Here is a 127,759-nt window from a genome sequence, read left to right as displayed (position 1 = left end):
AGCGATCTCCCTAAAGCAAAGATCTGATCATGCCACCTCTTACTCAATAAACTCCAGTGGCTCCCTATGGCCTCCAGGAGCAAATACAAAATGCTCTACCTAGTCCTTTCCTACCTTTCTAGTCTTTTCACATCTGACTTTGCAATCTGGTGATGCTGGCTTCCTTGCTATCCCCTCCACCCACAACACTCCATCTCCAGACACTGTATTTTCTCTGGCTGTCCCCCAGGCCTGGAACACTTTCTCTCCTCATTTCTGAGTCTTGGCTTCTCTGACCTCCTCCTACAGGAAGCCTTTGCTGATTCCTCTGAATGCCAGCATCTGCCTCTTCACTATCTCCAACTGGCACTGTCTAGAGCTTGTGTGTACAGAGCTGTTTGCATGTTGTCTCCCCCATTTGACTGTGAGCTTCTTGAGGGCAGGGACTGTCTTTTGGCCTCTCTTTGTATCCCCAGTGAGTGGGCAGCTAGGTGGCGTAGTGAATAGATCACAGGCCCTGGAGTCAGGAAGACCTGAGCTCAAATCCAGCCTCACACACTTGACACACTTATTAGCTATGTGACCTTGCAATAGTCACTGTGAGTGCCTGGCACATAACAGGTGCTTAATAAATGCTAATTGACTGGCCTACTCTGTACTACACCATGCCAGAAAAGTTCCAGATAGTAGGTGGATATCTAGCGGAGAACTAATGGGGAATCAGAGACAACAGCTTCAAGGAAGGAGAGGGCATGGCTGGGTTCCAGTCTGCTCTGGGGGAGAGGGTCCCCACACTGAAGAGATCTCAGGACTAGCCAAGCATCAAAGCACCCAGAGGGCCTTTTAGGCTGCCAAGACCTCTGGATTCACTCCCGCACAGATCATGTTTTATCCCATGCAGTCTCAGGTCAGAAGATCCAATTATGTTACTTATGATTACAGAAAAAAAAATTGTAATTGAATTTTCCCATAGACAGGACAGTGATACATGGGGTTTGGCACAATGCCTCTGGAAACAAACCCCTGCCAGGCTGAGAACTTGCCTAATGAAAATAAGTTTTTGAAAGAGCACAGAAAGGAATTTACGAGCACGATGCTAAGAACAAACTGGAATTTCTTGGACGTTGGCCATAGCTCGTTCCTGTCTTGCCATTAAGGGTATGGCTTGTTGAGAGGGTAAAAAAGGAGGATCCAGCCTGAAGAGGGGCAGAGAGATAACTTGGACCTTATAAAAAGAAGCTCCCTAGGCCTTTCCTTCCAAAGAAAAGGATGCCTCTTCACAGTTTCGGTCTTTTCTACTGCTGGGAGTTCAAGTCGCTCAGTATTTCTTTGGATACAGTTTCCATTTTGGGAGTCTTTCAATGTATTGGGATCACAGTCTAAACCAAAAAAGACATGAATACCAGACGCAGTGTGATACAATGGATGGAGCTCAGGGCATGGAGCCAGGAGAAATATGGCCTCAAATCCTGCCTCTGACACTTGCTGCCTTAGTGATTTGGGGTAAGTATAATTATTATTGGTAATTGTGTGGTTGGGTAGCTTGTTGGTTCTTTGCAAATTGGATATTTCAAATAAAACCAATTCTCCATAAAACCAAAGCCATAAAAAATGCTGTCAGAAAAGCTCCTTCTTTGTAGAAAGAGAAAAGGTTAAATAAACAAAAAAATTAAAAAGTTAAATAAAATTAAAAATTTTTAAAGTTAAATAAAAAAATAGAGGGTCTAGGCCACATATAAACATGTAAAACTTAAGAAATGAATTTCGATCAGTGAAAAACTTCAGGCTTTCAAGAACCAACCATTCAAATAGATTTCTCCCACCATTCAATCTGCAGTACAGTAAGTGTCTGCATTTAGGCTGAGTTAATATCTACTCATAGAGGGCTATAGGTTTCTGGGGAACCAGTGCTTCCAGTCTAAGAGGCAGCAACCACCCTGCCTTCTTTCTAAGAAGTTCCCTTCTTGCCACAATGAGCTAATCTTGAAATGGACCTCCTCTTCCTCTGGGATTGTAGAGACCCCAGCAGGTGCGGAAGTGTTCATCTCTAGCAGCACACTTTCAATCTGCTGGGCTAAGCTAGATCTCACAGCTTGGATCAGTGGGAACAAATGGCCTCCCAGAGGCTCCTGGTCTTGCCCATGAACTTCAGGTTGAGGCATCTATAAAGGTGTTACTGGTAGATAAGGGCTTCAGACATTTCCTCCATATTTCTTCAGAGGACAGCTCAGGGGATAGAAGTAGCTGCAGGAAGAACTAAAGTTTGCACAGCAGTGGGGACTCCCGCAAGCTGAGCTATAGTAGATGGGACCACAAAAGGCCAGAATATTACCCACTGCAGCCTGGGTGTGGCCCAGTTTGGTGAATAGAGTTCTTTGGAAGCATTGGAAGAAACATACTGATGGTGGCTCATGAACTATGGCTTTGAATGGCTTTTTTTTGTGTGTGCGCTTTAAATAGTATTGTATTTTTTCCCAAATTACAAAAAAAGAACATTTTTTAACATTCATTTTTTACAGGATTTTGAATTCTAAATTTTTCTCTCTTTCTCCCTCCCATCTTCTGGGTTTTTTTTGTTTGTTTGTTTTTTGCAGAGGGGAAGGCAGGGCAATTGGGGTTAAGTGACTTGCCCAAGGTCACACAGCTAGTAAGTGTATCAAGTGTCTGAGGCCAGATTTGAATTCAGGTCCTCCTGACTCCAGGGCTGGTGCTCTACTCACTGCACCACCTAGCTGCCCCATCCCTCCCGTCTTCTGAAAATGGTAGGCAGTTTGATATAATTTATATAAAATATATCTTCATATTCATCATGGTTGTGGAAGAAGAAACAGATTAAAAAAAGAGAAAGAATAAAGTGAGAAAAATATTGAATGGCTTCTGACCCACACGCACAATTTGTCTTGAAGCTGGAGTCACATAAGAGGAGTGTGCTAGTCTATACAGATGCCTGGGACAGACAACGAGCTAAACCCAGGGTAGAGTCCAAGGAAAATAGAAGGCTGGATTGCTTTTGAGAAATTGCATGTGGCTGTTAATGACCTCAGGCTTCTTTAGGAAATAAAGGACCATCTTTTGAATACAGATATTTTTCCAGGATGAGGCTGTAAGGTCTCAGTTGGATTATTTGTTTGGGTGAATAAGAAGGAGGTCTACTCTTTGGCAGCTGGCGCATAAGACAAACTCTTGGAATCAGGAAGACCTGAGTTTGAATCCTGTCTCAGATACTGCCTAGCTGTGTGACCCTGGGCAAGTCAGTTAAGCTCTGTTCGCTTCAGTTTCCTCGACTGGAATACGGGGATGACAAGAGCGCCTGCCTTGTAGGACAGTTGTAAGGATCAAACGAGATAACAGTGGTAAAAATGCTCAGCACGGTGCCTGGCACAGAGTAGACACCATACAAATGCTTAGTCCTTCCCTTTCCCCCTTTCCTCACCTGTAAAATGGGGTTAGTAACAGCACCTGGGTAGTGGGGACCAAACGAGATAATAATTGTAAAATACTTTGCAAACTTGAAAGTTGTATAGGATAGCTATTATTACTCTGTAAGTGCTAGCTTGGGCAGCTAGGCGGCGTTGCAGGGGAGAGAGCACCAGGCCTGGAGCCAGGAAGACCTGAATTCAAATCCAGCCTCAGACACTTCCTAGATGTGTGACCCTGGGTAAGTCACTTCACCCTGTCTGCCTCAGTTTCCTCAACTGTAAAATGAACTGGGTAAGAGAATGGCAAACGCTCCAGTATCTTTACCAAGAAAACCCCAAATGGGGTCATGACTGAAACAACTGAACACCAAACAAAAAGTGCTGCTATGACTCTGAACCTGTCACATTGCTGGTAGGAAGTACCTCCCTCCCTCCCTCCCCACACCATGGGCTCATTCACTTCTTTTACTGCTTTGGAAGCCTCCTCTAGAGGGGAAAGGCAGATAAGTTTAAACCCATGGCTTTGCCCATCCTCTCGAATCCCCAGTGTGCACAGTGCCTGGTACACAGTAGGTGCTTAATAAATACTAGTTAATGGTGACTAGCAGGGAAATAAACCTGAGTACAGGAGGTGAGAAATCTACCACTGAATCACCAAATGCTTCCCTCTTTTGGACCTCCAAAGAAAGGCGTCACTTCTCTGCTCTTCCATGATCTTTGGTAGACGGCTGGCATCAGCTCAGCACCCGAAGGTTACTTCTTCGGGTCTCCTGACTTAAACTGATCAATGACAGCCAAGCAGCCTCTTACTTGGGGATCCCTGCCTGCCATTTTGTTCTGCTGTTTTCAGTGCAAAAGCCATTCTCCTTGGCAGAGTAAACAAGCAAGGCATGAATTGAGATCTTTGCCTTCTCTGACAGTTAACATTGTCTCATCCACCCCAAGCAAAGGTCTGTCCTTTCCTTGATCTTCCTCTTTCCTCCAATATAGCTACAAATAACCTTTTTGTGGGGTTACTTGCACTTCTTCACTCACAGTTGTTGTATGGAAAATGCTGAAGAAACAGGAATTATTTTTTGTTATTTTCCCCAAAAAACTAATTTGATGGAGCTAAGTAGCCCAGTGGATTGAATGCTGAGCTTGGAGTCAGGAAGGCCAGCTCCTGCCCCAGACAATTACTAGTTGTGTGATCTTGGGCAAGTCACATAAACTCTGAACCCCAGTTTCCTACCTCCTACGGTGGTTGTAAGGATCCAGTGATTTGCAAACCCTAAGGCACTAACATCATTATTACCTTTGAACACTTTGGAGCTGGAAGCCCGCTGGTCATCCTTGATACTAGCCTAGGGATAGGGACAACTCTGGGGATGAGGGATGAGGGGAAGTTTGGGAGTGCAGTAAGCAAAATTAAGTTTATTTTCATGCCAAAAGATTACTGTACACAAATAAAGCTTTTTATGATTTTGTGTTTAGTTCTGGTTTGCTCATTTCGTATTTACTCTTTCTAGGAGCACCAAATCTCCAGCATTTCTGTTTTTGCACAGACCAGACCCGCCCCCCCCCCCCCCCCCCCCCGCCCATCCCTCCTCCATTTGCTGAATGTGGAGCACCAGAGATCCCTCTCCAGGAGTATGTTTTGGAAATTCTTGTGCAATAGGATCACAGACGTACAGCTGGGAGAAGATTTCATTTTCCACGAGAGGAAACTGAGTCTGGGAGAGGGGAGATGCTTACAACTGTGTGAGAGAATATTTGTAAGACACTTAGCATAGTGCCTGGTATGTAATTGGTGCTTAATAAACATTTCCTTTCTTCCTGAACTAGGCTGGCAGCTGTGTGAAAGGGATGGATGCCAAAGATGTCATGGAGGTAGAATTGACCAGATTTGACCATTGGTTTGGTGGGGGGGGGGGGGGCGTGGGTTTGAGGGAGGAATCGAGGATGACACCAAAGTTTCAAACCTGGGGGGGTGGGTAGGATGGTGGTGTCCATAACAGAACAGAATAGGGTCGTCTGGAAAAAAGGTGGATTTGGGGGGAAAGATGAGTTCAGTTTTGGATGCCTTGAATAAGAGATGTCTATGAGGCATCCAGTTCAAAATGCCCAGTAGTAGTGGGTGACAGGGGTCTACAGCTGGATATGTGGATTTAGGAATCATCTATATAGGAATGGTCATGAAGCCCAGAAGAGCTGAGGAGGTCAGTAATGAGAGAAAAGAGCGCCCAGGACAGAGCCTCAGAGAATCCCCCCAGTTCCCCAGTTTATCATCCTGTAAGGAATGGTGTGATCTGAAATCATGGTTTACAAAACCCAAGGAGTCATACATGTCAGAAAGTCTCTCACTTATTGGTTACTTACAGCTAACACAGGAAATAAACTGGTTGTAGAGAATGTAGTTGGGGATGTGGCTCACTTAGCAGCACACCTGAGAGCAGACATGCCCTTCTTTGTTCTCTGAGTAAGCCCAGAGAAAGTCTCTTCCTGTGTCAACAATTCTCCATTAAGGATGAGGCACCTCAACCCAGGATACTATCTTGAATAATGGGACTTTTCTTATCCATGTTAGGTTGAGTTAATGGTAAAGGAAGCACAGATATCCTGGGTTGCATTTTCAATTCTCTCTTATAAGTTGAGAAAATTCCTTTCTCATGCTATGGTTAAACACATATGGAGATTATAAATGTGAGTGATGCAGACATCCTGAGTTGAGATTGTTCTAAAAGTATTTAAGGCTTACTAAATAAAGTATAAAAAAACAAGGATGAAGGAGCACTGAAATGTGGGGGATGAGATGTGTAAACAGGGGCAGAGACTCACATGGGGGGGGGCAGGGTTAGGCGTTTTAGATAGGCTGTAAACTCTGCAGTACCCAAGCCATGGGGAACCAGGGGAGGGATGTGAGTTCAGGACAGGAAAATAAAAGATTGTGTTTTTGCACTACGAGGGTGTGCCTACTTGTGGGTAACCGGTTCTAAGAATACTAAATAAAAGCTCTTTCTGAATTCACTAATGGCCACGTGGAGTTCTTGGTAAGGCACTTGTTTCTTACAGCCTCAAGGTCCAGGTCTCATAGCTAGTGGCCTTCACATGAAGGATGCAGCAAAGTAGTGAGGGGAGGGGTCAGAAGAGAGCAGTCAGAGTGAGGAGAGAGCGTTGGGGAGAAGGGAGCGGTCATGAGTGTCAAAGGTGGCAGGGAAGTCAAGTGGAGAACTGAGAAAAGGCCATTGGATGGGGGAGTTAGGAAATCATTGGCCAGTTCAGAGAGAGGAGCAAGAGGATTTGGGTGGGAAGGAGCCAAGGGGAGTGGAAACCACACTTAGTGATGAGTTTTTCTAGGAGTCTGAGAAGGTCAGTAGAGACACAGGACAGGAGCTAGAGGGATGGAGCATCTCGGGAGAGCTTTTCAAGGAGGAGGGAGATGGCCTGGGTGTGTCTGAAGGCAGCAGGAAAAGAACTAGGGAAAGGGAGAGTTTGAAGACTTGCCAGTGGGAGCACCATGCTGGGGGTGGGAGGAAGGCGATCAAAGACACTGCAGAGGACTTTGCCTTGGGGAGAAAGGCCACTGGTACTTCCTCAGAAACTGCAGTCAAGGAAGGGGGAGTTGGAGGCCACCTCAAGGGGCAGTGGGATGAGGAAAGGGGGAGAAGAGGGAGCCACCCGAGGCAGACGGGGTCGGAGGGCAGTGTGGAAAGAAGACCTGAGTGGGGAGGGGCACCGAGGGTCTGGTGGGGTAGGAATAAGAGCGGTCCCAGCTCCTAAGCAGCAGAGGCAGATGGGCGGAATTCAGATTTGGTGAGGCATGATGGGTGATAAAGGGAGAGAGAGTTAACAAAGAGATGAAGAAGAGAGACTGTAGCCGGTACTGGGGTAACGGCTTGAAGGAAAAACTTAAGGGTAGAGAACAGTTGCAGGGGTTTTTGTTGTTTTTTGGGGGGTGCTGGGGTAAGACAAAGGGAGGGACAGCTAAGGGGTGCCATAGTGCACACAGTCCTGGCCTGGAGTCAGGAAGACTCATCTCCCTGAGTTCAAATCCTGCCTCAGACACTTCCCAGCTCTGACCCTGGGCAAGTTGCTTCACCGTTTGCCTCAGTTTCCTCATCTATAAAATGAGCTGGAGAAGGAAATGGCCAAGAAAGCTCCAAATGGGGTCATAAGAGCTGGAACAAGACTGAACAACAAAGACAAAGGAAGAGATGGAGAAACAGATGAGTTACAGGAATTTCAGGGTCTTTGATGACTTGTGGGTGATGAAAAGCTCCAGGGTGTGACCATCTTTCATCCCTGGGAGTGGGTGAGGTGGAGAGTGGAGGCACAGGTAGATTTAGGAACTGGAAGTTGGGGTGCTTGAGGGGCCATCGATGTGCATTTTGAAGTTACTTAGTTTAAGGGCAAGGGATGGGCATCAGGCACCGAACTGAGAGAAAGCAGGGACAAAGTCCTGGGAGTCAACACAAATGAAGCACTCACCAAGAGTGATCTCATCCTCTCAAATGTCCCTAAAACACCTTGTCTGGACCTCTCCCTTCTTCCCTGTCCCTCCCTCCTTTCTATTACACTTGCCTGGATCCGCGTGGGGACATGTGTAGAAACAGGCCTGGAGGTATATGGACCTTCGAGGAAGGGATGGGATCTGGGTCCGGGGGAATGAATCTGGAGAACAGCCCCAGTTGTGACTGTGAGTTGATAACCTACCAGCCCCCAGGGGCTCCCTCCCCAACTAGGGCTGCCCAAAGACCCACTCAGCTCCAGCTGTTTATCACTGCTCAGGAACCACTGATCTTATTCCTTCTGATCAAACGGGGGCCACTAGACTTTCCCTCTGCCCTACTAACTCCAGACACTGTCAACCGATCTTATTGGCTTTACTGAAGGATGTGGGGGCCTTGCTTGTGTGCTGTCCTCAGTACGAGAGGGCCTTTGCATCCTGCCAATGAGCCTTCTACAGGCTGCCCTCCTTTGGAGGTGAGATCCTCCAGAACTGGGAGTCTTGCCTTTTCTATATGCACCCCGCTCCCCAGTGCTTGGCACACAGCGAGCACCCACCAGCTGCATTTTCATCATTCCTACTCCTGGGACCTTTGTTGGGACCTGTCCTCGCAAAGTCCGGGGGGCTCCTGAAGGGAAGCCCCTTCCCCAAGGTCACACCGTGACCATGACCTTGGAGGGGTCAGGCCTAGAATTCAGGTCTTCTGACTTCCCCTCCAGGAATCTAGCTCCCCAACGAGGCCACCTCTAATTAATGTTTGAAGAAGACAAGGTGCCATCACAATGGTGGAAATGCCCAATTTTCTTTTTAATAGTGAGATCTTTACCTCTCTAGGCCTCAGTCCTTCATGTACAAAACATGGGAACTGGAGCCCAGAATGTTTTTAGTGTCCAAGGGTGCCTGCCTGCTCTAGGTTTGGACCAGGAAGCTGCTGGTGAGCAGCCCCATGGCCAGGCAGGCTAGCTGGGGCTCCTGCAGTCCTAGGGCTGGCCATAGACATTAAAGAAACATTCTTCAGCCAGCCTCACTCCTGAGCGGGCCTGCATCTAGCAATGTGGAGCCCAGCTTTGTAGAGAGCCCAGTAGCTGGTTCTGATGTGAAGCTACAAGGGGGCTGAGAAGATGCCTCCTTTTCTCCCTCCCTCCCCAAAATGAAACCATATCATTCAAAATCTACTTTTTTGAGGTAACTCCCACCTCCATAGCTATCTGTGTTGACATGAAAATCACCCTCAATTCAGGGCAACCAACAACTGACTTCTGTGGCCAGTGACATTGCCCAGAAGGCTTTCCTTCAGAGCAGCCCTCAGAAGCAGCCAGTGGAGGGATCACTTTTATAGACGCTGGGAAGGTCAAAAAACTACTAAGAACCAAGGCAGGGAATCCAACCCAGGCCTCCCCCTTCTGAAGTCCATCCAACAGTGAATGGACTCAAACTGCGTTCAATGCTCTGGGGCCAAATCTCAGAGTGATGGGCGAGGAGGTCCTGAAGACTCTGGGCCTCCAACCCCACCCCATAAGCCCTTGAGTTGGGACCAAGGGAGAAAAAGCCCTGAGGGACTGAGGGATAGTAACTTCTTTGTGCCTGGGAGGGGGATGGATTACCTAGAGAGCAAACTAAACCAGCAGACTCCACTCCCCTCTTGGGGGGGCTAGGCCAGGGGTCTCGCTGACCTCGCTTTGGCTCTTCTCTTTGGAGTCCAGAAGAGGGAGGGGACACATGCACACTCCTTGGGGTGTGGGCCCATCCCTCGGCCAAGGTGGCCAAGGAGCACAGGCTCAGGCTGGGGATGGGCCCCAGCTTCCAACCCTTGTTGGGAAGAGTCTTTTGGATCTCTTACAAACAACAGTTGCGAGACCCTGGACATCTCTGGGGTCTGGAGAAGCTGCTGGGCCAGCTCCCACGAAGGCAGCCCTTGGGGAGGGAGAGGAGCCCAGATACCACTCTGTAGCCGGAGATCTAACCCGCAGCCTAAATCCCCTTGACTCGAGATTTCAGAAGCCTGAGGCATCTGGCTGGCACCAATCTGCTGGGGGACCCTGAACAAATCCCCTCATTTCTCTGGTCTTCTCAGCTTTCTTCCAGGAAAAATGAAGGTGTCAGATTAACACTCACTTAGGTCTGTCTGGCTCCGACATTCTGTGCTCCCATCCCAACATTCAAATTCTCTTTTAAGGCATTGCTCCCCCCACCCCAACCCCTCAGTGACATCCCATGCCATCGGTGAGTGTGTGTGTGCACGTGTGCATGTGCATGACAAGACCCCCAGTGAGATGGAGTGAAGACAAGAGCCCAGCCGACTCCAAGCCAGAGAATGACATGGGGCAGGGGCTACATTCACAACCCCCCAGGCCCTGTGTCTGCTGGCAGGAGCTCACCCTTTTGCCCAGTGACTGGAGACAGGCCCTTGGGGGCCAGGAAAAGCCTGGCAGGAGGCCTGGCTGAGTTTTGTATCCAATGCTGTGTTCATTTATTTCATACTTACAAAAAGAATCGCCCGCCCCTTGTCCCTTCCCAGAAAAACGGTCTCTTTTACAAACATTTAAAAATTAAAAACCAAATGAGGACAGGTTAATTTTGGTACAATTACTGAGCAACGTCGCCGTCATAATTAGAGTTGCGATGTCCTATGGGTGACAAGTGTCCACGTGCCCCATAGGGAAATCCTGATTGGTAGCCAAGGGAAGTCCTCTCTCCCAGGTGAGCAGATTCTCGAGGAAAGCCCACTCGTGGGAGAGTACAGCCTTCCTCTGGGCAGGGAGTCTCTGGGCTACTTGTGCCTTCCTGTGGGAGGGCGGGCGGCTTCTGCCTTTTGCATGGCAGGGCTCCAAGCCCACTGAGCCCCTGGGGATGCCTGTGGCTGCCGGCGCTGTGCTTGTCGCCGGGCAGGAGATGGCCGGCTCCCTCTGCCTCCCCGAACCACTCGTGGCAAGTCCCCTGGAGCACATGAGGAAGCCTCCTGCCCCATGGAGCTGCAGCTCCCTGCAGTCTCAGGACCTTGCTCTGGAGAGGGAGGTCCTTTTAGGAAGGAGGGCCAGGCCTGGCCGTGCCTGGATGTTACACACTCTGCGCCGTATTCTCCTTGGACAAAAACAAGCCCCTGGGTGCTGGAGACCCTCCCGTTGGCTCCCTTTGGGAGGGCAGGGCGGCCGTCTGTCCATCAGGCAAGACGTGGCTGTGTCAGTGATCAGCGCCGAGAAGCGGTGTTCCTCCTACAGCAGGCCACCTCCACAAAGCCAGAGGCTGCTATTTGTCCCTCAGGATGTCCAGCTGCTCCTGGTACTCTGTGAACAGTCGCTGGAAGCGCAGGTTCTGCCCGATGACCGGAAGCAGCTCTTTGAGGAGTTCTCGCTTTCGTAAGCCCTGCATGCAGAGATGAGAGGGCAGAGTTGGGGTGAGGGGCAGGCGCTGCGGGCACATGCTTGAGGGGCCCCCTGCCTGCCCATCTGCCCAGGGCCTGGCCACCTATGGGGCTTATGGGGAGGGAAGTGAGAGAAAAAGGAGAAAAGCCAAAAGGTGCTGGTGATAGACACAGAGGGCATGCCACAGGATGATACCCAATGTCACTGCTGTCTGCACCCTGGAGGGGAGGTGCCAGGTCACCAGTGTCGATGAAAAGGGCCTTCGGAGGCTTGTCGAGCCCACTTGTGTGTATCCACCAGCTCCTGACCACAGTCCCCACAAGTGGCCACCCCGCTCAGGCTCTGAGACCCCCAAGGAAGGGGACCTGGTCTCCATCTCCTGAGACAAGGCTGAGTGAGCACTGAGCCCTTCCCCCTCTGCTCTGGGCTCTGCTCTTGGGGACCAGGCAAAACAAGGCCAATCCCTTTTCTAGGTGACATGTCCTCAGATGGCACAATCTGAAGTCCTGGTTGCCCTCCAGTGGCAGCAAGACTGTGAGGTCCTTGAGAGCAGGCCCTTGCCCAGTTTGGCCAGCCACAGTGCCTGGCACACACCGTGTGGTACCTAATCAATGCTGTGGACTGACTGGCAATCTCTAGCTTATTGACACGCTTCCCAAATGTGGCCCCAAGACTGAATGTGACACTCTAAAGATGGTCTGGCCAGGGCAGAAGATGCGCCCCGATGCCTCCCCGTAACTGCACAGTCTACACTGTATTCACTTGTTTTCTTGGCATCTGTACATGCTTGTGCTGATTCATAAGGCTTGTGGTCCACTAGGACTCCCAAATTTTTCCCCTCAGATAAACTTGTCCCAGCATACCTCCCAACTTGTATTTGTGAACCCAAGGAGGAGGGGGGGGGGCGGAAACTGTCACTTACACTTTTTCATTTTCCCCTTGTTAGATTAACCACACTATTCTTGGTTACTGGGATTTTAGAATCCTCACAGCCAGTGTGTGGTAGCCATTGCTCCCAATAGCTGGGGTCTCCTATAATTTAAAGAAGCATGCACGCCATCCACGTGGCCACCCAAATCACTGAGGAAAACGTCACTTCTTAGCCTCCCCTGCCGGGGATTTTCCTGGAGCCTTCCCTATTGGGGTAAAAGGTGCTAGAAAGAAGACATCCAGCTTTCACCTTCTCTGGCTGGGTCTGAGTCTTCTGTGAAATCACTGTCAAGTCCAGAACCCACAATCAAAGGGAGAGCACATGTCAGGGCTGACATTTCAACAGCCCCGAGGGCTTGCAAAGGACTTTTTAGATGGCATCTCCTTCAGACCCCCAGCAGCCCTGGGGTGGGAGCAAGACCTAAGTCCAGGCCTCCTCACGCCACACCCCGATGTAAACCACGAAGCAGACGTCTGGGGTGTCTTTCATATTTGGGCTGAATCTTTCTAGCACTTAGGGTCTGTCTTTCTCCCTCACTACTTAACGCATCTCTGTGTCTGTCCATCTGCCCATCCATATCTGTGTATCTGCCCATCCATCTGTCCATGACTGTGTATCTGCCCATCCATCTGTCTGTCCATGACTGTGTATCTGCCCGTCCATCTGTCCATCCATGTCTGTGTACCTACCCATCCGTCTGTCCATGACTGTGTATCTGCCCAGTCTGTCCATCTATATGTCCATGACTGTGTATCTGCCTGTCAGTCTGTCTGTCCATGACTATGTCCATGCCCATCAGTCTGTCTGTCCATCTGTCTGTCCATGACTGTGTATCTGCCCGTCCATCTGTCTGTCCATGACTGTGTATCTGCCCGTCCATCTGTCTGTCCGTTGATGTCTGGGTATCCGCTCTCTCTCTCCCTCTCTGTTCCTATCCTATCGATCTAGACCATTAGTCACATCTCGGTGGTGCGACAGAACACTAGACTTGGAATCAGTATGCACTGAGTTCCAACCCTGCCTCAGGCACTGACTAGCTGTGTGACCCTGGACCAAATCAGTTCACCTCTCCCAGCCTTAGTTTGCCAAGGGCCAGCCCTCCCCAAGCCCTCAGCAGGGACTCATTCCCACACCTTCCTGGTATTCTACTGCTGAGGGCAGCGCTGGAGGCGGGGAGGGGGGGTCTGCTGGGGACCACAGGCCTGGGGAGCCCCCTCAGGAGGGGTGAGAAGGCCCAAGTCTTCTGCCTGCCATCAGCTGGCATTCTGCCAGGGCTTCTTGCTCTGCATTTTCCCCTTCCTAAATAAATGGTTTTAATAGGATCAGACGGAAGAACTCAGGAGCAAGAGGTGACCCAGCCACCTCTCATTTTACAGATGATGAGACCGAAGCCCAGGGAAGTAACGGGCCTTTTGAACCTAGGGCTTTTTTTTTTGCTGCACCAAGAAAAGCTCTCTTCTCTCCTCCTCACCCCTTCCTTTTGCTCCACAGGCTTCCCCTCCTCCCACTCTGTGACTGAGATGCCCACTGTGCCTGGGAGGAGGGGCCTCTCTGGGGGAGGTCCCCTCGTCTGGCACAAAGGCACGTGAGGTCTTACCACCACCGTCGATTCCCACTGACTCCCAGTAGAGTGATGGACTGGCCCCAGCAAATCCTTGCATAATTCTCGAAGCCGATATTCAAACCCTGGGTGTAAAAGGAGGAGAAGGTGACCATGAAGTGGCCCCTGGATGTGCAAAAGGGGCTTTGGAGCAGCCACACTGTGTCAGCCGACATGTGGCTGAGGCCCAGAAATAACTGGCTCACCCAACCAAAGCTGGGCCTATGAGGCCAGTGGCTCCAGGCCTTAACCCACACACTGTAGGTAGGAAGGAGAAGCTAGAAATAACCCACCCCCATCCCCAGTCAGGGCTGCTGCTCTCTTAGCAAAGCCTCGGGGGATTCTCGGCTCTTCCCCTGCTGCAGGAATGGAGATACATGGGTCCCAAGTGTATCTTTGTCTCTCAGGAGCCCCTTGCTGACCTGTACATGCCCTAGCTATGCCCCGGCCCCAGAGGGTGCTTGGTAAATCCTGGCTGGTGGAGCAGCTCACATCTGGGCAGGGGCGGAGGGGGGGGGGGCACGTGGAGCTGGCTCACCTTCATTAACTAGGTACCGTGCATAGATGAGGAGCCAGTGGCGATATTCATGACTGGACTGTAACGTCAGCGCGGCTGCCATCTGGCTCTCCAGGTAGGCCAAGGTGGTCTCTTGCTGGACCAAATGAGGCACGGAGAACAAGCGAGTAGCTTGTCTTCCTGAACTGCAATGCAAGATGAGGGGGCATGTGATGAGTGGGCCCCTGGGCCCAGGAGGGCCAGCGAGACCCTTCCCCTGGGCTTTCACTCATATTCTACCTAAGAGCACAAGAGAAGGTAAGGGGGGGAGGGGGCACACACATGATGGAAAAGGGAGCTGAGCAGGACACAGGGAATCCAAAGAGGCCCCACCCCTCCCTGACCCCCATCTGGCCAGCTCAGGCCACCCCTCAGGGCCTGCTTCCTTTCAGTCCCATTAACAACTGCGAATATGGGAAGACCAGACCCCTCCTAAGTCTGGGGGGTGTCGTGTCCTGCTCTCCTCCCTTGGTCATGGGCCTCCCTGAGCACCCTCTACCCACTCCCCAACACTACTGGGAAAGTGTGCCCATCCAAATGGCCAGGGCTGGGCAGGCAGCCCTCGTCAGAGATGCCCTGGCAGGCCAGCCTGTACATGGGAGGCCAGGGCAGGCTGACCACGGACAGTTCCGTGTCAGAACCAGATATGGCTCCATAAGATGGAAGACACTCCTAATGAAACAGTCCCTGCCCTGGCCCTACGCAGACTGACTTCTGAGCCTGGTCAGCTGTTGGGTGACCTCAGCATTTAGTAAGCACCTCATGTGTGTGTGCCAGGAACTGTGCTCAGGGTTGGGGATACCAAGAGGCCAAAACAGCTCCTGCCCTCGAGGAGACAACATGCAAACAAATGTACACAAAGTGAGCCTCACACAGGATAAATAGGAAATGAACTGTGGGAAGGGCTGGGGAGGTGAGCAGTGGGAGCTGAGGAGGGAGGCAGAACAACCTAGAGGTGGAAGGGCCAAGGTTAGGAAGGGCTTCGAAGGCAAAACAGCATTTTATATTGGCTCCTGGAGGCCATAGAGAGCCACAAGAGTTTGCTGAGCAGAGGGATGGCATGGTCAGATCTGCGCTTTAGTGGCTGAAAGGAGGATGGACCGGAGTGGGGAGAGACTGAGGCAGCAGCAGGCCCCCCCCAGCCCCCAGCAGCTCTGGCAACGGTCTGGATGTGAGGCGATGAGGGCCTGCACTGGGGTGGGGGGGCACGTGGCGTATCTGTGAGATGCTGCAGTGGGACCCTGCCCTCACATATTCCTGAACGCTGGGCCTTACCGGGTGCCCTCTCCCTCTCAGCCTGAGCTTTAGGCACGTGAGCAGTGCCTGCCACATTCTTTCCTTCCTTCCTGACACAGAGTGCTCTACAAACCTTAAGCTGCCACCTAAATGCTGGCCACTCCCACACTCACCATCCATCCATCCATCTATGCATTCATTCATTCAGAGGGGGAGAGGGCGGGGCGGGGGGGGGGGCGGGACATGCATACTTGGACGTGCGTCCTTGGATGATGGCGAGGGGTCCAGAGCACAGCATGGCCTCCTGGGACGGTAAGCTGCTCCTGTAGTCTGCACACTGGGCCAAGGAATCCTGCTTGTCAGAAACCAGGTTCCTGGAGGGGGAAGAAAATGGCCACGGTCACGAGGGCGCTTCGATGGGATGCGCTGAGGCTCTGACCTTCATTTTATTACTTGTGGATTCATTTGCGTTTGCTCAGTGTCAGGACCTATAAAGTCACAGTGGAGGCAACTGCCCCTGGGCACAGGTCCTCCACCAACGCCGACCGGCATCTCCTCAGCCAGGGGCTCAAAGAACCAGTGTGACTCCAGCCAGGCGGCCTCTCTGGTTCCCTGGGCTCCTGGGACCAAGGACAGGGTGCCGGCCCTGGGGGGAGCCTGTCCCAGAGCTGGGGAGGTGGCCCACACCAGCTTTGTCCAGCTCGTGGGGTCTCTGCTGTCAGGCAGCAGCTCCTCCTCATGAAGGGGAGGGTGCCTAGCACAAGGCCAGGGCCAGGGGTGGGGGACCATCTCTTACAACATCCTTCCTTGCCAGAAAAGCACTGAGGATATTCTCCCATTATACAGATGAGGACAGTGAGGCTCAAGGAGCTATATGGCTTGCCCAGTCACATGCAAGGGCTCCCGAGGTTCTTCTGGCCCCAGGGCCTATGCCCAGTCCAGCACCCCAAACCCAACCCTGAAGAGGAGCGGGTTCAGAGCCCAGCCTGGCCCCTCTGAAACCGGGCTGCTTCCAACAAGGTTGCCAGGGCTGAAGGGCATTCCAGCTGGCTTGGGCACTTTCCCTTTGGGGGCTGGTTTCTGAGTGACCCAAGCAGCCTGGGCTAATGGCTACACAGAATCCCTGGGCAGGAGAGGCCTTGAGGCCAGGCTGTGCCTTCTCAGGAAACCCCTGCACCATTTTGTGGCTAGCTGGCTTCCACTGCCCAGCTGGGGCTGCCTCCATGGCCAGCCTCTGCTCTCCAGCCAGCACGGTATCCCTATGGCTCTGAAAGTCTTAGCTCCAGGTAATGCCTGGACATTCCTGAGAGTACAGCCTGCTCTTCTCCTGAGGGCAGAGGCTGGTGGTCTCCATCGAGGGGGCTCCCACTGAAGTGTGATGGCCAAGTGCCAAGGCCAGGCTGGTCTGGGGCTGGCAATCAGGATCTGTCACTCCACTGGGGGCGACTGATGCTCTGACACTTGGAGGTGCAGCCACGGATGGGGCCAGTCTGTACATACGTGTACTCCCTGCTTCTGAGGGTCATGGTGACCAAGGTACTTGGTCAGGCATGGGGGTACCTCTGTGAGCAAGGTGAGAAGGGGACCTGGGCCACTCTCTAAAGACATTCAGCTATGAGAAGGTGGGAGAGCCACGTGGGGCTCCCGGGGCATGCCCGTACCACAAGGGCACCAGAAAACCTGGGGCTCTGGCCTCGATGGCAGCTGCTCAGTACAGAGGTGGCCTTTGGGGATGCTAAAGGCCCTGTGGTTACATGCTGGAGACCACTGTCACCAGCTGCTGCCCTTTGTCAGTGGGTCCAGGGTAAGAGGAAGGGCAAGGATTACACCAGCCCTGTGAGAGATGAGGGAGGGGCAGTGATGTGCCCAAGGGCAGAGAGGGCAGCTCCAGCACCCCGGGGCAGTCACAGGTGGGCAGGGAGACTGCAGCCGCTGCGTCTGGAGGGAGGATGGTTCTCAGCAGGCCTCCGTACACCCATGAGGATCAGGCCTTCCCACATAGGGGCCTCCAGTTTGGTAAAGCATTTTCCTGACAATAAGCCCAGGGTGGCAGGTGGCATAAATACCCTTCTGACAGCCAGCTAGCAGGTGATTGACTCAAGGTCCACAGATCAAAGTCGATGGCAGAGACCAGGACTTGGGCACCTTGGGGCCAGGTAGGTGGCCCAGCCCTCCCCGACCATCACCCACTGGAGTCTCTCCGGAGGGGACTCGGCTGGGTGGGACATATGGAGAAAGCAGGAAGGGGTAACCCATACTCGTTTGCACAGGCCCAGCTGGCCACTGGCCCATTGTTTTCAGTGATTTGAATCCCTGAAGTGGACCGTGGAGCCTGCTGACCTGGAGAGCCCCTGCCGGAGCCCAGGAGCATCGGCCCCAATGCCCCCGGCATGTCTAGTGCCCAGTGCCTGCTTCTATTTCCAGGCACATCACAACTCCCACAAGAGCCATGTGCAGGACCCTATAGAGCCCAAGAAATAGGAGGCCAGGCAGGGAGGCCAGAGGCCTCGCTTACTCACCACGTGGAAAGGGCAGGGTTGAAACAGTAGGCCTTCCCATCAGACAGATTCATCACTGGGATGCCATGCTGGGTCAGCAATATCTGTGAAACGGTCATATCACTTCCTAGAGAGAGACCAGGAGAATTCTGTTCCCACTGCCAGTAAGCTTTGGAAATGCCTTGAAAACCTTTTCCTTAGCGACAGGAATAACAACGTTCATTTCTCTAACACATCGCAGGTTATCTCACATGCTCGTCAAAAACCGAGCCAGATCGTGCAAGTAGCAATTCCTGAGGCCCGGAGAAATGAAGTGACCAATGGAAGATGAGTCCCTCCCTTGAAAACTGACTGGCCCCACCCGAAGGGACTCCATGAGGCCAAGGCCAAGGTCCCCCTGGGACCAAGCAGACAGAGCTCAGCTCTCACATGCTCCCGGGCCTTCTCTTTTGGACCCAGGGCTGAGAAAGGCAGAGGCTGGAGGGCAGGCTGGGCTAGCCAGAGCTGCCATGACCCGGGGCAAGGGGCAGACTCAAGTGGAAGCGGACACAAGGACAGGACTACTCCTGTCTGACCCATGACCTGGATGGTCTCATCTAAGGCCGCTGCCCAGTGAAGGGGCTTCTTTATCTCAAACCAGCCCCCTAAATACCCACTGCTGGAGAAGGTGGAAGTAGGCCACTGGCCTCCATTACCTGATAGGATAGTCTGCAGAGACTCGTCTTTGATGACCACTACCTGTTTATGGACATCCCTGTGAAAGGAAATGAGGACAATCAGTGTCTCCAAAGACAAATTGCACTGATGAGCGCGTGTGTGGCTTTACTTTTGGGCCCTGAGGCCAAGGCCGTTGGGGAGCCCGGAGCAGGACTCACATCCTTGGCAGAGGAATGACTTCCCAGAAGACACCAATTTTGTCTCTGGTCTTCCACTGGAAGCAGCTCATGCTCAGAGGGGTCCCAGGACACTGAGCCAGAAGAGAGCTCACAGACCACCCAGCCCCACCCAGAGGGGCGGACCAGGCTTCAGGCCAAAAGGCAGGTGGTCTTTGGCACAGGAATACGTGGGACCTGGAACTCCTCCAGGGAGGCTGCCATGTCCTTCCCCTCAGCTTACAGGTGTCCGTGCTTACCCAGCACACACTTGGGGCTCCGTGTTTACAGGCTAAGCTCCCAGAGGCTCCACTCTTACTTCAAAAACTACCCATCTCATACACTGTGCTCATCTGAAAACAGACCTTAAAGGAATTCTCTTTGAAAGGAAAAAATACAAATGGAAGCCAAAAAACCAATTTTCGAAAATCATCCTATTCAAAAGTGCCTGGAGGGTCCCTGGGGAAGTAAGGAAGGGCTGTGCCAGTGAGGCAAATGAGCCTCCTGGTAACCTCCCAGGGCACAAAAAGATAAGAGGGGCCCAGTGGCCAATGCTCCTGCCAGCCCATGAGGACTCAAGTCTAGACTGACTTCAGTTGTGGGGGGAGGAGTCTGGCCTCTGGGGACCTCTGAGGGTTTGTACTTTTAGAGGATTCTGACTTACAAGAGACCCTTCCTCCCCTGCCCTCCCATCTTTCTCCTCTCCAAGAGACTGCCTCTCTTTCCCCAGCCCACAAACTGTCCCTGGCATGCACTGGAACAAGAGCAGGGCTCCAGGGGGCCAGGGCCAGGCTCAGGCACTTACCACACAGACAAGGTGGCAGCGGAAGTGAGGGCCATGATGTAGGGCCCTGTGCAATGTAGCGTGGAGACGGGGGAGTGCAGGACTATTGGAGGGAGCAGGCGGCGGCCACAAGCAGAGAACACAGACAGGGTCCTCTTCTCACAGGCAGCGCAGACCACGTCACTGGAAAGAGCCAAGAGGAAGCAGGTGTAAACACCAGAACAGTCTAACTGGGCCCAAGCCTGATTCCCAACACTGGGGTAAAGGGAAATGCCCACCTTGGGGGCAAGGGGGGAAGGAGAGGAGGGGTGAGGAAGAGGGAGGGGAGGGGGAGGAAGAGGGGAAGGGTAGAGGAAGAGAGGGAAAAGGGGGAAGGGTAAGGAGGCAAGGGGGGAGAAAAACTTGAGTTTATATAGTATCTGCTAAGCCCCCTAAGGCCGACCATGGCCCAGCTCATCCGTCGAACGGCCAGCAGAACAGCTTGCGTTTATAACATGCCTGAAGGTTCACAGCTCGCCACATCTCATCTGATTCTCCTGTGCACCTGGGAAGGTGGGTTTTACAGAGGGGTCCATTGATCTGGCACCCCAGGAGCTGTGGACCTGACCAGACTGGAGCAGGACCCAGGGGAGGGCTGACATGCATCTGGGAGATGCCCCAGTCCTTTCACCACCAGAAGGTCCCCTTGGGATGCTCTCTGGGTCATCCAAAGAATCAAACTCTCAGGTGACTCAGAGACAGAGGAAAGGGCCATGGCAGGTCCGAGCCAGATGTAGCGCTGGCTCATAGGGTCCTAGACAGTTGGGCTGTCTAGCCTATTATTCTCTTCCTTTTGCAGAGTAAGACCCTGGGGTCATTCTGACCCCTAAGTCCTGACTAACCAGGAGTTTTTGAAGTTTTTGAAGAGACATCATCACCTAGCACAGGGAAAGGAGAAAAGGCAGTAACAGGTGGACAGCCCCAGCACGCTGGGAAGACCACCTGTACTGGGAGGGACCACAGAGCCCTCAAGGACCAACCCTGAAAGTTCCCCCAAGACTTTCTTCATGATGGAGGTGGTGTGAGCCTTGGTGACCTCACTTTGCAGAGAAGAGAAATGAACAGAGGACGGAGGCCTGGAAGGAGCAGAACCTTGGGGGTCACCTTGTCCAGTCCCTCATTTGACCCATAAGCAAGCTGAGTAATGACTGACTCCATTTATGGAACAATGTACTGTGACTATCTAAGAAGACCTTCTGTGGGGCCCAATACAAGAGCGTCGGTCTACGATGGCTACCAACAGCCTTCTCTTCCCTGCTACACTCCATGTTGGACCCTGCCATGTGCCAAAACACAAGGTCCAGGTGCCCACAGTGGCCCTTGGGCCATCAGACTCCTGCCAAATTCTTGCTGAAGATGCTCTCACGGCACTGCTAAAGCTGAAACATGTCCCGCCACATGCCATGCTTTGGGAGCAGGGGCCTCTCTGCCCAATCCTGGGCCCCTCCTCAGCTGTAACATGGTGACTGGAAACCAATCAGATGTACCTGAACAAGAAGCCGCCTTTACCTACAAAGCCCAAGATCTGCTGTGGCTCCAATGCCAAGTGAGGGCCTGCTGTAACCCAGGGGTGCCAAGCCCAGACTAGGCCAATCCACGGTTCCATCCTTGACCACCCCTGCCCCATTCTGGTGCCTCCTCTTGTGGCAGTGGAGGCGGCAGGCCCCGAGAGGCTCCAGGATCAGTGCTGGAGCTGTGCCGAGGCTCCCAGGTGGGGGCCACCAGCACCCATGTGCACTTACCAGCTGCCTGCCGCGGTGAGAATCCGGCTCGTCAGGACCGTCTCCCACTCTTTTCCTTCCCGTGTACACTTTAATCGGCTCAGCTTCAAGCCTCCCACCGTGGTTACATCATTCTCCACTTCAATGTACAGGGAAGGGTCAGAACTGACCTGCAGCAGGAAGGGAGAGCTGTCTAAATGGCCCCATTCCAGCCCAGCTTCCCCAAGTTTCTGGGTATCCTGACCCCATGACACTTGTCAGGAAGGGGCTGAGGGGACACCAGGCCAGGTTGGCCTCACCAGCTCACACTCAATGCAGGGATGTCAAGCAGAGAACACATTTCTAGCAGCAGCACACTCTGCATGGCTTCACACATAAGCCTTCAGAGGAAAAAACCCACGTCTACCTCACCAGTGCTGACTCTGAAGGCAGGAGGAGGAGAATAAAGTGTCTCAAACTCGGCCTCGCCCAACAGGTGCCAACCGTGTCCTGCAAAGCCAGCTCGTACGGACACCACTGCCCCAAGCCTGGCCCCTGTTTGGCTGGCACTGATTCTCCCCAGAGATCTCTGTTCTACCCCTCTCTGGAGGCCTCCCCCGGGGCTAGGCACTGGGGTTCTGCAGAAGGCAGCTTCTTAATCGATGCTACGTGAAGCCAGTGCAGGACACAAGGGTGTTCAGGGCCGGCAAGAGGCTGGGCCTGGGCGGTCTGGCTCGGTTCGTTTCACCATTTACTGAAACAGGCAGGTAGCCTGTCCTCGTTTCTGGCCAGCCCGTCCATGATTTGCTGCAGAGCCAAGCCCAACTTCTCTCTGCATCATGATTCCGGACAGAGACGGTGCACGGCACCTGGCTAGCAAGCAACGGGGGCCTGGCAGGGGCATGCCCAAAGCTTCTGCCACCTCCTCTCATCTTCCAGGCTGGGGGGAGATGGGTGAAACAGGATGATGGGTAAGCTCAGGCATGATCAGAGTGTGTTGGCTGAGGAGGTGGTTACCAACATCATTTGCCTCAATAAGCATTTATTATGCACCTACTACGTGCCAGGCTCTGGGGACACTAGGAAAGGCCATAAAAGTCCCTACTCTCAAGGAACATACATTATAACAAACAATACCAACATCGTCACTTAAGTACGCAGTTATAAACGTATTCATATCATAATACACACTTTATAGTTTACAACAGATGGTGGGGCAGGGGCCGGTGGGGAGGCCGCGGTGAAAAGGAGAAACAGGAGCGAGGATAGGGGAAAAGGCCCCTTTGCCTTCAACTCATCAAGGCAGAACAAAGAATCCCGGCGGGCTTGTCCTCTATAGCACATAACTAATGGAGGACCAAGAACCAAAGATGCTTTTTACAGAAGGCTGGGATGCCCTGGGCAGGGGGAGTGCCCAGAAGAGCCGACACTCTCCAGGACTGCCAACCAGCACCTGCTCTACCCCTGAGGTTCTCAGAGAGCGGCCAGAGGCCCCAAGGTGGGGGGCGTCGATGCCTCGGCCAAGGCCCTTGGGCTCAGGACCTCCTGACTCTGAGGCCGGCCCTCTGGCACTCTCCTAGACTGGGCTGCTGCTGCTCCTAAGACCCTCACAGCTCTTCCTGATCCACAAGGGACCCAGAGACCTCTCTGCTACATGTGCCCTGTTACAAGAGCTTGTCTATAGGTCTTTGTATACGGGCATGATGGGAATTCATGAGGCTGCAAACAAAATCACGAGACCAAACACCGTGCCTGACCCTGGCTAGGCAAAGGCCACATTGGCCATGGAGGCCAGAAACCCAGCTCGGCCTCCCCTGGGACAAGCAAGCACACACTGGTGACTCTCGTTCACACCTTCTGGGGAGGAGAGGCCAAGGACCAATGAAGTGGGGCCCACACAAACATTCTGGGTTTAACAGGGGGATCTGAAAACAAGCCTTGCCGGCCCACTGTGGGTACATGAGAGCTTCTCTCTGCCCCCTCTTCTCAAGGCCACCCAAGGGCAAACATCCCTAATCTGCCAATCAATCTCTCCTCTGGAAGCCGATTCTGTTGTTTATTTCCAAGGGCCTCGGTACCCTGGGTCATGGAGGAACCCCTTCAGGCCCCCCAATACTGTCACTGCAACTCATATGGCTGGCCTGATGGAGTTAAATCCCCTGCTGGCCCAGAATGCCACTATGCCAGGTACAGGGGCTCAAGATAGGAGAGTGGGAGAAGAGCACAGGGGGATGGGGCCCAAGGTCAGGCTCAGGTCTGGAGACAGAGGATGCATACGTTAGGGCTCAAGCAGGGCCTGCCCAGGGAGGGGCAGCCTGCAGGCCTCAGCTCCCTTGGGCCTTGCTGGGGCGCTGAAGCAATGCCTCAGACTCAAAAGATTGAGAGATGCCTTGTCTGGGAAAGGAAGGCTCTCCTTGCCCTCCCCAGGCCCCCGGCTTACCTGCAGGGCAAAGGACTTCTGTGGGGCTGGCGTTGGCAGTTTAAGAGCTAGTGCTGGGGCAGACACACAGAGGGCATCCTTGTCGGCCGTCAGGGGAGACTGCAAGCCAAGCACAGAGAAGGGTCAATCAGCACCTGGCTCAGGCCACAGCACAAGGAAGGCAGCCATGTCCTCGGTGCCGGGCAGGAGAAGACCAAAATTGGGAGAGGGCCAATGGGTGGCCCAACTCGGGATCACCCAGAAGGTGGCCGGGTTCTGGATCAGTGACTGGTGAATCCCTCAGTTTCTCTAGACCTCCTGGGTCCTGCCAGCTATCCTGACAGTCCTGTAGGCAAAAGGCAAGGCTGCTCCCTCATCCCCCCTGCAGACACTGCTGCCCCAAGAGGAATCTGAAGCCAGCAGCCACGGGCCCAGGTCCAGGCCCAAGAGGAGGGCATGTGCTATGCAGCACTGGGTCTCATCCCCATTTATGGGTGAGGTAAATGAGCCTCAGAAACACTAGGGATTTGCCCAGGGTAACCTCACCTTTAGGGGCTGAATCCCTGGATGCTGGAAGGGGCCTAGCTGGGGAGGGCCTTGCCAGAGGAACCCCTCGGGCTGCCTTTCCCTGCCCCATCACGGGAGGCTGAGGGAGGCCGCAGCAGCCTCACCTGTACGGACAGCGCCACAGGCAGGAGGCGCGTGTCTTTCCGTGGGCGGCCCTTCTTCTTCTTCTCCACAGTCTCCCCTTCGAGGTCCAGCTTGCGCTTGGGCAGTGAGGAGGGCCTGGAAATTGGGATCTTCTCGTCGCTGTCACTGCTGCTCTCCAGGACATCCTTGGGCTTTGTCTCCTTCACTAAGTTCTGCTCTTTTAACCTAACACAAGGACATGAGATAAGTCTCCGCTGTGCAGTCCTTAGGGACGAATGAGGCCCCACCCGCCACCCAACACAGGGCAGAAGGGCTGTAGCAGAGGGGCTCCTGCAGCAGCTGGGTGCGCACTGCCATGGGACCCCCCACCCAGGACTTGAGGCCTTCCTCCAGTGGAGCTGTGGCCAAGACACAGAAGAAAGCCGACCTCCCAGGGGGCTTGTCTGCGCTGGCAGGAGCCAGGCTGAGCTGGCCCTGAGTGTCTCCCCTTTAAGGTTCACATTGGGGTTGCTGACAGGGCATGGTCAGAATCCAGGGCTGGCTGCCTCACCCCCTCCCTTCAGTCTGCTTTGTGACTGTGCCTATCCTGCACCTCCCTCTCTGGGAGCCTTTCACCAGCCTGGCCCATGGCTTGTCCCTTGGATTTCTCCTTGGGGGCCTCAGCCAGGTGCCTTTCCCACTTGAGGGGGCATTCTCATGCTCCAGGTTCAGAGCCTCCAGGATGGTGTCAGTTCCCTGTTCCCCTCTGCACTCCCTTCAGGTAATGACATTGGATACTTCCAAAAATCAAAGCCATCCTCAAAGAACCAACATGTGCTGCTGAGTCAATTCCAAAGAATCTGCCTGGGCTGAGGGGCAATATCTAATGAAGGGGCCCAGAAAGAGAGAAGCTGGACTTGTGGCTGGGAGAACAGTGGGGCTTTTGATAGAACACCCCTAACCTATGTAAGGGGCTCACTCCCATGGGGGAAGAGAAGCCTGGATATGAGCCACTCACTAGCTGTGGATCCTAAGCCAGTCACCTGACCTCACCTGACTCCGTTTTCTCATCTGTAAAGTGAGAGCACCTACATCCCAGGGTGGTTGTGTAACTCATACAGCCTCTGCAAACTTTAAAGAGCTGTGTGAGGCTGAGTGCTGCTGCTGCCGTTATCAGTAATACTGTTGTCACTGTACAGCTTTGTAAAGGCTGCTGTGTTTGCTGACCAATCACACGACATCGTTGATACTCTACAGACACGAAGATCAAGGGTGCTCAAGGCTGGCAAGGAACTTTCACGCTGCGGGCCAACTGAACCCGGCTGCTCTGGGAAGAGGGGGATTCAAGGCCACCCCAGGGCAAAGGGCACTGCCACAAGAATGAGCAAGATTCCTAGCCGGAGGCTTCCAGGGCAGATGCCCCATGAGAGCTGGAAGCCCATGACTTAAACAATGCCCAAGCCCACCAGGCTTTCTCAGCTGGAGCCTCCAGATCTCCCGAGTCCTGATCCCTGCCAAAGCACAAGGTACAGGTGCCCGCAGTGGTCTCAGTGGCCCTTGGGCCATCAGAGACCTGGCAAATACCTGTTGAAGACCGCTCTCACAGCATTGCTAAAGCTGAAAAGTTCCCCATATATAAACTTATCCTGTTGTGGTTATCAGCTTCAATTAATGAAAAAATGGGCTGCCAGCCAGGGAAGGAAAGTGTGAGGCGATGGGCGCTGGAGCTGGATGCATGCCTCTGGGGACAGGCTTGAACACTGGCAGGGGCCAGGCAATACCATTGGCCTCCAGGAGTGCCCAGAGCTCAGGGCAGTTGGGAGAATGAGCAGAGATCCCAACATCAGAGCAGGACAGAGCATTTAAGGAAGTGAAGACACCTTCTGGCATGAGTTACCAGAGTTCAAGACCTTCGTGGCATGACCATAAGGGAAAAGTTCTACAGGCCAGTGATAAAAGGGCCAGTCTTTGGATCCCCCTGCAAGTGTGGCTGGGCCTTCTATGCCCGAGCTGGGCCCATGCACAGAGCCCTGGACATAGAAGGCTCTGGGAGAGTGCCATCACCCTCTGGCCACAGGAGTCTTTGTTAACCATCTGTCAAATGGGGCCAATCTCTTTGGCATCGATATGCTCCCAGGTCAGTTCTGAGACTGGACTCGTACAATTATCCCCAGCTCCCTTACAAGGGAAAGCCCAAAACTGTCTTAATCACAAGATCATCTCCTGCAAGTGTCCTCACTTCTCCTGCCCCCCACATCCTGTCTCACTTTCCATTCCTTACCCCCTCCCCACTCCCTTGGTACAGTCTCTGCACAAAGAGGTGATGGCCTTCTCCTGGCCAAGGCCCACCACTCTCTGCAGGCTGCTCCTCCCCTGCCCTCCGTCTGGGGCTCCCTCCACACACGCCTCATCCCATACCTTCCATCTCTCCATAGCTTCCAGCCTGCATGCCTAGGCCTAGCCCTTCATTTGAATAAACCTGCCTCCCTCTCCAGTGGTCATCTTTTGTCTCTCTTCCCTCTCCCTGAAGAGCCAGCTGCCTCCAAGCCCTCCCCCTAACTCTGTCATCTCACTTACACAAGGTTCTCTCTCCACAGTTCTAAATCCAATGGCCATCCCTTCTCCTTGCTCTTCTGGCCTCCTCTGGTTCCCCTAACACCATTCTCACCTGGGTCTCCACCTCCCTGTCTGTCTTTTTTTCTCAGTCTTCACTGCTGGACCACCTTCATTATTTATCTCTCGGGCCCTCAGCATAGGGTCTCCCCTGTCTCTGTCTTGGCCCTCTCTCCTCTTTCTCACACTGGGAAGATCGTCAGATGCCGTGAGGATAAGATATCTCTCTGCTATAGCACCTGAACCTCACTACTCCCCAAAGGGCCTCATCATCGCTGCTCTCGTGCCATCAAGGCCACCATGGATGCTTCCCATTCCATGTGACCCCAACAGAGAGGAACTCCTGCCTCCACCAACCACTCAGGTCAAAAGGCATGACCTCTCTAATGGACTCTGACTCTCCCTGCTGTGGATAGGTCTCATCCATTTGTCTCCCACTCCTGCCATGGCCTGACCAGGAGCTCCACGAGGGCAGGGACTTTATCCTTTTTTACAGTCATATGCCAGGGCCAAGCACAAAGGTGCCTAACAGCTGTGGAAGTGAATTCATCCACGGGCATCGTGGTACGGTGGGACACACTAGCCAGAGGCGGCCCAAGCTGAGGGTTCCATCCACCTGTCCCTGACCTCCTCCCCTCCACTACCACGTCCTTCACCCCATCTAGCTCCTCGTGCCTTACCGGTCAACGGCAGTCTGGTTCATATTTGTGATGGCAGCAGTCCCGGTCCCTGAGGTTGCTTTGGATCGTTCAGTGAATCGGGAATCAAATGCTTTCATTGGTTCGATCTTGGAAGGGGTCGTTAACACAGAGGAGGAGGGCGTGGGGGGGACGGCTGCAGCCGAGGTAGCATTTACACTGAGAAAAGAAGAAATCAAATGAGAAAGAGCAGAGCCCTGTAAACACCCGAGTGACACAGAAATGGGAGCCGCATCATTAGCATTAGTCCCGAATCCTGTTTTAACAGGGATAAAGCACCTCGCTCTTCTGAAGCATTCCCGATTGACTACTGTCCCCACCAGAGGGGAAACAGAGGGGAAGCTCCCAGGAAAGCAGGCTACAACAATCACACTCAGATGGCCACGAGGGGGCGCCAGAGTGCATGTGTGCAGGCCTCTAACTGAGCTCAAATGGGACCTCAAAAATAGAACCAGATGGGTGACCCTGGTCAAGTCTCTTAAGCTGTTTGCCTCAGCCTCCTCACCTGCAAAATGGGGGTGGTCACACCAACTTTTCAGGGCCGCTGTGAAGCTCAAATACGGCAATGTTTGTTAAAAGTCCTTGGCACACAGCAGGTGCCGATTCCCTTCTCTCTCCCCTCAGCATGAGAGCAGGTCAGTTATTAATGGGGATCTAGGTTCCAAGAAACACACGCCCCAAACAAAGGGCAGGATGGGGCCAGCCGGAGGGACGAGAACGAGCATGAAGACAGAAACACACCTCAGGTGGTGACACCCGGAGGGCCCGTGGCCTGCCCAAAAGTGGCCCAGAGTCCTCGGGAACAAGGCCAGTCACTCCTCGCTCACCTCCGAGCTGAGGCAGAACCTCCACAGGCCCTGAGGTCAGAGGACAGCTGTGAAGCCCAAACCCAGCGGGCGCTTTCTAGAAATATAACCTGAGCCTCGGCTTTCCCATCTATAAAAAACGGGCCTGACCATTTCAGTGGCCCACTCGACAAACTCCCAAATTCACGTCCCTGCCGCACCTCCAAGGTGCCCTTTCTCTAGGAGCCCATTCCCTGCCCCCCTTCCTCTCCTGACCATCTCTAATGCACCCTGTCTCAAGCTTGTCGCTAAACGCTATCTGCATGCCGTCTCCCACTGTATGTCGTGAGCTTCGCCGGAGCAGGGACCCTCCCCCTCTTATTCTTCAGGTCGCCAGCGCTGAATCCTGCTGAGATGAGAACATCTGGCCTCCTGCCTGCAGAGGGTGTCGGCCGGGCCTGGAATGCCTTCCTTGCTCCCAGTGCAGGGCAGGTGCCAGACCCTCCCTCGAAGCCCTGTCTCACCTCTCCAGCTGCTGAGATCTCCCCACTGACAAGTCACCTTCCCTTCCTAAAAATGTGCCTTGCACAGAGGTATGTGGGCCCCTGCAGCTTCCGAGAGGGGGAAATGCTTCATTTCTTGTCCTTCTACCCCCATGGCCTGGCACACAGCAGAAGCCGATTACTATTAACAACCACAATGAGGAGAAGAGCTAACATGACTCGAGGTTTACCAAGCACTAACTATATATTCTCTCACTCGACTCCCCCAACAACACGGTGAGGTAAGGGAGGTAAGGAATCTCCACTTTACAGAAGGAGAATCTGAGGCTCCAGGCCAGATTCCACCTTGGGTCTGACACCAAATCCTGCACCACCCAGCACCTCATTAAGTTGAACCCTGTGCTAGAGACCTAGGCCTAGTGGGCCCGACAGTCTAGGCAGCGGTCACACAAATGCACACATCAGGTCCTCTTCGAGGCTCCAAGGGGGGCCTCTGGGAGGGGAGAGGTGAGGCCAGCATGCTTCCATACAGGCCCTAGGGGGCAAAGTCCCAGATCTGTCCCTCTTCACGCATCCTGAACAATAACCAACATCTCACACTAGCTCATGCCTTTCCTCACAACTGTCCTGCGAGGGCAGCGAGGTGTTGCAGTGGAGAGAGAGAGAGAGAGCTGGGCCTGGAGTCAGAGAGGCTGGGCCTCAGGCAATTCCTCACTGTGAGACCCTCCACTGTAAAATAGAGATCATAACAGCACCTGCCTTGCAGGCTGTTGTGGAGATCAAACATGATTTATCTGCCAAGTGTTTAGCAGTTTCCAGCACAGTCTAGGTCTGCTATAAATGCTCGGTCCCTTCCCCTTCCCTTCTGATGTGCTTACTTGTTCTGCCTGGCCCCTGAAGGCAGAACTGGGAGGAAGGGTGGGCTTGGCACGAGGAAGGCCTCCATACAAGGAAGACTATCATGAGCCGCCACAAGCTACGGGCGACCCCACCGCATCCAGGCTAACCACCCCTTGGTCCTACTCTTCATCTTAAGACCCCTTCACATCATGCCCTCCTCGTCTCCAGGCTCTGATGAAGTAGGCCTTCTCTTGGCCAAGGATACCCCTGTATCCTGTGCCTTCTGATCTTTCCTTCCTTAACCAAAGTCTTTCCTGAAGCCTCCAGCAGTTACAGCCTTTTCTCCTTAAACACCTTGTTTTTATTCTGTTTATAAACTCCCAATGAGTGGGGATCAGTCCCTTCTTCTTACTCCGCTTTGGCTCCCGGTTTCCTCCAAGTCTCAGTCACAGTGGGTGCTACCTTCTAGAGGAAGCCATCAGCGACCCCACGCAGTGCTGACCTGTCCTTCGGTCACCTGCTCGTCAGCACATGGTTCTTGCAGGCTGCCTCTCTCATTAGATGTAAGGTGCTCAAGAATACAGGTGGGTTTTGCCTTTCTTCATACTCCAGTGGCTGGTCCTTAATACATGGGTGCTAATTGACTACGTCCTCAGCATCGAGTACCTGTGGAGTGACTGACAGAAGTTCCTTGAGTAGGCACAGTTTCATTTCTTCTATGTGTGTCCAGTGTTTAACACAGAGGTCATTAATGAAGGCTCAACGACCGAGTCAGTGACTAAATGAACCTGTCTTCACAAGGCAAGGACTCCAGGTTTTCGTGCCTTCTGTGGGGTTCTTGCTGGTTCTCAGCAGAACTCCAGAGGTGGCTTGACCAAGGCAGAGCCCAGCAGGACTATCGCTTCACTATTCCCAAGAGTTCATGAAAACAATCGGATGCTTTTCAGATGAGAAGCTGAATGGCCTGAGTCCCAATTAACTCAGGAGTCGATTTATTGAGTCTGAGCATAAGGGAACATTTATCCCTATTAAGTTTCATCTTATTAGACTCAGTTCCAAGCTCTTCATGGAACCTGCCAACTACGGAGCTGGCCATCCCCGCTAACTTTCTGTTATTTGCAGATCATCTGGGGATGCCAACTGGGCAGATTATCTGGGGAGGCCTATACCCAAGACACTGATAAAAATAAGGTGCTCAGTGCCTTTTTTCAGGCTGCCATGGAACGACCTTTTTTAAATTAAGTTTTATTATTTTTAATCAGCAAAAATCTGCCTTCTCACTCCCCCACCTCCATTGAGAACAAAAGAAAAACAAAACCCCTGTTACAAATATATAAAGTCAAAGCAAATCTTTGCATGTCTATACACAAGTGTGTGAGGATGTGTTACCTTTTTCACCCTAAGACTTCCACCTCTTAGGAAGCAGGGAGCATATTTCATGGACCACTGAATGGTTGGTTGTCAGAAGTTCTAAGTCTTTCAGAGTTGTTTGTCTTTACAATATTGTTTTCATTGTAAATGGTTCTGCTCACTTCACTCTCTATCAGTTCATGTAGGTCTTTCCAGGCTTTTCTGAAGCATCCCCCTCATCACTTCTTAGAGCACAACAGTATTCCATGAAAATCATAGGCCACAATTTGTTCAGTTATTCACCAACTAATGGGCGTCCCTTTGATCTCCAATTCTTTGCCACCTGAAAGAGCTTCCCTTTGCCCGTCTTTACTTGGAGGTTGCTTTGCTTAATGTTGATCCCTTCCTCGATCTACCCTTCTTCTAATCTCCCCTTTTCCTGTTGATCGAAATACATTTCTGTGTACGTGTGTGCGTGCGTGTGTGCGTGTGTGTGTGTGTGTGTGTGTGTGTGTGTGTGTGTCTAAGTGTCTAAGTATTCCTTCTTCCTTTGACCAGTTCAGATGAGGGAAATTCAAGTGTTGGCTAACTCTTCTACCTCTCCGCCTTGTTTGTATAGGCTTCTCTGTGAACACCTGGATTATGTGGGATAATTTTAACTTTCTTTTCTGTTTCCCACCTAATGAATTCCTCTTGTCCACCCTTTTTATTCTTCTTTTAAAGTCAAGACCTAACAGTAGCACTCCAGGCCTTCTGTGAAATTAGACTCCCTCTATGGTCCTTGATAGTGATAGGGCTGAGAAGGAACAGATACTTCATCTCCGCAGCTTATGCCTTAGTCCCTAGGATTGTCCCTTCATGGTAATCATCTTATGTACTTTGTATTTTGGATTGTCCCTGTTCCAGGCTCTCTGATCCTTTATAGTGCTGGCTGCTCAATACCGTGTGGCTCATTGCATTTGAATTCTTCCTTTCCGTATACTTATGGCTACATTTTTTTCTTTGTCCCAGAAGCTCTAAGTTTGGGCCATGATGTTCCTGGGAGTTTTCGCTTTGGGGTTTCTTTCAGGAGGTGACCAGTGGATTCTACTTCTGCTTTATCCTCCGGTTCTAAGAGCTCTGGGCAGTTTTATTTTAAGATTTCTTTTTTTTGGTCATGGCCTTCTGGCAGTCCAATGATTCTTAATTTTTTTTTCCTTCCTCTATTTTCCACGTCGGTTATTTTTTGCTATGAGATTGTTGTCATTAGTCGGCTGTTTCAATTGTGTCTGATCCTTCCTGACCCCATCTGGGGTTTTCTTGGAAAAGATACTGGAGTAGTTTGCCATTTCCTTCTCCAGCTCATTTTATGGGGAGCAACTGAGGGACACAGGGGTATGTGACTTGCCCAGGGTCATACAGCTAGTAAGTGTCTGAGACCAGATTTGAATTCATGAAGAGAAGTCTTCCTGATGCCAGGCCTGGCATTCTATCCACTGCACCACTTAGCTTACTATAACTTTGTTTTCCTTTTCTTTTTTGTTTCTGCCTATTGACTTTTAAAAAATACTTGTCTCATGGAACCATCAGCTTCTATTTGGTCTATTCTAATTTTCAAGGAGTTTGTTGCTTGGACAAGGTCTCTTGTGCCAAGCAGTTAATTCTTTTTCCAATTTTTTCTTTCATAGGTCTAATTTCTTTTCCCATTTTTTTCCTCAAGCACTCTCATTTCCTTTATAAAACTGTTTTATAGAATTTAAAATAATTCTTTTTTTCCCACTCTCTCCCTAGAATCCTAGTTGAATCTGTGTCCAATCTGTGTTTTTCTCTGAGGTTTTGCTCCTGGGGTCTGAGTCACACTGCTGCTGCTGGCTTCTTGTCACTACTCACTCTATAATTGTCACCCTTAAGTGCCAGTCTCCTCCTCTGTTACCCCTGGATCTGTGACCCAGAAGTGAGTAGTGAGCACCAGAGTTGCCAGTTGGTACCTTTTCTGCACCTGGCACAAGGTTAAGTTGGAAGTGGGACTTCTTTTTCCCCAGGAGCACAGCCTCCCATTGCATTCTGTGTGGCACACTCCTGACCAGACCCTGTCCGCAGAACTCTCTGTATCACTATACCCATGTGATCTGGAAAAACGATGTGGGATTATTTGCAGGAGGATTTCCTGATCTGGATTTGGTCTGAAACATTTTCTAGGTCTGTTTGGGAGAGTTCTGCAAGACAGTGCCTTGTATTTCTGCCCTTTGTAGTTAAAACTCCTGGAAAAGGCCATGTAGGCCTGGAAAAGGTACCTCCACTTTCTATCCTCTGACTCTCATTAACCCCTTACAATCTGGCTTCCAACCTCATCATTCCACCAAAGTGACCAATGAACGTTTCTTAACTGCCAAATTCAATGGCCTTTTCTCTATCCTCATTCTCCTTGGTGTTTCTGTAGCCTTGGACACTGTTGGCTCACTCTCTGCTCCCTCCTTGCTATTCTCTTCTCTCTCAGTTTTCAGAACTTCCCTCTCTCCTGGTTCTCCTCCTACCCTTTGGAAAACTCCTCTTGTCTTTCTTTGCTGGCTCTTCCTCTGGCTCATACCCTCTAACTATGTATGTCAGGACTCTGTCATGGGCCCTCTTCTCTAATTCACTGGGTGACCCCATCAGCTCCCATGGATTTAATCACCATCTCTATGGTGAGGATTCTCAAATCTACCTTTCCTGCCCCAATATCTCATCTCCAATTGACTATAGATGCTTTAAACTCAATATGTTCAAAACAGAACTCACTATCTTTCCCCCTAAACCCTTCCCCCTCCTTCCTTCCCTATCACTATAGAGGTCATCTTCCTCCCAGTCCCTTAGGCTCTCAGCCTAGGAGTCATCCTAGACTTGTCTCTCTCACCACATCCCCCCCACCCCGCCCATTCACAAGCTGTTGCCAAGGCCTGTCGATGTTACGCCGGCAGCATCTCTCCAGTACACCCCCTTCTCTTCTCTGACACTGGTGCAGGCCTTCATCACCTCAGGCCTAGACTGTTGCACTGGCTGTTGGGGGATCTGCCTATCTCAGGTCTCTCCCCCTTCCAGTCCATCCTCCAAAGGGATTTTCCTAAAGTTCAGGTCTGATCTCGTCACCACCTACTCAATAAACTACAATGACAACTAATTGCCTCCAGGAACAAATACAAAATTCTGTTAGGCATTCAAAGCCCTTCACAACCTAGCCCCGCCCCACCTTTCCAGTCTCCTTACACCTTACACATTCTTCAATCCATTGACAATGTCCTGCTGGCTGTTCCAGGAACAAGAATTCCCATCTCTCTGCTGTGGGCCTTCTCTCTGGCCGTCCCCCATGCCTGGAACACTGACCTTCCAGGCTTCCTTTAAGTCCCAACTAAGCCTTCTCCCAATCTCTCTTCTCTAGTGTTTTCCCTCCTTTAATTATTTCCTACTGATCTGGCTTGCTTTGTATATACCTGTTTGCACATTGTCTCCCCCACTAGACTAAGCTCCTTGAGGGCAAGGACTGTCTTTTGCTTCTTGCTCTTTGCATCCCCAGCACTTAGCATAGTGCCTGGCACATAGCAGGTGCTTAATAAATGCTTGATCGGTAATAGTGATGGTGGATTTCTATTGCCTGCACACTTTCTGAGATTCTTTCTGCCAAAAATAAGAGCCGCTAATAAGCTTCTGATTCAGCGTAATAATGTCATCTTTCAAGAGGAGAAAAAACTAGTAAGAAGGAAAATCTATGCTGATCTCTTTCTTACCAACAAGGAGGAGCCAAGGTAGAAGTGACGGGAACTTTGGAGAAAAGGCCAGACTAGCTAGTGGCCACTCTCCTTTGGGAAAGCAGATTTCAATAGATTCAGAATCAGAGTAAGCAGGACCCTCTATCCTGAAATTCTACAGGATACAAGTAGCCTGAGAAGTACGGGACATTCTGCAAAACGAAGGACTGACGACACAAGGAGAAAAATTGGGTCTGGGAGGAAAACAGCAAGTTGCCAAAAGGAAGAGAGGTGCTGTAAAGTCAGAATGACTCAGGTGCCCCCAGAGGAAATACGATATGTGGGTGGACTGGGGGGATGGGGATGGCCAGGGGCAGATGCATGGTCAGACCTTTTTTCACTGTACTGGGTTTTTTCAATGATATGGTTTTTGTTTCATAAAGTCAGCCAGTCAACAAGTGTTTATTAAGGTCTTACCATGATCCAGGCACTGTGTTAAGTTTGCTGGGGCAAAAACATGGTCCTTGAGGAGTACTTCTCTGGGAGCGGGCAGGGAGGCAAGGGCCACTGAACTACGCAGCGCTGTTCTCCCTTGGTTCTGCACTGCCTTTCATCACTAGGCCATTACTGATTTCCGGTGAATCTCAAATAATCACACTTGCTGTCACTCTGACCTCAATAGCTTCTTCAGTTTAATTACTATCTCTATATCCAGCCCTAGTCACCCACCTGCAACTGCCTCCTGGCTATTTGGAAATGGTTGCCAAAACAGAACTCAAACCCTCCCCTTTGCCCACTCCCCCTCTCACTGCTGAGGCCGTGTGCCAGAGGATGTCTACCTTCACATTACCCCTGGCCCCTCATTTCCTTGCATTTCCTGGCGCCACTCCCCTCTCTCTATCTCTGGCCTCACCCCCATCCCATCCCCACTCGCACCACAAGCTCAGGCTCCCCTCCTCTCTCACCTGGACCACTTCCAAACTGCCAATGGGACTATCTTCAAGTGCATGTCCAATGTGCCCTACTCCTACTCAAACTCCCAACTCCCTGTCACTGCTAGGATCAAACATAAACTGTGGCTTTTACATCTCTTCCCAATCTGGGTTCAACTTCCCTTTCCAATCTTATTCTATCCCATCATTGCCCTTCTTCCCACACTCTACGGTCCAGCTTCACTGGCCTTCTCTGTTCTTCAGGAACAACAATACGGCTTCCACCTCCATGCTTCTGGGCTGCTTGTCCTGGATACCTGGCACATCATCCCCACCTCCTCTCCATCTCTTAATTTCCTCCAAATCATGTATCACCACCTGTGAGGGGTCTCCTCCTCCCACATTTGCCTGGCAATGCTTTTATGCGTGTTTTCTACATGCTTATTTGTGAACAAGGTTTGCCACCCTGAAAGAATGAGTGTTCCCTGAGGGCAAGAAAGGCTTGTATTCTGTAGGTGCCTAATAAAGGTTTGTTGACTGACCACAGGGTAAAGACCTGACATATAACTGCTGAGCCACTGGTCAGGGAAAGAAAAGATAATTGTGAGGTAGGGGAAAACTTGCTAAAAATCAAAACTATCCAACAAGTGGAAATGAGCTGCCTTTGGTGGGAAAGAGTCCCCTCTCAAGACAGGTCTTGCAGCCAAGGCTGCCTAGGACCACTTGTTGGGGAGGTGGTAGAAATGCTTGCTTAAGAATGGACTAGTGAATGAGGACAGCTAGGTAGCAGAGCAGATAGAACACCAGCTCTGGAGTCAGGAGGACCTGATTTGAAATGTAGTCTCAGACACTGACTAGCTGGGTGACCCTGGGCAAGTCACTTAATCCCGAGCACCTAACCGATCCCCACTCCCGGCCCCCAAGCGGCCAGAGGAATATCACCAAGGAAACGAAGGATGGGAAAAAGAGCCAATGATGGGGTTCTCAGGAGTCACAGATGACATTTCATATCATGTGCTGGGGGCACTAAATTTGTTAACAGTGGAAAAGATGTCAGCTTAAATCCCCACAAGACAAAGGTCTATAAACAAAACAGGGCACGGAACAAGCAACTGAGAGATCCTGGCCAGTTCCTACAGATCTCTCACGAGCTGGACCCCAGGAGGTGGCAAAGGAGAGAACTGGGCAGCATCCTACTCTGGAAGATGCAGCTTCCAGTGTGCTCTCTGACATAAAATCCCTCCCAAATGAAGCACATCCTCACTCCTCCCCCTGACTCTGTCTGGTGCAGCATGGCACCACACAGGACGCCACAGGGAACAGAAGGACAGGTGGCGTGCATGGAGGCTGGAGGATGTGGCCACCAACAAGAGACTCCACCCTGGCAGTGCTAGGGACACACAGCCTCTAGTCACATTGACAGAACCATTACTACCTAAAGAACAGGAGACAGGAAGAACATTTTGAAGTGAGACTTTGTGGCAAGATGGGAAAGTGTTCCCAAATCTGGCATTTGGGGCCCAAAGGGGCTGACGGACAGATGCCTCGGGGGTCAGCCACGTTCTCCCATGTACTGACCTGTCTTTACTGACGGCATCCCCTGCGGGCTTCAGACTTGATGCCACAGGCTCCAAGGAAGGTTTCGACGTGCTGAGAGAGTTGGTGGCATTGGAGTCCAGTGCCATGAGCTGCTGGTTACTTTGAGAAGACAACATGGAGCCCGCCAGTGATCCCGAGAGAGGAATACTATTAAAGAAGGCTGTGGAGAAGTCCCTGCACAGAAACATAGCAGATCCCTCTGAGACCCAGCAGGGATGCTGGGACAAGCCCACTTTCCAGCCTTTCATGTGCTTCCACCCCACCCCCCATCAGCACAAAAGGAACTCAGGTGGCCTGGAGTGACCTAGGAGATTCATGAGTGCCACCCTGGCTCAGCCTCCCTGGGTAGAACCATACCTCCAACCCCAGAAGGCTAGGAGGGAGCTGCCTGATAAAGAGAGGGGAGCCAGTGACCCACATGCATCCCAAGCCTTTTCCCTGAAGGCCCAAAGTGACACCCCATGTTTAGATGGCCCTTTTCACTTTTGCAGCTTAAAAATCATCTCACTGGGCTTCACAAGATCCCACAGAGTCAAGCAAAAGTACAGCAGGGATATCTTTATTCCCATCTCATACACAAGATAATTGAGGCACAGAAAAATTCAGTGCTTGGTCAATAGCCACAGAAAGACACAGACGGACAGAGAGACAGAAGACACACAAACAACTAGGTCTCCTGACATCTAGGTCTCTGCACTTAACAACTAGATCACTGTCTCTGAGCCAAAGATAGCTCTGGGATATGTCCAAGGAAGGCACTGCCTCCCAAGTCTCTTCCTGTGCTTCAGGGTGACCCAGGGTTCCTGAAAAGCTGGTCAGCCTCTAAGCACAGGTGTTTGTCATCTACAAGACTAGGATGCTGACGGGAGGGGATGGGCATCCATCCCAGTGGGGAGCAGCCACGTGATAAGGCCTATGACACCTGTGTCAGGCAGGCAGAACACACGTCCAAATCAGCCAGTGGGGTCAGTCTCATTCACCCGCCATCCTGACAAATGGCCAACAGGGCTGGTGGATGATGTTAGCTCCAAGCCTTCCTCAAGCTGTCTGATGACTGCCAGCTACCTTATACACACTCAGGCCCTGTCTAATCAGCCTCCTTGCTGTCCTCACAAAGCAATTCATTTCCCACCTCTGGGCCTTTGTACTCGCTGTTTCCCATGCCTGGAGTGCTATTCCTCCTTACCTTCATTCTTAGAAGGCCTGGTTTCCTTCAGTACTCAGCTCAGGGTCACCCTCTACTTAAAGTCTGCCCTGATGCGTCCCAAATGCCACTAACCTCCTGGTCAAAATGATCCTGTATTTCTTCTTTATCTGTTCTACATGAGCCCTACGTCCATACATGTGGTCTTCCTTGAGGAATGCAAACTTCCTCGGGGAGGTGTCACCACTTTCCTGTTTTTCTTTGGGGCACCAAGAACTCACAGCACCCAGCTCACAAGCAGCCCTTAATGAATGCTTGTTGGCTGACTCAGGGAGTCTTCAAACACTTATTAAGTGCATACTGCATGCAAAGCCTGACATGGCCCTGGGGACAAGGAAGGACAGAGGAGAAAGTCCTTGGCGTGGCTGTCACCTCACAGCAGAGAGCTGGGAACAGGGTCACGAGAGATGAGAGCGGGAGCAGAGTCTAGAGTGGCGCCAATCCACGCCCATCAGAGATCTCAGCATGGAAACGCTTCAGTGAAGCACCAGACAACCAAAGTGTTCTCATCTCTACAATCTTCCTGCTTCCAAAAATAAAATGGGTGTATGGCTCACCAAGGGCGTGCTACAAGGTCATGACCTCAGTCTCCATCTCATGGAAACAACAACCAAGAGAGTCTAACACAACCTCTTTTCTACTGGAAACCACCAACCTTTGGTCAAGGCGTCAATGGAAACCCTGGAGAGTCACTTCTGAAGGAGGAGCTCTTATCTCTGGCCCCCACCTTCTGTCACCTTCAGTTCTGAACTGCTCCTTTCTACTTAGGAAGCATCTGAAGTAAGGCTTCCTACAGGAGCAGTGGCTGACCTATGAGCCAGCCTGGGGCACCAGCAAGAGGCCTGGCCCGGCTCTGAGGAGGCCATGGTGTGAGCCCCAGCTGGACCATCACTGAGCTGAGTACACAGGAGTAAATCCCTTTCCCACCCTGGGCTTCTGTGTCCTCCTCTAGAAAATGAAGGAGTTGGAATACAAGGAGACCTATTTAGGTCTTTCCCAGAAGGGACATTCTACATTCTATATCTAAGTGAAATCCCTTCGAGATCTAACATTTTGTGCTGAGGCTGGTAGTTCTCATCTCGGGTATTCTCTGTTCTCAGGCCCTTCTCTCCATGACATTCCATGTTCTCAGGCCCTTCCATCTGTGAGGTTTCATGGTCTATGACCCCCCCACCCAGCCCAGACATTCTACAAAGCCTCACTGGACAAGAGCTAGCAGTCTCTACAGCAGGGTACGGGGCAGAGCCTGGGGTCAATAGCCTTTGATTCTCTACCATCTATCCCTCCTGACAAGGTAGGACCAGCCCATTATCCAAGGCAGAGGACACCAGAGCACATCCAAAGCACGGCAGATGATCCTCTGGACAAACTGGGGGCCACCTCCTGTCTCCCAAGGGCATATGCCCAGGGGATCCTGGCTGCCTGACTTTGCTAGGGCACCCAGGCGTGAATCTAGCAGTGAAAGGTCCTGCAGGCTAGGGAGCTGTGGGTGGTGAGCCCACTGGCTGGTCAGTTTTAGGGGTGCAGCTTCATCCGAGGGTGAAGAAAATGTTTTACGAAGTGTAAGGCATGATGTACATCTGGCACCACATTGTAGTGAATGGAGAGAGGCTGGCTTTGAACCCAGAAGACTAGCCTGGGGTCTGTCTCTGTTTCCTCATCTTTAAAAAGAGGTCCAACCCTAAGTATCTCCATTATCTACTTCGTAGGGTTCTTGCAAGGAAAAGCCCTTTAGAAACAACAGCTCTGGTCATTATCACCTTCATCAGCCCTCGTCATGGTCACAGCCCTCCTGCCTCTAGGAAGGAAAGCTACTGAACTATATAGATGCAAACACAAGAGTCAACTCAAAGCGAGTTCTTGGACCTGACTGCAAACCAGCCAGGGGACCAGTGGGCCGAGTGTCCAGCACAGGCTGGCTCTACAAACCACTCTGGGGGGAAGCGGAGGATCCTGACCTTCTGGTCAGCACAGCTCATCACCTCGTGGATGGGAGGGCACTCCCTCTTCTGCTCCCCTCTCCATCCTCTGCCTCCTCCTCTCTCCGTGAGCCTGCACACTGTTCTTACCTGCACCAGCAGCCTTGCTCTACATGTGTCTGAAGCTGGTAAATTTAGGGCACAGAACACTGGACTAAATATAGGTCATCCCTGAATGGAGACTGTGCCTGAGAACGAGATGGTCTTGGGAAAAAACGTGCATGCACACATACATGCACACATCTACATACGCACTTTAAAAAAGCCCTCAATTCTAGTGACAGGTTTGATACACACTTGGGAGGAGGGGTGTATGTTCAGCTCAACCTGTCACACAGGGAAGCATGACTACTCAGTGGATGGCAACTGGGAGGTGGGAGAACTCAAAACAGGCCTCTATTCAAGAAGGGTCTAAGAATTCACGGATGATCCCTTCTCAACATGCTACGCTGCCAAGCCCAAGCAGGGATGTGGGAGCAGAGGTCTGAGATGGACACCCTCAGAAGACCAACCCAAATGGAAGTAAGAAGCCTCTCCACAACCTCTCACTGGTCATCGAGACTGCTTGTGGACCTTCTGTTCCACAGCTCACTGCCGAAGGTGCTAGCTGGGCCGCAGAGTGGCCTGAGGGCATGGTCCCTCCTTGCCATCCAGAAGAGGAAACAGCATTAACAGAGTCCAGAGTCCCAGCAGGGCTGCACAGTGGAAAAGGGCACCAGGCTTGGCAATCAGACACGGGTCTGAATCCTGGCAGATTACTGTCCCTGTCAAGAGTCTCACTCTTCCGTTCTGTGAAGTGGGACAGTAAGATGAGATGGCTGCCAAGGTCCCATCCCCCATCCTATGATTCTATGGCTAGCACTACAAACTAGGAAGAAAGGAAGGCAGGTGGCATGATGACAGTCACAATGTCAAGGCAGATACTCAGCATGATGGCAAGAGCCACTGTGTGGCTAAAGCCTGGGGGCGCCTCTGGCTCTGCTTCAGTCACATCTACAGGCCCAAGTGCTCACCTCTCAAGGGCAGGTGAAACTGAACCAAAGTTAGGAACTTTCCTGACACACATGGGTTTGGGTCGGGGCCTTGAGACCCATGCCCAGTGAAAATGGCTAGCACAGAAAGGAGGCCGGGTAGGTCCTGGGGCACAGAACCTCACTGCTCCCGAGGTGGGAGGATGCTATAGGGATAAATGGAGAGAATCTCCACCACATCAAGGCCTGAGGACTCTGAGAAGGCAATACACAAGAAGTGCTTGGAACTGGCCTCCAGGCAGAACCCAGAACAAAGTCAGATTAAGGCTTCCACAGGCCACAGAGAAAACCAAACTGTGATGAATACCCAGTGTCCAGCTGAGCAATGCAAAGGGGCGTGATCCTCCTCCGGCCATCGGCAGTCCGCGTCTCCACTTGCTTCTTTAATAGATTCTGCCGAGGGAAAACAATCCGCATGAAAAGGAATCCCTCACAGAGAGGCTGGACCAAGCGCATGGACGCCCCCCTATCCCCCAGGACAGATTTCCTTCTGTCATCCTGAGCAAACTGACCTTACCCTCCCAGGGAAGCACGAGCTGCCACCTCCCAAAAATCTCCCCACTGACTTTCTGCACATTTAAGGGCCAGGAACACTGGACCACAGCAATCCCCGGAAATGAACCTGAGACAAAAACCTAAGGAGCTGACTAACGAAAGGCGAGCTGGTCCGGGGCCACAATGTAAACAGCAGCACTTACTGGGTGAACTTAAAAGATCAGGCTTCCAGGAGACTCTGGTGAGAGAAAAGTGTGTATTTCCAGAGAGACTCTGGGGCTGTCCAAGAAGACTTAAGTCTTTTTCTATCTCAATCTTAACCAAGAAAGCAAACGAGGTCACAGAGGGTCAGGTCCTCCATGATCAAGGTTCTCGCACCGGGGTTTGTGAATGTGTCTTTAAAAGCATTTTGGCAGCTCTGACTGAACAGTAGTGGTCACCCATGGAATTCTACATATTTTATCTTAAGCATCTAAAATTGCCGATTCTGAGAGGGACTCCATGAGCATCACAGCTCAAGGGGGCCAGGACACCAAAAGAGTGAAGCCCTCCTGCCCCAGATGAAGACAGCCAATGAGCGCTCTGCCTTTCCTTGGGAGGAAGAGAGGCCCAAAAAGCGCTTAAATGAGTCAGAGATACACCAGCTCATCCCTTTCTATCCACAAGAGACTTCCCTCCCAGCCCCCACTCAGACCCCTAACTGAGAGAACTTTTTTTTCCTCCCCACTTTCTGCCTGGGCTGCCACCACCTCATTGGTCTCCCCACCTCTGATTAGCCCTGCAAGCTACTCCAGCCTCCTCCTCGGCCAACCCTGCTTCCATGGCAGTCCTCTTCTCAGGATGGCCCTCCTTTGCCATCATTCCTGCCCTTCGAGGCCCAGCTCCCAGGCTGGCCAGGCAGCCTTGCCTTGGCAAGTCTAGATACAGCATTAAGCTTTGAAGTTCTCCAACAGACACGATGAGCCACAGGACTTGGCCCTCACTCCCACACCACCTCTGATCTCTCTCTGCAGACCGGAAACTCCCTGGGGATAGCCCCACCACATGTCTGGTCCCCAGAAGCTTTAAGCTCCACCTCTGCAGGAAGGCCCTCGAGGCTCAGGCTGAGACCCACCTTTCTGATGTCTTCCAGGCTCTCGCCATTCACCATGCTGGCCACTTTGGGGTTGGAGCCAGCTTCCCGGGACACTGCATTCTTGTGGCCCAGTTGCTGCTGCTGCCTCTGCTGGTACTTGAGCATCTCGGGGTTCTCGATGATGGTGGTGGGGAGCTGAGCCTCCGTCATCACTGCAAGGCTCTTCCCGTAGGTGGACTGGTGAATGTGGCTCTGAGAATGAAAAGAGGCTTTGACAAGTAAGGTTCTGGAGCCCACATCACAACCTTAGGGACTAGTGCAAATCAAGACACTCACGTCTGAAGATCAATCAGCTGCCTCCAAAGACCCTTCTGACTGAGACAAAGGCTTTTCTGCCCCAACCATGTGGTAAGGGGGAGTGTTACCATACCCACTTACAGAGGAGGAAATTGAAGCCCGAAGAGAAGGGACTTGCCTAGGGTCACACAGATGCCTCTGACATAGCCTGCTCCTCACTACCAGTAGGAACAGGGGGCTGTTACTGATGTCAGGAAGAGGAATGGAGCCCAGAGGGCTCCATCTGGCTCAACACAAGGTCTGTCCTAGAAGCCCCCAGGGCCGCCTCTTCCAGGCAGCCTGGCTACAGACAGGGCCTGGGCAGGGGAGTGAATGCTGGTGCTCCCACATGCACTGACGCTCTTCCCCCTTCTGAGGACCACAAGATGTTGCTTTCGAGGCTCTGGCTGATTTCTGTCCACTAAGGCCCAATGAACAGAACAGACTCCACAGAGGATGCCTCTGCCCACTGGGGCTCCCCAGAGCAGGAGAGCGACTCTGTTGGGGTCAGATGGCCTGGGGAAACAGCTGGCCCATGGCCCAGCTGGCCTGGCTCTGGTAACAGAGGGCCTTGTGGGCCCCAGCCCCAACTCCAGCCTGTGCTTCCCCATCGCTACCAGGTCAGATCCCAGGGAAAAGGTCAAGCAGGGGGGAGGCAGCCACGCCTGGTCTTTTTATAGACCTCTGTAGGCATCATGTCCTCTAGAAATATTGCCTCATCCTGCCCTGGGACTATGTGATGGAGCTGGGGAGATAGGAGGGTGATCATTCTAGAGACAAGGAAACACCCAGAGACGGTAAGTGTCTCGCCTCCAGCCCACCAGCTAGTGAGGCCTGCCATGGGCGTGCCCACACCACAGAACCACTCTAGGATGACAAGTGGGGAGAAGCAGGGCAAGGCTCTATCAGACAGTCTCTGAAAATGGCTTATGCTATAGAGATTGGAGGGAACACAGAAAGGGAGTGCTGGGAAAGGGGGATGTCTGGATTTGGACTTTTTCAGCCAGACCCTGCAGGTCCTTGGCCTGTCCCCTCAAAGAGACCCATTAAAACCAGTTCGGAGTTGTGTCCCACCAAAGCCTTAAGGGTCTGCTTCACTGCAGTGGAAAGGGGAGGTCTGAGTCTGGCCTCTCCTCTAGGGGTGAGGCTGCAGATGGGGCACTGGGCATGGCCAATGGGCCAGCCAGTTGTGCCAGACTCTTTCTCTTATGTTATCCTTTGGGAATGTGAGAAGGGGGAAATAATTGGGAAATGGAGCAGATGCAAAATCCAAACCTATCTATCTATTTTTGGGAAAATTCAAGATCCCTGAGGGCCAGAACCACCCTCTGCTCACGTCTTGCCACCACGCACAGAACACTCCCTGCAAAAAGACGCTCTCCTAGGATGGCAGCTGCTGCTTTAGAGTAGAAAGTACAGGAGAAAGAGGAGGAGGATGGGAGACTAAGTCAGGAAAATGCTTTTTTATTGATCGTCTTCCCCACGAAGCCAGATGAAAGGTGAGCATAGGAGGCTGGGCAGGCCTGGCCAATTCTCTGAGCATGAGGGGTGAGGGACTGCCTGCTGGGCTTTCCCCCACCTCTCTGTGCCTGCAGGTGATAATGAGACAAGAAGCGTAGGAGGCTAGCTCAGTACCTTCTCCTCCTCACTCAGGGGGTCCCCAAGCTCATCTTGGGAGAAATCCAGAAAGGCCACGGAGCCATCCATGGAGCACACTAAGATGCCGAGTCCGTTTAAGGTCCTGCAAAGGAATCAAAGTAATGAACTCTTCTCTGGGTAACAGGAAGCCCTTCTCATCGACTCCTAGCCTAATTAGAAGCTGACTAGCAGTCTCGAGTGCTCCCGCTCAGGGGAAGCTTTAAGGCCTTAAAAGAGTGGCTTTCTGTGGGATGCAAGGGCTTCGCTCTATCTGACGGTGGTCCTGGGAGGAAAGTATCCCTTGGATTGTCAGCCCTAGTTACAGTTTTAAGTAAGGCTTGGAGGCCAAGGGATTTCACCTTGCTTACTGCATCAGTGAAGGACTTTGCTGACTCCAAATCCAGGGCTTCCCTCACGACCCAGGAACCTGTGAGCTCAAGGGTCATCTATCACTGTCTGTTTACAGAGAGGCTGAGAAAGGCCACAAGAGTGGACTGGGGACCCTTCACAAGCAAGGATACTGGCCACTTTCCACTCTGCCATGCAGACACCAGAACGCTATCCAACACTAGGCCAGAGGCCCAGTGGCCTTCCAGGTGAGTCTTAGACCACATCCTTCACACAGCAAATGAACCTGGTTACATAGCATTCTCTTAGACGGCAGGTCAGATGGCAGCCCAGGCATGTGTGTACAGGGAACTCTGACCAACCACATAAAGCCTGGCCACTGAGGCTCTTCAAAAAAAAGGGGGGCCCAAAAGGGATGAGCTGTGCCTGAGCGTACAGCCCACATGACTAGATTATACAAGTGTCTTGGTCTCGCAGGAGGAACTAAAACTCATCTTACCAAGAAATGTCCATGATAGACTTGTCAAACAACTCATGGATGACGACTAAAGGCCGCTTCAGACATGTGAGCTGGTGGGAGAGGAAAAGAGACAGACCGGTGAGACGAGGTGGCCACCCCACCACCCTGCAGAGGCCCCTCACAAGACCATAGACCCAAGTAAGCCCCAAGAACAAGAATCAGGAGAACTGACACTACTAAAGCACATGCCATCTCACTGGAGCCTCGACACTTCAGCTAAGTGGGCAGGACTAGCTGCCCCCACTGCACGGATGAGGACAGAGACTCAGAGAAGGCAGCCTCTGCCTCCTCAGGGTGCATAGCTTGTTGTCCCAGCCTGAGCAATGCTTCCTGGGAAGCCCAGGCCAGTGCCCTCTCCACCCACTACTAGACAAATCCCTACTCCTTCTGTCATTTGTAAATGAGGTCCTAGAGGGGATTTTGTTAGTGCTGAGGACTCCCTCTGCCAGTGCGGGGGGTCACCACCTGAGGCCCAGACAGGCAAAGGAACCTGACCAAGCTGGCAGCAATAGGATGCGAACACAGGTGTTCCTGATACCAAGTCCCGCTCTCTAGGTGCCAGGGTCCCCTGATAGCTTCTACTGGCAAGTGTTATCTGAGGCCACCATGTTTGAGTGAATGTGAGGTGACGTGTTGTGGTGGAAAGAGTACTAGCCTAAGAGTCAGAAAGAGCTGGGTTTGAATCCTGCTCCTGACATTGAACCAGTGACTTTGGGCAAGTCACACCTCAACGTCCTCAACTATAAAATGAAAGTTGAACTAGACGGCCTCTAAGGGCCCTGCCAGTACCAGAGCTAAGACTGTAGGATTCTGAATTCTTGTGTCTGTAAAACAAAGGGAGTGGACCAGAAGGCCCCTAGGAGGCCTTGCTGTGCTGACCTGATAAGTTCCTGATTTGCCTTTAATTGAGAATCCATGGCCCATTCCCCTCCCTCCAATTCTGTCAAACTCATGGAGGGACCACCTTTAGGAGAACACCAAACCTCACACTGAGAGGGGGATCACCATCAGGATGTGGCCTTCTAGGTCCTTGGGTTTGGCCTTCTCACTGAGTACAAGTTTGACAGAACAAATCCTTTTATTAAGAGGATTTGTTGCTTGGATTCAGTCAAAGAGCCACACTTGAGGACCTAGCGGACCACATCCTGGTTTTACATTTGAAGAATGAAGCCTGGAGGCTTTAAATGGCCTCAGATCACAGGAAGTTGGTCTTAGCAGGTCGTCCTCTAGTGGTAACCTTCCCAGGGAGGAGTCACTCCAGATTTATGACACACCTCAATTGGGCCCTCAATGCCTCTAGGCAATCCTCCCTACCCCACTCTACAGCAGCTCCTCCAAACCACCTCCTCCCCCCTCAAACCTTCCACGGCTCTTCCGGCCCCGTCCTCTCAGCAAAGGCTCTTAAGAACCTCCTATTTTACATCTGTTGTGCACTCCCTCTTCTCACTCAGGTGACTTCTGCCACCTTCTCGTTCACCCCTGTGTCTCCCATGATGAGGCTGTCTTTCTCCTTGCCAAAGCTGAGCCCTCTATTTGTTCAAGTCACCTCATTTCATCCCCTCCAGCAGACTGCCCCGCCCCCCATCCTCCCTGTCTGTCGGCTGTTTATCTGCTGCCTACCAACATGCCCATGTCTCCCCGACCCCAAAAAGTCCTCACTTGATCCTTCCATCCCTTGTAACCATTGTCCTGTTTCTCTTCTGCCCTTTGGTGCTAAACTTCTCCAAAAGGCATCTACAGCAGGGGCCTCCCCTCTCTCCTCTTCTTCACCCCTGATGATCTTCCTTCTAACCCTATCATTCTACCTGAATCACTCTCTCCAAAGGGACCAGCGATCTCTTAGTGGCCAGATCCAGTGGCCTCTTCTCCACCCTCCTTTGCCCTGGCCCCCCTGCAGCCTGTGACACTGCCTGTCACTCTCTCCTTGGTATTCTCTCTCCTCTTCCTTTTCCGGACACCCTCCCCCAGTTCTCCTCCTCCCTCCCTGACCTTGGTTCCTCCCCCATCTCCTTTGCTGGCTCCTCCAGATCGTGTCCCCTGGCCCTAGGTGTCCTGGGCCTCTGTCCTGGGTCCTCTTCTCTTCTCCCTCTGTACCACTTCTCTGGGTGATCTCACCAGTTCCCATTGACTTAATGACCATCTCTGTGATGACTCTCAAATCTCCCTGGCCTGCTCCACTATGTTGGCTGACCTCCAGTCTCGCATCTCTAACTGCCTGATAGATATTTTAAATGGGACATACCATAGTATCTTAAACTCGATGTGTCCAAAGCAGAACTCATTCTCCTTCCCCCTAAACAGCCTCCATCTTCCCTATTACACTGCCCTTCTCCCAGTCCCTCAGGCTCCTAACCCAGGAGTCATCTTGGACTCTCTGCCTGTCCCTCCCCCCATAAACAAGCTGGTGCCAAGGCCTGTCAATTTCACCTCTGCAGCGTCTCTGGTCCATTTCACCTGGCCAATGTCTCCTGTAGATTTCACCTCTGCAGCATCCCTCCCATCCGCTCCCTTCTCTCCTCTACACAGCCCCCACCCCGGTGCAGGCCCTCATCACCTCGGGCCTTGATTACTGCAGTACTAGCTGGGGCTCTGCCTACCTCAATCCAGCCTCCATTCAGTTTCCAAGGTCTGACCGTGTCACACCCTACTCAACAAACTCCTGTGGCTCTCTATGGCCTCCAAAGCCCTCCCTAAGTTGCCCCCCATCCCTTTCCTGCCTCCTCACCCCTCCCTCCCCTACACACCCTCTTCCACCCAGTGCCTCACACCTCCTGGCTGTTCCACAAACAAGACTCTCCCTCTCTTGGCTCTGGACATTCTCTCTGGCCATCCCCCAAACCTGGCCCACTCTCCTCCACTCTGACCACTAACCTCTGTAAGGTCCTGTAAGTCCCAACTAAAATCCCGTCTTCCAACAGAAGCCTTCTCCAAGCCCTCTTAATTTCAGGGCCTTCCCTGTCTTTATCTCCAGATTAGAGTGTCTAAAGCTTGTCTGAACAAGCTTGTATGTGGTATAGGCAAGTTTGTCCATAGCTCTTCCCATGTGGTTTCTCCCATTAGACTGTAAACTCCTTGAGGGCAGAGACAGTCTTTTTCTTTCTTTGTATCCCCAGGGCCTGGCATACAGCAGGAGCATGATAAGTGTTTATGGACTGGCTGACTCCTCCCTGGGAGGAGAGGGAGCCTTGTGCAGCCAGCCCTCAAATGCTTGGGGCTCCCCTCTAACCCTGGCACATCACAGCCCGCAGTCGGCTCTTACCCATGACCAACTGAGCTATGCTGTTTCTGTCCTTGGGTTGCCCCAATGTTCAGGCTGCACGCAGCCCCTGGAGCTAGCTCACAAGCTTCAGATGGCCTGGGGGATGCAGCGTACCCCACCCTCACCTCCGCTTTAGACGTGTTAACGGGAAGGTCAAGGAGACCTGTTGCTGGTCTACATGGGGATCCAATTATTCCATTCTACATTCAAAAGTGTGGAAATGGAGGCTCAGCAAACAGGGAAGACCCAGACAGCTGGGAGTGGGAGAGCTCACTAGTCCTGGAACCTTGGCCAGCTGGAAGCCTCCCGCCTAGGCCGCCCCACCCAACCTATCCAGGACAGCCTGGAGAAGAGGTGGCATGGCACCACAGAAAGGACACTGGATTTAATGTCAGCAGTCCTGAGTTCAAATCTCATCTCTGCCATGTATACCTTCCCTGTGTGGTCCTGGGTGCTGGTCTCGCCTCCCACCCCAGCCAGCCCCGGCCCGGCAGCTCACCCAGACAGAGAGGGACCGATCCTTGCTGCCGACAGCACAGCAACAGTAGGGGCAGCTGGGCTTGGTGGAGCTCCCATTCTTCTGCTTCTTCTTGAAGATTTTGGGATTGAATTTCTGCATCCAAACGAAAAAGCACCTGATAAGCACCTGTCCCAAGGAGTATCGGCACACCCTTCCCTGTCCAGGGCCCAGCTGGAAGGAGCATTCCGTGTCCGGACAGCCCAATGCACTAGCAAAGGTCATGGGAAGGGGAATTCCTTTGATTCCCCCAGGGCCCTAGCTGGGCAGGTGCCCAAGAGCCACTCACAGTCTCCAAGCCAACCTGGGAACTTCATAGTGCTAACGGCCATCCCCAGCCACTTGCTGTTTCGAGGTTCTCTGCCCCTCTCCCTCTGTCACCATGCTGCCTGCAGCATCCTAAAGAACTCTCCATCCTGTGGAAGAGGAGACCTGGGCCAAACCTTCTCAACACCCTGAGCTGTGCAGCCACTTGAGCTACAGAGAAAAGTGGGGATCCCCTACCATGCCATGCCCAAGAGCTGCAAGATTTGCTGAACTAGGATGACTAGGGTCAAGATGGGTGACTACTCTGGGACTCCAGATGACTGGGTATCCAAGGCAAGCTCAGAGCATGTAAATTAAGCCAAGGGACAAAGGGTCCCTGTCCTTGTGTTGAGCCACACTCAGGGTCAGGACACCCAGTTGTCCTCAATTAGATTTCCCCTATCAGTCAGGGCCTCTCTCCCCTTTGTGTCCTACTTTATGGAGATGGGGCGTGGCCCCCTAAACTGCAGCTCAGTTGCTGTCTGTGTCCATCCTGGCACAGGGCCCAATTCTGGCCGACACTTTGTATTTGCCAAAGCCCCGCACTAGTGTCCTTTTAGGGGCTGCCCCTCCTGCTTCTGTCCCGCCATGCTAGCCTGGCCCTCTGTCCAAAAGCATCCTGGTATCCTCATGCTCTTTCCCACTCAGGTGTTCTCTCCTTCAGGCCTATTAATTTCCCATGATCATCAGCATGGAGACTAGGAAGCTTCCTAAAGAATGCCCTGATGACCTTCAAGATCCATATAACAGCCTAACTACAGAGAGCAAAGAGGAAAAGTGACACACGAGGATATCCTGCTTGCTGTGAACATTATCTCCTCGACTGTCCCCTGGGCTCCTTCCTTTCTTCCTTCCTCTCTTTTTAACATCTACATACACATTTAGGTTTACAAAGCATTTTTCACACAAGATCCCAACGCATCCTCCTACAACCCTGTGGAAGCCACAGGCAGCCAGCTGCCATCCCGCATTCCCCTGGGGTTGGAGTTGTTTTTAAACACGTGGGGAACACTCACCACCACTGTTACTGCCTTACGGTGCCCCACAAAATCCATGTTGGTTTTCCATCCATCCCTCTCAATGATCTGAGCAGTAGGTCCTGAATTATTCATGGCATGAGCAGAGACGAGATAGTGTCCATCGGGTGACCAGCTGAGACGTAAAACGTGGGTCGTCCCTCCACACTGCAAAGAAAGAGAGAGGGCTTTGAAAGCCACAACCACCCCTACCTCGCCTCTCCTTGGGGAGCCACACACAAAAGACAAGAAGAAACCCCCAAGGCTACAGCCAGTCTCCTCATGTGGCAGACATTAGCACTTCAAGACTGAGTATCTCATCACAGAAGTAAGAAACACACTGTAGCCTGAAACTGAAAGAGAGCAACAATCACCTACAAAAGTTTAAATCAGTCGACACTCATTAAACACGAACTCTGTTCCAGACACTGCTAACTCAGAGCTGGCACTATCAGGTGAGCTTGATGGCAGCAGACAGGAGAGCAGAGGCCGAGTCTGAGGTTAGGGATGGCGCCTTAGCCCCGGACTGGAACACTGGGGGCCAGGGATGTATGTGAGCTGAGGTGGGGACATGTGCATGACCAGCAGAATGCCGATACGGACTGCGTTAGGTCCACAAAGCATCATGTTTGATTCACCATCATGATGCATGAAGAGCTAGAATACTGAAGCCAGGAGGCCTAGACTCATACGAACACCTCCCTGGCTGGAATTTTAGAGCTCGGAAAGAACCTGGAAGTCATGGAGCCCAGAGGGGTGCTCCAGGGCAATGGCAGCCTAAGGAACAGCAGAGCGTTGTGGACGGGCCTGGTCAGGGAGTCTGTTCCAGGTATGGAGGGGAGTGAATACAAAGGCGTGGAGGGTGGAGAAAGCAGGACTTCTTGGAAAAGGCTGCCAACAGAGGTACAGCTTGACTACAGAGTGCTGAGAGTCAGCGAAATCTAGAGGTCATGGGAGTCCTTGCTGGGTCTACAAAGTAGGCCGCCCCCAGGACCTTCCCATACTTCATTCACAATGGGCTCTGAGACGACCCCTTGGTAAGACAGCACCTCCATTTCTAAGTCCCAGGACACTCCTGCCAGCTGGACCCAGCTGTCCACCCCACGGAGGCCTGGTACCCTCAGTGCCTCCCTAGGGATTTGGCCACTGCCCTCCAAGCGCCCAACTAAGGGCAGAGCTCAGGACACTCGGGGTTTGTACCTCATCAAAGGGCTTGGTGATGCTGGTTTCCAGCTGCCAGTCCATGGTCCTCCACACTTTCAGACTGCGGTCATCGGCCTGGGAAGCAATATACTTCCCAACGGGATCCCAGGTCAGTCCTTTCACCAAACCAGAATGGCCCCGTAAAGTGGCAAGAATTTCTACAAAGGAAGATGAAATTAAGGAACAGTGAGGAGCCAAGCCTGTTTGCCTGGAGCATGAAGTCTTGGGAAATAAGGCTGCAAAGGGAAGGTGAGCTAGACTGCAAAGTGGAAAAGCTCAGATGCTGAGCACCCCAGGGTCCCCCACTCCTCTGAAGTCAGAGCAATCATGAGGAGCTCACCCCCAGGAGAAAAATCCAGCTGGCTGGCCAATTCAGTCACCAAGTGCATGGCCCTATTCCAAGGGCTGGACACCTACGTGTCCAAACATGCTTGCCACCTGGTAAAATCTGAAAAGGAAAGGAAGCTGGCGCAAAAAGAGAATCTTTTGGAGAGAATCCGTGGATACAGTCCCAAAGTGGGGCTTGGCGGTGGGCAAACTGCCAACTGGCAGCCACCTTCTGGCACCAAGAGAAACAGTCCCCTGCATCTCCTTCCCTGCTTTCACTCAAGGTGAGGGTGAAGGCCCTGACCACCTCCTGGCTATGATCCCCACCTGGGGGCTCAGGGCTTATCAGAGCCAGAAGGCAATAAAAAGCAGGGCCAAGAACAGTCAAACTTGGCCTCGAGCCAGCAGCCCTTACCCTTGCTCCCGGGGCCATTCTGGTTGGGGGTACTTCCTTTCTCTGAAAGTCACTTGTGGAGCTACACTAATGCATAAGGGCTGCAGCATGGGGGAGACACCTAAGGCTGCAGACACCCTTCTCCTTTCCAGTGAGACGCAGCAGACTCAGAAAACAAGCCTTACGTCCAGCAATAAGGAATGCTTGTCCCCTTACAGAGACGGGGTACCACCCCAACCTACCCCATCTAGCTGATCTCCTCCATGCAAAAAGGCTGAGTGAAGACTTCGTACCTGGAAATTTTACAGCATTCCAGATGACGACAGTGTTATCCACACTGCAGGATGCAAGCCAAGCATCGTGAGGAGACCAAGCGACATCCATCACATCTGCAAAGGAGAACCAGGATGGGTCACAGTTCCACAGCAGTGTCCCCACCCAAGTCCCATCAGTAAGTGTGGCTGATGGCCTGGGAGGCTCATGCCTATTCACATACAGAATTCAAGGGGCCCAGCTAGAATGGGCCTTCACGTGGTCTGCTCAAACAGGAAGGAACTCACCCAAGGTCCCATGGCCAGCAGTGGCAGAAGCTTCCAGGGTTGGGCACTCTTGCCACTGCACTCCTTGGTTTGAAAGCTAATTTGGAACCACATGGGTTGGCAAAGAAAAGTCACTGCTAACTCTGGAACAAAAAGGGGCCATCTGTGACCCACACAAAAGCCATGAATGCCTGCACGTCCTCCTCTCCAACCCCATCATTTACTGAATGAATGCTGGCCCTGAAGGCCCCGTGCAGGCTGGCTCCAGCCTGCCCTTCCAGGCTCTCACCCTCCTTTCCATAGCATCTGCTCAAGCCAATACCACCAGCTGACTCGCTCTGCCTTGTCCCACCTGGAATCCTCCCCGGCCTTCCAAGATTCGCTAGGATGAGGGCACCTCCTTCCATTGGGAAGTCACCTCTCCTCCCTAAGGTTCTCCTCCCCCTTTGTTGAGGCAATGTGAACCAGCTCAGGGTGGCCTCCAGCCAGAAGCCCTAGGGAATTCCTGAGAGCAGCCTCTGAACCCAGAAAGACTAGCCCAGGATGGCTGCTCAGGGACCTGGTGACCAGATCACGTCTGGGGGCAGCCAGAACCTTCCAGGTCAACCACCTCTTTCTGCATATGAGGGGCTTAAAGCCCACCATGGAAAAGGAACCAAACAAGCTGGGGATGGCACCCACGTTCAAGCCCAGGTCTCCTTTCGGTCCGGTCTAGAAGTCTTCTCATTACACCACCACTGCTGTTGCCAAGCCCAGCCTAAGACAAGGACTCAAGTGCTGGGTGTCCCAGAAAAACTAGGCTGTGTACTCAGGACAGGGTGGCTGGTTGGTGTCTGACAGAGGAAGGTGGCTTCTGTTTAATTTTTAACAATACATCTTAAATCTTGAGAACCTGAAGATAAACTGGGATGGAATCCCATTTCTAGCCTCCCAACAGCTGGCTGCTTCATTTTGTGCTGAAGTACAAGGTAAGGGGCTCATGTTGGGGCAAACTCAACAGCACAGCCCCACTAGGCCAAGTGCCACTCAAGGTAGGTCTGGAATAATCCCCCCCCCAGTGCTGAGCCCTGCCACTGTGGGCACCGTCCGCTCCACCCCTGCTCAGTCCACCCTCTGGGACAGGGGTCAATGGGTCAGCACAGAACCCGGCCATAGGAAGGCAGCACATGAGCCTGGGCAGCCTCCCGTGGGCTGGAGAGAGCTGAGCCAACTGCAGACCAATGAGGAAACAACTCTAAGGCTTCACTCACTCTCAGTGTTAGAAAGGACTATGGCTAGCTGGGAAAACCTTATGGCCCAGAGCCCAGCCAGGCTGACCTATCACAATAAAGGAGTAACCACTCAAACAAAGATTTAGTGGGCAAAGCTAACTACCACCAGCAGCAGCATTTTCAAAACTAATTTACTACAAAGATAATACAGTCCACACACGCGTGTGAATGCACCTAACCCTAATGCGCTCTGAAATCACATCAGCATGGAACTTAAACATTTACAAAGTGTTCATCTCTGAACAAATCTATGAGTTGGGGGTGCAAGTATTATCCTCCTTTGAAAGATTAAAAAGTGAAGCCCCTTGTGGGGGGAGGGGAGAGATGCGGAGAAAACCTGGAACTCAAAATCTTGTGGAAACTAATGTTGAAAACTAAAAATAAATAAATTAAGAATTTTTTTTTTTAAAAAGTGAAGCCCCCAAAACTGGAGCATGTAGGCCTGTCCTAGGCCATCAGAAGTGCCAGGCCCAGGCCTGGGTCCAGGTCCTCTGGCTCCCAGGCAGAACCCAGCTCAATGCCAAGGCCACCTCCCTGGGGAGGCCCAGCAATAGCTTGTCACCTATCAGGGAGATAACATTACAGGGCCATGCAGAGAGCCAACACTTCAGTCTCCTCTGGGCTGTGAGGAACTGACCTCTGCATCAAAGCCACACTCTCTAGGTCCCAGTTCCTAAGAAAATTAAACCTCATTTGATATTTCACTAAGTGAGAGCTCAAAGAGTAAAAGTGAACTGTATCTGGGAAGGGGAACTGAGTTATCCTGGGAGCTGGACAAAACGCTCACCAATACAGAAGGGACAGTGTGCAGCGGCACAGGGCGGCTGGGTCAAATTGACGGGCAAACAGGAATCTAATGGAGATGGGGACCTGACATAGCTGCTAACCACTGTTCCAGGATCTCCTCCCAGGGGCTACACGGTGGGAAGCAGCACGAGCAAGGGAGGCCACTCCGTACTACCGAGAAGCCTGGCCCCAAGGCTCTGCAATCATGACCGACCACTCGGACCCGTGTCTCACACCGCCACCACACTGTGAAGTTTCCTCACAACCACGGTAGGGAGTGCGGAGGGTAACTAGGTTCCAAAGAGTCACTAATAAACAGTTCAAGGGAAGGAAGGCTCCGACGCAGCGCTCCAATGTTTAGCCCTGTCCTGGTCACGGACAACACCACCACAGAAGCCGGGGGTGGGCTGGGATCTACACAGCTCAAGTAGGAAGCACGAACATCAATGTTCTTCTCCAATAGAATGCAAGCTCCCTGAAGTCCTAGCACAGACAGGGCTCTTAATCGATATTTGCTGATTAACAGATTGAAGGAAATAGCAGAGTAAGATTATTTGCAGGTTGGAACTTTGTGACTCTCTGCCCTAAGACCAGTCTTGTGAGCCTGGTGTTCAAGGCCCCAGACTCGGCTGCTACATGCATGTGTGAATAAATGAAAGTCATTTAGTCTATGCTACGTACCGCACTAAGCATGGGAGGCACAGCCGGTGCCCGCTCTAAGAGGGAGAACAACATAAACGAGAGAGTTCAGCCCGAGTCCCTAGGAAGCCTGGGCAGCCAGTCCAGTGGTCAGTGCCTGGAGGTCTCGCAAGAGGCAGCAGCGGGGTAAGTGGTCAGTTCTGGGGGCTGCCCCATGACCCTCAAATGGGGAAGGATGAGAATGGAATGGCTCTCTCCAAAGTGACAATGATCTCTTAGCTACCAAATCCAGTGGTCTTTCTCCCTGACCTCTCTGTCCATGACTCTCCTCCTGGACCCTGTCTTCTCTCTAGGTGTTCAGCACACCACTCTCTCCTGGTTCTCTTCCTCCAGATCATGCCCTCTAAGCAGAGGTCTGTCCTGGGCCCTCCTCTGTTATCCATCTGTATGACTTCACTTGGGGATCTCATCAGCTCCCATGGATTTAATGACCATTCTCTGCTCACAATTCTCTGACCTACCTTTGCTGCCCCAACCTTTCCGCTCACCTCCAATCTCCCAGATCCAACTGCCCTTTCTGACATTTCAAGCTGGATGTCCAGCAGCTTATATTCAGTATGTCCAAAATGGAATTCATTATCTCGCCCTTCCTACTTTCCCTATTACTATAGAGGACAACGCCCCGTCCCAGTCCTTCCCAGTCCCTCAGCTCACATAGCAGGTGTCATCCTGGACTCCTCAGGATCTCTCACCGTCCACAACTGAGCTGGTGCAAAGACCTGTCAATGTTGCCTTCCCAGCATCTCTTGAATTCATTGCCACGCCCCTCACACCTGGATTACTGCAAGGGCTGCAGGGGGCTCTGCCTCCCTCAGGTCTTTCCCTACTCCAGTCCACTCTCCATTCAGCCACCAAAAGGATTTTCCTAAAGCACAGGTGGGACTGTGTCACCCCCTCCTCCCGCTTCATAAACTCCAGTGTCTCCCTAGGGCCTCCAGGAGCAAATCCTCAGAGCCCTCCGTGACCCAGCCCTTTGGAACCCTTCCAGGCTTCTCATGCCTCACTCCCCAACACATATTCCTGGCTCCAGTGCTCCAGGCCTCTTGGCTATGCCACAAACTAGACACTCCACCTCTTGGCTCTAGGCACTTTCTCTGGCTGTCCTCTGCCTGGATGCTCTCCTTCCTTCGCTCTGATTACTGACCTCCCAGGCTTCCTTTTTTTTCCCCCAAGGCAACCAGGGTTAAGTGACTTGCCCAGGGTCACACCACTAGTAAGTGTGTCAAGTGTGTGAGGCTGGAGTTGAACCCAGGTCCTCCTGGCTCCAGGGCTGGTGCTCTAACCACTGTACCCCCTAGCTGCCCCTCCCTGGTTTCCTTTAAGTCTCAACTAAATCCCACGTCCTACAGGACACCTTCCCTAACCCAACCCTTTTTCATTCTGGTGCCTCCCCTCTGCTTATTTGTTCCCTATTATCCTATTTAGAGCTTGCCCTGTATATATCTGTTTGCATATCGACCCTCTGTTAGACCATCAGCTCTCTGAGGGCAGAGACTGGCTTTTGCCTCTGACTATGTATGCAGCAAGGAACACAGTGCCTGGCACACAGTAGGGGTTTAGTAAATGTTTACTTACTGACTGGTAGAATGGACATGAGGAGACAGGGTTTCTGTAGGTATGTGTGCATGCCCGGGTGGGAACCACTGCTGATGTTTGGACATGATGGGCTTTCTGGGAGAGGGTCTGTGGGGCCCCTGCCAGTCTTGGTAGAGGAGCAAAGCACAGATGCTTTCGTCGTTGATGGGGGATGGCCTCCGGGGTCTGTTTCCTTTTCTAATGTCCCCTTAATACTTTCCCCCTTTCCTTCCTCATCGCTCTAAGAGCAGCTACTTGGGACCAAGATGGGAGCCGAAGAGACCTTGGCAGTCCCCTGGTCTAAGGCACCACCCCCCCATCCCTGGCCCCGCCATCTCACAGAAGCCCAGAAGCCCCAGACTCGCCTTGGAGGCAGAAACAGCCGAGCCAGGAAAAGAAGCAGGCTTGCCTGCTCCTGCACCCACTCCATGAATGCTGCCCTGCTGACAGGGTGTGAAAATGCCCAAGCTTCAGCTTGCTTTGGGGGATGGAGTAAGATGGCCTCAGATGGCAGCAGCCAACAGAGGAACCGACAAGGCACAGGGGAGAATGGGAGGGACAGGGAGTGGGGGAGGGGGGAAGGACTGAGATAGGGCGGGGGGTGCAGGGAGAAAGAAGTGGAAAGGGAGAGGGACAGAAGGGACAAAGAGAGGGAGATGGTGGGGGGAAGAAAGAGAGGAAAACCATGGCAGGACTTGCAGGTAAGAACCCCTTCTTCCTGGGAGATTCCACTGGTGGAGGGAAGGGTGCAGAGGGTCCCAATACAGGATGTCCATGCTGGGGGACATCTTAGAAATCCCATCCTCCTGCCTCTTCTCTTAAAGGCCCAGGGCCCTTGCCAGTATCTGGCCCCTGCTCCTCTGACTCCTCTTCCTATTAAAGCTCAGTGACCCCGGACCTTTACTGAGGGGGGAGGCGGAGCCTCCTGGGCTGTCTCTGGGCTCTTCTGAACCAATCAACTGGACGTTCACTCACCGCCTGAATGGCTTCTTAGAATTGACACACATCGCCACTGCTCCACATTGGCAAGCTTACTACTAGAACCAAAAACAGTGCTGGGGCCGATGTACCTGCAAGAGAGAGAAGCCGAGAGGTCAAACACCAAAGAGGCAAAGAACACACAAGGAGCTGACCCAGGGCTGCACGGACGGGCCTCTCTAAGGAGGAACAGTATGGCCTGTGCTTTTGTGGACATGACTTTTGCAGCCCCCTTGCCATTAGCGCAGGCTAACAATCCCACTGAGTCAGCCCTGCAGACATTATTATCCCCACTGATCAGAGAGCAAGTCACATGTCTGTAACTCGTAAATGGCTGCAAAGCCCCTTCTACACAATAAACACAGCATGGATAGAATCCAAGAAAAGGAACCCCCTTTTACAGATTAGGAAACTGAGGCACAATCACGACAAATGACTTGTCTAGGGTCACTCAGCCAAGAAGCATCAGAGCTGGACCCCAAACCGGGGCTCACTTCACCACAAACAGGTGAAGAATCTGAGACTATGAGATGTCAGTGATCAGCTCAAGGTTCCATAGGGATTGAGTATCAGGGCCAGGGCCTGAGTCCAGACCTTCTACTGCCAAATCCAAAGCAAAATCCTGGAAAAGCAGCGCTCTGGTCCTTCTGGTAGGAAGCAACAAGACTCAGCCTCAGGCTTAAGCTAAGAGTCCACCCGGGGGCTCCAGGAAGATGCCCCCAAACTGCACATGAGCACTTGGAGTGGAAAAGGGAAACTGGAAAACAAACGCTCCAAAGATAAGACATGAAAAAGAAAGTGATGCTTACGTAGCCCGCTTCCACACCATAATCAGTTTGTCATCTCCCCCAGAAGCTAAATACATCCCACTGTTTGACCACCGAACACAGTTCACACAAGCTAGGAAGAAAAAGAAAAGAGGTTGATGAAAATCCCAAACTCAAGCCCATTTCCTCTTCTGCAGTCTTTGGTCCAAGAATCACAGGTCCGACGTGTGAGACACGAGCTGGAGCTCTGCCCAAGGTGATGGCAGTGTAGCTGGTGGCGGCAGTAGCAGGGGAACACCTGCATTTATCTGTATCACAGCTGAACGGCATCTCAGCGTGAACACAGCAATCAGCCAGCCCTTTAACCGAGGCCAGAGCCCAAGGCACTGGCCCACCAAGAGGCCCCCTCCCACAGTGGGATCTCTGTGCCAGCAGGTGCACCGACGTCCCACTGGGTAAACAGAGGCTCCATTCTGGTTTGATATCTACCAGATTTGGCCAAGAGGCACTGTAATTTGGGGAGAGAAAAATGGTAAGTGACCTGGGGAGCCATTAAAGGCAGCAGTCACAAGTCAGCTGACAGAGCATTTCGGGATTTGGGGGGAATGTAACATAAACCATCTCTTTCTTTCTCCACGGGACATATTCTGGAACTGGAATGAGCCCGGAAGAGCGTATGGTACAAGGACCACTGAAGTGGATGTCTCCTCATCAAAGCTTGGGAGCCACATAGGGCATAACAAACTGACTTGGTCTGCCTGGGAGGCCTGGCCCTTTTCGGAGCAGAGCCAACAAGGCAGACAGACTCTGCACGTATAAAGAAGGATGTGAGGCAGACTTTCCACCAGGTGAAGCTGAAGCTTCCAGAGGGTTCATGGCCCGGTCCTCAGGAGAACGGAGTTAGGGCCAAGAGAATGAAAGCTGCTGCCACCAAAGCGGCCTGTGGCCAGCCCAGGCCCAGAGGGTGCTCCAGGATGGGGGAGGAGCATCTGAAACCAGATTAAAGGCTCAGAGGACAAATTCCAAAGGGACCTTGGAGCTCAGGCATTTGGGGCACACAATCATTTTACAGAGGAGGCCATGAGGGCCTGGGAGAAGTTCAGTAACCTGGCCAGTCACACAACTAGTAAGTGGCCAAGCTGGGATGTGAACCAGGCCCTCTGACTGCACATCCAGGGCTCCTTCTATCACACCATGAAAGGCGACGCACTGAGGGACAAAAGTATGAGACTAACAACAACTCATGGGGAACCAGTAGGGGAACAGCAAAGCTGAAAATACCATGAAAATAAAATGGTCTCCCCAGGGTCAAGGGAAGGGAAATTAAGCCACAAACACAGAAAAGGAATCTATGACATCTACGCAGGTCCCCAGAGGGGTCCTGGCAGTGAAACCCCGGGAACCACACTGGTCCAACTGGAAAACCACAGCGAGCAGTCCATTCTCTACCCCCTTCCCCAGGATCTTCCTATTGCTAGGAAGCTGGACCCAAAGATGCACAAGACATGTGTGGAAGCCCTATCGAATCAGGCGGTAAGACTCATGAGCAGGAAATCACCAGAGGTACCTGCAGGACTGTCCAAAGGTGGTTCTGTGGGTTGGCCAAGTCTTCTGCTGAATAACTCAACCAGGTGTGTAGCCAACATCTGTGCCTTCTGACAGCAGCCCGGGGACATTTACCGCTGCACGGGGCCTTATATTTCTAATTACAAACACATGGGCTAACTTTGGGCAATCTGCCAACACGCAAAGCCCACGAAGGGCTGTTCTGTAATACCTAAGTGATTGTCCATCTGGCAAAGCATCTTGGGAATATTTTCATTCTTTTCATCTTCCTCTTTGAGGACTGGAGCCATATTCCAGATCACAACCTTCCCAGAATCTTGCCCTACAAGGAACAGGAGAAAAGATGTCAACACACCCCAAAGTACAGTATTTTGACTAGGTTGCCTTGATCCCAGTAAGTTTCAAATGGCTTTCCACTTCCAAGCACGACAATATATCTGTCAAACTAACTCCCCATCAATAGACCAGAACCTGAAGAAACACCAAACAGGGCTGATCTCAAGGAAAAAAACAAAATAACCCAAAGCAGAAGCTGTAAAGCACCCTCCTGGCCCTAGGAGGAAGCAAAGTGTCTGGAAGGAGGGGAGCTGGGCTGCAGCCCTAGCTTGGCCTTTGGGGCAGAGGCCAATCCAAGGCCAAGCCCTTAGGGAATAGCTAGCAGGTGCCAGGTGCTGTGCCCGGTGCTGGTGAGCACTCCAAACATCCCAGGCCTTTGAGGGGCTCCACATCCTTACTGAGCTCATTCCACACATCTGGGCAATCCCTGAAGGCCCACTAGCTTGGACAGTCTAAAGACTTGATGGTTTGGCTACTGTTTTTACTAAGTTTCGGATGGGCTCCGAAGGGTCCATAATGAATGGCACCTGTCTTTAGTCTCAGCTCTGTGCCACTCACGCTGTGAATGCTGACTGGGGAGCTCAGAAAGAAAATGGCCAGAGGAATGTTGACCTCTGGCACATGCTGACCAAGAGCCAATGAAAAGAGGCCTATCTGGAAGCAGAGACCTGGGGTCAACTCCTCACTCTGAGGCGTGCTACCTACAGACAATCATCCCCCCTTCTCTGGGTCCAAGTGTCCTATAAACAGGACAGGAAGAAATGCCAACTAAGGTCCATTCTAACCCTAAAGCCTATGAGTGGGCATGTGTACATGCACACGTGCACACACACGCGTCTCACAGGGTCACAGGAATGCAATGAACTGTGCTAACTGAAGGTCTCCAAACCTTACAAAGCTCAGGGAGGAGACTTATTAATGTGCCCTCCTCATAAAACGCTGTAGGGGAACATACTAAGAGGAGAACTGAGGTCTTTGGAAGAGCTTCTCTTGCTTGGTGGTGGCTCCCACCGGTCATTCCCTGCAGGGTGGGATACTGAGGCTGCTAGGTCACAAGCCCAGGAGCGCCAAGGTCTATGGCTAAAGCTGACTGGTATCTGGAGTAGTCTGGCATGGATACGATGAACCTTAAAAGGGAGGGAGCCCCCAGGCTGCCACTGCCAACTGCTGCCTAACATCTCGCAGGCTTACTTCATTCTCCACCACATGATGTGCAGGTGCCAAGCAGTGTCCAGGAAGGGCCAGTGATCATGGCCAGTAGGATTATCCAAGGCTGTTCTGGGCAGCCTAAAAGTCCTTCCTAATATTCCCTGGTTGCAGATGGGACCCAACACCAAGAAGATGCCAGTGGAACACCAAGTTTGCTGTCTCAATCTGAATACAGACAAGCACTCACATTCCTGCTCTGGGGTTCTTTCTCGGGGGAAGCCTAGCCATGCTTTTCCCCTTCCCAGAGCTCTTGTCAGGGGGCCCTGACTCCATTCAGACTGCACACTCTTGGGGCCTCACTCACTCTGGCCTTCAGGTCACTGATCAGAGGAGGGGCTTAGACTAGATGCTCATAGATCTTCATGGGATTAGAAACTAGCAGAGACCCGGAACATTCCTTGAGGGAGGTGATGCCCTCCATTCTACAAAGAAGGAGCAAAAGGAGGAGCTACCTAGGCACCCAGCCCCAGGGGACAGAAGCAGCATTCAGACGTAATGTGGGACTCTAGGCTTTTCCCATGAAATGAGAAAGCTAGTTATTAGCGCCCACGAAAAGCTCCTGCTCCAGTCAGCTTAACTCCAACTAATCCTTTATAAGATAAAACCATGGTTATCTAATGGGTGCTACTGAGAGCCAAAAAGTAACTAAAAATAAATTTTCTTGCCCACCATCTAAATTCTTTGTTCTGGGTGGGTATGAGGGCCTGCATAAACTATGTAGCTTGACTTAACCAAGTCACTGAATCCAGAACCTCAGAGTTGGGAGGGAGGAACCTTAGCTTATAGGAGGGGCCTTAGAACAGGGAATGTCAGAGCTGGGAAGGGCCTTAGAACAGGGGATGTCAGAGCTGGGAACAAAGAAGGTCAGAGCTGGGAAGGGCCTTAGAACAGGGAATGGCAGAGCTGGGAAGGGCCTTAGAACAGGGGATGGCAGAGCTTGGAGAGGTGCTAGAGAACAGGAAACAAGGACTCAGGAGTCAGAACGCTTGACCAAGGTCACACAAAGGCACAGCCAGAACTAATTACCAAGTCTCCCCATTTAGTTCTTTCTACTATAATACAAGGTCATCCTCCACCATCACTAAACATGAAACACAAAATCATTTTCATATTAAAGTGAGAATTAGAAATATGAATTTGTGACCAGGATGTTGACACACATACTGTGTGTGTGTGTGTGCACGCGCGCGCATGTGTTTTCCTCAGCTTAGAAGAAAGGCCTGGACTTCTCAGGCCCCCCCTCTCCCCCTCTCCAATTAACTGTGGACCTACCTTGCCCTCCAGTTGCAAACTTGGTCCCATCAGGATGAATATCAACAGAAAAAATTGGTTTGCCTGGAGAAAAGAGAAAAGGGAAAACATCTCAATGGGCCTCTATTCCTGAGAAGACAACAAGATCACGGCTGTTTCTATAGTGCACGTAACCTTTGTCTTTGTGGTTACCATAAAAGTCAACGTTCACACCCTGCGCTTTTAAGTTGGGGAAACCTTTCCTGCCCAACACTCTCGTAAGCAGGTGACACAAGCATTACTGCTCCCATTTTACAGAGGGGGAAACCCATGCTTAGAAGTGAAACGTCTTCCCAAACACCCAGACCTCCTAAGTGTGGGAGCCAGGATTTGAATCGAGGTCTTAGGACTCCAAGACCAGTGCTCTTTGTACCCCACCAACCAAACACTTTTTCCAAATGCTTTTCTCCTCATCTGTCTCCGAGAGTGGCCAGCTGTGCTGTCAGCAAAGCCCCATGATGAATACCTGGATGGGTTATGTCACGGTGAGGCTCCCCTTGAGCAAGGGGTCTTAGCCTGGGCTCACTGAACTGGATTCTTACCATTTGGATAACAGCATTTCAGTGTAATTGGTTCCTTTTCTAATCTAATGTATTTTATTTTTTGTATTTAAAAACATGGTTCTGAGAAGGAATCCCGAAGCTCTGCCACTGAGGAGAGGTCCAGGCCAATGGAGCAGGAGCAGGGCCAACTTACTGTCATTTGACTTTTCATAGGTAAACACCACATCTGTGACTTATGGATGACTACTTACAGTCAGGCAGGAATGGCACATGGTGGGTGATTGAGCAGATTTTAAAAAAACAGACCAAACAAACATCCCTCTGAAGATCCAGGCCTGACTTTCCTACTGCTTACTGGCCATCCTGACCTAAGGACCCGCCATCACTTCAGGCTCAACGTGGCCTAAACTCAATTCCTCCTCTTTCTCCCAAAGCCCTATTTCCCTTTGCAAACAGCCACACCACCCTCCTCCCAGTGACCCAGGCAGGACTAAGACCTCCATCTTCTTTCCTTTGCCCTGCTAGCCAATCATCCTAAACGGCCCCCAGGCTAGTGACCATTCTGTCTCCACGTCTTCTGTCCTTCACACGACTGCCAATGCCATGAGGGGCAGGGGAGAAAGGAACTCTAGGTCCGGGCTCTCAAGGGCTCAACCACTCCCTCCCTGACTGATACCTCACCTCTCTGGGACTAGCCATAAAATGAGAGACGAACAGACACCAGATGATCTCAACAGGCCTTATGGTTTTAACTCTCTATGAATCGGAATCAGAATGTTAGTCCATAACCCTGAACAAATTAGTCCCCGGCTCAAAAAGTGGCCATGCTTTCTCATTGCTTACCAAGTCAAATGTCAACATCATACTCTATCTTAAGCCAGGGAAAACCTCAAAACAAAAGTAAAAACGGCCTCGTATCCTATGCTGCCCTCTCGGCAGAGACTAGCAGATGAGGAAAGCAGGGTAGAGGTTCCTTCATGTGACATGGTCTGTAGACCACCTATGATGTATCTCTAGGCACTTCAGACCCACATTAGAGGAAATGAACCATATCACTGCCAGGATAGACTCTTCCTACAAACAAAATCAGAAGATGGCAGCTAAGACATGGCAGTGGAATAGACTGCCCACCACTCCTCCTTAGAGCGACAAACAAAGGCACTGGCAAAGTTGGTTTCCTATTCCCTGCAAAGGCTACAAGGGTCATCAGTGCATGGGATGATCAGTCACCATCCATACCACAGGGCTCACGTTAAAAAGACAACCGTGAACATCAGCTGCAGATGACACACCAATAACTGGAGCACATAAAGAAAAATTCCGGAAAGAATCAGGTCAGAGCCTCCAAATTCATTCACTGCATTTGATGACTTCAATGCAAAGATGGCCAAATGGGAAGGTGGAAAAAATGTTCGAAAATATGGCTCCAGAGTAGCAACAAGAAGATGTGTGAAGTCTGCTACCTACATACAAGGAGCCCTTTCTTGCAGAAGAGTCAGAAGGCATCAGCCCTGAAGAATGTTACAAAAACCGTCCCTTGGCCTTTCAGGGCTTGAGACAACTCTCAGCGACTCCAAACTGCAGAGAAGGCACCAACCTGCATCAGCAGATGGAGCTTCCTCCCCTGGGAGATGCCAATAATGCACAGAGCAGGTCCCAATCCCCATGAAAAAGGGCAGAGTCAGATTAGAAGCAGCATCAACTCATAAAAGAAGATGCAGTGAAGAAAAAAACAAGCTTAGGGAAGCTTGACAAGACATCCATTCAAGTGGCTTATGCAGTAAGAACTCAAGGACAAAGGGAAGAGGCCAAGGATCGTCTCCACTCATGCCAGAGGAAGGGAAGCCCCACACCACACTCTGCCACCACCATCATGGAAGGGCTAAAGGAGAAAGGAGCCTAAAGAAGAGTGGGAAGAGCTGGCACGGACGAGGCAGAGGCTGGAAGCAGCTTGATTCTGGCACAACAAGGGACCAATTCTCAAGACACCAAATGCCTGGAATGAGTCAAGGGTACTGTTTCTACTGAAAAAGGCGACCTAGAAAACTGCCAACTCCTCCACACACCTTCTCTTCCATCTCTAGAAAATCTCCATGAGAAAAATGTTGACGAAGATTGAGGGCATCCTTGATGAAGGTAGGAGAAGGGAACAAGATGGCTCTTTGCCATAAAGTGGGTGCCAACCTGCACAGGGATGGCTTCCTCGTCCAGGAGTCCTGTCTACCACTGAAATCCCAGGCTCAGTTCCTAGCCCTGTGCCTATTCAACAGCTGATGACATTTTACAGCTTCACAATTGAATAAAGGCTAAATAAATATAACATCCATAACTTTTTGTTGACTAGAAATCAAATGAGATAATATTTGTAAAGAGCTCTGAGCACAGTGCTTGGCACATAGTAGGTGCTACACAAATGCTTATTCCCTTCCCCCAGGAGAAGAAAAAAATACAATTTGATTCAATAGAGCAAAAGATTCCATGCAATAGACACAAGAGTAACCATTACTACTCAAGACCTAGTCAGAAGTGGTGTTCATGAATGTGGGTGTAGAACAGGGGGTGGGCTGAGGAAGACCAAGGGGGCTTTGCCAATATCCCCACATTATTGACTGCCTCCCCAGCACGTCAGGTCAGGCTCACACCCTGATCCCACTGGCATCTGTCACTGTCTTTCTTTGTCAGTCTTGCCCATCTGATGGGTGTGAGGTGGAACCTCGGAGTTGCTCTCATCTAAATTTCTCTCTTTATTGGTGATTTGTAGTACTTTTTCCCCCCATATTGCTATACAAAACTTTCCCCAGAAACTGCCTGTTCATATCTTCTGACCATTTATCAATTAGGAAATGGACCATTCTTGTAAAGTTAAATCAGTTCCTTATTATCTCTTGGAAATAAGACCCTTTTTCAGAAAAATTTTCATGCAACACTTTTTTTCCAGGTAACTATTTCTCCAGGGTGACTTTTATGCCAAGAGTCTCTAAATATAGGTTGAGTCATTCTGCTAGTGGAGCAAATAGCCCATGAGTGCTTGCTTCGACTGTACATGTGGTAAGATCCTTGCATTCTAGGTAGGAGCTTAGGTCCAGAGGCTCAAGGATCCTAATATGAGTTTGGCACATGCCTGACTAGAGTAAACCATGCAGCAGTTATTTAAGAAAGCAGCCACCACTATGAGGTTTATGAACAGCTGTATGACATGAGGAAGTAGGGAAGTAATTCTGATAGACCCGCCACTGTTCACAGACTTACTCAGTTGAGTCTTCATCTTTCTAAGAGGACAAGGGGAAACAAGAGACGGTCCAGAGAATTAAACACAAAGGAGTAAAGTAGTGGGAAATGACTGAGTTCTAGGGATAAAGATTCCAAAGGCTGGAGTGTTTAAAGACAGAGTTTCTCAGTGCTAAGGCACACCAGCATATTGAGAGACCTCACAGTAGCAAAAAACCCGGATTCATCCTGCAGCCTTGCACGAGCTGGGAAGGATATAAGCTGGCGCTGTGTCTCATACCTGGTGCTGTGTCTCCAGCTCCCCTTTCCCCCCATCAATACATGCCCCTTACACATCTGATCATCCTCCTGCCTCCGCTCTCCATCTAGCAGCACAGCCAGCTGACCTGTGGCGTTGGGAAGGGGTGCAGCCCCAAACACCAGGTGTTCCTGTATCAAATGCATCCTCCTCAAGGCCGAGCTCCCCTGCTAAACCCTCACCCCAGCTGGTGAAACTAGGAAAGCCACAAGACACTCAAAAAGGTCCAAGTCAGAGAGAGAATGAAAGAGGCTGAACAGCTGTGGGACAAAGATGGCACACCCTTCCAACACAGGGTTCTCAGAGGCTGTATACGCCAGGGAAGCACAGCTTCTGACAGGTCAGAGTTGGAAAGCACATGCCCCTGCACTCCCCCACCCAAGGCAGGCAGTCAATAAGTGTTAATTAGGTGCCAAGTACTGAGCTGAACTCTAGGGATCCGAAGAGGCAGAAGCCAGTCCCTGCCCTCAAGGAGCTCACAGTCCAATGAGTACAAACCAAGCTCTCTACAGGATAACTAGGAAATAATTAATAGAAGGAAAGCACTAGCATTAGGAGAGGTTGATAAAGATGGGGCTTGAAGAAAGTCACCAGGGAGGCCAGCAGGCTAAGACGAGAAGGGAGAGGCTCACAGGCAAGCAAGGCTCAGTCTAACTAACAACACAGACGCTGGGTGAGGTTTTCCAATGCAGGTGTGCAAATCCTGAATCAATTCCACTAAGTCAAGGTGGTGAGGGGAGAGGGAAGATCCGCCTCAATGAAGGACTGAACCACTGCTCTTTAGAGCACAAAAAAACTATAAGCATTTATTAATTCCCCCTAAGTGGGAATAGAGCCCCCTACCACAGGAAAGGAAAGAAAGCCAAGGCCAGAGAGCTGGCCACTGGGCTCCAGGGAGAGAGCAGGCTGGCCTTGGCGGCCTCATCATCAGAAGTACCCAGAGGCCCCTCCAAGGCTCACACCTGAGGGACCAAGACATCAGAACTGATGGCAGGGTATGGCTTCAGGGGATGGAAGTGTTAGCCCTTCTGCTCTCCACCTAGTGACATACAGCCCAAAGCAATGAGTATGGTCAGAGAAAAGGAAGAATCTCCCCCACGGCTACCAGAGGGGGCTGCAGGGCTGTTATGCTTGGAGAGGTTTAAGAAGAGCATGGAGGAAGGCCTTGACCATGACAGGCCTCCAAAGGTCCAAGTCCATGAAAGAGAGCTTGATTACACTCCATCATACACATTCAAAAAACTTTTCCCCAATGTCCTTCCAGGCTGAACAGAAGACCAAGGGAAGTATAATGACAATCTAAACCCAACGGTGACCCAGGTCACCTGGTGAATCTCTACATGAAGCATTCCCAGTTACTGTTCTCCAGCATGCTGGAGATGGCCCTGAGGGACTGTCAGTTCAGATTTCTTGGTCCCTCAGAGGACCAGCCGGTCTCAATGCTTTTGTTTTGCAGAGGAAGAAAGTGATGTGGAGAATGAGATCCTCCACTTATTCATTCATTTGCCAACTGCCTATGGGGTGGGGCATTCAAAGAGCAGAGGATCCCAGGATCCAGGATGGGAAGGCACCTCAGAGGAGGAAACTAAGGCACAGGAGAGTGTCTTGAAAGATGATACCAATTAAGCAGAATGAGGAAAGAATGGGAAAATATAATAAGAGACAATCAAAGTGCTCAGGCATCAGAGAGGAAGGAGAAAATCTGTGCGGTGGATGGGATCGTCGCAGGCTTCATGGACAAGGCACGGAGGCCAGGGCTTGAAGGAAAGGTAGGATCTGGATTGGGATTAGGGGAAAAGAAGGTGAGTAGGGGTGGGGAGTGGGGAGCAGTAGTTAGTGGGTCATCCTAGGACATGGGGCAGGAGAATTTCAGGCCCAGATTTTCTCCCATGTGGTAAGACGACGGTGAACTTCTTGTCCCCATTCAAGCATCACAATTCTAAGCCAAACCTTAGCGACTCATGTTCTGTGGGCATAAAGAGACCTTTCTTCTTTCTCAGAGTTTCAAAGCTGTAGTGGGGGGCGGGGAGGGGAGAGGTGCTAGTCTGTACATGTTACTAATTATAAGAGGGCTATTGTGGGGGAGGGAGGCTCTTCTCTCCCACTTGTTATGCAAGGTCTTGGTTGTGATCCTGTCTTCTTTATAATTTTGCTTGAAAAACAGTCACCTCTGACCTGAGCTGGGGGATGTATTTTCTTAGGACATGGAGAGGAGCTTGGTCCACAGGCCCTCTCTGAAGTTAGAAGGATGGCTGCCCAGCCTGTCATTTCCTCTAACAAGCTACTTCCCGTCTATGTAGGAGGAATGAAGGCTGAAGGCAGTGCTCAAATACATTTTCCTTACATCCTGGTATCTTCTTTGGGAACTGGGCAGCACCTGGACATCCCTCACGCAGGGCAACCTGGACTCTGAGGGATGATGGCCAAGATTGTCTTTTGTCTTTTCTAGCCTGTTCTCTGCCCACTGGCTTCATCCCCAAAACTCCCCCTGGCCTCTGAATGGATCCAAAGAAGGCTAGCTCATTCGGTCCTTGGCACAGGGCCTGGTACATAACAGGACCTCAACAAATGCCTGCTGGTTGTACATATTGGATACTTGGTGTGATGTATCCAGCAAACATTTGTCAAACATCTCCTATGTGGCTGGCTCCATGTTCAGCATAAGATAAGATAGCACAAAGGTCTGGACTCTCTCAAGACTAATCTGGGGGATGAACCTGAATTACAGGTCCCAACCTCATAGCCTGATAGAAGCACTGCCTTTAGCCAACCACGTTCAGTCTAGTCCTACCAATGTACTGGCTAAATTCTAGCATCGGCCATGTCCATCTGTAGATATGCAACAGACAGTGGAACCAAAACGGGACCGAGACAGCTTGAGATCAATCTAAGGCCGATGCACAAGTTAATTTTATGAGAAGAGGAGTGAAAAGTGGATTGCAGAAGTCATATGTTTGGACAAGGAGAGCTTGGGGGCAATCTATCTCTTTTCAGTCCAAAAGGGCTTCCTGGAGGAGGGACAGAAAGAGCTGGCAAAGGAGTCATCACTGGCAGCTCTGCTTTTCAGGGGCAATCCTGGATTCCCTTTGATTTCTCTTTTCTGGTTTTCCTTTTCATTCCCCACAAAGTCCTGCTATCATCATTAGCTCCCGTCACATGTTGCTCCTTCCCTTCTCCCCCAAATTCCTGGAGAAGGTTGACTACAGTCAATGCCTCCACCTCTACCTCCCCTACGCTCACTGGAGAACACTGCATCTGGCTTCTGACCTCGTCATCCAGCTGCCACTGACCACTTAGTGGCCTTTTCTTAATCTTCACCCTCCTTTCCCTCTGCATCATGTAACACTTGATCATGCTCTCTCTCTGGCTTTTCATGACACTGCTTTCTCTTGGTCCAGATCACAACCACTAACCATGGCTATGCCCGGAGGCTCCCGCCCAGGCCCTGTTCTCTTCCCTCTCTCTCAAATCTCCATGTCCAGATGCAGCCTCTCTCTTGCACCACTAACTACACTAACCATCTCCACCTCCACGTGCCCCCAAAAGAACTCACTGTCTCTCCCCACAAGCCCTCCTTTCTTCCCAACTCCCCTATTTCTGGCAGGGGCACCGCCTCCATCTTGCAAATCTGATCAGCTGCCACGTCCAGTAGTGTCTGACCCTACCACACTCCCAGGACAGAGCCTACCCCTCTTCTCTCCACTGACACCTTTCTCACAAGTTCAGGCTCTTCTCAGACTGTGCTACAGGAGGCTCCCTGGTCTCCTTCTTTACTCTCTCCCACGCCAATTCATCCTCCACAGAGCCACCAACATAATTTTCTTAAAGCCCAAACCCATGTCGCAAACCCATAATTAACAGAATCCAGAGGCCCCCTTATGACTTTTAGGATCCAATATGAACCCCTTTGTTTGACACGTAAAGCTCTTCACAATACACACCTTCTTCTTTCTGCCTCCCCAGCATTAGTTTCCTCTGAAGGAAGGTCCCTTCTGGTCCCCCAGTCGATGGCACCTTCCCTCTAAGGTGACTTTGAGTTTGTCTGGTAGATACCTACGTAAGCACATGTTAGCTCCTTCGTTAGAATGTAAGCCCCTTGAGGGGAGGGACTACCTTCTGTGCCCAGTACATAATAGGTGCACATAACCAGGGTCGAACTTGTGTCTACTCAGACAAAAACTCAATCTGTGATCATGAGCAAATCAATAAGGAGTCTGCTGTTCACTCATTAGGCACCTGCTGCGGACAGAGCACCATTAGCAAGGCCCCACAGACACAAAGGCTAATAAACAGCATCCCTAGCTAAGGATATAGGGGTAACAACAAAGCAAACGAGGTATGCTTCAGAGCACACAGGCCGCTGTGCCGAGGAAGGCTGGACCACTTCTGGCAGAGAGGAAGGGATCAGAGGAGGCGTCTAAGAAAAAGCAGCAGCTGACCAAGGGACAGAGTGGTGCGAGCGGAAGACGACTTCAGGCCCAGGGCAGGAAGGAAGCACACACGGTATCCAGGCAACTCTGCTCCTACCAAGGCCCCCTCTTCCACACAGGCTCCCAATGAGACACTCAGTGCACTCTTCACACGTATCCTGAGGGACAAACATCCCAGGGAATCTTCTCCCCACTTCCTTTCCTTCCACAAATATTCATCCTTCAAGGGTCCACCATGCATAGAACACACTGGGCTGTTTAGTGCTCCAGGAGACAGAATTTAGGTAAAAGCCTTTACAGATGAGGATGCCAAGGTTCAGAGAGGCCCCAAGGCTTGAAAGGGATCATCTGTCTAGTCCTGTCGGCACTGAGACTAGAGCCCTAGCATCCTGACCAAAGCCCAGCGCTCCTTCCCCAATACTAGGCTGCACCCTCAGCTAGATGTGCCGGCTTCTAAGAACAAAAGACAGAGTGAGCCGTGCCTCTAGGACCTGCAACTAGAACCCAAACAAAGGCAAAAAACATCAGTCACAACAGAAGAGAGCTCCCCATCAAGGTGACTGAAGCCTAGCCAAGCACGCCGCCCCCCAACTCGGTGAGGGTCTCATTCAGCAAAGTCTGTTAAACTGATAAGAGATTGCATGAAATGGTGGACCACAAGGAAGGGGGGGCTACCCCAAAGAGCAACAGCCACCTTGTTACCAGCTTCCTCTCTCCTGTGGCTCACCATCTCCCAAAGATGCTTCTCTCCAGCTAATCAAGGCTGGGATTCCAAATGATGACATACTGTGGGACAGCAGTATCTGTCTGGGCTCTGTTCTGCCACTTGCCATGTATAAGACTTCCCTTCTCCCCTATTGCACAGAGAGGAGAAAATGCAGTACTGCCTTTGGTGTCCCATGCTCTAGTCTGGACCCAGCTCAGGCCCAGACTACGTGGGGAACCTCAAGAAAGCACCTTCCCCCCTTCCTGGCACCTCAGTTTCCTTTTCTCTACAGTGAGATGACCAGAGAGAGATGACCCTTGTGGTTCTAGATCCTACTAACATGAGAGGGCAGCTCCAAATGATCTTAAAAAAGCCCTTTCCAACCCTGAAATCCAGTGACTTCCTTTCCTTCTCCAAACCACCAGTGGGAGAAGACTTTTCTTTTAAACTTTTATTATTTATTTATTTAATATTTTTAGTTTTCAGCATTAATTTTCACAAGAGTTTGAATTACAAATTTTCTCCCCACTTCTACCCTTCCCCCACTCCATGATGGGATATATTCTGATTGCCCCGTTTCCCAGTCAGCCCCCTCTTCTGTCACCCCACTCCCCCTCATCCCCTTTTCCCTTACTTTCTTGTAGGGCAAGATAGATTTCTATGCCCCATTGCCTGTATATCTTATTTCCCAGTTGCATGCAAAAACTTTTTTTTTGAACATCTGCTTTTAAAACTTTGACTTCCAAATTCTCTCCCCTTTTCCCTCCCCACCCACCCTCCCTAAGAAGGCAAGCAATTCAACATAGGCCACATATGTATCATTACGCAAAACCCTTTCACAATACTCATGTTATGAAAGACTAACTATATTTTGCTCCTTCCTATCCTATCCCCATTTATTCAATTTTCTCCTTTGACCCTGTCCCTCTTCAAAAGTGTTTGCTTTTGATTACCTCCTCCCCCTATCTGCCCTCCTTTCTATCATCCCCTCTTTTTCATCTCCTTCCTCCTTATTTCCTATGGGGTAAGATACCCAATTGAGTGTGTAGGTTATTCCCTTCTCAGGTCAAATCTGATGAGAGCAAGATTCACTCATTCCCCCTCACCTGCCCCTTCTTCCCTTCCTACAGAACTGCTTTTGCTTGCCACTTTTATGCGAGATAATTTACCCCATTCTATCTTTCCCTTTCTCCATCTCTCAATATATTCCTCTCTCATCCCTTTATTTTTTTAGATATCATCCCTTCATATTCAACTCACCCTGTCCCTCTGTGTGTGTGTATGTATGTCTGTATACATATATATGTACACACACACACACACATTCCCTTAGTTACCCTAATACTGAATCATTGTTCCATGTAGGAATGTAAACAAAACAGTTCAACTTTAGTAATTCCCTCATGATTTCTCTTTCTTGCTTATCTTTTCATGCTTCTCTTGATTCTTGTATTTGAAAGTCAAATTTTCTATTCAGCTCTGGTCTTTTCACTGAGAAAGCTTGAAAGTCCTCTATTTTATTGAAAATCCATATTTTGCCTTGGAGCATGATACTCAGTTTTGCTGGGTAGTTGATCCTTAGTTTTAATCCTAGCTCCATTGACCTCTGGAATATCATATTCCAAGCCCTTCGATCCCTTAACGTAGAAGCTGCTAGATCTTGTGTTATCCTGATTGTGTTTCCACAATACTCAAATTGTTTCTTTCTGGCTGCTTGCAGTATTTTCTCCTTGATCTGGGAGCTCTGGAATTTGTGACAATATTCCTAGGAGTTTTCTTTTTGGGATCTTTTTCAGGGGGCTGGATTCTTTCAATTTCTATTTTGCCCTCTGACTCTAGAATATCAGGGCAGTTTTCCTTGATAATTTCTTGAAAGATGATATCTAGGCTCTTTTTTTGATCATGGCTTTCAGGTAGTCCAATAATTTTTAAATTATCTCTCCTGGATCTATTTTCCAGGTCAGTGGTTTCTCCAATGAGATATTTCACATTATCTTCCATTTTTTCATTCCTTTGGTTCTGTTTTATAATATCTTGATTTCTCATAAAGTCACTCGCTTCCACTTGCTCCAATCTAATTTTAAGGTAGTATTTCCTTCAGTGGTCTTTTGGACTTCCTTTTCCATTTGGCTAGTTCTGCCTTTCAAGGCATTCTTCTTCTCATTGGCTTTTTGGAGCTCCTTTGCCATTTGAGTTAATCTATTTTTTAAGGTGTTGTTTTCTTCAGTATTTTTTGGGGTATCCTTTAGCAAGTCATTAACTTGTTTTTCATGGTTTTCTCACATCATTCTCATTTCTCTTCCCAATTTTTCCTCTACTTCTCTAACTTGCTTTTCCAAATCCTTTTTGAGCTCTTCCATGGCCTGAGACCAGTTCATGTTTTTCTTGGAGGCTTTTGATGTAGGCTCTTTGACTTTGTTAACTTCTTCTGGCTGTATGTTTTGGTCTTCTTTGTCACCAAAGAAAGATTCCAAAGTCTGAGTCTGAATCTGAGACCGTTTTTGCTGCCTGGCCATGTTCCCAGCCAACTACTTGACCCTTGAGTTTTTTGTCGGGGTATGACTGCTTGTAGAGTACATAGTACTTTGTCCCAAGCTTGAGGAGCTGCGCTGTTGTTTTCAGAGGTATTTCTACATAGCAAGCTCTGCCACAGCAGCGCTCCTCCTCCCCCAAGAACCACCAACCTGGACCACAGCTCAGATCTGAGGAGCCTCTGCATTCCTGCATTTCTCCCACCAGGTGGGCCTGGGGCCAGAAGCAACTGCAGCTGTAGTTCTGTAGCTCCACCTCCTCTGCTGCCCCTGGGGCGGTGGCCAAACTGGAACTCCTTTTACTCTGTCCCCAGCAGTTTTTCCCACTAACCTTATCTCTTGTCTTTGGTGTTTGTGGGTTGAGAAGTCTGTTAACTGCCACAGCTCACTGATTCAGGGTGGTAGGGCCTGTTCCACCTGGCTTCAGGTCTGGTTGGTCTGGGTGCAGCCCTCGCTGATCTCTGCTCCACTCCGCTCCCAGCTCCATGCGATCAACCTTACCCAGCCACCATCCAGGCTGTCCTGAGCTGAAGCCCTGCTTCCCTCCGCTATTCCTTGGGTTCTGAAGTTCTAGAATTTGTTCAGAGCCATTTTTATAGGTGTTTGGAGGGTCCTGGGGGAGAGCCCTAGGCAAGTCCCTGCTTTCCAGATGCCATCTCGGCTCCGCCCCCCGGGAGAAGACTTTTTACAAAAGGGGAGTTTAGACCCCACCTGGATGGAGGGGGAAGGTGACTTAGATGCCCAGATAAAACTAGGCTAGGATCTGAATGCCTCAGAGGACAGGCATCTCAAAGGGCCACAGGAGACAGCCAGGAAATGCTGACCTTTATTTGGAGTTAGAACCCACTTTGTGATGCAAGAGAGGCAAGTTTCTTTGGAAATGGGTTCCAATCAGCTCCCTATTCATTCATCGGAAAAGAAGAAGCAAGAGTACCAGCTAGGGTGGAAGGGCCACCAAAAAGACTTTAAAGGGCCCCCCCATCTGACCTTAGTACCTGGGAGGACAGTCATTCTCCAGGGGTCTCTTGCCAAAGCTCTAGAATGCTGCTTCTCCCACAGACATCCTATAGCGGGAAAGCTGGATGTGGACACCTCTACATTTACATGCCTTCTCCTGGAAGCTTAGCAGTAGTCACCTTTGACAGATAAAGGAGGGTGGGCATATAGTTTTGATGGCTAAAAGGAGGGGAAGAGACCCCCACCCCCACTAGGCCAAAGAATAACAAGTGCTGACCTTTCTAGGATACCTCCCTGCAATCCGGCTTCCAGGAGCTATCTTTTATCTGCCAACAGAGGGTCTTTTCTCAGTCCTCACCTTTCCTGGCCTCTGTACAGCAGCTGACACTGATGCCCAGCCCCCTCTCTCTTTCCTTCTTTGGGTTTTCATGATGCTGCTCTGTCTGGGTTCTCCTCCTGCCTGTCCTTAGCTGCTCTTCATCCACATCACACCTGCCTTGGGCTATTCTCTCTCCTCTCTTTACACTCTCACACGTGGTGAGCTCTCAGCTGTCTCTCAGCATCTGGCCCCGGCTCTACACCATCCACTGCCTATGGACATTTCAAACTGGTTACACCACAAACGTCTAAACTCATCTCATCCAAAACAACTCTTTAGCTTTCCCTCTTCTGAACTCTCCTAGTACTACTGAAGGTACCCCTACACTCCAACTGGACACATTTGCGGGCTCAGTGTTACTCTCAACTCTTCCGTCTCAATCCAAAGAGCCAATTGATGACCTTCGGAAGTGAGCCCCACCATATCTTCCCAGCCCCCTCATACACCCTCCCCTTCTCCCAGGCCACAGTGTCGCCAGACTCACCTTCTGGCTGCTCCTCTCACTCCAAGTCTGGGCCTTTGCCATCGGGTCCCCAGGCCTGGAACACACTCTCTCTCCTCACCTCAAGAGCCCACCCAAGCACCACCTTGGAAGGAAGCCTCTACTGATCACCTCCAATACTACTCCTCTCCCTAATTCCCTTGTACTGACTCAGTACATACTGACAGTCTTGGTGCAGCTGTAAGCCATTGTAGCTTCCAATGGAAGCCCCAGGAAGGCACGGACATTTTCCTTTTGTCTGTGTCCCCAAACCCCAGCACAGAGCCTGGATAAGTGCTAGCTGCCCGACCGTCCAGACTACACCTATAGTTTGGGTACATGTTGTTTCTCTAGTTAGAATGTAAGCACCATGAGGGCAGAAACTACCTAACTTTTGTCTTTGTACTCTCAGTACCTGGCACAGTGTGGGTCTTTGATCAAAGGTATCTTAGAGCAATGGAAAAAGCTCTGGCTTGGGTCAGAGGGTCTGGTTCACACCAGTGTGACCTTGGGCAAGTCATCCTGACTTGTCTGGTCCTTCGTGTGTCTTTGGCTGCAAAATGAGGTGGGAGTTAGACAAGATGGCCTCAAAGTTCCTTTTCCGTTCTAAATGTATGATCCTATATCTGAAATGGATAAGCGGCACAGTGCATGAGAAAGTATATACAGGCACCCAGGGAGGGAGGATCCACATCCAAGAGACCCCAGACTCACTGAAGCCTTGAAGGATGCAGTTCTGATAAGCAGCTTTATGGGGGGTGTGTAGGCCTCAAGAGACAAAAGTAGGGCATTCTCCAATAGGGAGAGGCAGTTCTGGGGTGCAATGGATAGAGCGCTGGGCCTGGAATCAGGAAGACGAGTCCAAATCTGGCCGCAAACCCTTCTTATCCATGTGATTCCGGGCAAATCATTTAGCCTCTGTTTGCCTTAATCCACCGGAGAAGGAAATGGCAAACCACTCCAGTATTTTGGCCAAGAAAACTCCATGGACAGTAAGGTCTCCAGGGTCATGAAGAGCTGGACACAACTGAACAACAGCATTCTCCCTACTAAGTGAATAAATGAGCTGAGTGGGGCTTTGATAGCTCCAGGTTCAGGAGTGTTAGAGACCACAAGGCACTATTTACACCTTCACATCCAGTGAAGTCCCAGAGTTTTTACACTCAGGAATTTCACTTTAAAACCCAACAGCACTGAGAAAGTAGTGTCTTTCTTGACAGAATTACCAGATTGATGACAGGAGAATCCACCCAGCATATCTGAATTTCAACAAGATAACTGGCAAAGTGTCTCAGTGTCTGGAATCTGATTCCAGATCAGTTTCTTCAGGTTCCTTTGTGACTCAGCTCAAGGGCTACCTTCTATGGAGGCCTGTCATGGTCTCCCCAGCTGCTAGCGCCATTGTCCCTATGGCTATATTCCACCTACTCTGTAACTATCTTGGATCTATTGATTTATGTTAGAATGTAGGGCCTCAGAAGGCAAAGGCTATTTTGGTGAGGGGTTTTGGGTTTGTTTGGGTTTTTTTTTGGGGGGGGGGGGGGCGCAAAGGAGTACTTCCAGGGCTTAGCATGGTACATGAAACATAATATAGGTTAATAAACACATACAAGTTAATTAACTGAAGGACAAGATGAGGAGATGTGATCTAGATAAGGACATTTTAGATAGACAGATAAGAATCTAGCAGAATGATGGGAACCAGAACGGTTTGATGTCACCTTGAAGCGATACCGTCATCCCTGATGGAGGGATCCAGGGGCCTCTCCCTGGGTCTCTTCTACCCAACATTTTTCTCTGTCATAGATAGAGGCCCATGTGGCACACTCACCAGACCTGCAGATGACCCCAAAGCCAGTCATGGTGACAGTGAAGTGTGACATTGGGCAGAGCTCCAAATATCCCAAGCACAGGGCACCAACTATTTTCAGGGATGGACCTCCCTATGGCCACGGGAGGCCATAATTCCACTGGGCTTCCTTTTCGATGAGGAAACTAAAGCTCCAAGAGCTGAAGACTTGTCCACAGTCCCCCCAGGGGCCAGGAGGAGCTATTCTTTATACCACAGGATGAAAAGGGGATGCCCTGAATGACAGAATCAAGGGCCATAAGGACTCTGATAGAGCTGATCAAGCAGATGGAATTGTTTCAAACATATCGGGTATTTCCACCCTGCAGGAATCCTGACAGGCTTAAGAGAAATTAAATTCTTCACAAAGCTCTGGAGCCAAGAGCAGCCTCATGGTGACAAGGCTCCCCAGGCTGATCCAGCCTGCTTTGTCCTTGAAGCCTCTCCAGCTCTGGTCCTGCTGGAACGTGTGCTCTGCAGGCACAGCCCTCCTTCCACCCTGGGAGCCAGGCAGGTGATCCATCCTAGCAGGATTTCCACACAGGAGATGAAATTTACTAGGGAGGAAGGCAAAGCCTTGCACCTGAGCTCAGGTAATTAAAAAAAAAATGATAAAAGATCAAGCATCTACACTGCAACCAAAACAGCCCCTCCCCTCAAGGAGCCTACAGAGGTCATTTGGGAGAAAGAGTATGGCAGCTAAAAAAAAGCCAACAGTGCAAAGACACGTTATGGGGATGTACTGGAGAGAGGCGGGCCTAGAGTCTGGCAGGCCTGGCCTCATCTTCAGTCTCCTGGGCCTGTTATGACAATTCGTAATGAGCTCGCATGGTGCTGGAACACAGCAAGCACTCTAGGAAGGCTAGCCACGAGTACTGCTACTTTTCTTATTACTACTGTTACGCTTTTGTGTCCTGGCCCTCCTCCTTGGTCTGATGAGTGAAGCCTATGGACCCCTGCTCAGAATCCCTAAAATACATAGGATTACAAAGAGAACCAATTCTGTGCAAACAATGATTAAAATGTTTATTTTTTTAAAGTTCACAGACCGCAGCTGAAGAGTTCTTGTTCTACATAAAGTCTTTCCTAATTATAAAATAAGGAAGATAAGCTCTTTGCAACCATTAGATTACTATAGAAATGGTGGCTTCTATTATTACCACAGTTCCTGATTCTCCTCCCCCACTGGTTCCCTACCCTCCCTCGCTCCCCTGGATTTTTTGGTTCATTCTCTCTTTAAACTTATCGTATAGATTTACACATATACTTCTTGTGGCTCCTGGGAAAGTTACTTGCATGGCCAATGCCCGTCTTAATGAATGCTTTCTGACTGAACTCTGCATGGCCTGTTGGAATGCTGGCAAGGAAGTCCCCTCCAAAATGCTTAGGTTGGTGTCCCTGGCAGTCAGAGCAGGCGCTGGGAAGAGCTGCCAGAAGGAGTTCGCCACCAACTGGCTGGCCAGATCAGGTGGAAGGTGTCCCATCCCAGCTGACACCACCCACTGCAGGGGAACTGCTACCAGAGACAAGGATACTCCCAACAAATAAAGCAAAATGCAAGTCCTGGAGCAGTGGCCATACTTCTTGAGCTCAGCAAATCTCTGCCCTCTCCCAGCCAGCATGGATCCATCCACACTGGCCTTAGCTGGCAGCATTATTTCCAGCTATAAAGGCACAGGACGTTGGACACAGAGCACTATAGGCTCATCAAAGGACAACAGATTTGCCTTGAGGAGCCTCAAAACTAAAAATTAAGGTTGGAAACCAGACTAGAAAATCAGCAGGACGCTAAGTTCCTTAGGGCTATAGTGCTCTCAAGAAACAAGTGGGTTTGAGGATGACAGATTTAAGAGCTGAGAGAGACCTCTGACATCATCTCATGCAACCACCTCACTTACAGCTGAGGAAACTGAGGGGAAAACTTTGGAAAGCAGCAGAATTCTTCTCCCTTCCCTAGAAAAGGTCAACACAGACAGAGAAATGACAGGAAGAAAAGAAGCCTATTCAGCAGAGGCTTGTCCTTTCCAAGAACTCCATCATCATCATCAGATTGATCCCATAAGAGTAAATGCTCTTCCAGAGCCAGGGTCTATATAACAAAACCATTTCCATGTCTGGGCATGAGGCCCATAGTAACAAAGCCGTGTTGATCTATAATGAATAATTCTGCACAAGTGGGAATTCGGATCTCTTATCTATGAAGTGCCCCGACCCACAAGGAAAAAAAAGGTCCATCCAGAGGCAGAGATAAAAATCAACCCTAAATGCGCACAGGATTTAGAGAAAGAGAAATCTTGAGAAAGACCTCAGAGGTCATTGAAGGCTGGTTCCCTCATTTAAGTGGTGACTAAATCCCACACTCTTTGCACTTTAGTGCTGAGGTGTTATTGTTTTTAGAATCTGAGAATATTCGAGTCAGAAGGGCCTTGAGAGGCCCCTGCTCCAATATGTACCTCAATAGGGTATCTCAGACCAGTGGTCTCGCCTCTTCTACTGGGATCCCTCTCCAGGGAGGAGGAGTTCACTCACTGGCTACCAAGGATATCCTGCCCACTTTCAACAACTCTCCCATTAAGTTTTCCTGCCTTCTCTGCACTGTTCGCCTTTTGCCTTCTCATTGGCCTTCCTAACTTGAGTCTCAGCGCTCTATACAGAGTCTGCATATGGCAGGTGTTCAATAGGTTTGGGTTGAGCTGAATGAGAGACAAGGCTGGCTGCTGGTCTTGGTCCACTCTAGGCCTGGTGGCTTTGCCCTCATGAATGTTCAAGGGCTGCCTAGAGGCCCAAGCCCTGCAGGCCATCCTGTGTGTCTCTGCAGCCAGCCTCTGGGAAGATCCCTCGTCCTGCCTTCTTACTGGTCTTTGGGTCTACAGGACTTCGGTTCAGTCCTTGAAGAGTTCCCTTTGGGGCTGAACAGGAGGACTGGATCCATGTCCTCTGTTCCTCAGAGAAGCCTGTCTTAAAAGAATCATCGCATCATGATTTCCCTGGGTAAACATTTCTGCAGAATGGCTTTCTCTCAATTGGAAAGCACCTACATTTTGTGTTTTTCTTCTTTTTTAAATTTAAGCTGTTTTATAATTCAGTGAAGTCTTACCAAGGGCTCATACCACCTTTCAGGTAAAGAGAGTCCTCCAAAATCCACAATCAAAGACAATAAGAGCTCCCATTTATATCGTAACAGTGCAAGGTAAATAGCGGCATTCCATTTTTCAACTGTGGAAACTGAGGCTCCACGAGACTAAATAACAATTGATACATAACAGAAACAGAGCCTGAAGCCAGCCTTCCGATTCCAAAGTCTGATCCCATTTCCTGTCACCAGTGTTTATGCTGGGATTTTCTCACCATTCACCCAGGCCTTCTTAACCTGGGGCAAGTCTGCCTGTATTCTGAGAAATCCCCATCAAGGATCTACCCAACATGCTGGGGACCTTCTTTGACTGTCTCTCCTTATCTCTTCCTCTTGCTATCCTGATCTCTCTTGAAAAATTCATCAAGCTATTCATTAAGCACCTACTATGTGCCAGGTAGAGTGTGCTAAGCTGTAGGGATACAAGTACAAAAACTAACAAGTCTTGGCTCTCAAAAGGCTTATGTTCTATAAGGGGAGATAAAAAGTGGCATGTGTGCGTGTACGTATACACATCCAAGTATATTCACACACATATATTTTATATATTCAAAATATACAAAAGGCAAAACAAGGTGGTTTTCTTTTGACTGGGGACAAGCACTAGCATCCAGGGGTCTCAGAAAATGCCGTAGATGGCGGCCTGGAGTGGAGTTCCGAAAGAATAGACGGAGATGGAAATAAAGGTGGCATTAAAAACAAGGTATCAATAATCACCCCAGATGAATGGACACCCTGAAGCAAACTTCTTATAGGAGGGCATGGACAAAAGGTGTACACGATGAGTGACAGTGGATGGCTAGCAATCTGCATCATTGCAGGGAATAGGCACATTGCTAAACTCCCAGACACACTGGAGGGTGACAATGCTTATAGGAAAGAAATTGGCTTTCATAGCAGAGCTAGTCTAAGATGACTCAAAGCACTACAAAATTTCTCAGATACAATCAAGACAAATCTCCCCTTCCTACTCCATTGCTGGTCCAGCTCACTGTCTATTGGCGGACAGTTCAGCATATACCCATTTGTAGCTCCAGGGGCTGCCGCACAGCCCAACATGTCTTTTCAGTCCCTCATTTTTCCAACCTAGGCACTGAGATGGGTCTCTCTGGCCTCACTATGGATTTGTTCCTCTGGGGAGGCTGCAGAATTTTCAGGCATTGTTCTATTGCTACAATTGTCTCAATCAAATAATACAGTAGCAGGACACAAAATCACATAGTAAAACAGAAGTAACTTTGTTACACATCTGGAATGGATCTGCCCTGGACTGCTTTGACCCTTTCTCAAGAAACAAATAGCACAATTAACTAAGATTTAAAAAACTTCTGGTAGGGGTGGAGGGCAGGAAGGAGAACACTCTTCAACACATACTGCTGGGAAAATTGGCAAAAATAAGGTCTGCCCTAGCACCTTGCACCACATACTTCAAAAAGCTCCCTAAGGATATTTATATATAAAAGATCATGCCATTAAAATTTTTTAGAGTAGATGGAAAGTAGCCTTTCCAAACAAGAGACAGAGATAATCATACAGGATAAATAATTTCTATATCATAGAAATACAAAGCTTTGATGAAAAAATCAACACAACTAGAATTACAAGAAGAATGGTCAAGTGGGAAAATTTTTTGCATGAAACATCTGATAAAAGTTTGATTAGCCAAGCTATATGTGGAACTGACATAAATATTTATTATTAAGAATTATTCCAGTTGGTAAGTGGTCAAAACATATCAGCAGTTTTTAAAAGAACTGCAAACAATCAACAACCATACAAAAACTAATTTAAATCTCTAGTAAGAGATATGCAAATTTGCAAATGTAAAACTCAAGTTTCACACCACAACTTTCACATCACTAACCAAATTGGCAGAGATGATAAAAGCAATTCTCCAAACAACTCCATGAAATACTGCATTATCCCCATTTTGCAGTTGAGGAAACTGAGGCTTAGAGAATGTGACTTGTCACGTTGTCAGACAGCAAATAAGTGGCAGATTCAGAATTTGAACCCAGGCCTCTCGATTTCAATAAATTCTGAATTTGGCATACCATTCCTTACAAGTAAGGCACACAAAAGACAAAAGAAACAACTTCAAATGCATAAAGAGCTTTGGCATGAACAAAATCAATGCAGCTAAAATTAGAAAGGACGTAATTAATTGGGGAAAATATTAAAAATTGATACAAATATATAACAAGAGCCATTCCCAACAGATAAAATGGTCAGGGATATGAACAGGCAGTTTCAAAAGAAGCTATTAAAGTATTAACACAAGCTAAAAAACAACCCAACAAAAAAATGCCCCAAAATACTAATAATAAGAAAAGTTAAATTAAATCAGTTTTGAGATTTCATCTCTCCCAGCTATCAACTCGATGAATATAACAAGATGGAAACAATGTTAAGAGAAGGCAAGCAGGCAAACTAATAGTTTGGTGGTACAACCATTCTGGAAAACCATCTGGAAGTAAAATCACTAAACTATTCATCACTTTTGATCCAGTGGTCCCCACTCTTGGATATACATAGCCTAAGGCATAAAAAGGCCTGCCGTATCTTAAAATATTTGCAGTAGCACTTTTCATGGTCTGAAAAAAAAAGAAACAAAATGGGTACCTACTCATGCCCTGAGGAGTGGCTGAATGGTGATACGGGACAGACTATCACAGTCCTGAAAGAAATATCCATCAGAAATACATTGAAACATGAGAAAACTCATACAGAGTGAAATGCGCATAGCCCGAAGAACATCAGCATTGCCTCTGAGAGAAGGTAAACAGACAGAAGGCACTTAAAAGGACAGCGCTGAGTAACAGGGCTGGTGAGGAGACACGATGAAAAGCACAGCAGAACTGGCAGGCTGCAGCCTACAGTGGGTGCCATGACGTGCGGGCACAGGCCACCTTGAGTTTGTCTGCCTCTTTTTAATTTGTACTTGCTACGGCTCAATGTCAAGGGAGGATATAACCAGAAATGACTGGGATGTGAAGACAAAAGGCATCAACAAAACATTTTAAAAATATATGTATAAAATATCATTTTACACCTATCAGATTAGCTAAAGCGATAGAAGGGGAAAGGGACAAATGTTGGAGGTGATGGAAAAACTGAGATGCTAAGTCACTGCTGGTGGAGCCGTGAAGCGGTCTGACCATTCTGGAGAGCCGTCTGCTACAGGGGTTTGAAAGAGTTCTAAAACTGCGTGTACCCTCTGACCCGGCAATACCATTACTAGGTCCGCTTCCCAGGGCGCTCAGGGAAAAAGCTAAAGAACCTGTAGTTTCTAAAATGTTTATAGCGGCTCTCTCTGTGGTGGCAAAGAGCTGGAAATGGACGAGCAAGCTGTGGTATATGACTGTAATGGAGTACTGCTGTGCTGTAAGAAATGACAAGGATGATCTCAGAAACACCTGGAAAGATGTATATGAACTATGAAAAGTGAAGTAAGTAAAACCAAGACAACACTATAAAGTGACAGCAAAATTGTTCTAAGAACAGTGAGTGACTTTTGAATATTATAAATACTGAAATCAACTGCTAAGGACCTGTGAAAGATGGCGCTGTCCACCTCCATAAACAGAAGTTTGTGTAGCATGATTTTACATATACATGTATACAAACAGACACGTGTCTGTCTAATGGTACAGGGTAGGGAGGGAGGGAGAAAAAAATAAAAACTGCACAGAAGGAAGCACAGAAAAGTGGGGTAGCTTTGAAAACATATAATATTTGGTACACGTAAAGTGTGAAATGGAGATTTATGGTTTCATATCGAATCCTTTTTTGTGTTGTACTGTACATATGGAAATGGCTTTTTTCTTATCTTTTTGTATTTAAGTTCAAAATGAATTTATATAAATATGTATAAAGCAACAATCAAAGAAATGTCCAGTTAAAGCGAATGAAAAGACACCGCAAACTCAGGCTTTGCCTTTGTCTTTGCCCCAAAAATAAGGGGAAGGAAGCCAAAGGAGAGCCAAGAAGTCAATGGCTGAAATGGTAGATCTTGCCGCTTGTGTGTCCCCTCTTAAAGTGGAAGTGAGGAGGAAGAATGTAGAGCTGCTCGAGATTTGCACCTGTGGCATGGAATGGACCAAGAAGCCTCCAGGGACATAGCAGCACCAATTGCAGCTAATTAGTGCCCAGTAGGCGATTGACAGCTTCGGAGAGTGGAGGGCTGGACCAGAGCTGAGGAAGACCCCTGCCTCAGGCTGCGTCTCTGCACCTGCCAGGGCCCCAGGCAGCTCTCTATGCCATACCAACCCATCAGAGGAACTAGCGTCAAAAAAAAAGACACTTTTTTATAAGTGGCATTTCAATGGGAAACGCTTTCAAACTAAAGAACTGAGAGACTATCTGCAATGTGTAGGAAGTGTGGACTGAAGAATAAGACAGCCTAGAAGACACTGGACCTAAGAGGAACATCTTCATTCCTTTTTATCCATAGGGCCAGGAAGCTCTCTCCGGGAAATTTTCTGTCAGCAAAAGTTCCAGGAGCACACACTATAAACACTTGGGGAAAAATCAAACATCAATGCTTTGGGTAAAATCCTGGCCTCCTCCAACCCAAATGAGTGCCAATGGCTGGCAGTCAAGCACAAATACTACACACGGAAGAGCCTTGTCCATCACCAGCTCAAGTTTGGCTTCATGACTTGCAGAGCTTTTGTTTTGGCAGGAAACCTGTAAGGGCTCAGGGCTGAACAATCAACAATCAGCAACAACCACCCAAAAGCAAGGCAGTCCTTGACCTCAAGGAGCCTATAATCAAATGGGTGAAGCCAATAAGCAAGAGGGAGCTGGGGGCAGGGAGAGGAAGGGGTGTCAGAGGGTATCCATCATGGAGCAAGAAGATCCTGGAGAGGAAACCAAAAAGAATCTGATGGGAAACCCAAGAGCTAGGAGCAAAGTTGGAGTCCTCCAGAAAGGAGGTCTGTGGGAGTTTATAGCCCAGCCCTCCAATTGGAGGGGAGAGGCTCCTACCGAGGGTGGCTAGGAAGTGCTGACTATCAAAGCAGAATCAATCTTCATGCCAATGAGGTTTCAAGTGCGGGGCAGGGGGAGGGCGGGGTCCAAACTAGGAGGCTCAGAGGATGGAAAATGACTAAAAGACTTGCTCTGGGTTAAATGCTCCTTAGTGACTGAGCTGGAAGCCAAAGTCAGGTGTTGTGAGCCCAAGCTCGGAGCCCTTACCATCACACCTGCTAAGTACATATAACACTTGCCTAACACAGAGGCTTTCTGGAGGTTTCCCCACTTTCCTCCTCGAAAAAAAAAAATAATGCTATGAAACATTACGAATTTTACCACATACTTCCTTGGAGGATACTGGAAGAATTGGTACACAGCCCTGAAGGAAAACAGAGTAATAATTCATTACCTTGTCAGGGCCTGGAAAAGGAGGCAGGCCAGCCAGGTAAGGAGAGAGAAGGATACGAACAGATGGTCAGCCCAAGTGCAGTACTGGGGGCCATAAAATATTAAAAGCTCCAAGGAGAAGGCACCAGGCACCTCAGGGAGATGAAGTGGGCAGACTGCGGCCAGGGGGAACATTCACATTTAGGACATCAAAGATACAGGGAGATTGGTTGCTTGGGGTTCCTTTGATCTCGGAGAGGACCAAAATGACATCGCTATGGTAGAGTCAAGATTGAACATGTCCGACTGTGGCTGATCAGGCCAATACGAGCTCGGAATGCTCTACCACAGGTTGGGCACAAGTAGTCCGTGTGAACATTTGGAGTAGATACCCCAGACTGATGCATCCTGTGTTTCCTTTGAGCTGTTTAAATTCTGCTTTGCTCATAGAGCACAGACCCTTCTCTGATGGGGGCACCCCATGCTGAGCGGTCCTGTGCCAGTGTCTCCTATGTCACAATCAATACCAAAGTTCATCAGAGAGACCTTGAGACTGTCCTTGTATCACTTCTTCTAACTACCATGTGAGCACTTGCCCAGTGCTCACCACTAAGACCAGAATTGAGGGACTATCTCCCAGGGTGGAATCACAGACACCACCTGCAGCCATGACCTCTCCCCACCGCCAGCTCTCTGGAGCCTTCCCTTTGGGCCTAAAACAGTAATGCTCAAGCCTCCACCATCGTTAAAAGCAAAGTCACCTTTCTCTTAGCAGGCCAGCCCCCCAAGGTACCCTGCAGCTCTCCTCCTTCCAAGAAGCCTCTCCTTCCTGACTCCCCACTCACTTCTCCGTGCCCAGGAGCCAGACTCCATCATGGACTGTAGGACCAACAATGGCCAGAGTGAGGCGGACTCTAGTTGCTTTTCTTTGTCCAGATTTGTGATTTCATCAGAACAGAAAATGCCGAGTAAGGAGATTCCCCCTCTACCAATGCAGACTGACAGTGGGGAATGCTGGGGCTAACTTGCTCTGGATCACGCCGTCAGGATGGTCAGCAATAAGTCTTTTTTCCTCCTCGGTTGACACTTGTTCTGGGTGCCTCCCTCTAACCTGGCCCTTTTCAGTCCTCATACTACTCAACTCCTTAAGAGCTTCTGATTCTACCAACTCCCACCTATCATGCCCCATGCTCTTCCCCGATACTGCTGCCTCCTGGGTGTTATACCCTAGTTTTCAATCTTCTCTGCTCTATCCCTCACCTTTTCAGCGTGGCTGTCCCCCTTGCTGATCTCATCTGTTCACAGAGGTTGAATGTTCATTTTCATCCAGATTTGTAACGATCAGGAACAACAAACCCCATGTGCCTGCCGCCTACTGGTCTCCTCAAAGTGAATGCCTGGTCAACATGTTCAACCAGAAGGGAACCCATTTTTCCTCCTAAATGTGCCCTTCCTATCCAAAATTCTCTATTTCTATTGAGGGCATCAGCTTCCTTCCCATTCTCAAGAAGCAAAACCTTGGAGTCACCTTCGACCTTTCACCTCCCACGCACTTGGAACTATGCAGTCCTGTAAATTCTACAGCGACTACAACCCAGTACATCTGGTCCTCTTCTCCGCACTCGCCTCAATGCTACCCTAGTTCAGACTTTCATTACTTCTTACCTAGACTATTCCAAGAGACTCCTAACCTGTCTCCCTGCTTGGCTGCCACAAAGTAAATGCTTAATAAATGCTTGTAGATGGGCCTAGTAGATTACACTACTAGGCCCATACCCCAAAGCGAAAGAAAAAGTTCCATATGGACTAAAATATTTATAGCAGCTCTTTCTGTGGTAGTGAAGACTTGGAAAATAAGGGAGTGCCCACCAATTGGGGAACGGCTGAGCATGATATATGAATGTGATGGATGATACTGTACTGTAAAAAATTATACAGGGGATGACTTCAGAAAAACCTGAGAAGACTCGTATGAACTGATGCAAAATGAAGTGAACAGAACCAGGAGAGTAATTTATCAATAATAATGATATTGTAGAGACAACAAATATGAAAGACTCAGAAACTCTGATCAACCCGTGATCAGCCACACTCCAAAGGATGCATGATGAAACATACCGCCCACCTCCAGATGGGGAGCTGATGGGTTCGGAGGCAGACGGAAGGATACTTTCCCTCCCCTCCCACCCTCCTTCCTTCTGAAACATCTAATGTAAGAATTTGTTTTATATGACTATACATATTTGTAATGGGATTTGTTTTTCTTGCATTCTCAATGTGGGGAGGGGGAAGGGAGGAGGCAGAAGATTTGGAACTGAAAATTTTTTAAAAACACCGAATTTTAAAAAAGAGAAAAAATAAATGCTTGATGCCCTAACGTGCTTCTAATCTCTCACTTCTCTCATCCATTCCCTGCCCATCTTCCTAAAGTACAGATCTGACCAAGCCACTTCAGGGTCTCCCTGCTGACTCTGAAACAGCATGTGGGCCGGTTCGGCCTGGTGAGTCTAGTTCTAAAGCCTTCTACAACCTGTACCCGCCAGTTTTTCCCACCCTGATGAATGTTCTTTCCCTTCATCTACCCTAAGTTCTGGCCACACTGGCTGACTCGTACCCTCCATTTAATAATTACTGGCATTTATCTTGGGCTTAACCTCGTGTGATCCTCATAACATTTAACAGACGAGGAGACTGAGGCACAGATGGTCACGCAGCTCGTGATGGAGGAAGGACTTCCAAGTCACCAGCTATACCCTGCCACCTAGCGGAGGAGTTCAGAACAGCACAACTTGTTCAGCGGGCCCTCTGTAAACAACCTTTCATTTACTCCCCTATCAGTTACATTCTCCCCAGGCCTCTCAGAAGTAAGCTCCTAGACACAAAGAGTACAATAGCCAGGAGGTGGGGAAGGGGCATTGTTTTGTTTTATACATATGACTTACGAGGTGATTTCATTGGTTGTAAAGGGGTACCCAGAGAGGAACTTTTTGATCCAAAATCGGTAGGCTTTGAGCTGCCTTGAAGGAGTGCTGAGAGATCACCTGACCTGCCCAGAGTCACACAAGGCCCGCACTCGTTCTACTGCCACACCATGCTGCCTGTCTTTGTTCAAGTCAGCCAGATCAGCAACAATTACCAAAAAAGGAAAAAGAAAAATGCTAGAAGGACCTGGGGAAAACAGGCGCATGAACACACTGCCAGTGGAACTGTGTCTTCACTGGTCCAGCCATTTGGAACTGCACCCTCAAGGCACTAAAGTGCAAAGCCTCTTTTCACCCAATCATACCCATCCTAGGCCTACACCCCAAAAAGATCAATGAAAGAGGAAAAGGACCCATTTGGACAAAAACACTTATAGGAGCTCTTTTTGTGCTGGCAAACAACTGGAAACTGAGGCCAGGGGGCCGGCCCATCAGCCGAAAAATGGTCTATGAAGGTGACAGAATACAACTGTGCTGAAAGATATGACGGAGGGGGTAGCTCCAGAGAAGCCTGGGAAGGACTGTATGGACTGATGCAGAGGGAAGTGCACAGAACCAGGACAACACTCTATATAGTAACAGCAACATGGTAAAGACAAACAACTCTGAGAAATGTAAGAATTCTGCTGAATGGACCACAATGCCAGAGGCCTCGGATAAAGCCTGTATCCTGATGGACTCAGGATACAGACTGAGACATATATTTTTGGACATGAGCAACGTAGGGATTTGTTCTGCCTGAATGCATGTCTGTAACAGGGGTTTGCCAACCCCCACCCCCCGCCCTGTCCCAGTTTGACGGGCAGGAAGAAGAGCTGAGAGGGTAGAAAAGATGGGTTTTGCTACTGGAAAAAAAATTAATTTTTAAAAAAGTAAGTCAGAAAAAAATACAGTTTATTTTCAAGAAAATTGCCCTAACAACTAAGGAATTTTCTCTCAGAAAGATTAACCTAGCAAACCTTCCTCATGGACCAAATAACACTCACTAGTAAATGGCAACACTTGTTTGCTGCTGAAAAACTGGTGAATTAATAGAGATCATTGGATCATCAATAGAGGTGGAAGGAACCTCAGAGACAGCTGAGTCTGACACTCTCAATTTCTGGATGAGAAACTAAGGCCAAGAGAGGTGATGTGGTGTCTGGGAGTCAAACAGCTAGTGAGTATCTCAGGTGGAATTGGAACCGTTTGAGCTGACTCTGGCCCAGCACCCGATCCATTCCAGCGTATGGATTCTCCTAAATTAAGGGTAGCCATTGAGATCCCAGCATTCCCGGGATCAGTTTCACAACCACTGGGTTATTCCACCAGTCCTGCTGCCCACCAAGTGCAGAGAAATCTGGTGAGCCAGGGAGTCCAAATTCTCTGAGTCTCTGTTCTACCATTAGAGACACAGAGATGATGACAGTAATACCTGCACCAGCCCTTCTCTCTCTCTCACACACACACAGAACTGCTAGGAAGATTAAATGAGATTTTAAAGCCTATAAAAGGTTTTATCAACCTCAACACTCTTCAAACAGTCCCAATTTAGAGGTCTTTAGTTCAAACTCACTTAAACATTTACTAAGCATCTCTGTGTTAGAAGCAGCTGCGGGTGGAGTGGACAGAAGGCAGGAGGCCCCAAGTTCAAATCCAGCCTCAGACACTTACTACCAGCTCTATGGCCCTGGGCATGTGACCTGACCTCTCAGAACCTCCATTTCTTCATTAAATGAGGGCCTAGGCCTTAGGCTCATGACCTCTACGGCTCCTGCCAGCTCTAATCTATGATTCCATCTGCAAGGAACCAAGTTAGGTCATGAGGATGTACGCTCCTCTGCAGAAAGGACAGGATGGGAGACATCTGCAGAGGTCAGGACGGAGGGAGAAGAGCCAGGCAGGAGGATGTCAGCTAGGATAACTCTAACCCAGTTGCTAGAGATAAAGACAGAGAAGGTGCAGGATGAGACCACATACATGATTTCTTTTGGACATGGCCAGTGCAGAAGTTTGTTCTGCTCAGCTACACATGTCTATAACAAGGGTTTTGTCTGTTTATCTCTCACACTGAATTAGAAGAGGGAGAGAAGACAGATGTTTGCTGAATGGAAAAAATATAATTACAAAAATAAAGGAGTTACACTGACTGGACTCCAACATCAGAATATCAAAACGACGGATTTTCTAAATGGTTTTCACAAGGCCCTGTAGGCCACCAACCAATTAAAGCACAGTCCGGGCTTCTTTTAACAATTGATAAATCACCTACACAGGCACTTGGTGTTGCATCACCTAAGAGTTTTTCAGGGTTTGCTGTTGTTCTCGCTTCTGGTATTTCTCGATGTAATTTAAAATAAAATGTATCAGTTAAAATAAAGCCCACCAATCTTTAGCAGATTGATTCTGTCTACACTATCTTTAAGCTCCTGACTGATTTTACTAATGCTTGCTTTCACCATTTGGAATGGGTAAATTAGCAAATGGAGATGGACTTACTGGGCTGGATCGGGTGATAAATTGTGCTTCCATTCACTCTTTGGTTCCCAAGGCTTACCTCAATGCTTTTTACCTGGTGGCCTAGGAACTGCCAAGGAAGCCATCGTAATCACGAGACTGGAAGAAAGGGGTCAGACCTGGGACCACCGGGAATCCACTGACCACCGACAGGCCAGAACCAAGATGCCCCTATTGGCAGGAGGCAGCCGCTCTTCTAGCCACAAGCAGCGGCTGCTCCTCCGCGTTCCTTCCACACTTCCATCTTCTCTGTTTGCCCTCCTCTGGGATTCTAGTCTACTTTTTGGAAATACTCCGACCCACGAGACTCATTCAAGACCTTTTCCCAGTCTGGGAAAGGGACTAAATCAGGAAGGAACAGGACACACTCGTAGCGATTACAACCGAATCTCAGTTACTTAGATGTGAATGTCTGTGCCAGGACTGGGAAACCTGGGACCTTTACAAGTCCATTTACCAAGTATCTTTGAGCATCTCTCTCTGTAAGGCACCACGGGGATGGCACCAGCCCTGCCCTCAAGGAGACCAACACAAGAACAAAAGGTTTAAAAAATACTAAAATGTCCCATTCCCCTCTTGAACAGGAGGAGGAAAGGGGACGAGCATTGCCTTCAGGAAACTGCAAAGCTCCTCTAATGATGCCAACCTATGAAAGTAGAAGTCCCTCCTTGTAACGCCAACCTTCCACTGACCGGGCTGTATAACAAGACGACATGGGCTACAACAGCATCCAAATGAAACGAATCTCTCAGGCAGAGGAGGGTAATGGCAAGGCACATGGTGGGTGAGAGCTGGAGGCAACAGAGAGTGAATGAAGAAATATAGAGACTAGAATTACAGATGTCCTCAAAGAACTGTGATAGGAAGAAAAGGGCCAGTTCTTTGGAGAGGGCAAAAATATGCCTGGTGGGCAACCCTAATGCTCCACAGGTACCCTCGAGATACCAGGGGGAACGCAAGGACGTCTGCCAGCATGCTGGGTACATCTCCTTTGGTGAAACTAAAGTTGCATAATATGGGCAGTGGGCACAAATCTGAATATCTGGAGGGAATTTTCATATCAATGAGATCACAGGTCCTTTGAGTATTTGAGTAAGAGAAAACCAAGAAGAGATTGTTTAGTTGAAAATAACTGTTCCTGAGACCAGCCAAGATGGCACAGTAGCAAGAAGCAGTACAGCCCAGCTCTCCCCCTTACCTCATCTATAAAGATATAGAAAACACACCAGACCAACTCCTGATCAGGAAATCCATAGTGAGTCATTTTGCCAGCCCAGGGAAACAGAGATTGGTGGAAACTGAGGTTGAGATCTAGCCAGGAGCACCCCAGGACTGACTGAAGACCTGCCTGCAGCTGGGCACCAGAGTTTGGCACTATTCGAGGAGCAGGAACAGGAGCCAAGTGGCAGCTTTGTCACTTACTACCCAGTGCTGGGCCACGGATTCAGTGAGGCCTGAGGGAGGAATCTACATCTGGGGTGGTGTGATCACTGGTCCTGGCCTGTTTATGGAGCAAGGCACAAGAACAGAAGCAATAGAACAGGGAATAGAACAAGGAATCCCCAGAGTCATCTGAAGCCTGCAGCAGAATGACCATGGCAAGAAGCCCAGACTAAGGAGAAGCCTACAGTTCAAGAGATCTGAACCTGCAGAGCTTTCCAATTGAGGGTTATCTACTGGAGCTCAAACCAAGGACAGGTCCACAGCTATGTTGCTCAGACCCAAAGCCAAATTAGGAATTTGTGGAGCTCAGGCCAAATTGGAAATGTTCAGACTTGGTCCTGGGATACAAAGAAAGCTGGTGGGTCCTCAGTCTGAGCTGTCTGTGAGAGCCTGAAATAACACCAAACTCAATACCCTAAGAAACCAACAGTTGTGTCCAAGAAGACATAAATAGGACTATGCATGGTCCAATTATTCCTTCCAGAAGTACACACAAAGCCTGTCCCTAACAATGCCAAGTGTGAAGTCACTACAAACACACACACACACACACACACACACACACACTCTCTTCAACTTTAGCCAAGCCAAATTCTGTCTGTACCTACTACTGCCAGTCATCTTATCTTCTGGTTTTTTAGATGCCTGCTGATATTTCTACCTGCCACCACCAGTGCCCTAGCCTCCTGCCACGTGCTTTGACACAGGCCCCTTCTTCTGACTTGAGATCACTTTCACCTCTGCCCATTTCCTGAATCCTAGTGGCAACTCCCAAAAAGAAAGTGTACTGCCACCTGCTGAGGACACATTCTGTATTGCCAAGCACACACTTTAAGGGGTAAGAATTGTGACAAACACCTGGTTTCCCAGCAGGCCAGACCTGATAGACAGAGTTTGGGCACACTGCTTCTGTCAGTAAGGCAAAGTCACAGTGGCTAGTTGAGGACCTTTTGTGGGATATTTTGGCAGCATTTTTGTGGCTGCTAAGTTTCTCAATTGAAAAAGGGACACCAATAGGAAATTTGACAGCAGTTTTTAAAAGGTGAATGGATATCAGAGAGAAAGCCTGAATTTAAATTATTTTTAAAAGCCTCCAGGAGAAATGATAAACTCCTCCTTGACCTCACCTAGCCTCCAAGTCCCCCACAATCTGTTTTCATGCTCCCGTTTCACACTTATTTTTGTGACTCTTGCAGTCCAAACAAACTGGATCGTATGGCCATCTCTCAGAATCCTACCCTTGGCCAAGGCTGAGCTCAGGTGCCAACCCCTCCAAGAAGCCCATCCCTGATCTCTCTCAAGTGCTCTGCAAGGGGCCATACTGCACCTCTCCCTCCAAAACAGGGCAGGGACTCTTTGGGCTCTGCACACAGCAGGCACTTAATAAACACCTCTTAGACTGCATCTGCACAGTGGCTGGAACCCCCTCTTTATACACACATGCTCAGCACCTGGGAGCCCTTAAACATCATCCACACTTTTCTGGCCAGATCACTTCTCTCAGCTGCTGTGAATGCTCTAAATTACTTGGACAGAAATCGAGCTATAATGGGAGCACACCTCCTTCACCAGACACCGAGGAGGCCTGTAATCAGGGACAGATCACTGAACCTCTGAGCCTCAGTTACCTCAACTGCAAACACTAGAGGCAGTACAGTGCCTAACTCCTAAAGCAGCAAGCTACTGTGAAGCTCCCTGGAGATGGTACCTGTGCCACACTCTGTGAGTGCTCTGCGGAATGCTGGTGCTGCTACCTTGTGGGGGACAAAACAGCAACTAAAAAGCCCAGTCTCCTTATAAACTTGTTTAGGCACAGAAAGAAGGAGTGAAGGAGGGGGAAGGAAGGAAGGCATGGAGGGAGGAAGGAAGGGGGGAGGGAGGGAAAGAGGAAGAAAGGAAGGGAGGGAGGAAGGAGGAATGGAAGGAAGAGGGAAAGAAGGAAGGAAGGAAAGAAAAGAGGGAAGGAAGGAAAGAAGGAAGGAAAGAAGGGAAGGAGGAAGAAAGGAGGGAGGAGGGAGGGAGGAAGGAGGAAAGGAAGGAAGAGGGAAAGAAGGAAGGAAGGAAAGAAAGGAGGGAAGGAAGGAAAGAAGGGAAGGAGGAAGAAAGGAGGGAGGAGGGAGGGAGGGAGGAGGGAGGGAGGGAGAGAGGGAGGGAGAAAGGAAGGAAGGGGGGATGGAGGGAAAGAGGAAGAAAGGAAGGGAGGAAGGTAGGAGGAAAGGAAGGAAGACGGAAAGAAGGAAGGAAGGAAGGAATGGAGGGAGGGGAAGAAGGAAGGAAGGAGAGGGAAGGAGGGGAGAAGGAAGGAAGGAAAGGAGGGGAAAAGGAAGGAAGGAAAGATAGGGAGGGAGGGAAGGAAGAGGGAGGGAGGAAGGAAGGAAAGAGAGGGAAGGAGGGGAGAAGGAAGGAAGGAAAGGAGAATTTGCAAAGTGCTTACTACATGCCCTGGGAGGTAGGTGCTATTATATCTTCATTTCACAGTTGAGGGAACTGAGGCAGACGGAGCTGAAGTGACTTGGCCAGGGTCACGCAGAGTCTGAGGCACTTTGACCTCGGGTCTAACAGCTACAGAATTCTGAAAATACATCAGTTTCCATCGCAGTCTCTGTGTTTCCCAGGCTACCACTCCCTTCTCCTAAGCTCCATTCACAAACCTGGCTCCATCTGATCACAGAGATGCCGTGGCGCACCCTTCTGCACCAGAGCCATCATTCAGATGGAAGGAGGCCTTTATGTGGTGGCTCATGGGCTCACCGGTGCTCGACAGAGATACTGCTTGTGTGTAATTGCCAGACTCGCCTCTGCCAGGAAGCTTTCCTTGACTGTATCCACGGCTCGTCCCTTCAGCAACGTGAAGAATCGGGACTGATTCCAGTTCTCTTCGAGGATGTCTATGTCCTCTTCCCTTCAGCAAACCATCTTTTTGAAGGGTATGAAAAAAACCAACTCCTAGTGACCCATTATTGAGTAACGAGCATTTCTGCACTGGCCGGCCCGCAGCTTAGCATGTGCCGGAGCCTCGTAAAAGAAGCCGCGGGATCACAGACATCCTCTGGGACCCAAGACCCATGATCACCCAAGCAGAGAGGATTGGAAACCAGGCCCTTTAATTCCAAATCCGGGGCTCTTTCTACTCCAACCTTTTTACCTATACAGGAAAACCCCAGTGGTGACAGCATGGTGGCTGTCCATAATATAACATACAGCTGGACAGACAGCTTGGAAAGCTCAGGCAGCAATACCCATCCTTGCACAATGACCTGGCCCAGAACTAAACAAAACAGTCGAGCAGGCCAGAAGAGTCAGCCGCCTGCCGTCAGCTGTTCTCTGCAAAGACTCACCCCACCTTCCCCCAGAAACAAAGGCCACCTTCTTAGCCCTCTGGTAGTGATCTCTAAAGGACAGCTGAAGATGGAGGGCTCTCACACACCCAATGTATCAGAAGATGTGCACACAGCGAGTGCCCCGGCATCCACACAATGCTAAGCCCCTAGCAGGCTATGAACCCACGGGGATGGGGACCAGAGTGGCCAGGCAGCACTATCCTCCTGAGAGGCCCAGGGGACATGAAACAACCAAAATAAATGTTTGCTTCCCAAGAGGACGTCAGCTCCCTGGTGATAGATACGGGGCCTTTTACTCCTCTCGTGTCCCCTGCTGGTGTCTCAGAGAAGGCTGCTCTTTGAATAAAGGAAAGAAAACCAGACAACCACTTCCACTCACGCTTCCATTCACTCACCCAGACAACACCTACTGGTCCAGGGCCCCAGGATGGGTGCTGGCGGGAAGCACCAGGCCAGCCCAACCCATAAGAACCAAGGTCTGGCAGGTGAGATAAAGCACGCGCACCATGAACCCAAACAGGTGGTGAGAAGGGCCATGGGAGGGCTAGCACCTGAAGCCCCTCCTGTGCCTACAAAGGTCCCTCAGAAAGGCCACACGGTGAATGGGGTGGGAGAGCCTGCTGGAAACGGGGGTCAGAGAATCTGAGCTCAAACCCCAGCTCTGCTGCTTCCTAGTGAGATAACTTTGCTTAAGTCCCTTCCCCTGGCCTGGCCTCGGTTTCCTCATCTGTAAAATGAAAGGACTGGACTGCCCCACCTGTCGGGTCCCTTCCAGCTGTGGGCCCAGGGCAGCATCCCGGCAGACTTTACCGGGATCAGTCATTTCACAGATGACAGAGCTGATAGTGAGGTCAAGGTCACCCTGTCTAAACCTCCCAGCTCCAAATCCGGTAGAGTGGGGCCCAAACAAGGCCCAATCGTGGTGCTAGCTCAGGGAAAAGCCAGAACATGTTCCGCTGAGCAGTCTAGGAAGCCTCCGTGGAGGAGATGGCGGCCAAGGCCCTGAGCTGACCAGGACGCGCTGGGAAGGCATTGTTCCGGGGGTGGTGGAATCCGGCCTGGGCTGCCACGGGCGATACAGGCAATGCTCAAGAGTTATAGAAGGAACCAAAAGAGGGGGGGGTCCCAGGCAGGAACAATGGGCAGCCGGGCACAGGCGCGGGCCCCCCAGGAAGGCTCTCCCTAGCCCGGCCTGGAGAAGCAGCGGGGCCGCCCCGGAGAGCCCGGGAAGATCGCAAAGCACCTTCCTGCAGCCTGGACAGCCAGAGGCCGGGCAGCGGCCACGGAGACCTTAGGTAGGGCTGGATGCTCTGCCCCTCCCCCAGCCCCTGACCCCCCCCTCCCCGACCCCCGGAGCGGCCACGGGCTCCGTGTCCTCCCGCCGCCATCGCCCGAATTAGAACCCAGGTCACACCGCGGACGCTCAAACTTCCCGGGGTCCGGGGAGTCCAGCGGACACCCCTGCCGCAGCAGCCCCGGGGGCGCTCTGAGCCCGGCTCCCCAGATCGGGGCTCCCCTGGGGCCCCCGGCTCAGCGTGTCCTTGGCCTGCCCCTCGCCGGCACCCCGGCTCCGGGCCCCGGGGACAGTGGCTCTGACCGCGTGGCTGCCGGGCCGGGGGCTCCGCCGCGTGCGGGGCCCGGGCTGCCCTCGGTCCAACCGTCCGAGGCCGGCGGCCTCCGCGCCCGTGTCCCGGGGCTGCGGGGAGCCGGGAGGCCGGCGCCTTTTTCAAACGGCCGCGCTTCCCGCCGCCGGGCCGGGCCGGGCCCCCCGCCTGGCGCGCTGTCACCGCCCGCTCGCTCACTCACCATTGTGGTTGACCCAGGTAGGCTTCAGGAGCTTCATTGTTCGGCCGCCGGGGCCGGGTCCGAGGCCGAGGCCGCCCCCGGGCTGCCTGCCTGCCGAGGCGGGGCCGGGCCGGGCCGGGCGCTCAGCGCCCCCGGGCCATGGAGCCCGCGGGGCCCGAGCCCGGGCCCGCCCAGGCCGCCGCCGCCGCCGCCGCCGCCGAGGCCGAGGCCGCCGCCGAGCCCGAGCAGCCGCCGAGGCCGAGGCCGCCTCCTTCCCGCCGCCGAGGCCGAGGCCGCCGCGCCCGCGCCCGCGCGCCCGCCGCCGCCGCCGCCTCCGCCCTCAGCAGCAGCCGCCGCCGCAGCAGCAGCAGCCGCCGCCGCGGCCCCGCGCCATGCCGCCCGCGCCCCCGCGCCGTGCCCGCGCCCGCGCTCCCGCCGCCGCCGCCGCCGCCTCGGGCCGCATCCCCCGGCGTCCGCCCGCCCGCCTGCCCGCCGCCGCGGCGCCCCGGCAACGCCGGAAGTCCCGGCCACCCGCGCACCTGCCAAAGCGCCCCGCCGGGAAACCGCGCCCCCGGCCCCGGGGTTCCGGACCCCCCCCGCCCCCCCCCCACCCCGGGGGGGCCGGGCGGGCCGTGCTCTGAAGCGCTCTCCCCGCGGCGTTCTAAGTGTTCTCTCCCCCCACATTCCATGGGCCAAAGACGCCTTCTGGCATTCCGTGTTCTAAGTGTCCTCCCCCCACATTCCATGTTCCAAGACCCCCCCCCTGGCATTCCATGATCTAAGCTCCCCACACACACATTCCATGTTCTAAAGGACCTCCCCTAAGGCCCTCGGCGTTCCATGTTCTAAGGACCCTCCCCCATCCTCTGACATTCCACCTCCACCACCACCGCCACTGTTGAGGTTGAGCACCCCAGAACTTCAACATCACCATTCCATTTTCTAAGCACCCTGCCCCCTCCCCCCCCCCAGACACACCTCTTGGCATTCTATGTTCTAAGTGCCCTCTGCCCACACCTCTGACATTCCCTAATCCAATTGCTTTGAATTAAGGGGAAAAGAAAGCCCTTGTCTCCTTTTCCTCCCTGGCCCCACCCTGGGAATGTTGAAAGGTCCAAGTATTCTGGACTTCCTGTGGACAGTGTACCCCACCTGGCTGACACCTGGGACATCTACATCAGAAGTAAGACAGACTAGACATGCTCAGGAAAGCCCAGCAGAGAGCCATAGGAATCCATGAGGATTCCACAAAGGGCAGGGAAGGATATCTGACACCAGGAGTTGTGAATTACCCCTGGGGTGAATACTTTCTCTCAGCTTGAACCCACTTTCCCCAGATCTCTGGGTAGAGGAGGGGGGGAAAGTGCTCCCAAAGTGAAGGGATGTGTTATACCAACAAACTGTGCCCCGTTTAGTAAATACCCATTTCTAAAAGCTAATGAAGTCTAACCGGCTAATTGGTCATCAGTGAAGGAGTTTACCAGTGGTGGCTCATGTTAGTACCAGAAGCTGCTCCCAGACCCTCAGGGTTATACTGAAAACCTCAACAGCCAAGTAAGTTCTAGAGACTTAGCCTGCCAGTGTGAATGGGGGTGGGGCGTAGTGAACCTATAAATCACATTAGGATACTTTGAGGCTGTTCTCTCTCTCGGGACTGTTCCTTGTTATTCCTCCTTCATTCTCAAAGAGGACCGTGACATCCGGGCAAGTGAATTGGATTTAAGTGAGAGAGGGCTATGCAGAGTCACCAGCCTCACCCTCTCCTCTGGAGCCATCTCTGACTGTCTCCTGAGCAGCTAGCTGCCCAAGAGTTTGGGCAAGAGGAACAAAAGTTCGAGAATTTCAAGGGAATTGATGACAAAGATCCAAAAGGATCTGGGCTTTGGAAATAACGGAGCTCAAATTCTACTGTGAAAGGGTAATCATCAAAACAACCTGAGACTAGAGAGGTCGAGCAGTGATGAAGCACACAATATACACACGATATACAGGAGCAAATGAGACCGTACCCTGGGGCTGGATTAACACAAAGATCTCAGCTATTGGGGCAAGAACTCACTATTCAGCAAAAGCTGCTGGGAAAACTGGAAAGCAGCCTGGCAGAAACTAGACAGTGACCAACATCTTACACCATGTAACAAGAGGAAATAAAAATGGTTACATGATTTAGACTAAAGGGTGCTATCAAAAACAAATTTATGATAAACGCATGGAAGAAATTATCCCAGATCCATGGATAGAGAGATAAGAATTTGTGACCAGCGGCAGCTAGGTGGCGCAGTGAGTAGAGCAATGACAGCCTTGGAGTCAGGAGGATCTGAGTTCAAATCCGGTCTCAGACACTTGACACACTTATTAGCTGTGTGACCTTGGGCAAGTCACTTAACCCCAGTTGCCCTGCTTTCCCCCCTCCAAAAAAAAAAAAGAATTAGTGATAAAACAAACAGGGATGGGGTTGACAAGAGCTAAAATGGACAGTTTCGTAAAGATTCTTCCATTTCAGTTTTTATCGGAATATCCTAGGCTTGTGATGTCTTTATAGGGTGATAAGATTGAAAATCAGGAGTTTAGAGATGCCGTCATTCAGTGCCTTCATTTTCCAGCTAACTGAAGTCCAGGAAGTGACCTGCCTTAGGTACGGGATAGGGGTCTAGCACATGTGCCAAATGCCCCTCTGCAGCTCCTCTCCATGTAGAAGAAGTGAGGGATCCTGCTTCTGGGAGGGTTGTGACAACTCATAATGGAAGAGCCGGGGAGCAATTCGGGAGCAAGCAGAGACATTTTGCAACTGGTTCTGACCAGGTGAACCATAGTGGACAGCAACCTTTTGATTGGCTGAAGTTTCAGAATGGAAACTTGGAGAGCCTTCCAAAAGGTGTAAGTATTTGTGGACACGGATGACTGCAATGACCAGCCAGGGCTCCGGAGAACTCATGTGACACGTGCCACCCACCCTCCAACAGAGAAAGAATGGATTCAGGGTGAGACTGGCACTTGTATATTTTGGACATGGCCAATGAAGGAATTTTGTTTTGCTTCCCTATGTAATAGGAGTTCTGTTTTTCTTTCCTTCTCAATGTGGGGTGGGGAGGATGGGAAGAAGAAAAGAACAGATTTTCTTTTATTGAAAAACATGAAATTTTATTTGTAAAATCGTCCTTAATTAGCTTCAGTTCCTATTTTCTGATCATCTTTCTTGGTTTGACTCCTTTGCTGATGGTGCCTGATCAGCTCTAATGAGAGGGACCTTGGGCCTTCTCCCCACTAGACCGAAGGGACCTCATAAACATGGACCTTGGTTCTTGGTCCGCTTTGGATCTTGTTTTCCATTTCAGGTGAAGATGGCAGACTCTGACCTTGTGAGTTTCAAAAGGCCAGGAGACAAAGCCTTCAGAATTCGGGTCATCCAAGTCCATGCCTGGTTTTTCAACTGGCCCAGCATCGATGTCCCGAGAGCAAAGAGTGACCTTTGGAACCTAGGCTGCTGGGAGCTGAGATGGGGACTCATCGAACAGTCATGGCACATCTGGACCTGAACTAGATGGGACTAATGTTATGTGGGAAATGTGCTATGAATGAGTCCACCCTTCATTGTGCCCCGAGGATGTTGGGGAGTAAATACTTTTAGAAGTAAGTGTCCATTTGTAAGAGCTAATTGATATGAAGGGGTTCAGAGGTACCAGTGACTAGTGCCCCAGAATCACACAGTCGGGGAAACCCTGAGGGGAGGGTACAGCCAGCCTGGCTGTGGGATGGTGGCTCCATGGGTCCTACTGCCTGCAGATGAAGTGGCGAGCCCGTTTGGAGTCTGCTCTTCCAGTGGCTGGCCCCCCTAGAGAAGCTTCAGCCCAACCCCTGAGAGAGCATCTCCTGCTGTTTTTACACGGCTGATTGTGCCATTGACTGACATGGAAGGGAATGTAGAAATCGCCTAATTCCACCCTGTCATTTTACAGATGAAGAAACTGAGACCCAGAAAGAGGAAGCAAACTGCCCAATGCCAAGAGGTCTATGGTGAGGCCTTTAACAATCCAATCTTGCAAACATCTACCAAGCACCTACTAAGTGCCGCTAGGGAGATCAAGAATGGATGAAATACGTTTATTAAATGCCTACTATGTGCTAAAGAAAGGATGACATATGAAACAGGCCCTGCCTTCCAAGAGCTTGCTTCCTGCTCTGGGATTCAACAAATTAAGGAGAGAGAGAGAATGCCTAATCATGAGTACATGTAGACTTAGAAAACCACACAGTAACATTATCTATGTCTTATCATATTCTTATTTATCTTGTTAAATGTTTCCCAATTCTATTTAGTCTTGTTAGGGCTGCACTCGGGATTGTTGTGGGTCCTGTGGGCCTTATGTTGGACATCTCTGATCTAGGGGAAACAGCACTTGGGTCTTCAGGCTCCAAATACAGAGCTCTTTTATCAGACTTGTCTGTGATCCTAATTGTCATTATCTTCAGGATGCATTTTTCAACCAAAGTATAAAGACATCAGCCGAGGTTAGGGAGCTCACAGGCTAGATGAGGAGAAAAGACAGCTGAGGGCAGGTGGAATTGAGACGGGACAGAATCTGGCACTAGGAAGAGCCAGGGCCAGGGCCCACAGGAGGTAAGGCTAATGGTGGGGGCTTTCAGGGAAGACGCTGGCCTTCCCAGAAGCATCTGCTTGCTCATGAAACTGTCCTCAAGTTTGTCTCCCCAGGCAAATCCTATGTCCTTCTGAGGCCCAGAAGATTTTTCTCTCTGTGAAGTAATATTGTGTATTGTAACTATTTCTGTCTTTATCTTATCTTATTACCAGCCTGTGGGCTCTAGGAGGGTAAATAGGAACAGAAATAGTCTTATCTAAACTCTGCATATCCCCCAGCATTCTGAGCTTACAAATGTTTGTTGAAAGGGATTCACACCTGTTTCTGCAACCAACCTGAATTTCAGACTTGCTTCAGTATCAGGCAAGATGTCATCTTTTCCTTCCTGTTGAACGTTGGTTCCTGTGGTGAGGCAAGGCACCCTACTGGGACCACCAGGATCCTCACCCAGAGCCGCACTGGCTGGCGAGGGGCAGGCAGAGAGAGCCAGCTTGCTGCAGAGTTCTTGGTCACTCAAACAAAGGAGCTTAGGGCCAGACCTGGGGTAGAGGGGGGAAGGATGAGGGATGCCAAGGAGAAAGATGGGACAGTCCTCTGAACCCTGCTGGCCTTGAGGCTTTGGTTGGGAGGGGTGGATCTTCTCATGTGAAATGTCTTAGATTCTACTCAAAAGCTTTTTATAAAAGCAACTACAGTATTTCAATAACCTGGTGGTCTCTCCACTGACCTAAGTACTGGTAGAAGAACTTGGTCTTTTTCATGACTGGCTCTGGCCAAAGAATTCATCCACCTGTGGCCAACCAATCGTACCCTAAATGGGCTGGTTCTCAGACAGCAGAAGCGTCTGATCAATAACCAGCCTGTGCTTGAAGCCTTTCCCATTTGGGAGGACCTGCCCGAGCTTGGACTCCACTGGCATAGATAGCCTTCCAGGGGCTTTACCCAAGGATCAGAGAAGGTTGTGACTAGAATTTGGGTTGGTGTAAGGAACTCCCCACAAGTAACTGTCCCCCCAAACACCTTTACCAAGGCAGATCAGTAACTGCTTTGTGACACAAAGTCTTAAAGAGTTACCCAGTGCCATGAAAGGTTAAGTGAACTCTCGGGGAGTACGTGGGATTTGAACCCAAATCTTCCTAATTCTGAGGCCTGCTCCCCATCTCCTACCCCCAAGCGGCTTCTCTTTGTGGAACTTAGAGGAAGTAAAAATAATCATTTTTAAGTGGGAAACCTGACTCCTTCCCCAGGGTGGTACAGAAGAAAGACCATTGGATTTAGAATACAGAAAATGGGCTCAGGTCTCGGGATGATATTTGGGAGATGATGAAGATTCTCCTAATTGGCTCAAAGAAGCTAATGAGTCATTGGATGCAAAAAAAAAAAAAAAGTACAAAAATCTGCCGCTCTGCCTCATTTTTCCCCTTAGAAACGTGAGGACAACTTTGAGCTGCCTCCTGAAAGTCCGGTTGAGGAATGGGGGGATTGCTCCTAGGAAGGTTTGGTATCCAAGATCGAGGCCACAGGAAATGAGGATGGCCCAAAGGAACCATCTGATCAGACACTCCTGAGCTAAGGTGAAAGGTACAATGCCTGATTAGCCCTCAGCTTGGGGCCTTGCAAAGCTGCTTTTATGTTCTGATGAAGTTTGAGTATCAGCCTCTCAGCAGATCGAAACAGTCAGCACAAATTAAATCACTGAATCCTGTTAATTCTAGTTAAATGCATCTTTAGGTTTAACATGTCTTTTGTGTATAGGAATAAATTTCCTATGCCATACTTGATTCATCGGTACCTTCAATACTTTTTTCTTCCAACCTTTTTTGGGGGGAGAGGAACTTAGACATGACTTAGAACACAATTTTCCCCAGGGTTACTGGAGTGGGGAGTTTAGTGAGCTGCAGAATGTGAGAAAGGGGGCCTCCTCTTACCATGGGACAGGCTTCCCAGGACTGAACCTAGTCCAACCGCATGGATGGAAACATGACAGGGACGGGCGAGTGCCTGAACCCTTGTGGGCTTAGCCAGGCGGTCTGACAAAGCTAGATAAACACTTTTAAGAATCTTTTAATGTCAGTGTTCTTCCTGGTGCTATCAAGCATCTGTGAATCCCAGTGTCGGACAAATCAGGACTTCTTTTAGCTAAAGGGCAATGGAGAGGAGGGTGGGGAGCAGAAGCAGACTGAAGCATAAGAGACAGGTCCTTGAAGAAATACAGGACCAGAAAAGGATGTGGGCGGGTAGCAAGAGTGAGGGACAGGAGACAGAGGGATGAGCTGCCCAAGATCTCCAGCCTGGATGAATCCTCCAAATGGTTTACCAAGAGGAGGGGAAGACTAGAATGGGTTATAAGATGCCCCATTAGAGGGAATACACACATCTTCCTCCAAACCCAGAGTCTACCACACCATCTCTCATTAAATTCATCAAGTGTTTCTTAAGTACCCACTATATGCTAAACACAGGGCCATAAAGACAAACATGAAATCGTTGGGGTTTTTTTTTTGTTTTTTTTTTTTTGCCATTAGGGAGTTTATAGTCTCCTTGGGGGATCTGATATGAACACAGATAAGTAAATTATTGAATATGTATTCTAATTCTTATTTTTACTCATTCAAAAAAAATCTGCTCTTTCTTCAACTTCCCCTAGGTGCCTATTCATTTATGGACATTGTAACATACTCTACTAACTTCTTTACCCAAAGGTTTGCAAAAGCCTGCATTTTGTCTCAACCATAAAGCCAGGGGACGGCAAGAAAAAGAAATCTCAATTTAAAATGTTTACAGCAGAGACCCAAGCTTCTGGCTAAACGTCCAGAACTTTCCTGATTGGGGGCTCTGAGCAATTGTGATTGTAGTCCTAACTTTTTGGTAACATAAAGTATATAAAGCATTAGAGGAGGGGACCACAATGTCCCTTAGGCTAGAAAAAAATGATCTAATTATCGTAATTTTGTGGTTGTTCAGTTGTGTCCAACTCTTCATAACCCCATGCACCACAGCAGGCCAGGCCCTTCTATCCTCCCCTATCTCTCAAAGTCTGTCCAAGCTCATGTCCATTGCTTCCATGACACCATCCATCCATCTCGTCCTCTGCCGTCCCCTGCTCCTTTTGCCTTCAATCTTTCTCATCATCAGAGTCTTTTCCAATGAGTCCTGTCTTCTCATGATGTGGCCAGAGTATTTAAGCTCCAGCTTCAGTTTTTGACCTTCCAGTGACTTCATTTCTTTAAGTATTGACTGATCTGATCTCCTTGCTGTCCAAGGGACTCTCCAAAGTCTTTTTCAGCGCCATGACTAAAGAGTGTCAGTTCTGTGGTGCTCAGCTTCCCTTAGAGTCCACATACATCACTCTGGGAGAAACCATAGCTTGGACTATACAGACCTTTGTGGGCAAGATGAGGTCTCTGCTTTTAGCCTGCTAGCCAGATTTGCCATAGCTTTCCTTCCAGGGAGCAAGATTCTTTTCATTTCACGGCTGTAGTCACCATAGGCAAGGATCTTTGAGCCCAAGAATATAAAATCCGACCCTGCTTCCATTCCTTCTGCCTCTCTTTGCCAGGAAGTGATGGGATCAGTTGCCAACAAGTCAGCTTTTACACCTTCCTCTTTCACCCTCATCAAGAGGCTCCTTGATCCCTCTCCACTCTCTGACTTCAGAGTGCCATCATCTGCACGTCTGCGATGGCTGCCGTTTCTCCCAGCAGCCTTCACTCAAGCATTTGATTCATCCGGCCGGGCATTTGGCATGATCTACTCTGCGTGTCATTGTCACGGGGCGCGGCTTGTTAAATCTCCACAGACAAAGAGGGTGGGAAGGAAGGGGTGGAAAGCACCATCCTTGGTCCCCGTCACCCTCCGAACAAAGGCTTTTAGTCCCATGTTACAGATGAAGAAAACTGAAGAGAGCAGGAGCTGAGCTTTGCTGTATGCGGCTCCTCTATGCGCCTCAGATCATAGGATCATGGACAGAGAGTTGGGAAGGGTCCTGGAGACCACCGAGCCCCAACTCCTTTATTCCACGGATGAGGAGACTGAGGCCTGCTTCCGTGACTTGCCCGGGGTCGCCCTGTTCGTAAGAGTTGACCTCAGGTCTTCCTGACTCCAAGTCCAGTGCCCTAGTCAATATTCTGTCCTGCAGTATCCCAAATCAGTGACCGGGCAGAGGAATCATGGAACCAGAAAACTTCCCGGCCAGAGCCAAGGTCAGGATACAGTCAGCAGGCTGGGTCAGAGCACACAGGTCACGGTTACTTAGGAGCCAGTAACAGAAAGATGGGAAGGGCTGGACTGGGATTCAATAAAAATACCTTTTGAAAAGTGAACTTACAAATGAAACTGAGCATGGTATAATGACAAGGACCAAGCTTGGGCTCTGAAGAGTCAATGCAGCTGAGGTGAGGGAGCATGGGACGTGGCATAAACTGTCAGACATGGCTGATGGACGTTGGGGGTTGATTGGTTTTGCTCAATTTCTCTTTCTTCTCTCTTCTTATTCTTCATTACAAGGGAAGGTTGGGGTGAGGAGTGAGGCAAGCGTGGGGAAATGTAGGTGATGCAAAAACAGATGATGTCAATAAAATGAAAAAAAGAAAGAAAAATTAGTCACAACACCTTTCTGCCTCAGTTTCCACTTTTATGAAACAAGCAGGCTGGACTAGCTAGACTCTGAGATCCCTTCCAGTAGGAGGGACAGGATCCTGTTACTTCTCTGACTCTCTGCATTTGGGCAGCGCCCACTTTCCAGTACTCAGATGAGCTGGCCAGTTTGCAGCTGGACCGATCTCTGGTGGGTCAGGGAATGAGCAAGTTTTAGGCTCCAGCAGGAGTCTTTCTTCTGTCGCAGGTTGAGAGTCGTTGGTTCATTGAACAAACACTGATTGAGCAACTACTGTGTGCAGAACTGTGTATGAAGCCCCATGGGAAACAGAAAGCTTCCATAAGACACATTCTTCAGCCTCACAGAGTTCATAGTCCAACACGACACGAGCGCCGGTGACTGGAATGCCCTCAATTACATGATAAATACATTAGGGACACAGTCTGTGGAATGGGCCATCATGGAAGGCTTCATAGAAATTACATTTCAGGAGGGATGAGGAAGGGAACGAAATACTGCTGGGCTGTAAAAAAACAGTGCATGGGATGGATCCAGAGAAGCATGGAAAAATGTGTGCAACTGAGGCAGAGTAAAGAAAGCAGAACCAGGGGAACATATCCACGTTGATCACGATTTTAATAGAAAGAACAGCAACAAAACCGTTGAAATGGAATGTTTTGCAACTGTAATGACAGAGCTTGGCTCCAAAGAAGAGACGTGACGAGGTACAACGGGCAGGAAATACTCTTGGATTGACCACTTGGGCTGAATTAGATTATTTTCCCCTTTTTTCAAAATTTTTTTTTATAAAGAATGACTGGAAGGAGGGATATACTGGGAAATGTAGATGATGTAAAAACAAAATATATCAACAAAATGTATTTAGATAAAAATAAAACAATATGTCTCCCCTCCCCTTCCCCCCACCCAAGAATGGGTGGGAATTCAACATGCAAAGAGAGGGAGGAAGGACTTTTTGGGCCAGAGAGTAAGTAGCCTGAGCAAAGGGGCAGAGACAGGAGAGAAAAGGCAGCTCTAGGGATGTCCTTTAGACACTTTGGTCAGAGGCTACACAGCATAGAGGACATTATCATGGAAAGTCATAATGAGCGATGAGATGGGAAAGGCAGCAGGGACTAGGTGAAAGATTGTGGAGAGCCCCAAATTTCAGGCAAAGGGGTTTAAACTGGTGAAGTGGGCAGAATGCTGGATTGCCAACCAGGAAAACTTCATGGAAGAATAATATTTTATTTTCCCCCAATTACATGTAAGCAATGTTTAACTTTTGTTTCTAAAATTTTTGAGTTCCAAATTCTCTCCCTCTTCCTTTCTGCCACCCTCCCTGAGACAGTAAGCAATTCAATATAGGTTACACATATGTGATCATGCAAAAACATATTTCCATGTTAGTCACATTGTGAAAGAAAACACAGACCAAAAAAGAAACAACAACCACATGAAAACAGTCTGCTTTAATCTGCACTCAGACTCCATCAGTTGTTTCCCTGGAGGTGGAGAGCATTTTTCATCATGCGTCCTGTGGGATGGTCTTGGATCATCGTACTGTTGAGAATAGCTAAGTCACTCACAGCTGATCATCATACGATATTGCTATTACTGGATACAATGTTCTCCTGGTTCTGCTCACTTCACTTTGCATCAGTTTGTGTAAGTCTTTCCAGATTTTTCTGAAATCCTCCTGCTCATCATTTCTTACAGCACAGCAATATTCCATCACAATCATAGACCACAACTTGTTCAGCCATTCCCCAATGGATGGACATCCCCTGAATTTCCAGTTCTTTTCTTTGCCACCACAAAAAGAGCTGCTAGAAATCTTTTTGTACAAAAAAGTCCCTCCCCCCCCCCCCCCGCTCTCTATCTCTATCTCTTTGGGATACAGACTTAGTAACGGTATTGCTGGGTCAAAGGGTATGCATAGTTCCAAATTGCTCTCCAGAATGGCTGGATCACTGCACAACTCTGCCAACAATGCATTAGTGTCTCAATATTCCCGCATTCCCTCCAACATTTGTCATTTTCCTTTTCTGTCATATTAGCCAATCTGATAGGTGGGAGGTGGTACCTCCAAGTTGTTTTAATTTGCATTTCTCTAGTCAAAAGTGATTTAGAGCTTTTTTTTCCATATGACTATAATAGCTTTGATTTCTTCTTCTGAAAACTGCCTGTTCATATCCTTAACCATTTCTCAATTGGGGAATGACTTGTATTCTTATTAATTTAGACTCAGTTCCCTATACATTTCAGAAATGAAGCCTTTATCAGAAACACTTGCTATAAATATTGTTTCCCTGCTTTCTGCTTTCCTTCTAATCTTGGCTGCATTGCTTTTGTTTGTGTAAAGCCTTTCTGATTTCATGTAATCAATCAAAATTATCCATTTTGTACCTTGTAATGCTCTCTGTCTCTTATTTGGTCATAAATTCTTCCCTTCTCCATAGACTGGACAGGTAAACTATTCCTTGTTCTCCTAATTTGCTTATGGTATTACCCTTTATGTCTAAATTATGCACCCATTTTGACATTATCTTGGTGTAAGATGTCTAACAAGGTTTTCAACCCCAGGCCCACGAAATGTTTGCTGCTGCCCTGCATACCCACTTCCATTTTTCTGAAAAAGTTTTCATTATAAACAGACAATGCATATCTTAAGTGCTACCCCTTTGTTTAAGGGGAGAAGGTGGCTGTGTGACAGGTGCATTCTTTCTGATGAAAAGACACTTTGGTGTAACAGTAAACCACAGGAAAACCCAACCTTGTGTTCTGTGACTAACATAACTGAAACTCTCCCCAAAAGAGGCATCCGTATAACTTATCCGGGAGTGGAGCTTAGAACAAGGGCCTATGATGGAAGAAATGGGGGACTGTGGAAAGAGAGCCTGGGTTCAAATCCTGCCTCTGGTGATCACTTCCTGTGTAACCCTTTAGTAAGTCACTTAATCTCTTCGGGCCTCAGTTTCCTCATATGTAAAACCATGGGGTTGGACCAGATGGCTTGGAGCTCCTGTCCAAGGTCTATGATCCTATGAAATGCTTTTGCAGGACTATTAAAATTTAATCCAGGTCACTTAACCAGCATCAATCGTTGCCAGGCTCTTTGCTAGGGACGTTGTTGTTGTTCAGTCATTTCAGTAGTGCCCAACTCCTCGTGACCCCATTTGGGGTTTTCTTGGCAAAGATACTGGAGGGGTTTGACATTTAGTCCTCCATTTTACAGATAAGCAAACTGAGGCAATAGTGGTTAAGTGACTTGCCCAAGGTCACACAGCTAGTAATTGTCAGAGGTTAGATTTGAACTCAGGAAGATGAGCCTTCCTGACTCCAGGTCAGTGCTCTATCCACTGGGCCACCTTGGTAGGCACTAGGGGTGCAAATAAAAAGAATGAAACCATCCCTGTTCAGAAGGAGGTGACTTGAGCATAGTTATTGCAACCCTCCCCTCAGCTCTTTTGTTTCCTCAGGGGGAATAGGCCCAATTCCTCCAGCTGATTTTCAAAGGCCGTGGAATGGAGGCCCTTCCCACCCTGGCTGCCTCCTCTGGACACTCTCCAGCTTATCAAAGTCCACCTCAAGCTATGGCACCCAGAACCGCACCACCCAATTCTCCAGATGAGACCTGAGGAGGGCAGAGGACATTGGGGCTGTCACCTCCCTGTTCCCAGAAACGCTGCCCTTCCCAATGAAACCCAAGAGCAAGTCAGCCCTTGAAGCTGCTGCATCAAACTCAAAATGGTCCATCTTACAGTTCACAAAAACCCCTTGATCTTTACCCAACAAACTGTTGGCATACTGAGGCTCTATCCACTCCACTCTCCAGCCTCTGCCATGGTTAGGATGAATCTTTTGAATCCACGTATAAAATTTGGACTTAAAATTTTCCCATCGAATTTCATCTTATAAGATTTGGCCCAACACGCTAGCCTGCCAAGACTCTCTTGGATCTTGACTGCTTTCCAATGTGTGAGCTACAACTTATTGTCATCTGAAAAGTCTGATGAGCATGAATCTGGATGGACAAGTGACTTAACCTGGTCCAGCCTCAGTGTCCTCATCTGTAAATGGGGATAATTATGGCACACCTACCCAGGGCTGTTGTGAGGATCAAATGAGACACACCTTAAAACACGATATAAATGCTCCTCATTATTATCATTACACAAACATTTCCATGTGCAAATCATCCTAAAATGTTCCTGTAGGTGGAAGCTATTAAAGGGGACTAGAAAGGGAGGATTACATATGAAAGAAACCCCAGGGCGGGGGTCCCTACCTTTAGCCTGATGAGGAGTGACTTTGATTTCACATAGCAGTGACTGATGGGGTGCAGAGGGAGAATGTCGGGGCTGGAACTCATGGTAGAGTGGAAAGATCAGAAAAGCCTGGGTTCAAACGCTGCTTCTATCATGTGCTAGCTCCACAGGGGAGAAGTGAGCACTTGGCCTGTATCAGGACACATGGGACACTCCCCTTCTTTTCCCCCCAGAAGGTAAGAACCAGTTGAGGCTGGGGGGTGGGGGATGGGGTTTACAACAGCTGCCCATTGGGATCGAAGGAGAGGGGAAGGGGACCCAGCTTTGAGGAAAATCCTGTCAGTTGTTCACATCTGTCAGGCGGAAGGAACCTTGGGAGTGAGAGTTTGAGAGATGAAGAGGTCCCAGAGAGAGATCCTGAAAAGGAAAAAGTATTGCTTTTCCCCCCTTCTGGAGCAAGATCTTGAGGGAGGTGGAGGATGAACTCCCCATGCATGGAGGCCCCCATGTAGACAGGAGAGAAGCAGAGAAGAGATGGAGGACAGTTCCTGGTGGGCACAGTGACTAGGGAGAACTTTTTAAGGATGGAGGTGCCTTGGGCTTGCTTTGGGGCACCAGGGCAAGAAGACTAGACAGGGAGTGGGGAATCTATCAATCAGCAAGTATTTATTAAGTGCTATTGGTCATTCTGCTTCTCTGGATACTTTGGAAGCAGCTAGGGGGTACCATAGTGCACAGAGCACTGGGCTGGAGTCAGGAAGACCTGAGTTCAAATTTGACCCCAGACAGTTACTGGCTGTGTGACCCTGGGCAAGTCACTTCACCCTGTTTGCCTCAGTTTCCTCATCTGTAAAATGAGCTGGAGAAGGAAGTAGCAAACCACTCCAGTATCTCTGCCAAGAAAACCCCAGTGGGGTAACAGACCTGGATACTTTCTCCTCTCTAGGGTTTTTCAGTCATTCAGTCATTCATTTAATTAACTTATTCATTTAGAACTAGGGTTGGGGAAAAAAAGACACAGTCTTTGCCCTCAACGAGCTTGTACTCTAATGCGGTAAACAGCATGTAAACAGCTACCTGTGTATATGAGATGGAATGTTGACTAGATGGAAGGTTTTCTGGGAGGGGAGTGCTGGGGTGGGGGTGAGAGGAGTAGGGGGCCAGACCTAGAAAGACCTTCCGCAGAAGGCAGCATTTTCGCCAAGTCTTGAAGGAGGGTGGTTCTTCAGGAGCGGACAGGATGGGGTGATGTCAAGGATAAGGGGAGAGGGTTTAGCAAGCACTTGAGACACCACATCATCAGAGACCAAAGGGAAGGAGGAAATGATGGGGCACAAAGTCAAGGGCCCATGAGATTGGGGGAAAGGAGGGAAGCCATAAGAGGCATTTTTCATCTGAACCCATTTCTTACCAACAAGGAGGAGTCGGTTCCACAGGACTGCAGAAGGACAAGCTTTCCAAAAAGGGGGAAAGAGTGGAGTCTGCCAAGCCTGAAAGCTTGACTTGGGATCTGGAGAAAATCCTAGAAGGAAGTGTGTCAGAGCTGGTTAATAAACACCTGGAGAAGAGACTAGCGATTACAGAACTGACTGTTGTCGTTGGTGTTCAGCTGCTTCAATCCCATTTGATTCTCTGTGACCCCATTCAGTCTTTTCTTGGCAGAGATACTGGAGCGGTCTCAAGCATGGGCTGTTAAAGACATTGCAGGAACCTCCTTTCCTTTTTGGACGGAATTACAGCCCGGGTGGCAGATGTGGACAACGTCGATACTATCATTTCAGTCAAGAACTTGACCAGGTGTCCTGTGGTGTTCTTGTGGACAAGACAGGTGGATTCAGTCTCTCCTTATTTCTCACCTGTCCTCGGGCTTCCTAATTGGCCTCACTGCCTCCGTTTTCTTCCCACGCCATCAATCCTCCACATGGCTGCCAAACGGATAATCCTAAAATCCAGATCTGATAGTGCCACGCCACTACTCCAAAACGCTCCATAGCTCCCTACTTCCTCTGGTACAGAATATAAAATCCTCAGCTTGACCATGAAAGTCATAGTTAGCAGGTTTGACCGGAGTGTCAAGTGTGTGAGGGGGAGTAAAGTACAAACAGTATGGAAAGACGGTCTGGAGCCAGACTGGGAAGAGCTCTAAATGCCAAGCTGGAGTTTGTATTTTATCCTAAGTTAACCAACTAATCAACAAACAAGAATGTGCTAAAGGCAGGAGGGAGCCAAGGAGGGTTCCAGAGCAGGGAGTGTCCTGGCTGGCCAGTACTTTGGGAATACCAGTTTGGTAACTGTGCGGAAGATGGATTGGAGGCATGGGTTAAGCTGCAGGACAACTAATGAGGAGGCTAGAGACAATGAGGGCCTGGACTGAGGTGGCAGTGGTCGGGATGGAGAGGAAAGAACAGACACAAGACATACCGAGAAGGCGGGATGTACAAGACCTGGCCAGGGATTGCATGGGTGGGGAGGGAGATCCGTGAGCTGAGGATGATTGGGGGTCATGGATCTTGGTGATGGGAAGGACGGGGAAGTGCCCTCTACAGAGACTGAGGAGGGAGGAGGAGGAGGAGTGGATTTATGTGTGTAAATGGGTGCTTGGTCTGCTGGGAGCTGGTTCAGGAAACATCCCAAGGTATCCCTGACTGATTCTATTCCCAGCAACCATGTGGAAACTTGGGGAAAGCCACTTTCTGGCCACAATGACTCCGGGGCTGCTGCTCTCTGTGATGATGATGTTTCCAATTGGCTGTGGAGTCAGAAGAACTGGTAGCTCCAGGGCTGTTGAGCCAGAACTTAGATCTACAAGAATACTGGTGCCTAGCAGGTCACCTAAAGCACATTATGATACCCCAGAAATGTCCATTTTTTCTTTTCTTTTTTTCTTTTGAACACATGATAACTGCTTGCCTTATTGGGAGATCTCCATGGTCCATAGAGAAGGTTTGCATGCTGACCTAGAGACTCTAAGGAACGAACCCAAAGGGCTTAACCTTGAAGGCATGTTCAGGGTAGCCCTGACCTTGTTTTCTCTCTTGTTGAACTCATATTGAACTCATATTTCCTGCTGAGGGATGAGTTCAGACCTCCAGGTGGACTTCCCCGAGGGCTGCAGGGACCCTTAAAGAAGCCTTGGGTGCTCTGTGTGTGGTATGACGGCTGAAAAGGCTGTGTCTGGGTCTCTGGTTGGATTCTCCGTGTGTTTCATGGACCTCTGGAAAAAATCTGTGTCCCATGTTGCTGCAGAGATTCAGGGGGAATTTCCCATGTTTAAGCCTAGCTTGTGGTTGGGAGTCCAAAGTAGAGCGAGGCCTCTCAGTGGGAGAGACAGTGGGCCAGACCCCCCATTCTCTCCCTGGTCCTAGTACCAATTAGTTGTAGCTCTCAACATCCGACTGAGCCCAGAGCAAAGGGGCCCCTCAGTGGGGGAGAGACACAGTGATACCCTGGGCCCTCTTGGTGTCCACAAGTCACAGCTGCTACACAAAGCCCAAATCTAATTGGTTTGATTTCTCAAATGAAAAGGGTGGCTTTCAGTAGACCTCATGTCCTTATTCCTTTTGGGGAAAGATCCGCATGTTCTGGGAGCTCTGGAGGGTCCTCAGAAGCTTTTGTTCTGAGATAGAAAGCTTGGTTTCCTTTGTCTTTGTCTTGTCTTTATTGCCTTGGGTTGCAAGTACCAAGGAAGGCCCTATAAAAGTGCCAGGCAAGCAGGAGGCCCTGAAATGCTTTCTTTGTCATTCCCCAGTTGACGAATGGTCAAAGGGTATGAACAGGTGACTTTTGAAGGAAAAAAACCTCAAGCTATCAATAGTCACATGAACAAATGTTCCAAATTACTAATGATTAGTGAAACAAAAATGAAAGCAATTCTAAGGTTCTTCCTCACACCCATCAGTTTGGCCAAGCTGACAAAAATGGAAAATGACAAATGTCAGAGGGACTGTGGGAAAGCAGGCACAATAATGTCCTATTACTGGAGATATGATATAGTCCAGAGAGCAATTTGGAATTAGTTCCCAGAAGTTACTAAACTGTACATGCCCTCGACCCAGCAATACCACTACTAGGTAATAATCCCACGGAGACTGAAGAAAGAGGAAAAGGAACCATATCTACAAAAAATATTTGGAGATGCTTTTTTTGCAATAGCAAAAGGCTTTAAACTACAGGAGTCCCAATCAACTGGGGAATGGCTGACCAGCTTACAGCATATGAATGTGATGAAATGCTATAGTATCGTAAGAAGTGGTGAAGGGACGGGTTTCAGAGAAGCCTCGGAAGACTTGTATGATCTGATGCAGAATGAAGTGAGCAGAATCAGGAAAAGAATGTCTACAATAACAACACATGTAAGACAACTCAGAAAGACTCAAGATCTTTGATGAATGCAGTGACCAACCATGACTCCCAAGAACTTGCTTGTCATGAAACCTTCTACCCTACCTCCAGCCAGAGAAGAGATAGACTCAAGCTACAGAATGAGACATATATTTTTGGACACAAGTAACACAGGGATTTGTTTTGTTTGACTAAGCATATTTGTTATAAGACTTTTGTTTTTATTTTTCCCAATGTGGGGTGGGGGGCAGGTGGGAGGAAGAGAAAATAAATTTTTGTAATTGAAAAAAATTGAATTTAAAAAATGCCCAGAAGGGAACAGAAGGAAGGTTGGCGGGAACTATAGACAAACAGCACAGCACTGAAAACAATGCATTGAATTTACTATATACTTGCAGAGATTTATGGTTCCACAAATGGAAAAACATAACTTTTTTGGGGGGGGAAATGTTCTTTTTTGGTTAAAGTTACATATCTTCATGCAGGTTGTCCCACTGGAGCTAGAAAGATAAATTAGAACCAGGTCATATGGGGCTTTAAAGATTTAACACAGGAGAGTCTACGGGATCTAGAAGTAGCAGGAAGTTGCTGCAGGTGACTGAATGGGGGAGTCATGAGGTCCAATCTGTATTTATAGAAAGTGACCTTGGTAGCAGTGTGCAGGATTCACACTGCGTGGACTTTTCTGACTTCTGAGTCTAAGGCACTTTGGAAGGCTTTTGAATGAATCATGCTTGAGCCTGTCCTGGAGCATCAGAAGACTTTCTTAGATTAGGGGTTTAGATAATGGGTTTTTAATGTACCTCAGCTCTTTTGCTGAGGGCAGAAGTGTAATGAGAGTTTGCTGATTTATGAGGGCCAATGCTTGAAGTCTGCCCAGATATTCCCTTCCTAGTTTCAGTCCAAGTAACCATGTGGAGCCTTGGAAGGAGAGGATTTCTGGTCATGATGATGAAAAGTCTTCTGATTGACTGTGGGTTGCTGATGATTCATACATGGGTTGCTGAGCCAGACCTAGGTAGTATACAAAAGCCATGACCCTTCCCTTTGTCTCTTGACTTTGAAGTTTCCAGTGAAGCAAGACTACTTTTAGCTGGTTCTAAGAGTTGGGTGAGGGAGGGACAGCAGCCCTTTCTTCTTCTTTTTTTTAATTAAACATTTTATTTTTTTCCAATCACATTTAAAAACAATTTTAACATTTTTTTTCAAATTTTGAGTTCTAAATTCTTTCCCTCCTTTTCCTCCCCCCATCATTGAGAAGGCAAGCAATTTGACTTACATTATACATGTGTAGTCATGCAAAACACATTTCCATGTAAGTCATTCTGTGAAAGAAAACACAGACAAAAAAAAACAACAGGAAAAATAAAGAAAAAGTATCTTTGATCTGCATTCAGGCTCCACCAGTTCTTTCTCTGGAGATGGACAGAGCCTTTCATCATGAGTCCTTCAGAATTATCTTAGATCATTGTATTGCTGAGAAGAGCTAAGTCAATATCATAGTTGATCATCGTACAATGTTGCTGTTACTGTGTACAATGTCCTCCTGGTTCTGCTCATTTCACTTTGCATCTGTTCATGTAAGTCTTTCCAGGTTTTTCTGAGAGCATCCTGCTCGTCATTTCTTATGACACAATAGTATTCCACCACAATTATATAGCTCAGCTAGTTCAGCCATTCCCCAATTGATGGACATCCCTTCATCAGCCCTTTCTTCCACCCCGATGTGGTGGCTGTGAGCACATCACCACCTCGGTTTCTCAGTGTTTTTTTCTTCTCAGAGTTTAGGTGAATGAATATTCCAAGATGGAAGTACCCAGGTGATCTTGTGAAGTCAGGAGATTCAAAGGTGCTATTGAAAGTCGGACTGGAAGCTGGAGATGAACAGCAATAGTAGTGGTAGCCTCAGAAGGGTAGTGGCTGACAGTGGTAGGTAGAGTGGACCAGTCCAGCAGGGAAGCAGCCTGATCTTTCAGAGGAGTGACCTACCCCCACAGCAGACCAAGTGAGCAGACGAACAAATCATCCATTCTTGCCTCTTCATCCTACAGTGGACTTGATGAGGACTCTCCAAAGGGGGAAAAAATTCTTCTAGAGCCAGGTTTCATGAAACAACCCTTTATTACACATGTTCTCTACATTCACTACTTAAGTTAGACTCCTCTCTCCCTTCAGACACTGGCTGTATTGGTAGGAGAGTATGCCCTTAGATTTGGAGGGGAACGTTTGTACTACCTTTTCTCATGATGCCTTTTTAGTAAATCCCTTTTGTAAAAGGCAATTGATGGGTACTGGCTAACTAAGTTAGGGAGCACACTAGTGAGGGCTCATGAACAACACTACGAGAAACTTCAGGTGAAATCTAGGTTTGCCCCTAAACTCTAAAAGAGTAGAAATCACTTCTCTGGAGACTCAACCTACCAGTTCAAATAGGAGTTGGGGAGGTGGTACCAGAATGGGTGCCTATACGTGGAAAAATAACGAGTTCTCTTTTGGATAGGTGGAGTTTCAGTTCCCTCTGGGACATTCAGATGGAGACATAAAAAAGAAATTTGAATCCAGAGGAGCGGATGAGGTGACCAAGAGAGAAAATGTAGAGAGAGAAGTGGAGAGTCATTCCGTTGGCATTTATTAAGCACCTACTATATGCCAGGGACCATGCTAAGTGACGGGGATACAAAGAAAGGCAAGAAAAGTCCTTGCTCTCATGGAACTCATAGTCTAATGGGGGACACAACGTGCAAATAACTGTATAAAGAAGATATAGGCAAGATAAATTGGAGTTGATTCCGGAGGGAAGCCACCAAGGTTCAGGAGGACTGGGAAAGGTTTCGTGCAGAAGGTGTGACGTTTGGCTGAGACTCGATGGATGCCACCAAAGGCAGGAGCTGGAGATAAGGACGGAGGGAGTTCCAGGCACCGGGACAGCCGGAGAAAACACCTGAGTCAGGAGATGGAGCAACTTGGGTGAGGAATGGCCAGAAGGCCAATGTAACTGGGCTGAAGAGTATGGAAAGGGAAGGTAGGAAGGAATAGAATCAGGAAGGGCTTTGAAATCCAGATGAAGGATTTTATATTTTATTCTGGTGGTAATGGGAGCTGCTAGATTTTATTGAATGGGGAGGGAGATTAACACGGTCAGATCCGTACTTTAGAAAGATCACTTTGGTGGCTGAATGGAGCATGGACTGGAGAGGGGGACGCTTGGCAGGCAGCCTCACCAGCCGCTACTGCAACAGTCCAGGGGTGAGGCGATGTGGGCCTGCACCAGGGTGGGGGCAGGGGCAGAGGACAGAAGGGGGTGTATTTGAGACATGCTGCAAAGGAGACATCGACAGGCTTGGATACAAGGGGTGAGAGTGAGCAGTCCAGAGTGAGTACTGGGTTGTGAGTCTGGAGGATTGGGGGAATGATGGTTCCTCCCATAGTGACAGGAAGGTAGGAGCAGGGCAGGATTTAGCGGGGAAAGAGAATGAGTTCTGGACATACTGCGTTTAAGATGTCTGCTGGACATCTAGTTTGAGATGTCTGAAAAGTTGTTAGAGATGGAAGATTGGAGGTTGGGAGGGAGATTAGGGCAGGAAAGATACATTTGAGAGTTATCAGCATAGAGATGGTAATTAAATGCATGGAAGCTGATGAAATCACCCAGTGAAGCAGTACAGAAGACAGAGCCTTGAGGGACACCTACAGTGAGAGGGTGTGATCTGGATGAAGGTCCAGCAAGGGAGACAGAGAAGGAATGATCAGAGAGGTGGGAAGAGAATGGGGGGGGGTTCCCAAAAACCTAGAGAGAAGAGAGAATCAAGGATGATGGAGAGAGGAGAGGTCATGAAGGATGGGAACTGAGTAAAGGTCATTAGATTTGGCAATTAAGAGATTGTTAATAAAATCGGAGAGAGCAGTTTCACTCGGGAGCTGGACCACAGAGTGACAGAAACAGAAGTAGAGTGTCGCTTGTCCATGGCCTTCTCATCGAGGTTAGCCACCAAAGGGAGGAGAGATGCAGGATCACTAACTAGTGCAAATGGATGGATCAAGTGAGGGTTTTTTAAGGACTGGGGGGCCATGCGTGTGCTTGATGGCAGTAGGGAAGGAGCAGTAGAAAGACGGAGACTGAAGATCGGTGAGAGCATGGGGATGGCAGACAAGGCAATGTGTAGAGCTGCTTGTCTTGGCAAGGAGAAGGGCTGTCCCATCACTTCTACGATGTCTGGCAAGGCTGTAGAGGAGACAGAGAATAGGTCAGAAAGGGACAGGGGGAACCAGCACAGAGCAAGGCCCTGAAAATTTGGCAAGGAGAGAGTTTAAGAAAAATCAGCTTCACGAATGGGAGATGGGGAGACACAAACACATGCCAATTCATCAGAAAAAAGGCTTGGAGTTTTCATATTCTGGAAGCTCAATGGGAATGGAGGATGGGACATGATGGTTACAGTCATGAATATTAATGAAACCTGGGACAGAGAGTCCAGGATGAGGGAGGTGATGATCCCAAGGTCCCTACCCCCATCAGTCCGATCTGAGTAATGGGCACAGGTCTCGGTGATGCTGTTTAATGACATTGAAACCCTGCAGTGTCCAGAGGGAGCCAACCAGGTTGGGGAAGAGCCTTGAATTTACTCCACATAAAGACTGGGATTGCCTAGACTTAAGAAAGTGATGGAAAAAATGTCAATAATGCAGTTCAGGCTTGAAAATGTGTCATGCATTATCAGAAAGGCGGTTGTTAAACATTTACCAGCAGACATCTGATAGAAAAGCCATTCTGTCACACTCCTGATATCAGACGCTATGGTATAAATATCTAAATCAGGGAGGAATAGATCGTAGTAAGAAGACTATTCATCAATATTGCTGGGTGGTGCAGCAGACAGAGCCATGGGCCTGGAACCAGCAATACCCGAGTTCAAATCCCCCTGCAAGTACTTACTAGTTGTGTGATTCTAGGCAAGTCACTTTACCCACCTGCCTCAGTTTCCCCATATGTAAAATGGGCATAATAATAGCACCAGGGCTGATGTGAGAATGAAGTGAGATAATGTTTGTAAAGAATTTTATGAACCTTAAAGGACTATATAAATGCTTTTGTTGTCCCTCAGTTGTGTTCACCTCATCATGACCCAATTTGGGGTTTTCTGGGCAGAGATACCGGACAGGTTTGCCATTTCCTTCTCCAGCTCATTTGACAGACGAGGAAACTGAGGCAAACAGGGTGAAGTGATTTGCCCAGGGTCACACAGCTAGTAAGTGTCTGAGGCTAGATTTGAACTCAGGAAGATGAGTCTTTCTGACTGCAGTCCCAGGGCTCTATCCGCTATGGCGCCACCTGGTGGCCTACATAAATGCTGGTTATTATTATTATTACAAGTGAGCCATAGGTTTCTGTCTTTTCTGTTTACACTATCTCATGCTACTAGTCAAGGGTGGGGGTGGGACCTGGAACTAGGGGGAGAGCCAAACATTTTTAGCCAAATAAAATCCACGGCAGTAATTTTTTTTTTTATCTTTCTCCTTCCTTCCATCCTTAATTACCAAGCAAAGCCACCTGGTACTTTTCTATCTCAGCGAGGCCTGGAGTCAGGAAGATTTCATCTTCCTGAGTGCAAATTGGTCCTCAGACACTTACTAGCTGTAGGGCCTTGGGCAAGTCACTTAACCCTGTTTGCCTCAGTTTCCTCATCTGTAAAGTAAGTTGGAGAATGAAATAGTAAACTACTCCAGTATCCTTGCTAGGAAAACCCCAAGTGAGGTCATGAAGAGTCAGACAAAACTGAAAACAGAACTGAAATGGCTATATTACCGTCACGATCCCATCCTGCAGACAAAACGCACAAAAAAGCATAAAAATGTCTAGAAAGATGATTCCATCGCTACATGGAATGTGCCCACACTTACAGACAACACAAAATCCAGTAGGCTCAAAAGGAATGCAACATGCCCAGATTTAGAGAATCCACTCCAAATGTTCACACGGACTATTTGTGCCCAACCTGTGGTAGAACATTCCGGGCTGTCCCAGAAAGATTGATGGATGAATCAAACATTTAAAAAGTAATGAATGGATGTTAATGCTACACACGAATTATTCCAAAAATTTAGAAAAACATCCTGTCACACTCTTAATGTCAGACAATGTGGTACAAATATCTAAACCAGGGAGAAACAAATCATAAGACCATTGTCAATATTGCTAGGTCTGACGCTGGACAAGTCGCTGACTCAGTTGCCTAGGCTGTGAAATGGGGATCCCCGCACCTACTCGCAGGGTTGTCCCGAGGATCCAATGAGGGAATATTTGTAAAGTGCTTAGCAAGTGCCTGGCACATAGTAGGCGCTTAATCAACGCTTATTCCCTTGCCCCCTTCCCTTGTCTTCTCTAATATGACTGCACTCAACAATCTACTGTACGCGAGTGGGGGGTGATCTGAGATGAGGCTGGGGAGGCATCATTTGGGGGGTGGGCTACACTCCGGGATGCAGTGTGGCTCCCGGAGCCAGTGGGAGGCTGGGGTGGGCTGCCGGGCCACCCAGATAGACGAGGGCGGAGAGGGGAAGGAGCGGGTTCCTGGACCTGAGCTTGGCGCTGCGGTCGGGGAGGCCCCGCCCCTCAGGCCCCGCCCCCACGCACAGGTCCCGCCTCCACGCCCTGCGGCCGCCCTGGCCCGGGCGGAACGCGAGCAGCTCGGCCTTGGGACCCGGCGGAACGGGACACGTGGGCCACCAGGCCGCCAGGCGCATGCGCGGGGCGGGGTTGCAGACCGCAGCGAGAACCGGCGGGGCCCCGAGCAGCGGCGGCGAGCACGGGAGAAGCCGGAGGGAGCCGGGGTCTCGGCCATGGCCGCGTTGGGGGTCGCGGCCCGCGCGCTCGCTCGGCAGGGACGCTCCGCGGGGCCCCGGGCCTGGTGAGTCTGCCCGGGCCGGGGAGGCGCCACGTGGGCCGAGGTCGGGGCAGCCGCCCCTCCCCGGGGGGTGGGGAGGAGGTGACCTTGGCTCGCTCTCCCTTCCCCCCTCCGCACCTGGCGTCGGGCGCGTGGGCGGGGTCCCGGATCCCAAGAGACAACCTTCCCCCCCTTACGTGCGCTGCGCGTTATGGCCCCCTTCTAGTTGAGTCGTGTGCGACCCTCCGGGGCCCATTCGGGGTCTCCTTGGCAGAGACGCTGGAGTGCTTTGTCATTCCCATCTCCGACTGATTGACAGATGGGGAAACTGAGGCAAGCTGGGTCACACAGCTAGGGAGTGTCTGAGGTCACATTTGAACTCAGGTCTTCCTGAGTCTAGGCTGAGCCGTCTACCCACGTGGTGCCTCCTCCATGCCCGTGGGATCCCTTAGTGCAGAGGTTCCCAAACTTAATTGGGCCACTGCCCCCTTAAAAAAAAAATTATTCAGCCCCGCCCCCCCGGAAATTTGCTTTCTTTACCCCTTTAACTTTTGTTTTTTGAAATTCGTGCCACTTTAAAGAAAGAAAATATTTTTTTAAAAATGACGCATCTCACATTTAATAATTTACTGTAAATTTGTGGGTTTTTTCTGCATTGGAATTTTGATGACACGATATTGCGTCATGTAACTGTATAGTATCGTATTGTAGACAAGTCATTACACACACATATTCCTGCCAATACTTGCTTGTTAAGACCTGCCAGCAGACGTGTCTGCTCATTGGTTATAACTTGCATTGTGTGTGTTTATTTGGGGAATAATGTAATCGCTACGGCTTTACCTGTTACACAACAGAGGAAACATGTATCATGTTATATTTTCAAAATTCTCTTCTTTCCTCACGCTTCCACCACCCCCTTATTTTTATTCCACACCCCCCAATTGCACCCGAGGCTGCTACCACCTCCCCTTTGGGAGGGGCCACCACGCCAGGCCTGCCTGGGACTACCCAGGCCAGAACTCAGTCCGAACTCAGAGTTTGCCTCTTTGTCAGAAGACGCTCCCGGTCATTCAAGGCCTGTCCTAGGCCAGAGAGGACTGGACAGTGATTGGAAGAAGAGACTCCGGTCATTGGGCTTCATTTACTAGGACTAGGGACGTGCGTCCTTGGCTCCTGTGAAGGGGCTGCTCACGGAAAGCCTGACTGTGTCATTGTCTCTGCAGCCTGGGGCTAGGCCGGCCTGCCACACAGGCGAGAGGGAACCACGTCTGGCACACGTCGTCGCTGCTGTTGCTTCGAGCAGCCCTGCCTGTGAGGTGAGACCCGGCTGCAGGTGTGCTTGCGTTTGTGAGTGTGGGAGGGTACGTGGAGACCAAAAGGCCGGCTGGCTCCCTGGGGTCTCAGGGCCCGAGATGGAAGGGTCCCGGGGCCAGCTGGGCTGACCGCCCTTCCCATGGCTTTTGTGGGTGGATGGACAGGGTCTGCACCAACTAATGTGCCCGCATAGGTGCATTTTCAGGGTGAGAATTGAAAGCCAAGCTCATTTAGTGGGTGCCTGGGAGCTCATTTCAGAACACTTTCTTACATAAGATCAGCTCCTGTGTCTTCAGGTGCTGGACTAGAGAACTGCCTGTCCTCACTGGACTCTGGTCTGGTATCGGTCTGAGTGACCTCTAGTGTGTTGGCGCTGGGCTCCACACGGTTACAGGATGTGTCTGTGTTTCTTCTGAGAGCCCCTCTCGTAGTATTGTTATTCCTTGTCTTGGCGATTTTTATGGTCGCTGGTTTAAAATTTGGGGACCCTGGCAAGCGTGCCTGTGAGAAGTGAGACCTTGTGTCCTTCACACGTTGTCAGCCTTCTTGGAAGCCTTCTGCAGCATAGGGGACTTTTGAGGAGAAGCAGGAGCTGAGGATCAGGAGGCCCTCCCCTGTGTTTATTTTTTTGTGTGGATCCTGTGTTTTCATCAGCCTAGGGCCGGGCAGCCTTAGCATGTGACTTTGGGCTTTCCCCTTAATTTACAGCTGTGATTAAATGTAGAGAGTTTTCAGAGAAGGGCCAGTCAGTAAACATTTGTTGAGTCCCTTCTACGTGCTGGGCCCCAGCTCCCACGCAGCATGCTGAAGTCTTTGTGGGTCGGCTGGGCATTGTCTAGTTGTGTCTCATGCTCCCTTTCCCGGCTAGAGGAGAGCCTCTCAGAAAAAAGAAGAAGGTGGACCCTAAGAAAGAGCAAGCTGCCAAGGACCGACTGAAGAAGAGAATCAAGAAGCTGGAGAAGGCCACCCAGGAGCTGATCCCTATCGAAGACTTCATCACTCCAGTGAAGTACCTGGAAGAGGAGAGGTAGGCCCGGGAGGGGTCGGGGCACACTCTCCAAGGCTCTCTTGGCCTTGCTTTGGAAGCCAGGAGAGTTAGAAAGTGGAAGGTGGAAATAGATATAGGTGCCCACTGAGTGCTGGGGATACAGATGGGACGGGCGGGACAGGCCCTGTCCTCAGAAGCCTCCATTGTAGGGGGGAAGGCCCCCAGAAAGGAGAGCTAGAGTCAGGGGGAGTAGATGTGCCAGGCCTAGTTCCAAGTGCACTAAGTCTGAAAGTCACCCACCTACCAGACTCCAGGGTAGAGCCCAAGGCTCCTGTGGTGAGGGGATGGGGCTGGGCTAGCAGGGGGAGAAGGAGGAGGCAGCATGGAGTAGAGATTGAATCAAAACAGAAAACTCATGGAATTGACTGATGGCAGGAAAAGCAGTGTCCCTAAAACCAGGGAGATGCTCAGATAAGGTTCTGGGAGAGGTCTAGGCGGGAGAGCTCACTTCATCTTGGGGGAGGATGAGGGCGCTTCACAGAGTTCCTGCCGTCTTGATAAGTGAGGATTTTTAGCTGGGCTTAGAGAGGTGTATGTGGGAGGGTGTCCATTCTAGACAGTAAGCTGAGGCCGGATGAGGCCGGGCACAGAGATATTGTGTGTCT

At 49.9% G+C, this 127,759-nt stretch overlaps 2 protein-coding genes across 3 annotated transcripts in view; one reads left to right on the top strand and one right to left on the bottom strand.

The window, feature by feature from the left end:
- Positions 1-10,326: 10,326 nt before the first annotated feature.
- Positions 10,327-100,187, bottom strand: LOC118848617 (protein HIRA). 2 transcript variants are annotated; one of them, XM_036757588.1, is made up of 25 exons: positions 100,123-100,187; positions 64,179-64,241; positions 61,573-61,683; positions 59,838-59,928; positions 59,026-59,120; positions 53,474-53,569; positions 52,457-52,617; positions 51,257-51,424; positions 49,917-50,030; positions 46,138-46,208; positions 45,288-45,393; positions 43,356-43,568; positions 42,054-42,139; positions 37,512-37,706; positions 27,805-27,981; positions 24,553-24,757; positions 23,903-24,001; positions 21,505-21,653; positions 19,745-19,906; positions 18,763-18,821; positions 18,089-18,194; positions 15,821-15,943; positions 14,316-14,479; positions 13,775-13,863; positions 10,327-11,247 (listed from the first exon to the last, which is right to left on the bottom strand). In XM_036757588.1, the coding sequence occupies exons 1-25, from the start codon at positions 100,157-100,159 to the stop codon at positions 11,131-11,133; spliced, it is 3,057 nt and encodes a 1,018-aa protein (XP_036613483.1). In that variant the 5' UTR covers positions 100,160-100,187; the 3' UTR covers positions 10,327-11,130. The 2 variants fall into 2 exon arrangements, with proteins under 2 accessions (XP_036613483.1, XP_036613491.1); XM_036757596.1 differs by lacking the exons at positions 64,179-64,241; positions 100,123-100,187 and having other exon boundaries at positions 61,363-61,665.
- A 24,466-nt stretch (positions 100,188-124,653) lies between these two features.
- Positions 124,654-127,759, top strand: part of MRPL40 (mitochondrial ribosomal protein L40) — a 3,811-nt gene continuing 705 nt past the window's right edge. Inside the window, exons 1-3 of the mRNA XM_036757562.1 lie at positions 124,654-124,813; positions 126,016-126,108; positions 126,975-127,133. Coding sequence (XP_036613457.1) covers positions 124,746-124,813; positions 126,016-126,108; positions 126,975-127,133 — 320 coding nt within the window. The 5' untranslated portion in view covers positions 124,654-124,745. The remainder of the gene's footprint in view (positions 124,814-126,015; positions 126,109-126,974; positions 127,134-127,759) is intronic.

The sequence above is a fragment of the Trichosurus vulpecula genome, chromosome 1, assembly GCF_011100635.1.
Source record: "Trichosurus vulpecula isolate mTriVul1 chromosome 1, mTriVul1.pri, whole genome shotgun sequence".
NCBI lineage: Eukaryota > Metazoa > Chordata > Mammalia > Diprotodontia > Phalangeridae > Trichosurus > Trichosurus vulpecula.
This window is presented reverse-complemented; position numbering and strand designations above follow the sequence as displayed.

Bases quoted from the DNA above. Each gene is read 5' to 3' on its own strand.
- LOC118848617 (XM_036757588.1), bottom strand. From the start codon at position 100,159: ATGAAGCTCCTGAAGCCTACCTGGGTCAACCACAATG. The intron at 53,570-59,025 runs GTGAGTGAACGT...TCTCCTTTGCAG, and splicing joins TCTAAGAAGCCATTCAGGCG to ATGTGATGGATGTCGCTTGG. The intron at 43,569-45,287 runs GTACTGAGCTAG...TTTCATTCTCAG, and splicing joins CCCTGAGTGAGGAGGAGAAG to AGCCACATTCACCAGTCCAC.